The following is a 144,179-nucleotide window of genomic DNA, read 5'->3' as shown; positions in this document are numbered from 1 at the left end:
AAACTTAAGTCATCTCTGAACCTTCCAACCCTCGAGCACCGCCGCAAAACAGCAAGACTGTGCCTCTTTTACAAATTTTATCACTCGCTGCTCATCTAGACCGACAATCCACCTGCGCATCGCACTTCATCCCGTCATAGCCATTCAAAGGCTGTTTATCCCCCTCCAGATCGCACCTCCGCTCATCTTAACTCTTTCTTCGTTCAAACAGCGAAAGGCTGGAATCAGCTACCTGATGAAGCGGTCCACCACACCAGTCATTCATCATTCAAGGCATTCAGTGAAAAAATGATCTAAATATGCCTCATGTAAAACCCCATATGGGGTATTTGAGGTACCAATAAATAAAGAAATAAATTTATATATATATATATATATATATACATATATATATATATATATATATATATATATATATATATATATATATATATACCAGAAAAAAAAGCAGTTCTGGGTCCGGGTAAATATTCACAGCGAAGTAGACGCGCGTATGAAGTGGTTTATTGACGTTTCGGCCGGGGTCCGGCCTTCATCAGAAGCATCAGTTTCATCAGTTTCTGATGAAGGCCGGACCCCGGCCGAAACGTCAATAGACCGCTTCATACGTGCGTCTACATCGCTGTACATATATTATATATATATATATATATATATATATATATATATATATATATATATATGCGAGGAGAAAGGGGGTTAACCGAGGGGCCCGATTTTTATTAGTTATATCATGAGAAGCCAACAAACCCTGACACCAAAGACAACATAGGGGAATTACTTGTGCTTAATAAATGAAATAAAGAAACGATTAATTAATTAATTAATCGCAAACTTCGCGTTCGGTTACCACCTGCGGCAAGTTGTTTTTCCATCCACTTTGATTTCCATTAATTTTTTGCCTTTCGCCCGCATCGAAAGGCGGCCGTGATTTGATCCCGCGACTTCGTGCTTAGCAGCGCAACCCCATAGCCACTAAGCAACCACGGCGGGTAAGGAAAGGAGCCGAGCAGTGGTGAACGGTGGTGGAAGGGTCAGTTGGTGCTGCGCTAGCGTTTCGCTTCATATAGATTGCAACAAGTGCGTTGGACCTACATAACATTTCTCTCTAGAAGTTGCAAATATTTTATTTATAGATACTTCAATCTTACATTCGTCACGCCACCCGAACTATGGCCGGTCTTCCATGGGGGTTTGTGCTACAAAAAGACTGTCACCTAATTTTTTTTTATTGCGAAAGCAAGTATATGGACAATCCAAGAGAATTTTTGCCGTCGTCGTCAAGAATCAAGTTTATTACGTTCATAGCAAAGAACGTACAGCTAAATATACAGGTCCGAGAGCACATGGCTGTAGGGGCACCTCCTATCCAATGTCACTAACGAGTGGCTAAAGTAAAACAGCATTGTAACAGTAGTAAACGTAGTTGAATTAGAAGATGGAAATAAACGCAGATAAACATACAAAATACGAGCAAGAACTTTAAACAATGAACACTATTCTGAAGAAATGAACATAAACCCAATAATTCAGTAAGATAACAATTCTTTTTCAAAAGTAACAAATGACGAACATTGTTTGAGATAGGTTGGTAGAGCGTTCCAAATAGATAAAGCAGAAAAATATGCGCTATGTCGACCATAATTAGTCCGTATAACAGGCAGTAAAAAAAATCCATCTGACACAAATCTAGTAGAATTAGTGTTAAGAAGATCAACAGTAACTACACTTGATTGTCTAAGATGAGTCAGCAGTCGCCTTGAGGTTTCGTATATACATTTACGTATATGTATGCTATATGCCGGGCCACGCTGTATGACATGCATTATATGCGGATTAATTATATTGCCACACCATTCTATCTTAAGGTTGCTCATGCAGGTCTTACATTCTTGACGTAATTGTGCCTCTGAATTTTGAGAATGGCAGCCCACAAACAAATGTCACGAAACAAAACACCCACAGCGCATGTCTTCTATCTTCAATATTCGCAGACTTAAATATTAAGAGTGCGAAATATTAACAGAGCACAAACCTGAAAATTATGTGATTTTATTCACGCGACTGTTTACTATTTCCGGAATTGGCCCAGGAAAGAGGTCTGAAACATAACCCGTACAGAAAAGTGGCGGTAAAGTCGCTAAGAAAGACGTTGGCTTTAAATCATCATCATCATCATCATCATCATCATATTTTATGTCCACTGCAGGACGAAGGCCTCTCCTTGCGATCTCCAATTACCCCTGTCCTGCGCCAACCGATTCCAACTAGCACCTGCAAATTTAATAAACATAAATGAAATTGTCCGATGGCAGGATTCAAACAACAGCTAGCTCGTTTTTTACTCAGCTTAGGTTTATACTTCAAACCATACTGCCACTACAACTACAAGCCTTACACTTCGTGTAATATTCCAAACTGCAGCTATCACATTCATTGCTTCGCCCTATGGCGAAACTATGATATCTGTTGTCAGTATTGAGCATAGTAATATTATTACCAAGGATTTAGGAAGCGAAATTCGCAACACAGCAGTTCAGCGCATCGCCGCTCCTTCGCTATATTTATAATTTCATATTAATATTCCTTCAATGTTTTTTCTTCGCAGAATTGTTGTTCTTGTTGTTGTACTACACAGTCAGATTATCGGCCTACATCCACCGCTAAAACTGTGCCATTTCATTTGGGCGCGACCAGTCAGCTAACCAACCTCGGTTTGTTGACGCGAATCGCGACCACTGCTTCGGAAACACTGCCGCAATAGATGGTTGCGCACATCACCTTTTCTCCTCGGTTACACATCCTTTAATTTCACCTATCGTCGGTTTCCTCACTATCTCCATTCACCTTTTTACTTCCTATGCTGGTATCCCTTCCTAGCGTATCCCTCACAGCGGGTTTGCGCCATTTTTCTAGGAAATCGTCATTATCTCGGTGGAAGCTGGTGTGTTGCTACGGTACAGCGCGAATGAGCGTGCAAATTTTAATGCGATTAACACTAAAACTAGCACACGCTTCCCGGTATCTATGTTTGTTTCTGTGCTTTAACCGTTTTCCCCCCAACTAGGGTCACTTGTACGTGCCATTGGGAATGTTACAAACAAAAATTCCTTTAAAATGTTGTGTTGCGTTGAATCAAACCTGCGTCATATGTATTCCGACAAGCACAGAGTTTAAAAAGCAGACACGATTGAATACACGCACCACGCACGGACTTGGCGTTGACGCCGATACGTGGCGCAGCGTATCCACAGGAACGCGCGAGATTTTGTGGCGAATGGACGTGGCTTTTTAGGGCTCCGTGGCGGCGACGAAATCATAAGTTTTTTGTGCATCCTTTGAGCTTGTTTCTGGTTATAATTTGCTGATTTTTTTTTGCCATTAAATATTAATTGGATAGTTTTCTTTTTTTGTTTTCTCTCTCTTTTTTCGTGTGCCTGGTTGTGTTTCGTGTATATTTGGTTTTGCAGGATAATCAGAGCGTCCTTTCGCGCCACGTGCTTCAACACGTGCAACCGGGTGGTACGTTAAGTCTTTATAGCCTTTAACGAGTAGTAGTAGTGGTAAAGTAGTGGTAGTGTTAAAGACTAGTAGCCATTAGTGGTTTTACTGTGTGTGCTTTGGTATCTGGAATATTGCTTTGGTAGGAAAGTGAGAGCGTGGCCGCGTGGTTGAACACGTGCGAAAACGTGTAATACATTAAGTCTGCGCAGCATTGATTGATTTTAAAACATTGGTGAAAATTACTTTGCGACATTTTAATGATTTAGATCCTGTGCGTATCGGTTTTTGCAAGAAGGCAAGTGCTCTGCATTATTATATTATGATAGCATTTCCATTAGAAAAAGCCATGCAATACATGGCAAGAAAGCTGGGAAAGCGTGCAGTGTACGGGGGTCCCTCAAAGCAGATGAGGGGACGGATGAGAATGGAGAGGGAGTAGAGTCAATCGGTATACACTGTGATGTCGATACTAGGCTGAAGAAAATGGAGGCTTTCCAGGAGGAGCTTGTCAAACAGGTCGGAGAGCTAAAAAAATTAGCTAAACAGTAAGTGTGATGCACGGAAGGCATAGTGGAAGGAAGACTTCAAGCAGCCGAGGAAAAGCTGAACAGGGCCGTCATTGTGAACGAGAATGGTCGTGACTATGAAATGCAGTCCCCCGACGTGATAGGAGAGGGAGTGTCAGCAAAGCCCGTGGAATATGTGCAACGTGGGAAAGAAGTAGTTGGAAAGAGCGGCACCTACCTTAGGCTGCCACACACAAAAAGCAGGAGCGCAGGGGTCCGTGCCCCTTGTCGAGTCCGAATCACGCGGAAAAGGACAAAGGGAAGCAGGGAGAGGTAGGAAAGAGTGAAAGGGTGATTATCGCCGGCGACTCAAACCTGGTTAGGTGCTCAGAAACAATTGTGGAGAGGCTGAAAGGCGATAAAAGAATGGCGGTAGGGACATTTCCAGGGCGGACACTGGGGTCTGTCATGGAGTGAGCAAAAGAAAAGCTCGCGGAAAATGCGCACGTGCGCAACCTTGTCATAGTAGAAGGTGGGCTAAATGACGTCCTAAACAGGAAAGGGACTGGACTAGCCCAGCGCTTGGCGAAGGGGTGGACGATTTCTGCGAGCTCTCACCTCAGATACAGATCGTGGTGTGCACGGTGCCGGAGGTGCCTGTACGTGAGTCACGTACAAAGAGCCGTAGTGGCTGCTAATGAGGCGATATGCAAAATGAACCTAGAGAAAGGTTTCGAGGTTGTCGAAATAAACAGGGAAATGAGAAGGTGTGGTGGTTTGGACGAGAAGGGATCCAATCAATTACAGGTTGGCACGAGAAGTGGGCTGGCGATTTGCTGGTCGCGCTGTTGCTTTTTAGGGGGCCCACGAGCGCTCAGGAGGCCGGTGTAGGTAGCAATGAAGAACTTCCCCTAAAGGAACCTCGGAGTAGCATCGCCGTCAATAACAGAAAAAGGACGAAAGCAAGAAGGAGAGCTCGCCATGCAATAGGCTACATAAACATGCAGGGCGGCAGAAGAAAGGAAAAGTGGGCAGAGATTCAGGGGAAGTTAAACAGAGAACAAATAGGGGTGTATGCGGCTGCAGAAACACACTTAGAGACTCGGAAGAGCCGCCAGTGATTGAGAATTATGTTTGGGAAGGGTTCAATAGAACTAAGTCGGAAAGAAAGGGAGGGGAGTCGGGTTGCTCATCAATCAGGGAGCCAAATGGAAAAGAGTAAATTCAAAATGTCAGGAGCATCTTTGGTTATCAGGTACAATGAGTGGGAAAAAAAACTTGGCTGGGCGTTACCTATCTGTGGACCGGAAATCACGGAGAAGAATAAAGAGTTAGTGGAATGCATAAGTGCTGATATTAAGGGTTTCAGAAATGATGCCGAAATTATCCTATTAGGTGACATGACTGCCCACTTACAGGATTTAGATAGCTATACTGACAATAAAGGGAAGTCAATGCCAGACCTTTGCGAGCAACATAACCTCGTTAGCGTGAATACATGGCCTAAATGTGAAGGGCAGATCACGTGGGAAGTGGGAAACCGGCAATCGACCACTGCTTATTGTCTGATGACAGAAGGAATTAATGATTTCTCTCATAAGTTGAGAGAAATGGTCATTGATGCGGAAGGGTATAGCAGCATAGGGAGTGACCACAAACGCATCATTTTGAAAATGGGATATGTAGTTAGGAAAAAGAGCAAGGAATGCAAAATGGCCAGTCCAAATTTGAACGCTGAGCAAATAACAAATATAGCCACTAGATTCGAGGAAGAACTTGGCAAATGGCCAAGTAAAGAGTGGGAATATAGTGAGCTTCTAAGTGTAATAATGACAGAAATACGGAAAGAGAAACAACATGTTCGTTGGAAAGGAAAAAAGAAACCGAAAAGCTGGTGAAATAGGGAGATGCGAGAAGTGATCGCTAAATGACAGAAAGCATCTGAAGAGCACAGGCAGGCAAAGAAGGCGCAATTGCCTCAGGATGAAGTAGCCAGTAAATGGGAAATATACCGGGAGAAAAAGTATACGGTTCAAATACTGGCGCAAGCAAAGACAAAAGGTGAAAGTGAACGTTGGTTGTCAGAAATAAGTGAGAAAAAGAAGGCCGCACCTAGAATATTTTGGAACCACATAAAATTATTAGGCAGGAAGTCAACAACAATACAACAATATATCCTAGACGAAGATGGAAACAAACTGGAAGAGGAAGCGGCATTAAATTACATCCGAAAAATAACAGCTGAATATTTCCAAGGCAATGACGAGGTTGCATTTGAAGAAAGAAAGAGCATGAAAGAGAACCAGATTGAAAAGGAGCTGGTGCTGACAAATTTCAACTGGAAGAAAGCCAAAGAGAAAATTTCTAAGCGCACAGCCACAGGACTGGACGAGGTTCTCGTTAGGCGGATTAATGAACTGGGACCAAAAAGTAAGGAAGCTCCAGTGAAAGCAGTGGGAAAACTTTAAAAGATAGACGAATACCAGACAGGTGGTGACAAAGTAGAATGAATTTAATTTATAAAGGTAACGGGGAGAAAGAATTCACTCGTATAGACCGTTGACCATTATATATACAGGCTAGCAATGCAGGTAATCAAATTAAAGCTGCAAGCATGGGCAGAGAATAATGTGCCATTGGGAGAACTTCAGAATGGCTTCAGAGTAGGTAGGCGTTTGGATGCTAACTTATTTGTTCTTACTCAGTGTATTGAAATATCAAGAGTAAAAAGCAGACCATTATATGTGGCCTTTTTAGACATTACAGGAACGTATGACAACGTAAACCGCAAAATTTTGTGGGATATTCTGAAAGGGAAAGGCTTTGAAGACGATTGTCTATAGTTTTTTAGAGAGATTTACCTAGAAAATCCCGTTTGCGTTGAATGGGACGGGATGATAGCGAGGAGAAAGTCAATATCAACAAGGAACTGAGGCAGGGGTGCCCTTTATCCCCGCTGCTGTTTATGATGCACATGGTGAGGTTGGAGAGGGCGCTAAAAGGAAGTAATATCGGGTTTAATCTTCCATACAAACAGGCGGATAGAGTAGTAGAGCAGCAGCTTCCAGGTTTATTTTATGCGAGCGACTAACAAGCAAAGTGATTTGCAACATCTGGCTAATATCAGTGGACCGGAAGGCAACAATTTAGGTTTGAAATTTAGTGTTACAAAATCAGGCGTTATGGTATTCAATGAAAACAGTCAACAGACAGTGGCAATACAGAGCCAGGAAATACCTTGGGTGAGATAATATAAATACCTTGGTATATGGGTAAACGAATGCAATAGATATACGGAAACACGGGAAAAAAAATAACAGTGAAGGGGAAGAGAAATGCAGCTACAATGAAGCACAGAACGCTATGGGGATACAATAGGTATGAGGTACTCTGGGGTATATGGAAAGGTGTAATGGTTCCAGGACTTACTTTTGGAAATGCGGTTGTTTGCTTAAAATCAGGAATACAATCAGGGATCGATGGGAACCAAAGGTCAGTGGGACTCCTCGCATTGGGCGCTCACGGGAAGACTACAAATGAAGCTGTGCAGGGTGATATGGGCTGGACTAATTTTGAAGTGAGGGAAGCTGACAGTAAAATTGATTATGAAGAACGCCTGAAGAATATGGAAGAAATTAAATGGGCTGGGAGAGTGTTGAGCTATCTGTACAGGAAAAACATTGATTCACAGTGGAGGAAAAAAACTAGGAAGCTTACCAGCTTAGGAAGCTTACGGCCTGTGGGGTGAGCAACACAGCAACAAATAACGTCAAGCGGAAAGTAAGAGAGGCTGAAATAATCACATGGGTGGCGACAATGGAAAAGAAACCTGCCATGAGTAACTACTTAAGAGGAAAAAACGAAATCAGGAAAGAAACAATTTATGATAACACAAAGGGTAGCTCATTACTTTTCGAAGCGAGATCGGGATGCCTTAGAACATGCACCTACAAAGCGAGATATAAGAAGGAAGAAGAAGCATGTGCTTGCTGCGGTAAAGCTAGGGAAACGATGGAGCATGTTTTATTAAAATGTGAAGACATCTGCCCAGCGGTCGATTTAGGCACCACTGGCCTCCTTGAAGCCCTTGGGTTCAGCGAGAGCAGGGGAAAAGTAAACATGTCCGCAATAGAGATTAGTAAAAGGCGATTGGAAGGTTGGTGGAAGTAAGGAAACGACAAAAAATGGTGACGTACAAAAGCAAAGTTCACAATAGGGGGTCAGAAAATTTGGTTGCGGGAGTTCATCGTGTGTGTGTGTTTTTTTTTTTTAACCTAGGTAGGACTAAAGACCCTGCATCTACGCGGCACCGCCGCTTTCTTAAGTAGCGACAACCTTTGTTGTGCGCCGCCTTTTTCCCTCACACCAAATCCGGTTCCGGTATTTCCGGTTCCGGCATTTCCGGTTTTAAAATTTCCGGTTCCGGCGTTTCCGCTTCCTGGAGTTGCGCTGCGGGAATTTCCGCTTTGACTGCTGTTAGACGATCGTGAGACGCCCGCGCGTGCTTAGCAGAGCTGTGGCAGTCACCATAAGAAGAATGCAAAGGGGACAAGCTGCGTATTCCGCTGAAGTAGTAGTTCGCGGTCGCTGTTTTCCAAATGCACGAAAAACGGCAGTGGTCTCCAAGCGCCTAGGCACTACATTCCACTGTACGTTGTCGCTCGTGCCACAACCCGTCGCAGGTTGACGCGAAGCAGCGAACACGAGCAGATCGCTGGTTACAGTAGGCGGTGTTTCTTGGATGGAATCGCATTCACAGTTTCAACCGCAACTCGCGCAAGTAAAGCCTCTCCAGCGGCGCGAAACTAAACAACGCTAAAAAACAAAGTGTCACTTCCACTCGGAACAGGAAGCTGCAGCAACGTAAGTTCCGCTTGACGCCGGAAGCTAAGGGGGTGAGTGGGAGAGGAGCGTGGAGGAGGAGGGCAGGTTGGCGGTACTTAACCTGGTCGGCGGAAACGTGTATGGAGGGGCTTTAGGTAGGACATGAGGCAGTATAATAGCAAGAGCTTGGCGGCGAAACCCACCGCCCCGTTCCAAAGGGGACGCTTATAACATCCATCCATCCAATGCGGCGCGAGAGGGCCCCTCACACGACGCGCTTCGGCGGTGGGAGCAATACCATAGGCAGTACGGTGCGTTGCTACATTGCGTTAATCTCGTTAACGTCGACATTCGTAGAGCGATGGGTTCTGCCCCAATCCTCTCTTTCCTCTTATGAGGCCAATCCGAAAGGTATCATCACCGTCATGGCGTCATGCGGACAGGCACGCGCTGAACGAGCAACCAGCAGCCTGACGGTGAAGATCAGCCAAACATGGGTCAACCAGAGAAGGAGGAAAATACAAGAAATCGTGGGCAAGCAGCTCGCAGAACGGAGCACCGGAGCAAATCCAACACGACCTCTCCGTCCCCAAGGCAACGAGACATCAGCGGTGCTCGCAGTCCAGGAAACTCGGACGACTTTCGCAGTGCTGCAGGCAAGGTTGCAGACTGCGAAGCGGGGGCTCAGAGATGTGGCGGGGGGTGACTTAGAGGGCGATACGCGCCGGTGTAATTTGGCGTGCAGTATTATACGAAGCGTGCCTCCAGTACTACGATACACGATCCTTCTTTAGTTAATTTACTTTTAGTTTAATTAGAATTTAGTCGGCGAAACTTATCACATTTCAGGCATACGTTCACACTGACTTTAACCTCCGTCGTAACGCGCTCCACGTGCATTTCTGTCATCTCCAGGACAGCTTTTTGTGACAGAGACTGAAAGAATGAATTCGGCGAATGTGAGCATGCTCGGGTGGTTGAAAGCCGCGCAGGCGCACGCCGTACACCAGCGGTGCCAGGGCTTCAAATCAGAACAAATGGCTGTCAAAATAGAGTCGAGTCAGGACTCGGGAATAAAGTTTGGGACACTCCTAAAATCCTGGTCGACTTGCTTATTACTTGCAGGCAGCCCTCGCGGTCCACCAGGCCCTCGTAGTCCACCAGTCGACATTCGCAATCCAGTAAGCTCTCGCATTCTAGGTACTCGGAGTCCACAAGGCGCTTGGAGTCCACCAAGTACTCGGAGTCCAGGCGCTCGCAGTCCCAGCAGCGGGAATGCGCGGCGGGTTCTCGAAGCCGGAGTCGAAGACAGCCGGGACAACTTAGGTTACCACAGAGGGGCCATGTCCTCGCTGCGCCAGCGGCATCACGTCGTGCGCTGCGTAGACGTGCTCATCTACTACAGCATCGTGGTCAGCACGTTCCTGCTGTACTCGGTCGGCTTCATCGCCTACAAGCTGGACGAAGACCCGGAAGAAGTGAAGGAGTTCTACCGCACCATGACAACGTCGGCGTCGCACACAGTCTTCACGCTCGAGGGCACCAGACATCTGTACGATAGAGCCGACGAAGCGGCCACCGAAAGGAGCAACGATGTCGCCAGCGATGACACACGAAGCCAAGAACTTCTGACGTCCACCGACACGGTCAGCGCTATTCACGTTACTATTATTATGCCACATGTGTGAAATCTCGGCATAGACACACAATACGATTATCTTAAGGCTGCAAAATGACAGAAAGGGGGTCCGAAAGTTAGTGCGGTGTCATGGCTAGCCACAGTAATCCGCAAACACAGGAGCAACCGCACAGATAATCACAAAAGCTGTGCAAATGGCGTCGGAGCAAAGCACATGCATCAGCAAACAATGCATAGCGTTTTCAAGCAAACGAAACTTTTTTTTTTTTCGTAAGGCCACTAGCAGACGCAGAAAGCGATCTTGATGATTCATCATCTTTTCGTGTTTATTTTTCCACCCTTATCTGTTACTTTCATGTCAAAGTTGCCTTTTCGAAATCGGCGCGTCTACTAAAAAACCATCATGTTTGAAGACAGCGTGCGTCTTTGACCCGCCTACGCCTAGGTCTGGCAGGCAGCGTGACACCCGCTTGGTTCCGCTTATTCGCACTCTACTTTTGCTCCTTACCAAGGTCCCCGATGCGAACGAAGTTGAACAGCGGCAGCGTTACACAGCGGTACCACCTCGCACACCCACGGTGGGATCGGCATCGCGCACGCCCAGCCCTCATTCCCAAGCGTCCTCTGGCGACTCCTTGCCGTACACCTACGAGAGCCAAAACAAGCCGGACGACAGCTTCGTGCACCTGATGCAGGTTGTCGCCGCCAGTGAGAACAGGAAGCGCGCGTCTCGAGACGGGGCCACCCCAGCCAGGGGCGTCGGTGCTAACACCACGACGGTGCCGTTCCTTACCTTTCCGGGATTGTCACAATGGTAACGACGACCACTTGCAACTATACTTCAGAATCACTGCGAACCGGAAGATACGAAGTTCTTTTTTTTCAATGTGCGCTATTACTCCTAAATTAAGACAACCTTTCAAAAGATGCACATTTTCAAATTTAATTGAAAGAACGGCGCGCTTTGCCTTCATAAATAAAGTCAGTATCCGGAAAAAGTTCGGGCGTTTATTCTGAACATTTATTTTTCCGTCAGATGTAAGTGTGACATTGATGGAGTAGAACAAAGCAGCCGTAAGCGCGGAACCTTTTCTTCGTGTTTATACGAAAATAAAAACGAAAGCCTCTCCATGCACACGTAGATTTCAACACGACTTCAAAGGTGTCTCACAAAAAAAAAAAAATTGGCTGAAGGCTTAGCTTGGTTAAGCCTGGAAGATTGCGAAAGCAATACCCTTGGCTGCGCCTTGGTTCGGCTGATGGTGTGGACATGGTTGCCCTTTGTTAAACTTATCCCTGAACTTGTAGATGCACCCGCATCAAGCGATGTTGATCGGCGTGCTCGCCACGCTGCTGCATACGTACGTTGTTTAGCTCGCCGTTCTTCTTCTGTTTCTTCAGCACGGCGTCGTCGCTTGGCCGCAGCAGATCGTTCCAGCCTCGCCTTGTACACATCATCCGACATAGCGCAAGGCAGCGCGCCGACCACTGCGAGGAGCCGGAGCCGAGCTGTAGCTTCATTTATCCTCCTAGCGTGACGTCACACTAGCGAGCGCCCTCTCTCGGTAGCACCGCAGCAGCGGCGCGCAAGGCTTCGCCTCCACCATCGATGCCGCGAGCTCGGGTCCCGTCTCTTGGTCTGGCGTGACGTCACACCAGCGAGCGCCCTCTCTCGGTAGCGCCGCAGCAGCGGCGCGCAATGCTTCGCCTCCACCATCGATGCCGCGAGCTGGGGCCCCGTCTCTCGGTCTGGCGTGACGTCACACGGTCACGTGACACGCAGCTGTGTAAGGAGGCGCCACGACCACCGATTGGCCGAAAGTGCGAGCAGGGACGCGATCGGGGATATTTTGTTCGATACGCGTTCTGTTCAGTTGCTGCAACGTCACAACGTTGCAGTATGCAAAATTTGTGACAGCGGGGCGGAAAGAGCAGCCAATCAGGAAGTGGTGACCTCCCCGGAAGTTTACTTCCGTCGTTTGTGGTCTGCTTGCAAACAGTATACTACAAAACCAAATGTTTCTCGTCTTCCAAATGAATTAAATCTTTATTTAAAGAATGTATTTTTTTCTTCTCAAGCCCAAACACGTTTTCAAATAGTAGTACGTGTGACTACCGCAATTTATAACTATTAGGTTCTTTGCGTCGTCCCTAGGTGGTGTCGCGCACAGCGAGAAGAAAAAAAAAAAAAACGACGGGAAGAGTGGCGCACTTTTCAAGAGGCAGCGACAACATTCCAGTGGCTCACTGGCACCGATGATGATGTCGATTTCTCTGTACAACCAACGAATTATTTGTTTCGAGAAACAAAAACGACGCCAGAATTCACTTTCTGCCATTTCTTCAAACGCGTTTCGCTCCACCACTCGCTCTCTTCCTTCCTCTAGAAACGCCAGCGCAACAACCTAAGTTCCCAACGGAAGCGCCATTTTCTCGAATTAAACTATGGATTGGATTCAAACGTGCCATTCCGCAGCCGAAAAGGCCGCCTGTTGGATCCAATCCAATCCAGCAGACGCGCCATGCGAAGCCGTATGATCGCTCCAAACTTCCCAGCTCCCGTCGGGTCCGGCGCCTAGCAGACGGAATGCTCGGTGGGAGGATGATTGACAGGAGCGTGTCGTCATTTTGACGTCACCAAAAACGTGGCCGCGCCCCGCGGCTGGCGACGTCGGCGAGGAGTAGGCCAATCGCGCGCGCCGGTAACCGAACCGATCAACCATCTCCGATCGCACCCCAGTATTGCTTTCGCAATAAAAAGTCATGATCCATTCCACTCTGTGAAGCTGGATGACCAGCGAAGCCGGTTAGCGAACGACACAGAGGTGACACAGAATTTTGAACAAAGGTACGAATATATTGCTTTGATCTGTGGTCATTGACGATATAGGTTTACAAGCACACACATTCGAATATCACATCCGTCACGTAAGAGAATGAATGGCTCATACACCCTTAAGGAATGGCTCATACCACCATAAACGCGGCCTCCCCATTACGACGGCAGAAGAGAAGTGAAATTCTACGCTGGAATGTTGAGCGGCAACGGAGCCAGCTGTGGAAACGGGGGAGCAGCGACACGGGCGCGTTCGCGCCGTTGCGCCGAGGGGAGCCAGCTGTGGAAGATGACGACGCTCGAGCCATTGCTGATGATGATAGTTTGGATCCCAGTAGGAGGAGGAGTAGATTTCAATGAAGAGAAAGGCGGAGAGGTCGGCCTGGAGAGCGTGTCTCTAGCCTGCTACTCCTCACTGGGGAAAGGGGAAGCGGGAAATATAGGGAAAGGTAGGTGGCGGGTGATTATGTTATGGTACAATGAGATACTATATACACGTTGTCCAATATGCGGATGCGCACTGTAGACGCAATACACGTAAGAGTAATCTTGTCCACGCAAAAAGTAATCTTGTCACAAAAAGTTATTGCGCAAACGCATTTCGCACTGACTTCACGTCTCACAGCTTCTAGAGGCGATCGTCTGAACCAGTCTCACTTTAAAAGTTCAAAAGTGACCTTATGGCACGTCGGGCACCGTCAACACTTCTCCACGCGCCCAAAAGATTTTGTTCTGAAAAGGGACGACGGCAGAAGAGCACAGGACATCTTTCTTCTATTAAGAGATGAGGTGCTCGATCCTCCTCCGGGCAGTATGGACAGAATCCTGCTAGCACTCGAAGTCCATAAGGCATTTGATAACATCTCACACACTACAATACTAGATGGACTACGAGACGTCGGGTGTGGAGAAAGAGTATTTCATTACGTTCAAGACTTCCTGAGCAGCCGCTCCGCGAAAATAGGACTGGGTTCAGCACGTTCTGCCCTGTATCGCCTACCAGATAAGGGCACTCCTCAAGAATCCATATTGTCACCACTGTTAACAACGGCCAGCTGCAGTGCAAGTTTGCCACCCTAGCTTCAACTATGGCGGCAACATTCCGGCGCTGTTAAGAACGGCCAGCTGCAGTGCAAGTTTGCCACCCATTTTCAACTATGGCGGCAACATTCCGGGAGCGTCGCCGCCAACTTCTAGCCACAGCGTGACTAAATCGACTTTGTGTCGGGGAACAATATGGGCATCCCCCACTCTCCGTCGCTTCAGCTAGGATGCGTTCGATGAAGCAGGCTTTGTGCTGAAACCACCACCACCCTCTAGCCTCATCGCCGTTGTGACGGAATGAGTTCGGCGGGCCAACTATTGTTCCCAAACTCCCCAACGCCCTACCCGGAACGGCTCCGAGTTCTACAGGGCCCCTCTGACGTCGGCTCCGGACATTCGAACGTGTGTGCATTTGTGTGTGTAGACCGTCCTGCGGGGAGGCGGCTAGTTTGCGATGACGAAACGAACGTTCGCATCACCTTGTATCGGGAGAGGACCGCTCAGGACACTCTCTCTCAAGCAGTCATGTTAGACTGATGTACTTTCTCAAACAGTCATGTTAGACTGATTTAAATACTGTAAATAAACCCATATTCCTCGTTCTCGATGAGAAGCAGTCCTTTCCTTCACCAACGTCCTCAGCGTGGATAAGTTGAACGTCGGCATGGGCCAGCTACCTTCTAATTCATGCCCGACTCCAACCTTGACAACGGATCACGAGCGATGGGATTGAGCCCCCAATCCTGACACCACTTCTTTTTAACATCGGCTTACGTAGACTGGCCCTGGACTTACAGAAGAACCGGGACCTTGGCTGCGCCATATATGCAGACGACATTACACTCTGGGCCTGCAAAGGGTCCTACGGAAACCGACAGGACACGCTTCAACAGGCCATCAACACCATTGAAAGCTATATGAGGCGAGCAGGCATGAGGCGCGCTCCAGCGAAATCGGAGTATATTCATATTAGACCTAGACATACCCTAGCGACCAGGGCTACGGATCTGCAGCTCACCTTGGAGGGAGAGCCCATCAAGAGGGCATCCCACCTGCGCGTACTGGGAATGTGCATTCAAGAAACGGGCAGCGTTAGCATAGCGCTCTCCAATCTCAGACGCACTGTTCGGAGCGTAACCGGGATTATTAGCAGAGTTGCACGCAGCCGAGAAGGCATGACCGAAGCAGACACCATGCAACTAGTAAACGCCTTCGTCATTAGACGTCTAACGTACGCTCTGCCTTTCCAAACCACGCGGCGTAACATCGAACATGCGGATAAGCTCATAAGAATCGCCTGTGAAGCAGCGCTCGGCCTGCCTGAAAGCACAAGCACGATCCGACTGAACGAATTAGGAATGAACTCTTTCGAGGAATATGCAGCGGCCACCCTAATGGCGCAGCGTGAACGGCTAAACACGACACCTCAGGGACGCTCGGTTTTACAAAGACTTCACTATCCACTGACACCACAATATTGAGGCGACGAAACAATACTACTGCCATCTGAAATCCGAGAGCGGATCGACGTGGCGCCAATCCCCCGTCACATGCACCCAGTCCATCATGCGGCACGGAGACGCGCGGGCAGCCACCTTACTAGAAACAATAAATCAGCTTAGACTAATGAAGCATTGCTTGAGAACCCTGCAGGCAATCATTTCAAAAAATAGGTTGATTATTAGAAGAGAAAATGAGGGTCCAAGTAGCAGTATTTGAATTTCGCGCCGAAACGTCAGCGTGACGTCAGGGATTCGAAAGTATGTTTTCGCACTTGGACCGCGTTGGCTAAATAAAGGTTCCCGGAACTTGCGATGTTTAACATTTGGTTCCTTTAGAACACAATGTAGTCAATCTGTACCGCTATATATAATTAGTAGGCCCTAGAAGATGCCATCAAAATCAAAGACGTCATAGCCCCCAGGTGCGGGAACATAAGTAGGCGTCGCCACCCGTATTTCATTCTTGCGCTTTTTCTGGCTTACCAAAATTCTTATCGTTGTAAGAGCGGTGTTTTTGGCGTTTCAGAACGGTAATTTACTGGTGCAGAAGAAATCATTTTTCACTTTATTGTCCCTTTAAAACCCCTCAAACTTCGTAAAGTAGCGACACTCTCCTCCTCCGCCTTCACTCCTCCTCGTTTCTCCGCTCTTTCACACTCCTTCCTCGACTGTGGCGCCGCCTACACTGCTCGAGCGTAGCAACGGCGCCAACATGCGCTAGCCGCCACTCCGTAGCCGCCACTTTACGCACGGCAGTTTATCAAACGCGCTGCCAGCAGGGAAAGAGGGAACACGCACACTAGCAGAGGGGATAGCAATTATATGGACACACTCCATGCAAATTTCTGCCGTAGGCGTTGCCGTGATGTTACGTATAAAGTCGAAGTGGGATAACATCGCGGGGCGCGCAGTATGCTGTAGGTGCGAGGAAAAGGTTGCGAGAGTGAGCCGAGAAGGATGGGGGCTAGATGAGGTATTTAAGATGAGGCGGTGCCTCCTCGCGCACGCAAGGGAGGAAGGCGGGGGGGGAGCGGGCTCGCCGTCCTTTCAAGCGCCCAAGGGGGGCGCTGGGAGATGTGCGCTGATGCGCGCCCGCTAGGAAGGGGGGTGAGGGGACGTGGCAGGATAGTGCGCATTTCTTCTATTCCGGCTGCGGCACCTGTGCGCGGCCGCGCTCGCGTTATCTTGGTGATGGGTTCGAAGGCTAGGCGAACCGTGATGCTGGTGGCTTCGTGTGCGCTGTTCACGCGCGCCTATCGTTCGCATTGAAGCAAGCGGCAGCACGATGGCGAATTCGCTCGCCACTGCTGCCGCTCATCACGCCAGCGTTCTCACAGCGAGTGTCCGCCGTCGTCGAGGGAGATGCGTTCGTGTTCGTTCGTGTTCGCCTGTGCGCGTGACTACGTGCTTGTTAATTTAATTCGTAAGCTAATGTTTACAGCAGTTTATGCAGCTGATAAAACTGTTAACCTTATACTTCATATAGCTGTCTAATAATTGGCTATTGCAATCAATACTTCGCCGTTAGAGTGAAACCGATCTTCGTTTATTGCGATAGCAAGTATATGGACGCTCCAAGCGCATTACGGCCGTTGGCTTCGCCGTGATGTTCCTTATAAAGTTAAAGTGCGATAACATTGTGATCGCGCGCCGTATGCTGTGAGTGCGAGTGAAAGCTTGCGAGGGTGAGCCGAGGATGGTGGCGCGCACAAGGGAGGGAAGTGGGAAGGAAGCACTCAGCCTCCGATCGCGCGCAAAACACCGGGGAGAGGGGGAGGGGGGGCGTTTAACCTTACATTGAAAGCGATCTGCTATGGGAACAGAGCTTAGGTGCGCGGCCGAAGGTTGATAGCTTCGTGTGCGCTGTGTTCGTACAGCGTAGTTCGCGTTGAAGCGAGAGGCAGCACGAAGGTATATTATCTTGCTAGTGCTGTCACTCTTCCACACGCCAGCATTTTGTCAACGAGTGTCCGCGGTGATCGCGTGCGATGTGTTTGTTTGCCTGTGCCTGCGTGACGCCACGCTTGTTACTTCAGTTATTAAGCGAATGTTTACATCTACTTACGGCGAATAAAGCTACTATCCTTACTTCGTATAGCTAATAATTTGCTATCGTAATCGATGCTTCGCCTTTTAGACGAAACCGCGCCTTCTTTTTTTTCTTAAACCATAGTTTATTTTATATATAAAAAAAATCCCAGTTCCGCCCGAAAGACGAAGCACCGATTGCGATAGCAAATTAGTTTAAGGATGGTAGCTTTATCGGGCGTATAAACTTGTAAACATTCGCCTGCTAAGTAAATTAACAATGATGTCATGTGTAAGCGTGACTCAACGACGACGTAGAAACAGACCCACAGAGACAGCGCTGTCTTTGTGTGTGCTTAGTTCTACATCCTTGTTCAGTCGCTCTTAGGCATTCTATTATGGATTCAGAACTAGCCCGTCAACGCGTTTTAACTAAATTAACCAGCACGGTGTCACGCGCACACAGGTAAACATGAATACATCTCGCTCAATAAGCGCGGAAACTTGCTGTGAAAATTCTGGAGTTAGAATCGCGGCAGCAGCCGTGCATTTGTCGCTTCAACGCGAACGAAACGCCGAAAGCACAGCACAGAGAACCTATCAGCACTACGCGCACTCTGCAAACATCGCAGATCGCTTTGAAGATGAGGCCCGCGCAGGCGTGCACTTTGGCCACGTCGCAGATCGCTTTCAAGACACACGAGCGCCGACAGCGCATCCCTACGGCGTCCGCCAAAAGGCTGTTTCACATGGCGCGATTGGGGCGAAAAAAAATCGTTCTGCCGCGCACGTCGCAGCGATGCGCAAGGTTGCCCCTGCTCACGAAGTATCCATGCCTGCATCGTTAAATAAAAACAACATGGAACCTAGTCAAATATTCGGATTTTCCTATTATTATTCGTTAATAGAGAGAGAGAAAGAGAGAAAACCATTTCGAATCAGAACTATTCGCGTCCGGCGAGTTAGTGGGCTGGGGCACCCGCCGAGGTTACGGCCAAGAGTTCTTGCCCCTCGGCGGCTTCCTTGGCCCGCTGGACTGCCCAGAGTTGGTCTTCCAGGTTCGAGCTGAGCAGCGCGGCCTGCCAACGCGCGCGGAGGCTGTCGTTGGAGGCTTCGCTCGCATTGTCCTGTATTAGTTCCTGGCACTCCCATAGCATGTTCTAGCGTGGCTCTGGTGTCACACACTTTGCATCTGTCTGTTGTGTATATCTCTGGATAAATAGCGTGCATTAGTATCGGGCTCTTGTATGATTTGGCTTGTAGTTATCGCCGCTGGACAGCTTGCAATCTGGTGAGTTGTGGATGGGGTGGTGGATAAGTGCATCTTTGCATGCTGTAATGGTTGATGATGTCGTTAAACCTGGTCATTCGATCTTCCCATTCCCATACTTCGGAGGGCCCTGTAAGGGGTCTACGTTCGTCGCAGCTCGGAAAGTCAGTCCTCGAGGTATACGTTGTGTGCCGCCGCGTTGTCTTCTCACGTTGAGTCGGTAGTGTGGGCTGGTATCCATAGGATTTGGGCGCATCTGTCTTCCCTTGTTGGTTTGCCTTTTCTGAGTATGTTTAGATAATAGAACAAGTACACCATTTTTTAACGTTTAAAAGCGTTGAGATTTTACGACAGCTTGGAGATGCGGCAAGTGAGACGCTGCACAACACCGCAAGTATGAGCGTGCGGTTTGTGCGGCGTCGGTGGAGTGGTTCCGTTTAGTACACTCTAGTTCTGTTGCTACTATGGAAGCCACAACTTTTTTCCTGGATGAGTATTTGCTTTAGCAGAAGAACAAGCTACTATTGAGTGTGGATTGTCTCCACTCTGTACGGAGCGGCGGGCGAGGACACCGAGGCACCGTAGCAGCCGGCGGAGAACACCCTTCCCCCTCGTCTCATCGCCCCGTCTCCCGCGCCACAGAAGGCACGCATCCGGGCCGCGTTCCTCGCTCGCGCGCGCGAGATTGAACGATGTTTGCCGGCTTACCCTCACACGCTTTCACTCGTACGGAACTTCACGGCGACGGCGATAATGCGCCTGGAGTGTCCATATAATTGCCAAAGCAATAAAAAACTAAACTAAAATAAAATCTCCCGCGGTCGGTACCCTAGCAGCGTTACCTTCCGTATGCTTCAATGAACTTGTGCAGAGCATTCATCATCGAACCATGGCGTGTGCCTGACAGGCACCAAAAGACAAAATGTCTGGTGTTGTAAATGCTAAACCCAGATTACTAGTCATAAATATGAGGAACATTCTGCGTAGAAGCGGCGGTAGGAAATAATGGTCACTAGTTTCTAGTTTATTACAGAAGCAGAGGTCAGTTATGGATAAACCACATCTATGAAGGCAAAAATTTAGATGGGGAACTCTAAGCAGAAGCTTCATAACGTCACCTCGCATTGGCGTGAAAGGCATTGGCTCGTATTCCACCGAATTTGATGTCTAAAATCACCTAAGGATAGCATGGATGATTAATTACAATTGAGCAATAAAAGAGGTTTAAATCTAGCTCCTGTAATAAAAGAGAAATCAGAAAGAACGCTTCATCGCACTGTTTGTCAGAGGGCATTTTTGCCCGATACATAGTGAGGATTGAGCGTTGAAATTCCATTATGAATTTCTTATTAGGTGCAATTTCCAAGATAAAAAAGCAAACGGGGCTGCATTAGAATGTGTGTGCCTACAAATTTGCCATTCAGACAACTGCTCCCAAGGTACAAACCCAAAGTTAATTAGATTTTTTAGTTGTCATCTGATACATTATTAGCGGCGAAATATTTCCATTTCGCAGAAGAGTTGATGTACGAGAATGCCACATTCACTGCACTGTAACTAACTTTTTTTTTTAGGTCGCAGTTTCCGCCTAAAGGCAAAGCATGGATTGCGATAGCAAATTATTAGACAGCTATACGAAGTATTGTTAGTAGTTTTATCAGCTGCAGAGACTGCTGTAACATTCTCTTACTAAATTAACAAGCACGTTGTCACGTGTGCACAGGCGAACGCATCTCACTTGATAACCGCGGATGCTTGCTGTCAGAATGCTGGTGTGATGAGAGGCGAGCGAATTATCCTTCATGCTTCCACTCGCTTAAATGCAAACCAAGCATGCGAGAACACAGCCCCCATGAAGCCATCAGCTATCTCAGGTCGCCTAGCCTTCAAACCCACCACAAATTACCTGCCCGCGCAGCACTCAGCTGGAGTAGAAGAGGAGATGCGCACTATCCTGCACACTCCCCCCGCCCCCTTCTAGCGCGCACAAATAACACTGCCGCATCAAGGCACCATCCTTTTCGCCTCCTCCTCGCAAGCTTTCCTTCGTACCTACAGCACACGGCCGTGATGTTATCACACTTGAGACTTTATACAGAACATCACGGCAACACCGACAGTGGGAATTCGCTTGTAGTGTCCATACAATTGCTATCGCAATAAAATCAACCTTATGACGACTGGCAAACGGCCATCCAGATCATGTTCCAAGAATGTTGCGCCTGGATATATTTGAAACATACTACCTTATTTGCACGATTCTACCGCGCCCCTGATTGTAATGCACTGTTATATTACCGCCAACATATCCCAAAACTAACTTGGTGCCGATTCTACCGTGCACATCAAGTAATGAAACCCGAGTTGATGTTTACCATGTTGAAACACTTTTATGGAACGTACAAATGCGCACAAACAAGTACACAGCTGAACCTTAGGGGCTACTCTCTATCGAAGTCATATGACACCTCCTTTTCACTGTCTATTGACCACAGTCAGTCTTCAGTTTCATCTAATGCATCATAAATGCCACATGCGCAGCAAACTCGAAAATGGTGAGTGCAAACCAAGGCAGAAAAAAAAAAAATTCTGTTTGATGGGAGTATGGCTAGCTACCTTGCATAGAGTTTTTTTCTTCTTTTAATAAGAATCAGTTTTGTTTTTGATTTTGAGTATAGTTAGTTACGATTGTAAAGACATGAAAATTTGAACTCATTTTTTGTTCAAAAGAGGTGCACGTTAGAATCATGCAAATACAGTAAACATATCCCGTCTAGGGCAGGCATATCCGATTTATGCTACATAGGTCTTCCATAGGCGACGTGCTGCAACTGTCACAGGATGCGTGCAACTGCCCAGCGTATCGGGGCCTTTTGGAGTGTTTGCTATACCGAGTAGTTAAACCGTTCTATAACAAAGCCAGTATAATCATCACTTTACTTTGTTAAATTAGAATTCTATCTTTTATACAAATAAATACTTGCTGGCGAGTTTTTCTGCACAAAAGAGACTGTAAATATTTTGAGTTATCGGTCAATCAAAAACAAATTTCCACGAAAAAAGAAGCAATTTCGTTTAATTTGAGTCGGCAACCAAAGATACTGCTTCATGCTGCTTTAACGATATCTTCACATAGAGCCACATGGCAGGAAGCAAGAAAAACCGGAAAATTTTCATTACAAGGTATTCCCCCTAGTGTTTCTAAATTTACAAGTCTTTCTTTAAGATAAAAAAATGCACTCCAAAGAGGTTTCCACTCACTATAGCAGACTGGAAATTTCTTCAAGGAAAAGTATGTGGTATGGCACCACAGTGCATATGCACACAAGCCAGAGTTGATTGTATGTATTCAATGTTACGACGGTCTGGACATCATACAGGGTCAGGATTTCCTGTCTAATACAGACATTGTTTCCCTCAAGTGATAGATTTCTTGGTGCACCCTCAGCTGCAAGAAAAGCAACATGTCACGTTTTCCATTTCACCTAAGGTCGTACTGCAGACATCAAAATGTTTTAGCGCAGCACAACACATTGCTACAATTCACTCTAATGAGGCACCCACTCATGGTGTCAGTGCCTCAGAGGCACTTCATCACAAGTTGCTAACTTTGAGACTCCCTGAGGATTAACAATAATGAGTGAACTTCTACATACTAGTGGTCATTGAACACACTTGAATCTGTGTGCACACACAATCACAAAAGCAGAGAGAGAACATTTCTAATGTGAGAAATGCAGACAGGTTGGCCCAGAGGAATTGTTTCTGGTCTGCCACTTGAGAAAGGGAAGCGACAAGGAGAGAAAGAGAGAGGAAGTGCAGATGGTGATGAGGGGCACAGCCAAAAGAGGGGGGGGGGGTCACAACGGACATGTGCCCTTCCCCCCGAAATTTCTGTGTACCAGGTTTGTGGGATGACGAGGCACGACCAGTAGTGCAGCCACTATCGTGGAAGCACAACCACCAATAGCACGCGACCCAATGCAAACGGGTGCATAGGCGCTTCAGTAGAAGAGACCTTCGACTTGATGTAGCTGCCATATTGCGCGAGTGACAAAAGCATGGGATCTCTGGCATAAAATGATGTGCAACACTACTCCCCTTACCAAGTTTGAGCTGCCACGCTAAAATATTGCTGGCTATGCCACTATGATGGTGCACAGTGAACTATGCACACATTCGATGCTGCCACTGTGCCTCTACGTCTGGGCCAATTCCAGCCCTCATTTATCCTCCACACAATGAGCAGCCATTTCATGCATTTTCATAGGGCCAGTGTGTTTAGGATGTACATGAGGTACAACTTAGCAAGATTTTATGTAAGAACTCACAAGTAAACAAAGAATAAAGAGGCTATTAAGGCACAATTTATTTCCACATAGACATTACCACACTTTTCTTTCATCAAATAAACAGGTAATGCAAACAGCTATTCAGATTATTACAGTATATTTACAGTATCTCTATATATTATGTACAAAGTTGCACCCAAAATCTGCATCAATGTATCACCCCTGCAGTTTTGAATGCGAAGCAAAACAGTGGCACAAAAGATACGTCATGGGAAGGTGGCTTATCGGAAAGTGATAACCACACCAATCAAAATATGCCAATTAACTACGGAACCCTGAAAGTACCTACCAAGATTTAGTGATTTTGCTTTTGATCTTGAAAAAAAAAGAAAAGAATCCTTCCACATGTTGAACAAATTGAGAAAAGTGTAATAATTTATCTTGCGCACCATAATTTGCTCTGTGGGAGAAGCTCCGTTAAACCACAGGAAGAGAGATTCCACCACGTGAATACCCACATTTCTTGTATGTTTCTGTAATAAAAATATATGTAACACCTCTAGGTTGTATTGGTCTTTGGGCATGTCCTATTACTAGGACCAGACATCCGAATGCTGATCTCCTGTGCACATATGAGAGCAGACGAAGGCCATGCAATGCTATTTGAAGTAACCGACAATGTAGCATTTAACAAATCAGCTTTTTGCCCAATAGAAAGCTGTAGGGCATCACACTTGCAATGTATTTGCATTAATACACTGCGACACAATTTCTGAAGAAGTGTGCAAAAGCTGAAGGAAGGTCACTGCAGATGTACAGTGACATCAGTGGCCAGCCACAGCGGCAATCTCGCAGTCCCTCATGAAATGCATGGGCAGGCATTTCAGGAAGGATTTTTAGGAAGGCACTTTGAAGAAATGTACAAATAATGAAGTCTTCTCACTTCGCAGAAATGTTTCCATGACAAGCTAGAACCTTCCCACATTTCTGGCTAAAACAAGTTGACTAAGTGCTATCTTGCTAATTACAATATATATAAAATGCTCCTACACTGGAGAATGCGCAGTTTTATGGTTTCTTTCATCCTCATGTAACGCATCGTTTGTTTATGCTTAAGTCTAGCACAGTTAACTGAAACATGTTCTACAGAGCAACATAAGAATGCATTGCTCCTGTATGGTGTGGTAGCTGTTAAGCGAGGACTGATACTCACAGAAGGGCTTGGAAATGGTTTACTATGGGGGCAAGAATATGGCCGAGCTTTTTCTGAGCTTCGAAGTGCCTTTCATATTATATTAACAAAATGGCACAATGCTTAAAAAGCAGCTGTACAGGGTAAATGCTCTTTACATTGCACTTTTAAAACCAGCCCAGTATAACAAGTACGCATTCTTGCACAACACCAGCAACACTAGGCTGGTGAGAGCATGGGCAAAAAAATCTTATAAAAAAAACAGATGCCACCATACTGTCCAAGTGACAGGTGTATAAGACAAAAATTACATTTGTACCAAGCCATAAATGATGCCTCCTATTCTCATGCTTATGAGCACATTCTACTGATACATACGCTCGCTGCTTAGACCATTATCAGCAGTCCTTCGAAAAATATGTCAACACCATTCTGCTATGTAGTTTTTATAGAACACTGCCCACTAAACAGCTAGAAAAAAGTTAAAAATTCATTTAGCCCATGAAAAAAATAGAGAAGATAGTGCATTATTCACAAGGCCCATCATATAAAACAGTTTGGTACCATGTAAACCTGCCAACACACAAAAATATATATATATATATGAAAAGGCAGTTAAGAAAACATTATCTATGAAAACCCTTAGATTCTGGGTAAGCTTGCACGTGAACTGTGACATTAACCGGCGCCGAATGGGGCAGACCACGAAAAGAATGTTCCTGCGGGACACTCAATGAAATGTCCGATGCCCCAGCAGAACAATGTGCGAACAGAGCTGTAGGACACACTCCTTCTTCTGAAAATGTGAGGGATCTCCGTGCCCCTTTCTTCTGCACACTTGAAATGCACGACTTGTCGTTACTACAAGTAGGCTTCATAGTCGGATTCTTGCAATCACAGGGCACATAATTCCAGACCTTGCTCTTGCCAAGCAGTGGGAAATCGTATGAAGGAGTGGACTGGATGACATGGCCGCTACTTCTCTTCCCGCAACACTGATCTTGTTCCCATGGACTACGCGATATTGTCTTCTGTACCGGGCTCTTGTCTTCTATAGCAGTAGAAGCACTAAGTGTGTTCTGTTTCTTCATGTCAGCTGCTTCCACAGAGGTTCTGATGGGAGTGACAGCTTTTGAAGATTGATCTAATAATGATGTTGCCTGTTTGCAACCAAAACTGAACATGCGTTCTGATCTTTGGTCATCATCGTCAATACTATGAGATTTCAAAACAGCATCTGACACGTAAGATTCGTCTTTCAGGTAGTGAAAGCAATCTGCCAGCAGCTTGTGTGGTGTTTCAACATTTCCCATTTCATGCGTGCTACTTAAAGGCTGAGGCAGACGACACACTGCTTTGGACATGGAACTTCGATTCGCTGCTGAGCATTTCTCACGCAAGCAAGTAGATTCAAAGACATCATCAGAAACACAGGACATTTCCTCTAAGCGAAGTTCAAGGTGAGGTGGACCCACAGAACTTTCAACATTGTTCTGTATGCTAGACACACTTGCAAGAGTGCTGAGTGATTCCTTTGGAGTAGCAGCCACTTTCTTGTAGCATACTTTCCTGACAGTCTTAGACAAGGGAAGAGCTGCTGAGAAAGGCACAAACCCACTGCTGGTCGAGCGGACATGGCACGCATCGTCATCACTGGCTTTATATTCTCGGCTGCCAGGGGTGGACGCCACCGTCGAGGTGCTCTGCATCCGAGACTGCAGGCGCCTCAGCTGCTCAGCTCTTTCCTCTGCAAGCTTTGTGAGTTTCTGAAGCTCGTTGGTTGTGCTTCGAAGCAGTCGTTTTGCTTGGAGCACAGCAGCCTTTTTCTCACTGAGCTGTGATGTGAAGTCCTTCAACGTCTGGTCCAACTTCAACCCTTCTTGCGGCGACACTTGCAAAGCAACGCTGCACACGGACACCTCTTCGTGGCTTCTGCTGCTGGACGACAGGCCCTGCACGCCGCTGTCAGCCTTGCTGCCACTTTCAATGGGTGAAGTGCTGTGGGAGACAGTCTGTGGCAAGGGCTGGTGCCCTCCAGGAGCATCTGTCCCCAGTGTGGTGCCCTGAGACACCTTACTGGTCAAAACTTCAATTAGCATGTCTTTGTGCTTCTCTTCCGACTGTAACTTGTACACCTGGTGTTCCAGATGGGCAATTTTCTTCTCGTGCTGGCCCATGGCTACAGTAAGCTCTTGATTCAGGTTCCTCTCCTTCTCAAGAACAGACATGAGTTCCTTATTGAGAGCTTCCTGGCTCTTGAGTCGTCCTTCAAGCTCAACCTGCAGATGTACAAAAAAAAAAAAAATAATAGTAAGATTCCACAATATTTTTTTTACAAACTCATTTTCTTGCAGCTCATTCTTTGCAAACCACCATGCCAGCTATAGTGTGAGTAGTGATACCCTGGGTGCATTAGATTTATGTTCCATGCTTAAAATGTAAGTGTGCACGAGTATTCTAAACTTCGGAATAATGAAATGAATAGTGTCCTACTCGATTCGGTCTTTTGAATCAAATAGTAACTATTCATGAATGCAAATATTTTCCTGATGCTTTTGAATATTTCAAAACATAAACTGCAGCCAGTTAAATATAAAATTGGAACAAAAGTATGGTAAATTTCTACCCTCACGGGCATAGCATAGACATAAAACATAAACATAATAACTTGTGCAGTGGAGTTCGCTACCTCACTTAGGTAACCATACCTTTGAGGCTCTATATACAGTGATCATTCACACTCCCTGAAGATTCCTTTGCATGTGAAGAAACTAACTGTTGGCTCCTAATGCTCCATTTAAGCTTTTCATAAGCAAGGCTTCATAATGTACTACGTACTAACTTTAAGACTTGCTAACTTTAGGAATACTAGCATGTGATCATCATTGAACATCACTGATGAACATCCTTTTATATTAATTGTGATAATGGCTTGTTTATTATTCGGAAACTATTTGAAAACTATTTCATATTCGTTTCAATTCAATTTGCTTCTGGGACTATCTCATTTGTATTCAATTCGGTCTCAAAACTCACTATTTGCACAGCCTTATGAAAATGCTAGGTGCAAAATTAAAAGTATGAGTTGCATGGTACTGGCTGAACAGAAGGATCACAGACAAATTGGTGGTGCACATTTGGAAATACCACCTCCTTTCTCTTAAACATGCAGCCAGTTCCTGGTTGGCTGACGGAAACTGTCGCTCTAAGTTGCATAGTACGGAGCTGTCCGGATGACTGAATGTGGTGGTGTACACTCAACAAAATAGTCTATGATAAACTGGAACAATTTGTAATGGTCATACACTTTTGTTTACTTTTCTAACAACTTTACGTTCAAGTCAACTTGCATTTCCATATGTCTGTAATGGCTGCCAACCAGCTTGCAAGTGTTTATGTCTGATAACAGACACAGTTATGAAAGGAACAGTGGGCTATTCCTGCCTGCCAGAATGTAAAAATTTTGGGGTGTTAGTGCAGAGAGAGAGAGAGAGAGAATTTATTTTAAGGAAGATGGAGAGGTCGGCCTGAGCTAGCATGCTCTAGCCTGTTACACCACACAGGGGGTGGAGAACAGGGACGTAAAGATGTGATAAGAGATGATGATGATGACATAAAGAGGGATGCACAACAGTGAAGGCAAGCTCCCCCTTTCGTTGATTACCTAGAAAGTCCAATTATGTTATTCAGAAATTAATCCATTGTGTTCCAGATTTTGGCTGGGGTCACAAATTCAAATGAAACATCAGAAAATGGTGTAAAGAAGCAGCCAGTGTGCAGACTTCCCCTGCATGAGCAGCACAGGTGCTATAAGCGGCTCCAATACGGCGAGCACTTGCACGGCACTTTTAGCCATGCGAGTGCTTATTTATTTTCACCCATTGAGGTTCTCTGACCTGCACCTAACTCTAACTTCACAAGTGCTTTTTTATTTCACCCCTATTGAAAACCAGCTGCCGCAGCCAGGATGGAACCTGTGACGTCGGGCTCATTACTGCAATGCCATAGCCATTAAAGAGGTAGCACTGATAAAAAAATTCTAACCCGAGCAATAACTAGGAGATTACATGGCTGCGAGCTCATAGGTATGATCTGTGAAGTATCAATAGCCAAATGTTGCTTAGAAAACATTTAAGCAAAAATTCCTTATTTCAGAAGTACTTTGCCACAAAAAGTACTTCAATGCAATGCAGCAGATGTGGAGTTATTGGCAATCAAATATTGCCTTTGATCCCCTTTGTAGTGCTTCCACTCCTCCTTCAATGCCTTGCAACTGCTAACAACCTATGCTTTATTCCAACAAAGGTATGAAGACTGCAGCACATCTTGAACAAACCAGCACACCTTGTTTATATTAATGGCTACTTAGCATCCGAGGTCTCTGTCTTCATGGTTTCTCTGTTGCAAGGCACGCTGTATTGAATGTATTCCAATAATTCAGGCAGGCAAGTATTCCACGGCTTGATGTAAGGGTCAACAACTGACGCATGTATCAAGGGAAGGCATTTCATTGCCAAAGCCGTTCTCAAGCTGTTCTATCGTAAACCAAGGTGTATTTCGCATTAAGCGAAACAGTGGAATGGCACTTGGGTTCAGTGTGCTCTCTCTTTCCTGCCCAGCATGACACAGCCACAAATATTCCATGACTGCATGGGTCCACAACCCAGTAAAATCACTATCATTATCGCATTTACATATGTATCTCATCTCCCTCGACTACAGACACTGTAAGAGATCATGCACCACGACAAGCACTTAGTGCACTTTGACAACTCTTCTCAGTGATTTCTGCAATGAGGAGTTTGTTTTGTTAATTTGTTACTTTTGAGGAGTCATCCGAGATACGCCTCTTTACTACAATATCTTTTAGCAGATGCTGAAAGTACCTAGTCATGAATTTTTTTCACAGGAACCACCACACAGCAATTGATCAATTCAGGGAGCTTAATGCCTCAAAGCTACACTGGAGCTGTAACAGACACTATAGCAGAGGGCTCTGAATTAAATTTGTTGTAATAGCAATTATATAGACACTCTAGGTGCATTTCTGCTGTCAGCGTCGCCATCGCCATGAGGTTCCTTATAAAGTCCAAGGGTGATAAAATCGTCGCCGCGCAGTGTATGTTGTATGTGCGAGTGAAAGTGTGCAAGGGTGGACCAGCGATCATGGATCAATCTTGCCGAAGCAAGGGAGGAAAGCGGGAAGGAAGCACGCAGTCTTCCGTCACACGCAAGGCTCCGGGAGAGAAGGTAGCGAGACGGGGCGCATCCTACCCTGGGCAGCCCGGGCAGCCACGTGCGCCCGCCCGAGCCACTGCATCTTGAAAGCCATCTGCGATGGGTACAGAGTCCACCATGCGCTGTGTTTCCGTGGCTAAGGTCTCGTTGATGCAAGGCAGCATGAAGGTCAATTCAGTCGCTGCTGCTGCTGCGCTTCCTCACTCTAGCGTTTTGACGGAGAGTTTCTGCGGTCATTGAGTGAGATGTGTTCGTGTTTGCTTGCACATGCGTGACACCATGCGTGTTAATTTAGTTAGTGTGCCTATGTTTACAAGTTTAAACGGCTGATAAAACTACCATCCTTACTTCACATGGCTGTTCACTAATTTTCTATTGCGATCTATGCTTTGCCTTTCAGGCGAAACGACGACTTTTTGACTGCCTGGGGTTCCACCCCCATCACAATGTGGCCACTGTGGCTGGGCCTGTGACCTTATGCTCAGCTAATAGATCTCCAGTCACCACTTCTATCAAAATGTGGCACTAAATTCTTTCTGAAGGAGCAAAGAAAGAGCTTCAAGTTGATGCTTACCTGACCACAAATCTGAGTGAGAACCCCAGTCCGTGTTTGCAGGAAAAAAAGAGGCCTAGTCATCAGCCAGGTCTATAAATCTGAGGTGTTTGAGTACCCTCACCATGTATGAACAACTACGCCAGTCACTCTTCCAAAGCCGCAGGGCTATGTGTAGAAGACAAGTAACTTGCGCTCATTCAAGCTCCGACTTGCAAACTCTTGAAATCACCTTGGGTGAGCGGCGGGATCTTCAGCCCATGCAAGTCTGTTTACAAGTCAGAGCTTGGATGTGTGCAAGCCAGAGTTCTTAAGTTTAAAATATATTTTGCGAGCTAGTGTGAGTGAGTTTTGTTAAAGATGCTAAAGAGAAACACTACATCAATTTAAACTGATAAAGTATTCTTTCAAAATTATTTTTTTGCAGTTGTTAATTTCAGGCTAAGAGGTTGATTACTAACAAAGAAAATGAAGCCGAGTTTCATTTTTTAAATTTCGTGTCTATACCCCATCCCTTGGACATCATTGTGGCATCACAGATTTAAAAGTATGTTCTTGTATATGGACTGTAGCGGCTTCGTAAGAATCCTTGAAAATTGCCAAGCTCAGTCTTAGGTTCTCTTAGAATGGAATGTAGTCTATATTTAGCGATAAAGATTAACTAGGCCTGAGCAGATGCCATCAAAATTCATGACATCATAGCAAGCTGATGAGGGAGATTCAAGACAGTGCCACCATCTGTCCTATGTTTTATTTTTTTATTTTATTTTCTGGATTTCTCACGGCACGATGGTTCTGTGGGCATATGTGTTTGCATGGGCCTCACCTTTTTATGGTAACTGCCCACCTTCTGTACCCTTAAACGCACCCTTTTCAGTTACAAATAATGTATCACGTGCACCGTGGTAAAAGCAGCTTCTTTTGTATTTAGAAGGGTTAAAACACACCTCAACTTATCTTTCCCTTTTGTGTCCACTTGAGAGATATGAAAATGAAAGCAATGATACTCACATTTTTATGCCGGAGAGAACCCACTTCCGCTTCCTGCTTGGTCTTCTCTGCCAGGTTCTGCTGCTGCAGGTTTTTGTACGAAGCTTCTTCTTCCTGGTGTTCCAAACTCTTAGCATGCAACTGAAATAAAATAATTGAGGCAAGAAAACATGATTGCAAGACCTCGTATCTTGCTGAAGTGCACTCACCCAAGCAATCGCAGCACAAACATTTCACCGGACATAACTATTTTAGTGCCTCAGTGTTTCATGCCAAGTGCAACGAAGGCATTCTCATCCAACAAATCTGCGCTATTCTTCCAAAAAATATTTTTGCAATATGGGCAGTTTAAAAATGACTATTCTGGCAGCAAATAAACTGAGCATTCATTCGAGCATGAAAATTGTCATAGCATTTCATGAACATAAAACTGGACTTCATGTCAGCAATGTCTTAGCGTCACATGGACAAACTGGCATTACAACGGTGGATGTCGTTTTGTGAGTCTCTGGATCCCTGAATAGGCAGAGGTCTTCCATAATTAGGAAAGCATTTCTGAGGCTTGTTTTCATGTTTGTGATACAGTAGACTACCACTAATTCGTCTCCAGTTAATTCGACATATCAGTTAATTTGACCCCAACCGAAGGTGTCAGCTGAAGTCTATACATTTCTATAGGATTAAACGTTCATTGTCAAGGTGTTTATTGACAGAGTATGCGAGAAGGGAGACGTCAAACTCGGTCCGGATATTTTACCATGCAAGCAACCCCACGGTATGTAAACGCGGGTGATGCATCTGGCTCGCCCACGGTTCTTCTTCGTTGCATTTAAAAAGCTGCAGATGCACCTCGCTGACCGGCGGTTCTACTTAGTTACATCATTATTTCCACTCTGAAATTGGCCTTCACCGGATAATTAGAACTTGGCTGGTCATCATGCACACACCTGACCCCAATGGCGATGGCCGTGGTGGCTCCAACACTGGCAGCATCATCTTGGCAGCGCTTAGGCTACAGTGAATATGTCAAATGCAGAGCATCGTCTATTGAAAATGCCTATTTTCGGCAAATACTAATTCGAATTGGACTGTTAAGATAACATTCCAGAAGCCTTGCAGCGCTTGTTTAGTGCCAAGAAAAAGCTTAGTTTACAAGAAAATAGCATCTGAATGGTCCACCAAATCACCTGCCCTCAAGCGGGGAGTAGTGACATTGCATACGCCATCGCCACCCTTTACTGCTGTCGGTGAGTAAAACAGCGCCAGAGAGACAGCACTACGGTTTTCTGCACAAAATTCAAATGTGCGGCCTTGGAGAAATCGAGGCAAGACAGAGCATTGTGTTCAACACTGCAGCTGCTCTTGGTCAAGTGGCATGGACCGTTCGAGAATCCCGCAATATCACACGGACGTCATATTCTCTGCTACTTGCAGTTTTTACGAGTTTTACAAGCCAGCAAAGCCAGCGCAGCACTATGCAATAATGAAACTACTGAAACGTGAAAGAGGGGTGGGGCAAAGTGGACAAAACAAAACCATCCGACCGCCCATGTCAATGTCAAGGGTAACATCAATGTTTTTTTTTCTAAATATAGTAGCAAGTAGCATTTTCTTTCGTCTTATAATGAATACAATTATCTTGTGAGTTATGCTTTTGTGTGCTGCCATGGATGCACTTTTATCTGCTGTTTCATTCCCTGGTATCCCAACATGGCTTGGGACCCAGCAGAATCGTATGGTTCCTCCGTACTCCTTATTAAAAACCATTTTAAGATATCGCCAAGCAGGAGTTCAGACACAGAGTTTAAGTTTAGAGCCCTCAGGGCACTTAATGAATCGGCATAAATAATAGCATTCTTCTGCTTGTCGGTAGTAATTTTCTTGACGGCCATCCATATTGCATAAACTTCGGCGGTAAAGATTGAAGAAAAATTATTTATCCAAATGCTATCTTCCCAATTTTTCGTCATGATCCCGGCACCTGCGTATTCTTGTGTTTTAGAGCCGCCAGTGTAAAATTCCGTGTAGCTTTTATATTTTTCTTGAATAGCTCGGAACTCTTGTATTATGTGTTCTTGTGGAATGTCTTTTTTCTTTAGATGTGTTAGTGTCCAGTCACACAGCTGTGTAAAATTGCACCACGGGGGGAATCTTGGTGGCATTCCAGCAACCTGTAGGACTTCATGAGGAACATCATAAGTCTGACAGTATTCTTTGTGTCTGAATAAGTGGCGGAATCATGTTCGGTTTATTTGTATAGTGTACCCGTGATCTGCACTGTTTACTATGTTGTAGCGTATATGTTGTGGTGATGACCGAATTCTCAGTACATAGCAAAGTGTAAGTAGTGCTCTGCAGTGCTGTAAGGAAGGCTCGTTGTAGTCAACATATAAACTTTGGACAGGTGATGTTCTGTAGGCACCACTCGCCAGTCGTAGGCCAAGATTATGAACTGGATCAAGTCGCTTAATGTAGGACTGCCTAGCTGCACCATAAACTACACTACTGTAGTCGAGGATGCTACTACGTACAAGGGACCGGTGTATTCATAGTAGACATGTTCGGTCAGATCCCCAGTGCTTGTGCGATAAAACCTTGAGGATATTTAGTGCTTAATTTGCTTTAATTTTAGTTGTGTTAATGTGGGCCAGAAAGTTCAGTTTTGTGTCAAAAGTTACGCCTAAAAATTTGTAGTCTTTGACTGGCAGCGTTGTACCATCCAATGTGAGAACTGGAATGCAGTGCAACCCTCGCTTCTGGGAAAAGAGAACTGTTTTGTGTGTTGAAAACCGGAAATCATTTTTGTCAGCCCATTGTGTAAGATTATTTATCGTTATTTGTAGTTGTCTTTCGCAGGTGGGTAAGTTCGAGGTGCGGCAAGCCACTTGCAATTCATCGACATATATTGAGTGCATAATAGATGATGGGATGATCTTATTAAAAGAGTTCATTTTGACTATGAAGAGTGTCGTGCTCAGAATGCAACCTTGTGGAATGCCATTTTCTTGTGTGAATGTGTGTAAAAGTGCAGTAAAACCTCGTTAATTCGAAGTCATCGGCACCGAAAAAAAATCTTCGAATTGAGCTGGTTTTCGAATTAATCAAACACACAAAAAAATGCAACCCAGGTAAAAAATTTCGCTGCAGGAATGCGCTACTTTATTCAGCGATCTTCAGTAATCAGAGATACTGGTTTGCCGCGTCCTGTAGTTCGAGGCTCCAAGGGTCATGTTTCCTAGTTGGCCAACTACGTGCAGCATTTGAGAATTTCCACCATGGCATTCAACAAAACTGTGGATAACGTTCAGCAATCCGATAACTTCCCCGAGAGCGGGTGCTTGGGAGGGCTCATTAGCATCGTCATCGTCGCTGTCATCGCACATGGTTGCATCAGCGGTAGCTTCACTCTCCAAATCCGAGTAGCATGTTTGTTGATCATTGTCGAAGTTTAGATACTCGGCGAAGCCGACTGCACTGGATTCGCTATCCTCTGCGCAGAGTGCATTGATGTGGTCGCAACACTCGGCTCCTTCATCAAGTGCACATGAATAGCCAGGATCAGCATCGACGGTGCTTTCCTTCGAGAAGCCAGGATGTTCAAAACACTGCATGATCAAAGTGGGTTCCACTTGCTTCCATGCATACACAATAAGACATAGCCCTGAGGAGGTCGATGGAGTGCTCCTTGCCGTTGTCGTAGCAAAGGAGCATGCGCTTGAGCAGGTGGTAGTGGTAAATCTTCCTCGTGTGGTGAATGACGCCTTGGTCCATTGGCTGCGAGATCGACGTGGTGTTCGGAGGAACAAATACCATCCTGATAGCTTTCAGGTGTGGGATGTCACCATGCGCCGAGCAATTATCAACAACGAAGAGTACATTCCTGCCTGTGGCTGCGAACTTGCGGTCAAGCTGCCGAACGTAATCTTCAAACATTGCACCTGTGACCCAGCCTTTCTTGTTGTGCCGGTAGATGAGCTCATACCTTGGCGGCAGCCGTGCATTTTTAAAGCAGCAAGGCTTCCCACTCCTTCCAACTACGAGTAGCGGCAGCTTGTGTTTATTGCACATGTTCGCGCCGAACAGAACGGTAATTCTTTCCTTGCCCTGCTTTCGACCCTTGACCGCGGTGTCCTTCCCTATGAATGTTCTTGTGGGCAGCATCTTGTAAAAAGGGCTCCCTCGTCGAGGTTGTACACATCATCTGCACTGTACTCGCTAAGCAAAGGAGCCAACGTTTGTTTCCTCCAGTCGTCGACGACACTCTCGTTTGCGCTGCCACTCTCGCCACAGACAGCTACGCAGGTCAAATTATTGCGCTCTTTAAAACGGCTGAACCATCCATTGCTACACTTGAACCCTTCGTGCCCAAGTTGTAGAGCCAAGTCGTTAGCCTTCTCCCGCAGTATTGTTCCACTGACGGAAGGCGGGCTGCGTTTGTTTTGCAGTCAGCGAAGTAAAGCTGATTCCACATTTTGGTACGTGGGAGCCCATATTCGCGACCACTTCGAAGAATATGTCTTGCTTAGGCCTCCAGTACCTTCGACTTTTTCTTCAATATTGTGGACAACGTCGAGAGGGGCATGCTGTGCTTTTCAGCCAACTTGGTCTTGGAACACGTGTTCTTACCCGCTTTTTGGATCAAGCAGAACTTCTGCTGCAGCGTTAAAGTCTTCTACTTTGGCATCTTCACTCACTGGCACTTATGCACAGTTCAGAAAAAAAAAAAAAACAGAACACCATGCTAGCTGCAACACCCCTAACCACCGCACACAAAGAAACGGCGCAAACCGGCGTTGCTGCACACACGTCGCCGCAGGTGTGGAGAGATTGGGTGAATGGCAGCCAGTGGCAGCGGCACAGAACACGCACTGATGCTGCGACCGCTGCAACTGCGAGGAGGGTGCGGAGTGAGGGATGAGAGCATGTGACAAAAACCAGTATGGCCGCTGTGTTGCAGTGAAGCATGTCTTCTCTGCAGGCGCGCGTTTCGGCAGTGTGCAGGGCTTACCGTGGACTGATTTTTGTGCTAGCAGTACTACGGGTCGGGCGCTTCGTCTATAAATAATCACGATTGCTATGTGGCGTCACCTTGCGGCTCCAAATGGCCGCCATTTCATCGGGTTTGTGGTGAAATGGGGATCGGGAATTGTTGCATAGTGCCCCAAATCTTCGAATTAACTGGGTTGGCCTAGGCTGCCGGTTCGAATTATCCGGTCAAATTTACATTGGAAAATACGGGACCGCAGAAAACCTTCAAATTATCCAGGATTTCGAGTTCAAATTAACGAGGTTCTACTGTATTGTGCCAAGACATACTTGAAATGTTCTATTTGACATGAAATCACATCGGCAATTTAGCACTTTACCACGAATTCCCAGGTCAGCCAGGTCTCTCAAAATTCCATATTGTCTCGTGGTATCATACGCCTTTTCTTAATCCAAGAAAACCGCGAGACAGTGTTTGTGTAGAAACGCGTCATGTATTTCAAGTTCTAGTCGCACGAGATGGTCAGTGGTGGAGCAGCCCTTTTTGTATCCGCACTGGTGATTGTCTATTAGGCTTCTTGTTTCAAGGATGAATACGAGTCTTATGTTTATATGCTCTCATAGGATTTGGCTAGACAACTTGTTAGTGCAATGGGCCTATAGCTGCTAGGGGATGTTGCGGGTTTACCAGATTTTGGAAAAGACACTACTACTGTGTTTTTCCAATCTGTAGGCATTACCCCAGACTCCCATATCTTGCTACAAATTTAAGAAGTGTCTCTACCGATGTTTGAGATAGCTGTGCCAGCATTGTGTAGTGGACACGGTCAACACCTGTTGCCATTTTTTTACCGGCAGAAAGAACCCTGTTCAATTCCTGAATTGTGAGGTGGTTATTATAAAGTTCATTTGAAGCCCCAGTGATGGGCAGTCTCTTTCTTTGCTGACTATTTATATTTTAATAATGTATGTGAGTAGTTTGCTGAGCTGGAGATGTTGTAAAAGCGTTCACATAATAAGTTGGCCTGGTCTTGTAGTGTTGTTTGTGTGCCCTGACATGTAAGTAGTGGTATTGTGTATGATGAGTACTCTCGTTTAAATTTCCTCACCTGGTCCCACATTCGTTTTGATGCGAGTGATTGAATATATATATTTTTACCATGACGATTTTTCTGCCTTTCTTCGAATAAATCGTGCTTTGGCTATGGCCTGTTTGAAATTTAAAAGGCTGCTATAGGTGGGGTACCTCCGTAGAATTCCCCATGTCTTATTTTGTTCTTTTTTCGCTTAAGAACACTCGTTTGTCCAACAGGGATTTAGCTTCTTGTGCACAATACCGGACGACTGGGGCATTGCCTTTTTGGCCGCTGAGATTATAACTTCAGTGATTTTTTTGTTCAGTTCATCAATGCTTAGTTTTGGCGAAAAGACAATTTTGAGTTTCGCATTTTCCCTAAAAAGTTCCCAACTGCACATGCAAATGCATGAATATGCGTGCTTTCCAGTTGCTAATCAGTCCTATATCTTCGCACATAGGTGCTGCTTTCATCGTCGTTCCCTTTGATAGCGTTGCATATAGGGATTGTTTCGGTTGGAACTGACGACCCAGACCACCCTTGTACCAAGACAGGCATGCCTCATAATCAGATTGTGGTTTCACCACGTAAAAACTCCAGAATTATATTTTCTTCGGTCCCAAAATTAACTGAGCACCTTTAGAAGTTGCATGCAATGCATCGACCTCAGCCGAGTATTTCACCAAATATGCGAACAATAAAGTATAGACAATCAAGTTGCAAACTGATTTATTTGAATATTCACAAATCGATTCATTTGGTGGAGTACAGTCAACATCTGATTTTTTTGGACTCCGCAGGGGCTGCGATAACATAAAAAAAATGGGGCAGTCCGCAAAAACAAATGCACGCCTTTTACTGCTCCCAAAGGCTCAAATCACCATAGGCACCTCCAAAATGGCTCTCAAGGCCTGCCAGTACACTTATTAGTTGGTGCTCGTACTGTGGCAGGAGATGGGAGACGGTGGGTGCATGCATGGAATAGATCTACTGTGTCTCATAACAATTGCTCTTCCCAATTTTGGTATGCTTCATCGCGTAACATTGCTGTATTGAGGCGAAGCTAACTTTGAGCATCCGGCATATTGCAACGCGTCGTGCTTTCCGAGCTTCGAAGCCACTAGTGAGGATTACAAAGACAGATTCGGCACCATTGCTAGCAGCAACGAATTGTTTTAATAAAAAACACGATACCGAACAGCAAGAACCTTTGTATCGAATGCCGAAGTACCTAGGCCTAGCGTTGCGCAACAGCCCTTGTTCCAGGCTGCACGATAATCAAAATGGCGGCCGGTGGTGGTGGCTTCAATCAATGCCATTTCAGACCTGTGATCATGGCAAAAAGTCCGGAAAATTGGACGGCAAAGGGCTTTTGCATTGAAATTTCAGCGGTCCATATAGACGTCCACCATGGTACCCCATATATGGAGTACCGTGGCAGTGCCGCGAAGATGTCCGAAAAACCAAGCGTGCGGAAAATCGGTCGCTGACTGTAATTGCAAAACCCCACTTAAAACATTGCATTGCAGTGAAAATGTTAAAATACCGCACTTTTGTGCAGTTGGCGCAAATGGCACTTGCGTGGGCGCAGCCAGGAGCAGGCAAGTCGAATTGTAGCAAAATGGCGCAAATGGCGCAGTTGGATCACCATTGCATGTTAAGATAGCGGCAACAAGTCACGTCACATGTTTTTGATGTTCTGGAGAATTGTATGCGTCACAGAACCAACTACTAGTGAAGTGGTTAATCTAGGTGTGGGCCACCATTCCACTTACGATTGTTGAGGAGTCATTAGATAAATGAAGAATATCAAATGCACTATGTAATGTATGAAGCACACGTTGGGGTTCTTGATAGACAGCGATAAAGTGCTGTCTGAGGGATGATGATGGACTTTAAGTTGAGTAAATCTTCATTCTGTGATGGTAAAGTTTGTTGGTTTCATCTTTTTCTTATTGCCAGAATCTGAGCCATGCTACGCTTTTTTTTTTTTCGTTATATAGTCAGGTGAACGTTCGATTTCTAATTGTTTAGTAGCTCCAATGTCATGCAGTTTTCATGCAATGTCAGTTTTCTACTTTCAACCCGTAAAAAGTGGCTCCATTCTCGATTCGGGGATGTGTTTTTGAGTCGGGGCAAATACTGCCCCGACTCAAATCGTCGGCGTGTTTAGGTGTTATTTCTGCCTCTTGTTTGATTCGAAATGCCAGATAATTCAACCAATTTTGTCAGTCCCGTCAGGTTCGAATTAACGGAAGTTGACTGCACTACACTAAAAGCTGTAGAGGAGAATGGGCAAGGTGATAGCAATTACACCATCTTATGCAATACATTCCAGCACAAAAACTTTGCCACTGGCAGCACTGTTCGCAGTGGCCACTCATTGCTTAAAATTAAACTACGAAGTTTAATGTCCAGAAGCTTCACAATGGGTTATGAGATGCTATGGTCTGGAGGGCTTCAAATTAATTTTGACCACCTGTGATTTTTTTATTGTGCATCCTAAGCACGATACATGAGTGTTCTTCCATTCTTCCACATCGTCAATACAACCACCACAACAGGGAATCGAACCCAAGCCCTTGTGCTCAGCAGCAGAATGCCACAGCCACCAAGTCACTGCAGCGGGTGCTCGGAGCTTCCACTGACTTAGTTCAGAAGCTGATAAACTACCCCATCCAAAATGCAATCTGGCAGCAAATATCAGGTGAGTAAGCACAGAGAGATTTCTGTAATCAAGTCCACAGCCAAGCTGTGCTCCCTTACATAGGAGGTCATAAAATGTGAAAAAAAAAATATATAGTCATATTGCATGGAAAGGTCAAAGGCCAATAGAATGAGTGCTAGAAGGAAAATTCTGTACCTGTGCTTGCTTTTCTTCAGCCAGTGCTTGAAGTTCCCGTAAATGGTCACTCTTCAGTTTCTCTGTTCTTGTGTGTGCTTCAGCCTCCAGACGTTTAATTTGTGCCCTGCAAACAACAGGCATTTCAGTGAACACTTCTTGAATGTAGTTAATTCACTTTAGCATGTGTGTACACTAATGTCAAATACATTTGAGTCATGTATTACCTCTGTAAATGCAGCAGAGAGCCTTCAAGTAGAGTCAGAAGACCAAATGCCCTTTCCTTCAGCTTTTCGAAGTCCCACTATTTGTTGATCTTGTAACAGTCAAGCATGATTGATGGCCACTGGCCAGATTTCTTTAGACCGTGACAACAAATCTTGCCTCAGACAAGATTGAAAAGATTCACAGCAATGCCATTATATATTTCAATGCAACTTGGTTAAGTAAAAAAAATCAGAAAACTGCAATCTTAAAAACGACTACTGTCTGCTGGACTTCTGCTGTTTTTTCAAGAGAGCGCAACACTGTCATCCCAAAAGTTTTGATATTTGCTAACCCTGTATTTTTGTGCGCTCCAGCACCTATTGCACCTGTCAAATTATTGCAGCCACTGTGGAATCACCTTAATGTAGGTCAAGCTGTTAATGTTAGCAATGCTGGTAGTTTCTAATTAATAGGTAATAGGTAATTTGGGTGCACATCAACATAAGTACTGAGCACAGCCATCAAGAGAAGACAGCTGCGCGTGTTTGATTTCATCACCGTGCTCGATGTCCACAAGCGGCAACGGTCGCACATGCGGGCCAATGACATCATAGCCCATACAACTAGGAAGTGAGCAAGCACCTCTGGATTTACAATTCTTGCTTACTAAAGCCCCTTAATTTTCCAAAGAGTAGCGCCATTCTTAGATCTTTCCACCACCCTGCTCTCCCCGACCTTTCCTCCTCCGCTCCTCCATTGGTCAATCTGTGTCACGTGGAAGCAGGCGCCGCCCGCGCCTTTGTATATTTTTTCTTTCCAGCGTGCTCCGACCGCCATTGTTGGCCCTGCGCGACGAAAGTACGCGCAAACGGACTGTTCAAGTGTGTTAGCAGAACAAATCGAGTGGGTTAGGGAAGCGAACTTAATTGTGATGGCATGCTGCTGCGCCTTCGGTTGCTGCAACTGACACAGCAACGGCAAGAGGCTTCTTTCTTTACCATCAGGCGAGCGCAAAGCACAAAGAAGAAAAGTGTGGATACATAGGATTGGGCCGGCTGACTTCGAGGAAGTGGCAAAATACGCACGGCTTTGTGAAGTGCCACGGTTCCTCACAACCTCTTCTTTTGAGCCTAGTTCACGCCTGCCACTTCCAAAAAGTATATGTGTTCATACTGTGCGTGCTTTTAGCGCATTTAAGTTCACTTTTTCTCGAATGCACTCTCTTTCTGCAACTCACCTGTGTCATAAAAGTGACTTTATTCATGCTATTTTTTTAGCTCTGCCAGAAGTTAGCACATTCTTAACGCTTTTGCAAGGCTCACTACAACTTACGGATGCAGTCGTTTAGCTTCGAATGTACGCCCGCATGTGTTGATTTTGTTTGTGGTGATTAACGTTTTGAACGTCCCGAAGCGACTAAAGCTATGAGAGAGGTCGTAGTGGATGGCTCCGCATAACTTTATTTAGATCGCCTGGGAATGTTTAAAGTGCACTTTGATCGTAGTTGTACGTGGGCCGGTAAATTCCTCGTTGGCGTCTTGTAATTCTCGTGCGGGCATGGTAGCGCTGCACCATAAGATGGCACCTCGGCGTGATTGTATTTCTTTTTTAGATTTTATTTAGTAGCTGTAACAACATGTCATTATTTCGTATTATTGACAGTGCCTCCAGGGCACCAAAGCGGCAACGGGAACACTTGTCACGTGCTCTCCAGACGCCTCTGCTAGCCGTTACATATGCCCTCCTGGAGCAGTACTTGTAAAAAAAAAAAAAAAAAAAAGAACAAAAAACTATCGCTGTGATTATCAAAGCATCCCGCAACGAAAAAAGCACCCTGCGGCTGCTGCAACATACCGCGCCCGTGCGAGAAAAATTATGGAGCACTAACGAGGAATCTTTCCACAAGCCTCTTGCATTTCGCCTCTATCCCGGCTGCTGCCGGACGCGTCCTCAACTGGAGGCATGAGCAGCGACTACTTGCCTGTTTTGTGTGCAGTATTATAATAGCCGAGAAAGGTCGCAAAAGACTGCAGGCCCGCTGATAAGAATTAACATTTTTACTGCTTAACGTTAAAATTCTTGTGCGTCCGATTAAGTAAATGGGTATTGCATGCGGCATATGCACTGTATATGAACCTACGAAACCACGTACATATACTTTCACGCTGTCAAAACCTGAAACTCTGGTAATTACGCGCGTGTTTGAGCACACCGCATGCATGTGTTGTGTTTCGGCAACACGAACTCTCAACATGCGCATGTGTACGCCTTAAATAATGGTCCTTTTCTCTATTTTTTCCGCCATTCCAACACGACATTGTTAAGGCCAGTTACCGACTGACGAAGCAAGATCTTGATTGAAAAAAACTGCAGCGGTCGAACGAACTTTTCCGCAGATTTCCTCTGGTAGCGTGTTAGCTGTCGTTTGCTACGGCAGAGCCAGCATGGGCAGCACCACCATCGAGGATGCGCCGAGCGGAAGAGGAGGGAAGTGGTTGGCGCTACATTTAGAGACTGAGGGGCTTTATTGCTTACTTGTGACAGTCTCCACCTCCCTCACCCAGCCCTCACCTCACTCTTTCCTACCTGCTCAGACTTCTTGCCCTATGGCTAGAAGGAGCGAGATAAACCCTGCTAAGGAACGCACAATGGTGCTACTGGCCCATGCGATTTCGGAGCAGCTTTTGGAGCAGCCAAAAATGCATTTTGGAGCAGTGAAGTGGACTTTCAGAACAGGTTTATGAAAACAATTCCAAACTATATTATACGGGGCTTCTACAGTGGGCAAGCCATGTGAAGGCAGTAAGTGGTTACTGGTTCATGAACTCAATCCAAACACTAAAAATACCCTCCCCACCCCTTCATTGCAATCCTTACTATAGACTGCGAAGAAGCAGTGGTGTCCCAAGATGTGCTTAAAAAGCACTTCAGTAGCTTAGAAATGCATGGAAGCACTTGGACATGCTATGTTCAGACTTCGAAAGCGTCTTAAGAACTTTGATCGTGACCTCGATGCCACAACTGTATCCTTTAAAGGGGTCCTCAACCACCCCTTGAGCTTAGTGAAAAAACACAGTTCACAGGTAGCATGTGCTGCTGTGAAAACCTCACCACATTTTGCAGTCGTGCGTGGAGCTCTAAAATGGAATGCGAAGTCACTTTTTTCTCAAACACTCTCTTTTTAACAGAAGCATTCTGCTCACTTTTTTTGGGCTCCTATTTCATCATGTAACAGATTCCTATATGCAGCTCCTATTGGCCATAAGCTGACATCAATCAAGAAGGGTGTTTGGATCAGTGCACTTCTTCCTACTGTTACTGTGTATATTTATCGACGCAGTTTAATAAACAGGCTGAAGTAAACAAAAATCTGCCGTTGAATTCAATAGGTACTATGTACTTCCCGAAGTACTACTATTGTACTAAGTATCACCAACTGTCGTCAGCTGATGCTTTGCCGAGCCCACCCGCGTATGAATGGAACTTTGGCCACACTGCTTATCAATGTCGTAGCTGTCGGGTCTCGCTAACTTCTATTAGTTTCGAACACTTAACTAGCCTCAAAACATGCAAAACTTAAGGTCAGATTAGACGTATGCTTGCTAGTGCGCACTCACTCCTTGCTGCTGCTCCTGGCCAGACGCCTTCGCGTCATATTGAGCTGGTCTGCACCCCATAGCATGGCCAGACTGGAGCATATGAGTGCAAGTGCGTACACCAGCCGTCATGCACATAGATAGCCACTACAGCAGCATGTAGCTGTGTCTGCAGTGCAGATACCACAGTCGCCACGAGGTGCCGCAACAAGCATGCTTGCTGAGCTTGTTCGACCGCAGCATGCTCTGATTGGTATCTCTGGGTGACGTGACTCAAGGATGAGCACAGACATCTGACAAACAGGTTGTCTGCTTCCCGTGTTGCACATCCCCGTACAGCCTATAAATACAGCAATGCTCCAGAGAGGTATCGTTTGACAGCAGTGACAGCATCAACTGTACATCTGCTAAATGGTTCCTCTTCACGTTACAGATTTGCCGTCCACAAAAGTACGAAAACCACATTAGCATTGTTAGTGAACTGGCCTACAATAAAAGTGACGAGCGACTAAGCGGGGCAACTGCGCAAAGCCGGATCATTCCCGTTCAAACGACGCTGGACACTGGGACTTCGTGACCAATGTACAGCCTATAAGTACAGCAACACTCCGCAGAGACATTATCTGGCAGCACTGACAGCCTCGACTGTACATCTGCTAAATGGTTCATGCTTCCCATTGCAGGTTAGCATACCTTTATTTTGCCTCTTCAAACCTCTTTTGTAGTTTTGTTGTCACTGCTACCACGGTGTATCACAGTGTGTTCTGTAGTATCTACCCCGTTGTGTTAAAGTTTGCAAGTTTGCCTAGTTAACTGTAGAATTGGCTTCTGGCAAGACTGACGCTCCGGCGGATATTGCTAAGGCCTTGGTTGAAAAGGCGCCAGCTAGCATTAAAGAGGTATCAAAGGTGCTCGTTGAGACGAGCTCTAAATTTGTTGAAGCAATGGGTTAACTAAAAAAGGAGATGAACAAGACTGATGCAATGAATAACTCAATGAAAGCTGAGCTCACTTCCATCAGTCAATGGGTCGGGTACATGAACGAAAATTTTGAAGAATACCGCAATGAAATAAAAGGCCTTCGACTTGAGCTTACCAAAGTGAAAAACCAGGGCCTTGAGTGCAAGAAAGAGAACCTAAGACTAAACAAAGAGATGCAGGAAACGAAAAAGCAGCTTATTGAGTTAAAGCAGTACAGTCGGCACAATAACCTTGAATTAAGAGGTATACCAAAGATTGAAAATGACGTCCTCGGAACAGTCGCAAAAGTTGCATCTTCCTTGTGCGTCCAGCTTACTGATCATGACATTGACGTGGCTCACCATGTCCCATCGAAGGGCAGTGCGCCTCCAAATGTAGTTGTGAAGTTCACATCCAGATCAGTTCGTGACAAACTGTTGAAGGCAGCTAAGAAGCGACTGAATACAGCCATGCTGGGTTTTCAGAATAGCGATCCGGTGTACATAAACAAACACTTGTGCCCGGAAAACAAAATCTTGCTTGGAAAGACCATCCAACAAAAACCTGAGAATGGATGGAAATTTGTATGGGTTTCTGAGGGAAAAATAATGCAGAAATCTGAGAACTCCGGACTAGTGCATCTAACATGTGAAGAAGACTTAGCAGAAATAATTTAAGTACTTTTTATAACTCTTCACCATATTCCTTAACAATGGCTTATTCAACCAAAGAGATCGACAATCTTTGTAGAGCAAAATCTACATCAGTTTTTCACTGCAACACCCATAGTATTAATAAAAACGCAGACTTGTTTTCTGCTATCCTGTCGCTACATGCACATTTGTTCAGTGTCATTGCAACAACTGAGACGTGGCTGCGAAAAAGTGAAATAATCAGTCTTCCAGGTTACAGAACAGACTCGTATTCACGCAGGGGTGGCGCTGCATTGTTCGTAGAAGATAATATATTGAATCCCTTTTCATTCGGCTCTAGTATGACATCGTCACTGGTGCAGCTTATCGCCCCCCAAGCGGTAGCCTTTTAGGATTTCTCAATAAGCTGGAATCAATTTTCTGCACTGTGCCAAAGCAACAAAATAAACTAGTTATTATAGTAGGCAACAAGAACATAAACACATATAACATGAATAACCATGACTATAGTTATTTGTTGCAATCTTACAATTATAGTAATTTAATTACGTCCCTGATGTCTATAAATAAGGCACCTTCGTTCTTTAATTCATCACACATTAACAAATCTAGACACTGCCGTCCGGTGTTTACCTAGAGCCAATCTCTGATCATCTACCTATCTTTGCCGCTTTAGACTCTCAAACAATTACCAAGGAAAGATGAAGCAACATTGCTATGAAAATAGATTACAAGGTATTACGAGAAGAAATCCTTCGCATTAGTTAGAGTGAATTTTACAATGAGGATATTGACATTGAAATAACTAACTTAATTACTTATCTCAGTATAGCTGTAGAAAGGAGTAATCACAAGGTCTTGAAGGGCCGACATGATAAACCCATGTGTCCTCGGATGACAGAACAGATACTTCAAACACTTAGGGCCAAAGAATACTGGCATGACAAATGGCGCCATAATAAAGATAATATATACTACTTACAGCAATTCAAAGTACAGCGGAATAAATCTGTCCCTATGATTTGATTGCATAAAAGGGCGTATTATACTCACCTATTTACACAGACCTCTAGTAAGACGAAAAATCTGTGGTAAATTATAAACAAAATCATAGGAAAGCAACGTAAGCTAACTGTGCTTCCTGAAACCATTGATGAAAAAGTTGTAGAGAATTTCAACACATATTTCGCATGTATTGGTCCATCCCTGGCTGCAAAGTTTCGTGAATCAGAAAACATATTGTTACGCCCACAAAAGGCGTTACTTTGAAGCCGGGTAGCGTTAGATGCGATGGCCTTGATCAGCTGAGCGCCTGTCGAGATTCAGCTAGCCAGCCACCCGTCGTCTTCTTCGTTCACCACTCTTCGGTGCCCTCGCATACTGTTTGTTCAGGCGTGAACCCACTATGCACGTAAGAGCGTCACATTTACCTCCGCGCAGGCGAAGCCCGCCGGGCAAGTCAAACAGGCTGTCGAGAAATAAAGGGCTTTAAACAGGCGACATACAAAAGTTCAGTCTTTGCTGACGGTCGGCCATTTGATGTGAGACGTGCTATGTGGTAGGTTAATTCACTGATACGCTCAGTAATAACATAGGGTCCAACATAGTGGGCCAGCAGTTTTTCACATAATCCACGTTTCCTGGATGGTTTCCAGAGCAACACTAAATCACCAGGGTCATATATCACGTGTCGGCGTTGGCGGTCGCAGCGTGCCTTCGAGCAGTCTTGTGAAACAAGAGTGCGTAAAGATGCAAGTCGTTGGGCTTCTTCAGCAAGACAGACTGTCTCTGATATACAAAGATTATCGTGGCTGGAAAACGGAAAGATAGTGTCTAGTGTATAACGATGCGAATGAGCGTAAAGAAGAAAGAAGGGACTGTAGCCCGTAACTTCATGCTTTGAGGTGTTAAATGCGTATGTAATGAAAGGTAGCACGCTGTCCCAGTTCTTATGATCTGGCGCGACATACATGGACAGCATGTTAGTAAGAGTTCTGTTCGTGCGTTCCGTAAGGCCATTTGTTTGGGGATGATACGGGGTGGAATGTCGAAACCTTGAAGCACATAGACGAAGCATCTCTTCGACCACGTCTGCAGTGAACTGCTGCCCACGATCGCTGATGATCACTCTGGGAGGTCCATGTCGGAGAATGACAAAACGCAGCAGAAAAATACACACTTCGGTAGCAGTAGCCGATGGTATTGCAGCTGTCTCACAGTAGCGTGTCAAGTGATCGGCACGCACGATAATCCGGCGATTTCCATCGGATGAACACGGGAAAGGACTGAGGAGGTCGATGCCAACTTGCTCAAAGGGAGTGCTGGGGGGTGGCACTGGATGGAGTTCACCAGGAGGAGCACTCGTCGGATGCTTGTAACGTTGACACTCGCTGCAGCTGGGCACATACTGGGCAGTCTGGCACATTTTAGGCCAGTAGAATCTTTCTTGAAGGCGGTAGAGAGTTCGCGCAGAACCCAAATAACCAGATGTTGGATCGTCATGCATAGCGCGCAAGACGGAGACTCTCCGGGACCACCAGAAGATATTGTGGGCCTGTAGCAGAATAGTTCTTTTTGTAAAGAACCCCATCATGAAAGCAGAAACGAGTGGATGGTGCTGATTGCCTTGCAGTAATGAGCAGTGGTTCTAAAGTTCTGTCTTTTTGTTGCTCGACCTTGAAGGTATTTATATCAGGAAGTCCCGGCTCCAGTGATGCGATATAGCAGTCGAAGTTGTCCACGTCGCAGTCCGTCGTTGGAAGCGGCATGCGCGAGAGGCAGTCGTCGGCGTGTCAGCGGCCGCTTTTATAAGAAACGGTAAAGTTATATTCCTGTAAACGAAGTGTCCAACGCGCAAGCCGGCCCGACGGATCGCGTAGGTTAACCAGCCAGCAGAGAGAATGATGGTCTGTCACGACAGTGAAGGGGCACCCGTACAGGTACGACCGGAAGCGCTGTACTGCGAAAATAACTGCAAGACATTCTTGCTCTGCAACGGTGTAGTTACGCTCGGACTTACTTAAAGAGCGACTCGCATAGGCGACGACGTGGTCTTTGGTGTCGACGCATTGAATAAAGACAGCGCCGATGCCAATTCTGCTAGCGTCCGTATGAACTTCTGTAGGAGCCGCATGGTCGAAGTGTCGGAGAATGGGATGGGACGTCAGACGAGACTTCAGCTCACGAAAACTAGCTTTACATTCAGGAGTCCATTCAAAAGGAACGCCCTTCTGGAGGAGGCACGTCAGCGGATACGCGATGTCGGCAAATCTACGAATAAACCGACGGAAGTACGAGCAAAGCCCTAGGAAACTGCGTAGCTCTTTTACATGGCGAGGTTGCTTGAAGGCTTCCACCGTAGCAGTCTTCGCTGGATCAGGTCGTATACCGTGCTTATCCACTAGGTGTCCCAGAACGAGTGCTTGGAGCTCTCCAAAATGACACTTCTTCAAGTTGAGCACCAAACCCACTTTGTCCAAGCAGTCTAGCACAAGATCGAGATGTGTGTTGTGCTCACTGAACGTGCAACCGAAAATCACTACATCGTCTAGATAGCACATGCCTACTTCCCACTTCAAACCACGCAGGATGTTGTCCATGAAGCGCTCGAAAGTTGCAGGCGCATTACAGAGCCCGAACGGAATCACATTAAATTCAAAAAGTCCATCTGGTGCTACAAAAGCCGTTTTCTCCTTGTCTGCCTTGTGCATAGGAATCTGCCAGTACCCCGACCTCAATCAACAGACAAACAGTAAGACGCTGATGAGAGGCAGTCGATAGCATCATCAATACGCGGAAGAAAATATACGTCCTTTTTAGTGATGGTGTTGAGGCGGCGGTAGTCAACACAAAATCGCCATGTACCATCTTTCTTTCTAACCAGAATCACTGGCACTGTCCACGGACTACAAGATTCTTGGATTACATTCTTATTTAGCATTTCGTGGACTTGGTCATTGATCACCTTGCGTTCCGATGGTGAGACTCTGTGTAGTTTCTGTCAAGACGGTTGGGCAGATACCGTATTTATGCGATGGTGTATACGAGAAGGAGGAAACAATGGTGGCCCCTCTTGCTGGAAAAAGTCAAACAGTCGCGCATGTTTTAGCAGAATATTCGCCACTTCATGACGCTGCTTAGTGCTAAGTGACTTGTTTACCATAGTCAGAAATGAGGAGTGCGCCGCAGGGCAGGCATTAACGAAATGGCACTCATCCGCAGAATCAAGGGCCTGTGTAAGAATGACGAGCGATAACACTTTATCTTCATGGTAGGCAGCAAGTTTCAGACCCTGTGGTAGTATTGCAGGTTCACTCAAACAGTTTACGGCCCATAAGTTAGTGCATCCCTGAAAAACTGACAGCGTGCAATACGGTATCGGTACATTCCTCTTGATGCAACTCAGATGAACGGGCTCCACGGTAGCGTCAAACGTTCCGTCGGTAGTAGGGAAACAGGCAACTGAAACAAACGTTGCGGATAACGGAGGCACAACTGTATCCCGGGATACACAAAGCACACTTTCACGATACAGTGGTCCTTCCATAAACGCAGCAGAAAAACTCGTACCTACACTAATTTCCCCCGTTTTGCAGTCGACGGTGGCACGACACAGCTTCAAAAAATCAAGGCCCAGGATTACGTCATGCGTAGAATGAGGTAGAACAGCGAACTCCGCATTAAATATTTGACCACCTAAGGTAACGTCTACATTAAACACGCCCACAGGATACAACAACTCCCCACTCACTCCGCGAAACATATCAGCACCGTCCCAGTGAAACATCACTTTTCGTCCTAGGAGGCTTTTGAACGCAAGACTCATCACTGAAACGGTTACTCCCGTGTCCACTAAGGCCATGGATGAAACCCCATCAGTTAATACAGACACCTTATTCTTAAACATACAAATGGTTGGAGGTATCTCTGTCGACATCGAAGATTGTCCAGCGACCTCACCTCCAACGGCCGCGCTGGCTAGTTTTTCGTAGGTGGTGACGGGTATCGACGCCACAGAGAGGGCGATCGCCTTACACGAGGAGCGGGTGGTGGTGTCAAGCTGCGATCGGATGCTGGAGAACGGTTCCGCAGCGGCTCCGGGTGCTGGTGAGGCAAGCTTCCTAAATATGTGTGCGAGGGCGAATATGTTTCGCCCAGAGGAGCACGGTACCGCCTAGACATCGTCGATCGGTCGAACCTCGGTGGTCGGCGGCGATTGCAGTACCTGGCAATGTACCCAAGTCGCCACAACTATAACACACAGGTAAACGATGATCGATGAACTGCCCTTCGAAGCGCTCAGTCGTGGGGAGTCGTGTAGCAGAGCGAAGCAGCTGAGCCTGCTGCACAGGAGGAACGGTCGGTCTGCGTGTGAACCTGCTGGGGCGAGGGTGTTCTGCAGGTCGGCGCTCCGGTGTAAATGTGCCCTCACGTGGCCATGGAGCTCCTCTGTGGTTGACGTCTGTGACACATACCGCCGGTTGCCAGGAAGTGCACGGTGCGACAGGCGCCATGTGTTGCGGGTAATAAGCATCAGGTTGTCGTATGACGTCGCGCGCAAGTTCCTGGTGCCACAGCAGTTCTTCACGCACGATCTGCCGTATAGTAGACGAAAGAATGGCGGACGGGCTCTCATCGACGCTGGCAACGGTTGTCACATTCGCCAGGCGTCCAAATTTTGGCACAATGTGACGTGTTTCCAATGTCTCAAACGTACGGCAATGACACACATCTGAGACAGAATCAACGTGTTCCCCGCTTGAGGAGATGTCCGACTCGGTCTTCCTCAGACGTCTGCGAATTTACGATTTTGCACAGCTTGAGGATTTCCTCTATGTATATAGTGCATGTTTCTCCAGGAGCTTGAGCTCTTTGAGCAAGTGTTCTCTCGGTGCGTTTCTGTTTGGCGTAGGAGTCGCCAAAACACTTCTTAATTTCCTCAATGAGGCGCTCCCACGTTTTTAGGGAGTCTTCGTGGTTTTCATACCACATCAGCGCTGTCTCACTCAGAAAGAGTACAACATATTGTAACAACGTGGGATCGACGAGTATGCGTAGCAGCACCGCCAAGAAACGCACTTTATCAGTCGTCCAAGGGAAAAACAACGTCTTCTTCGTTTTCCCCACTTCACCTAAAAACCCGCGCTACTTCAGCGTCGTCCCCACTGGCGCATACCTGCTGCATTATGGTTCTGCCAAATATAGTTGTGTCATTTGCTCCTCCTTTAGAACAGATCATCGTCCCGATGATAGAGGCTTGGAAAGCAGCGGTAAAAAACTGCGCAGTCTTGTCACTACTCATAGTACGGCTTCATACGAAGCATGTGAACGACCTCGGGTAAATGCCTACGGCGCTTTTGAACACTGCGAGCTGTCTGGAACGACTTCGTAGTTGACGTCACTGATGCGTCGGAGAACTATGTAGGGCCCGAAGTATTTGCGTAGGAGCTTTTCAGAGAGCCCACGCTGTCGAATAGGTGTCCAGACCCACACTTTGTCGCCGATGTTGTATGTTACGGCTTTGTGCCGAAGATTGTAGCGTCTGGCGTCACAGTCCTGTTGTTCGTGGATTCGTAGACGCGCAAGCTGCCTAGCTGCCTCTGCTCGGTGTGTTATCTCTTCAGCACCCATCTCGTTGTCGTCAAATTCATGAGGGAGCATTGCGTCTAATGTTGTTGTAACCTCACGGCCGTATACGAGACTGAAGGGCGTCTTGCGAGTGGTCTCTTGACGAGCCGTATTGTACGCGAAGGTGACATAAGGTAAAACCTCGACCCAGTTCCTATGCTCTACATCTACGTACATGCTTATCACATCAGCCAATGTCCTATTGAGTCGTTCTGTCAGTCCATTTGTTTGAGGGTGATACGCTGTTGTCTTCCGGTGGGCGGTACCACTTAGACGTAGAACGATATCTAAAAACTGGGCCATGAACGCAGTACCTCTGTCCGTGACGACTACTGTGGGAGCGCCATGCCTTAAAATGATGGATTCCAAAAAAAATTGTGCCGCTTCATCTGCTGTTGCCCGTTGCAGAGCACTTGTCTCGCCATATCTAGTGAGATAATTCGTGGCGACGATTATCCACCTATTACCAGTAGTAGACGTTGGGAAGAGGCCCAGAAAGTCTATGCCTACTTGTGCAAATGGTGTGGCCGGTACGTCAACAGGGTGCAATAAGCCGGCTGGTTTGACGGATGGCGGTTTACGACGTTAGCAATCCAGACATGTCTGAACGTAATGTTTAACGACCGCAGTAAGTCTCGGCCAGTAGTAATTCTGCCGAATCCGTGCCAATGTGCGAGTGTAGCCCAAGTGTCCAGCAGTCGGCTCATTGTGGCAGGCATGTAAGATTTCACGTCGAAGCGGTGATGGAACAACAAGTAAGTAGTTGCTGCCGCTAGGCGAGAAGTTCTTCTTGTAGAGGATGTTGCGACGCAAGCAGTACGATGCCACCCCTCTTGCAAAGAGCCTCGGCACGCTGTTGGTTCGTCCTTCGAGGTAATCAATAGGCGGCAGCAATTCAATGTCATCCCGTTGCTGGCGTGAAAGATCAGCAGTATCCACGAGTCCCAGAAGAACTGTGTCGTCATCGTCTTGTGCTGCCAGCTCAACAGGAGACCGAGAAAGGCAGTCGGCGTCTGCGTGCCGTTTTCCCGACTTGTATGTAACAACAAAGTCGAACTCTTGGAGTCGAAGACTCCAGCGTGCGAGCCAGCCAGAAGGATCTTTCAAATTAATGAGCCAGCAGAGGGAATGGTGATCACTAATGACGGTGAAAGACCGACCATACAAATATGGACGAAATTTTAGAACTGCCCATACCATTGCGAGGCATTCTTTTTCAGTGGTGGAGTAGTTAGCTTCGGCTCGGGATAGTGTCCTACTGGCATAAGCAATCACTTTTTCGCTGTTGCCCTGCCATTGTACTAGCACCGCCCCTAGACCGACATACTAGCGTCTGTATGCAATATCGTCGGGGCTTCCTCATCGAAGTGTGCTAATACGGGAGGCGATTGCATGTGTTGCCGGAGCTCGTGGAATGCCCGCTGCTGGTCTTCGCACCAAGTAAAAGGCATATCTTCTCGGGTGAGCTGTGTTAACGGCCATGCGATACGCGAGAAATTTGCAATAAATCGCCGGTAATATGCACAGAGTCCCAGAAAACATCGCACGGCTTTTTTGTCTGATGGAATCGGAAAATTAGCGACGGCGGCAATTTTATCCGGATCAGGTCGGACTCCTTGGCTACTGACGATGTGACCGAGGAACTGGAGCTCATGAAAACCAAAATGGCACTTCTCAGGCTTCAAAGTGAGACCGGCAGAGCGTATCGCTTCAAAAACAGTTTTCAGCCTTCGTAAGTGTTCGTCGAACGTTGTGGAAAAGACAATCACGTCATCCAAGTACACCAGGCATGTTTGCCATTTGAGTCCGGAGAGCACAGTGTCTATTAGACGCTGAAATGTTGCTGGCGCTGAACACAAACCGAAAGGAAGTACCTGAAATTCATAAAGTCCGTCAGGCGTCACAAAGGCTGTTTTCTCATGGTCTCTCTCATCCACTTCGATCTGCCAATAACCGCTTTTCAAGTCCATTGAGGAAAAGTAGCACGCGTTTCGGAACCTATCCAAGGAATCATCAATACGTGGCAGTGGATAAACATCCTTCTTTGTGACCTGATTGAGCTTCCGATAGTCGACGCAGAAGCGCAGGCTACCGTCCTTCTTCTTCACTAAAACTACAGGTGATGCCCAAGGACCATTAGATGGTCGAATAACGCCATCTTCCAGCATCGTCTTCACTTGTTTTTGTATTGCTTCGCGTTCCTTTGGGGCCACACGATAAGGGTTTTGTCGGATGGGTCTGGCGTCGACATCAGTAATGATGCGGTGTTTGGTAAGTGGCGTTTGACCAACTCTTGATGCAGAGGAGAAACAGCCCCGGTACTGATTGATGAGCTCAAGAAGACGGTTCCGATCAACGGCCGTTAACGTCGGATTAACGTCTACAATAGGCGCAGCTGTGTGGATTGTAGAGGTCAACTCCTGCACTAAGTGTGGCAGTCTTGTGTTTCTGTCACTTCGTCGAAATAGGCGACAGCAGTGCCTCTAACGATGTGTCGGCGCTCCTTACTAAAATTCGTCAGCAAGAGTTCGGCGCTTCCGTCGATTACATTGATAAGTGCTCTGGCAATGGAGACACCGCAATTCAGTGCTAGCGCACTGATGTGTTCAGCTACTCCAGTCCCATTTTGCAGGCTGTCACAGCGCACCTGTACGAGAGAGCAACTCCGCGGCAAAAGTATGACGTCGTCCGCGGCAATACGTAAGTGAGGTTGTTGTGGCTTCTCATGAGTGCCATTATCCGAACTCGTGGCAAATGTGACGCTTCTGTCACGGATGTTAATCACGGCGCCGTGCTCCTGTAGGAAATTCATGCCCAATATAAGTTCTTTACAACACTCAGTAAGGATGATGAGGGTGACGACGAAGGTTGAACCAGCGATTAAGAGTCGGGCCGTGCATTTCCCGACAGGTGTCATCAACTGACCTCCGGCGGTTCTTATGCTGGGCCCGTGCCATGGTGTCTTCACCTTCCTTAGTTTGTCAGCGACCTGTAAGCTTAGGATTGAAAAATGGGAGCCAGTGTCAACCAGAGCGGCTATTTCGTGGCCGTCAATGCATACGATGAGCTCGGCACTGATGATGTCAGTTACGTCTTTCGTACTTCTATCCGTCGTTGTGCTGGGCGTCTTTTTCGTCAATGTAGTCTTCACGTCGTAGTTCGGCGATAACGGGGGATGTGGAGCAGTTCGAGTATTGGCAACCTTACCCCCGGAGGTCACTGCGGCTAGTTTCCCCGTCGAGGGCTAGGCGATCTGCCCCTAGTGACGTCGGCAAAACTGCGACGAGTCGGCGAATTGTAGCGCGCCGGAGATGGAGAAGGAGAACGTGGTTGAGGCATCGTCGTATTTTGTGGCTGACTGTTCACAGGAGCGTCGTTGTAAGCGCGTCGACCGTTGTACGGAGAATAAGCATAGTTGGCAGGAAAGCCTGGGTGTTGAGCGGCGCGATAGTTGTTCCATTTGTGGCAAACACTATAGACATGTCCAGCTTCACTACAATGGTAGCACACTGGTCGACGGTGCGCCACAAATTGGTTTTCCGACGCTGATAGTTCGGCGGTAACTCTCCATGGAGCCAAGGAGTGGCGTGCGCATGTTGAAAATACGGCGTTGTTTGTGCTGGCATCATCGGCGGAGTCGGTAGAGTCGACGAAGGTGACGATGTCGGCTCTGTTTGTGGCGTAGGCGGTAATGTAGTTATGGGTGTCAACGGCGTTGAAGTTGCGTTGAGCGGACGGCGAACAGCCTCCGCATAAGTGAGGCGCCGTGGAACGTTCCCACAGTCTGGTGCTAAAAAAGCTTGCCGGACTTCCTCCCGGACTACATCAGCAACAAAAGATAACGTTGGCGTCGGTTCCATCGACGCAACTACAAAGCCGAGCTGCCGAAGCTCTTCTCGCACCACCTCTCGCACAACTTCATGCAGAGATATGTCGTTACTCGCAGCCAGTACGGACGTGTTCGCCGCCGAGTTGCTCATGTCATGCTGGCGGTATCGTTGCTGCAGGGCCCGTTCAATGGCTGTAGCCTCTTTTGTGAACTGTGCCACTGTTGTCGGTGGATTTCTCACAAGGCCGGCAAGCAGTTGCTACTTCACTCCTCGCAAGAGATATCGCAGCTTTCTTTCCTCTGGCATGTCTGGGTCTGCCCTACGGAAAAGACGGGTCATGTCTTCCGAGAACATAGTAACACTCTCATTGGGCTTTTGAACGCAGATTTCAAGGAGACGCTGCGCGTTTTCCCTCCTGTCGGTGCTTGAAAAGGTATCCAGCAGCTGTGCGCGGAAGTCGACCCACGTGGCAAAGCTCCTCTCCCAGTTTACGTACCACGTACGAGCATTGTCTCCTTCAAATAGAAATAGACACTCGAGAGTTCGTCCGCCGAGCTGGTCTTATGGTTATACTGGGCGACGCGCTCAAACTGGTCTAGCCAATCTTGGACGTCTTCAAAGGCATCACCATGAAAGCTCTCCGGAACCATAGGATTCTGTAGTGTTACTTGCGATGGAGCTGCAGTGGCCATGTTATTTGTAGGAGGCAAACAATTTCTCGATGTTTCTTGCAGGGGACTGGACTCGGGCGCTAAGCCTAACAGGCGACGACTGAACCGGTGGACCGGTGTTTCGATGCGCGATGGTGATTCCGGGCTCGATCGTCGGCTCCGCGAAGGGGTGCCAAGCATGAAGAATACCCAGCACCTCCACCAGTGTAACGACGTGGGATCGACGAGTATGCGTAGCAGCAAAGCCAAGAAACGCATTTTATCAGCCGTCCAAGGGAAAAACAACAACGTCTTCTTTGTTTTCCCCGCTTCACCTAAAAACCCGCGCTACTTCAGCGTCGTCCCCACTGGCGCATACCCGCTGCATTATGGTTCTGCAAAATATAGTTGTGTCAATATTCAAGCTGAATGACAGAATCCCAACAGTTGTAGCAGCTCACTCTTGCGTAGTGCGTCAGCCACTCGTCGACGTCTTCGCCCACTTTTCCCGCGAACGAGCACGGTTCCATGTAGTGCTGCAAAGGTCCAACTGGCGCTGACCTTTGAGCAGCTGAAACTAGGGCTGGTATTTGTCCACCTCCGTCCTGAGCCATAGGGAAAGTTGTTGGCAAGAGACCGGCAAGACAACGGCTCCGGCGAAGTTCTAGATGTTGCGACTCCGTGGTACGTTGTGTCGTACCCCGTACCTCCACCACTCTGTTACTCCCACAAAAGGCGTTACTTTGAAGCCGGGTAGCGTTAGATGCGATGGCCTTGATCAACTGGGCGCCTGTCGAGATTCAGCTAGCCAGCCACCCGTCGTCTTCTTCGTTCACCACTCTTCGGTGCCCCCACATACTGTTTGTTGAGGCGTGAACCCACTATGCACCTAAGAGCGTCACAATATCTATCTTGCACAGTCCTGTACCAAACACTTTCGTTACGCATACCATTGAACTTGTAGTCGTGATGGCAACAGTCAGTAAGATGTCAACCTCTAAAGCCTCCGGACTAGATAGTATTTTGATTCAAATGATAATATAGATATATCAGTACCAGTATTATGCCACTTGTTTAATCACTCCGTGAACTGCTCTAGATATCTGTCTCGGCTGAAGATTGCTAAGGTGGTCCCTATCTTCAAAGATGGAGACCGAAATGACCCTTGCAATTACAGGCCAATATCTGTGCTGAGTACCATTAATATCATATTTGAAAGAATCCTAACCCATCGGTTCCACAAATTTATTGGTAAGTACAAGGTTATGTGCCCACAGCAATATGGCTTTCGTTCGAATCATTCAACTTCGTCAGCAGTGTTAACACGTTAGCTCAAATGATTAATGCAGCTTTGCAAAATAATATACTTGTGTGTGTCATATTCCTGGATCTAAAAAAAGCTTTCGATACAGTTGATCACAACATATTTCTACATAAACTACAGCAATATGGTTTTCGAGGTAGCTCCTTGGATCTTATTACTGGCTACCTTCATGAACGAGTGCAAGTAGTCAGAATGAACAATGTTACATCATCACCTAAGGATATGCTGAAGTCCCTCAAAGATCTGTCTTTGGGACACTTTTATTTTCATTATATATTGACTTCCCACTTATAATTGGTACAAGTGAAGTTCTTATGTACGCAGACGACACTTGCATTGTAATAACAGCCGATAACGTTTGTGATCTGGAAACTAAAGCAAAAGAAGAGTTGGAAAAAGCAAGTGAATGCTTTTTAATGAACAAACTTATGATTATTGTTAAGACTAAATATGTGGTATTTTGTACGCATAATAATATATTGCCGGCTAAATCACTAGATTTACAAATAAACGATTTTACATTAGACAAAATCAGCTAATTTCTTTATCTTTGCATGATTTTCGATAGCAATCTGGACTGGCAAGAACAAATAAGCGAAGTTTACAAAAAGCTCCCATCAGGATGCTACGCACTCACAAGTATGTCATCATCTCGATCCATTGCCATACCACATACTGTAACGAATATTGGGGTACAACATACAATACTTATCTTCAACCTGTACGCAAACTTCAGAAATGCGCCCTGAGAATAATTACCCATTCATGTTACAATGAACCAAGTCTGCCTTTGTTTAATAGAATGAATGTTTTGCCGTATGATAAGATACACGAATTAAAAATTGCCCCGTGTGTCTCCAATATTGTTAAACACAACCTGCCTTCTCATGTTTCTATATTTTACACATCCTTTCGTGCAACTAGAGATCAAACGTATGAAAATTTTTATCTTCCTCCAACTAAGAATATCTATGGACGTTTGCTACAGTTTTCAGGGTCTAAAATTTGGAATAAACTACCAGCAGAAATAAAATAAGCAATTAATTTTTCATCCGTGCTTAAAAAATACTTGCTTAGCCTGAATAATGCTTTTTAATGTGAACAATCATAATGTCCTTTTATTAGTAACGCGCTGAATCCTGCTAAAAATGTGATTTAAATAGCATTTCGATTTTGTCACGATTATTCATGTATATTTTGAACCTTCATAATATTTCATGAACTTGCCTGCAATCCTTTTAACTAGCGTTTTACATGTTTACTTCGAAATGTTTAATAACATGCTTTTCCCTATTTCGCATTTCCTTTTGTACTCCTGTACAATATAATGGTGTACAATAAATATGTGTATGCACTTTATGTAGCTAACTTGCTTTGTACTTGTAATTGTTATTTATTTTTCATTGGACCCACAACTAGCCTGTGGCTATGGGTCCCACCAGTTTTGGTATTTCTGTATGTTCTATGCCTGCAAATAAAGAATTGAACTGAATTGAATCCCCAAGGTGCGTAGCCATCATGATCAAAGCTCATTACGTTAAGAATACTTTCAACGAGAGTTTGGAATGCAGCATCCATTGCTTAGCCAATGTGCGTGCTGCCAACGTACTTGCACGAGTGAATGTGAAAATGAAGTTTGTTCGACCCTCAGAAATTGTGTGATTGCTGGAGAGAAGTGCAAAAAGAAATGCGCTACTCATGTCTCTTGGTGCGAGCTACCTAGTACACTGTAGCAAAGCAAAGGTATGAGACACTGTGAACTAGCTCAACTGTAAGCTGAGGGATAGCCTCCGAGTTTGGTACGTCGTAGGTGCCAAAATTGGAAGTAGCGGTGTCTATGTAAGCATCCAAAATCAAATTTGAACTGTGCGCCATGGTGATGTTCGGCAGGCGGAGCGTTATGGGCACCACCCCACCCTGCCTTAGGATTTCGCAATGGAAGGCATTGAAGAAGGAGTGGGAGCACTGCAAAAGAGATCACAGGCGATCTTTCATTGTCGATAACTCCGCTTCTGATGAACACACTGAAGTACTTTTTGATGCAAGGTACTTCTAAAATAGCCTGTTTTAACGTCAAATGCATTTCTTGACTTTGGTAAATAGTGGTTCAGGACCCCCTTTCTGAGAAAAGAAGAAAGGTGTGTTGATTATACAACAGAGCCTAGTGTAACAGGCACATTATCCTTCGATACCTCCGTAAATGAAATTGATGATGTTTTATTTTTATATTTTTTGCATTGTTGTTGCAACACTTATCTCCAGATTATACAAGTCCTCCCAAGTTAGAGTTTCAGAAATTTGGCATATCTAGTGCTATCTACGCAAATAGTTGCTCACACAGATGGTTTATCTGCTTTGGAAGACACAGCTTTTACGAACAAGTAGAGCTGGCAAATCAAAATACTTTTTCTTTTTTCATTTTGCAATTTGGTATAGATGTTTACATTAAAAACTTGAGTGATGAATTCGAAGACAGCTTCATTTTCTTTGCTTCATCAGGAACACTTCAGTTTGGAGATATTCAGTATCGAAATTGACATTTTCATGTTCATATATAGGCAGGAGTCTAGAGACGGACTTCCGACCGTCCCCCTCCCCCAACCGCCCTATTGATGCGCCTTATTGCAGCAAAATGTCAGTCGAGAGAGGGCAGTAGCACAGCTGCTAACAGCTCTGCCAGGCTTCTAGGCTGGCTTGCAACATAATCACCTACATCACACGGTGAGTTCGTCTCTCTATCGGGACTTTCGCCTCTGGATGTGAAATTAACATACAGAGTGTCAAACTTGATGATGAAAATAGTCGGCAACCGATTTTTCGAATTTATTGCAACAATGTCTGAATAATCACGGCGTGGGCAGTCCAAAAATGTGAACTTTAGCAGTAAAATTAATGTCACTGCTTTTCACAATGCCAGCAGTATGACAAATTTATTTAATTTTGCCCTGTGCTGTGCTTCACTGATATACCACCTCTTTGAAATACCGCGATGGTGAACACTGCAAAGGTGTTTCGCATTCACTCATCACGTAGCATGATGTGCATTGCACCGCCACAAAGTACAAATATGCACCCGCGACCTTTGACTGTGCAACGCTATCAGATTAGGCTGTGATGCACGAATTCAGTTTCTTTCTGCCTACAAATGCGCTTTCGCCATTCCGTCAAGTAAGCACAACAACAAACTTCCTGAAAGTGTTCACAGTAGTTGCCGCCGTGTTGCACACGAACCTAATCTCGGCTTCTGGCCACCAAGCTCCTCTTGCGTTTCTTTCTGGATATGCTGCGCCATCTAGTGGCACTGCCAAGAAGTCTGCGCATGGCCACCGAGGCTAGAAGCACGGTGCGCCAGTGCCTACGAACACTGAGAATTGTTCCCTCGCTTGCTGCACACCCGATGATGCGCCTACAGTGACCCAAGTTGGCAAGAGGTTCGTTGATGGGCAGGCACATACCCAGTTCATTCATGGCACAGTTCACTAAAGCATGAAAGAGGTTCATTGAAAAGTGCCATACACCTAGTGCATTTGTGGCGCAGCCTGCTAAAGCTTTGGGTTGCTGTCCTTCAACACCCATGTGATGTGGGTTCGATTCCACCCAGCATCAGAGAAATTTAAAGGATCTTTCTTTATCATTGTAGAGCAGTACACACCTTATGACACATACCCAGTGACCTAAGTTGGCATCAAAGAGGTTTATTGAAAACCAGAACACACTGGCTGGCATGCACCCAGTCCTCCAAGTCGGCGTGAAAGAGTTTCATTGAAGAGCAGCACATACTCAATCCCACCTCTGCAGTGAACTATGTGTCATCATGAATGAGGTTTGTTGAAGAACTGAACATATGTACACATCGCCCAGTACTCAGTGACTCAAGCTGGTGCGACGGTTGGTTTCAGACCCTGTTCCCTCAGCATAACAGCCCGATGCTCTAAGTGTCTGACCATGGTCTAGAGTGACCAAGGTTGGTGGGAAAATGGCCTAAAGGATTTTTTTTCATATTGTAGAGGAGCACACACCTACACCATACACACACACATCATACAAACATACATGGACAGTTAGCCCCCAGGAAGTGCGTGAAGTACCCTAAGAATGCTACCGCATTAAAAAGAATACAACAAACTTCCCTCTGTGAGGAGTTCCTCTGAACTCTGTGGTGGCTCCCAAAATTTACGGCTTGTTGCGCTTGCCAGGGAGGACATCTTCGTGAAGAAGGCCCAGGGAACCAAGCAGTGCAACCGGCAGAACAACTCAGACGAGCTGGCAAGCGAGCATAGTATAATGGCTGCTCTAATGCAATGTAAGATGCCACCAGAAGTATTCTTCCTGTACAGTAAACTTCCATTATTTCGACTCCGATTAATCTAGCTTTTCGGTTTATTCGATCCCGACTGAAGGTCCTGGCCAGCACCCTTGCATTTCTGTGGGCTGAAACTTGCATTATTTCAATTCTAAAATTGGCCCTCGCCGGACCCCTGGGGTGACCCCAATAGCGATGCCTTTAGTGGCAGCGTCTGTCTTGCTGGAGCTTAGGGAACAGTGCATGTGTTGAACACACATCATCTGCTGTTGAAAATGCCCATTTTGGCCTGCTCTAGGATAATTTTCAAGCAATTTCAGGCTGGAAATTGTCTGCGTAGTGAAATCGGACACAATAAAAAAACAATATGTATGATGATAACGTGAAAGAAAGAAGCTGTCGAATGTAATTACTGCATTAAAGGCACTAGGCTTCAAAAAGTGAATGAACAAAAATATTTAGGTGTCACGATTGCTTCAAACCTCATATGGGATGCACACATTTCTAATATTACTTAAGTTGCTCTGCGCAAGCTGTTTTATCTTCGCAGATGCCTCCGGCTGGCCCCTTAATCCCCCAAGCTTTTAGCATTTACTACATATGTTAGGCTGGTATTAGAATACGCTAACACAGTATGGTTTCCTTATACAGTCACTAACATTAAAAACAAGAAAATGTACAGAGGAAGGCTGCAAGCTTCATCTGCAGCAAATATAAGCGTACTGATTCTCCCACAAATGTTAAACTCTGGCCTCCAAACACTGGCAATTAGAGCAAAACAAGCGCGCCTGAAATTTCTTTTTCAGCTACTTCACAACTATTATAAAATTGACACATCGTTGTACATCCGTCCATCAGAATCCCCTGTAACCCGGCACAAATATTCACACACACTGAAGGAGTACTCTTATCACAATGACACTTTCAAGCACTCTTTTTTTCCACTTGCTGTCAGGAAATGGGATTGTTTAGATCCCTTGGTTACTAAAGCGAATTCATTATTGGACTTTGCCTCAAAAATAGAAAATATCATTTGTTAATGCTCTCAGCCCTAGAGACATTTCACCATCATTGGAAGCATGTGTTGTGAGTGCTCAGAACAGAGTATTTTCAGGTTTGCTGTTATCTGCCTATGTATGTATTTCATGTATAATTTCTGTTATCTTTTGCTGTTCGTTACTTTGTGTTATCTGAGGTTATGATATTTCTATTATAAGTGTGTATACATTATAAGTGTTACAAGTGTGTTCACAGAATTTCAGCTCGGCATTCATTCCTAATTATCATTAAGGAAACCTAGTGTGTATACCTTTAGCTCTTATACCTTTGTGATGACTGTCACTGCGTTGGATTCAAGTTTCTGTTTCGCCGTGTGGTGCTGATGTATTATTATACCTGCATGTACAATCTGCACGCCCACCTGCTATGGTCTCAGAAAGAGACTGGCAGTATTGAAAATGAATAAATAAAATACCAAAACTGCCTTTGCTATGGTCATATGCTTTACTGCAAAACACCAGTGTATTGCGGCGAAGCTGACTTTAGAAAGGCTGCCAGTGTGCAACAGATTAGGCCCTTGCTCATTTTTCTTGTTAAAAACCAGACCTGTGTTAAATTGGTACTTTGTTTAGGAGCTTTGATGTCGTTTATATGTTATTCTTTTACTTCAGATACATAGACAGTGCGCACGAATTTATTTCGGGCATGTTAGAATAAGGGAAATGTACAGCCAAATGAATTAGCGGTATGTTTTAACGTGACAGTATTAAGGAGCTCGTGTCGTAGAAAAGCCGTGTCGTCGGCGTCCGCGGCATTGGCCGTGAGTGAAAAATGGCGGTAAGCAATTTATAAATAAAACAACTTGCAAGATGGGCTGGGTGGGAATCGAACCAGAGTCTCTGGAGTGTGAGACGGAGACGCTACCACACAGCCATGAGTTCGATGGTTCAAAGTGGGACAAAAGCACTTCTAGTGAATGCGGTGTTTCTTTAGAAACGTGCCATAGAAAGTTATACTGCGGTGTATATAGGTAATTATGAGCATGTAAATTACAGAAGTCGCAGTTAAACGCATAGCAAAGTACGTTTCCGCTACATTTCTTCTGCGCTTGGCGCACACGCAGAGCCATCCTGCGGCAAACACAGAAGACCCCCTCCTCGCAATGTACGGCACTGCCCCGACAGGTGGTGCACCACTCGTCCGCTTCTCCCCTTCATCTCGTTTGAGCGCACTGGGGCCGTGTGGGGACCGGTGCAAGGATGCCCCAATACCCTTGCATTTAATAAGTTTTCTCACTCTCTCTCCTTCCAACTTCCAGCGTGCTTCCCTCGAACCCTCGTGTTTGGGCGACGCGGTTCCTCTTTGCGCTCACAGCGCGATTCTTAGGTGCAGCATCCGATGCGGGACGCCTCTGACGTGATCGCTGCGTCGTAGCGCGTCTGGTGGGAAAGCGTCTCCTCCGATGTGTGCAGTGCTGCTGGCGAGGAGTCATGCGTCTGCCTGGTGCTTCCAAGCGAGATAGAGGACGATCCATCGACGCGCCAGCCCCATGATCGCGTCCGCCTTCATGGCACATCGCGACCCGGCTGTCCGTGCCGATCACATTTGGCTCGCGTAGATCGTTTCTCCCTCCGAGACACAGAGTTCTTTAGTTCGTTCCGCTTGCTCAGGGGCATGTTTCGTCTTTGTGTGACTCAAGAGCATGCCAAGCGAATGAGTGGGCGGTGTGAACAAGGTACGATAATGCTATCGCGTTCCACTCTTGAAGGTGAAGCTTAAGCGTCTTCCAAGTTTTTTGACATTTGTTCTACATCTTAATTCAACCAGCAGGAATGAATTTCTTCCATACTGCCAGGGTCGAATTAACATAAATCGACTGTACTAACCAGTGAATTAACCAACCGTATATATTTATAAACCGCAAACTTTCAGATTTGTAAATGTCCCACAAACACAAAAGAGACAGCATGCATTTTTTTTTTTTGAGCTTGAATTTCTGCAATGTTTGCCCTGGGCACATGCCTTTTATGGGATACATACGCACTGTATTAAACTTCCGTTAATTCGATTCTGGACGAAGGTCCTGGCTGGCCCATGCATTTCTGTGGGCTCAAACTTTCGTTATTTTTATTCTAAAATTCGCTTTTGCAGGATAATTCAAACTTATCCAGTCTGCATGAACTCACACACCTGGCCCCTAATTCTAACCCCATTGCTACCCCTTTAGTGGCATCGTCTGTTGGCGAAAATTAGGATACAATGAATGCGTTGAACACACGCCATCTCTGGTCAAATATGTCCATTTTCGGTCTCCCCTAGAAAAATTTTCTGTGGCTCACATTGTATGATTACGATAGTTACCCAATTCTGACATGCGCTTCTTTTTGAGGAAAGTTGAGCTGAAGATGGCCTGCACGGTACAAATGGACACAATACCTAAACTACCTTCACGGCATTCGCATAACACATGTATATTGCGGCGAAGCTAAATTTAGGAACCAGGCTGCCATTGTGCCACATATTTCGACCATTTTTCTTGCTAGGACACCGGGTGCGTGTTAGATTTCTACTTGGCCTTTAATTTAACTTCTACATTAGTTTTATACTTTTGACATATAGAAGAGGGCGAACGTTTAATTCAAGGGCCTGTTAGAATTCGTAAAACATCACCAAACGAATAAGTGGTGTTTTCTTGAGCTTTTACTGCATCTTGATTAATACGATCCGCTGGATGATTTGATCAATTTCATCAATCCCGTCAAGGTCAAATAAGCGGAAGTTCACTAATTTCTTCTTAGCCATGGCACACAAGCAGCAGCAAACTTGTAACTGCAGACTGACAAGCAACACATCGTTTTTAGAGCACAGCGGCTTTGCTATTCCCAATATGGCCTGCTGCAGAAATTTGTTTTAATAATCTCGTTCAAAGCAAGTATGCCTGTGGCATTATGACGCCCTGCTCTGCCACAAGAGGACGACACACACACACCCTCATGATTTCTTGTTCTCCATATGTACGGATATTGTGCAATCTTGCGCTGCCCCGACTTTCAACTCCTTTAATACTTTTTCAGGAACAAAATTTATCTTCGTAATACTTTACCCAAAATTTGTTAAATCACAGAAAGAGCCCAAACTCACAAACGTAACAATAAACTTGGAGGAATTGAAAGGCACGCATTTACTGAATGACTGTGCCTTCCTACAGGAGATGATCATTGACACAACTACAGCAACAATAGACATTGAAACGTAACTCAACTGTGCATCTGCGAGCTGCAGCAGTAAGCTTTCAGCTTGCTGTCTTGCGTTGCTTGCCCGCTCTAAGGCCAGCGCATGTTGCCTCTCGTAGTCTTCTATCACAGCATCCAACCTAGGGGAAATAATGGAGTGGCGAGTTGCAGAAATGCACTGACAAGAGTTCAGAAGCACAGACAAGAACGCTGAACTGCACCATATGCATGCTCAAAGGAACCAATAGGCAGGGCTGAAAATCCACAGCATTGCCTGCTGTGTCAGGGTGTTGAAGCGCTGCTTTTTTTTCTTATAAGATTGAATAGCGAATACTTTTCACTTTCTAAAACAAAGCAAAAGAAATCATTGCAAGGAAAACAAAGGAAAAAAATTTGGCCTATGTATGTTCAGGCTCTGCTATTTGCAAGTCTGTCCAACAGTGCAGCTTGTAAATGAGCAAAATGTGTCCATAATTTAAGTAGGAACTATAATTTTAAATTGGCAAAGAAAATTTCAAAAGCCAGTAAGTGGTGCAGCTTGGCAGTAAAATATTGTTACTTCTGATGTAGTATATATGACACTACTGTATGTAAGTCGACTATAATTAGGCATAGCATACTTATTGCTTAAAATTACAGTTGGTGTATTATTAGGTGCTAGTACTTTATTCTATGCATATTACGAAATAAAGAAACTCCCCGCTAATGAGCGGCACATGTGTCTCACAATGCATGGTGGTGCACATACTGCTGTATGTGTGTGTTTGTGACTAAGTATCCAAAGTTGCGTGGTCTGCCAGTGAGAATGCCATTTACTAGTTGTGCCGTAAATAGGTGCCAGCCCTACAACATTAGCACACGCATGGCTATGGGAGCACACTGAACTGCATGTCACGTGTAGAACTGTCCCTTCGCTTTCGAGAACTTACGTTGGCTTGGCTAAAACACCCTATAGACTTATTAATGACCAAAGCAGTTCAACAGGAAACCACAATAACACATAGCTATTACTGTAGAAATAACACCAGAAAACATGAATCACAGGAACATTGTCTTGATAAGCAAAATAATACCTCACAGCTACGGTCGCACTTGTCTACCTCACACAAATGCCGGCATATGATTGCTATCGCGCTCACCTATCATTGTTTTCAGCCGGCTTCCACTGAATGACTACATCCTCAGTGCAGATAAAAAATTCTGGCAAAAATGTTCCATAGCATTTTCCACGTTACTGCTTCATGATTAGACACTGACAGTAAGCTTTCCATGGCACTAGAAAAAAAATGGGCACCATGAAAATTGGTTGTCAGTCCCTTTAAGTTTCGTGTAGGATATGTCATGGAGGCTGAACGGTTGAACCAACAAGGGCAGGCACTCAGTGCATCCTGTGGTGCCACAAAGACACTAAGCAACTTAGTATTCTTTGATTGCCCCTCCTACAGTGCACAGCAGTCTACGACATTCTTTTTACAACTGGTTGTGTGTCTAGACATGGTCAAGCTCACAGAGCCCTAGCATCATTTTTGAAAGCAACACACCTATGCTCGCAATTCTAGCCCAAAGATTCTGACCATTGATGCAGTCCAATTTTGCGCAAATTTATGGACCAACTGCCAGATGCTGAGCACTGCAGTGGTATGTGATGTAGATGCATGTCTCAACCACGTATGCTCCCGAACTTTGCATCATGTGCTGAATGCTATTGAAGAACCTTGTGCTTAGCCTACATTTCATTGTGAACAAGGGATCTGTATGGACCCCGAAACATCATTTTATGTTTATTTTGACCATGGTTAGTGACCTGCTTCATTTTCTAACAACAAAATTCCTGCTATATTTTATTTTGGTTATTCCAGCAAAACACTGCTCCTTTCTGTGATGCTTCGGCCATGAGAGAAAAACATAACTAACAAATATAGCATACACATCTACACACCTTTGCCTGTGCTCTTCCAAGTGGTGTTCTCGCCAGTGGAGTGACTCTCGCTGGTTCTCCTCTAGGCGCTGCTGAAGCTACAAGAAAGGCAAGCAAAAGAGATGTTAAAGGCTTTTAATAGGGTATGACACGAGTTTTGTGTCTCCAATAACTTGCACACTTGGCAAAGTTAAACATGTAATCATCACTTCCATACACAGGCTGTATGCGGTCAGTCAGCTCCCATACATATACCGTAATAGTATCCTGAAAAATGCCCTCCACCCCCCTGCCCCTTCCCAAAAAAGAGAAACGCCTGTTTATGGCTTGATTTGCTGCTTTTTTTCTAAAACACAAAAGATAGCCCACTATCCATGAAGGATAGCAAAAATTGGGTCAGTTAGCTACTGCCAGAGATAAGGAACAATGTTGACAGGGAGTCATTGCTGGCTTGAGTCAATGCAGACTCCATCCTGCGGACACGAGTTGGACGAGGCCGTTAAAAGACAGCCTTTGCAAGACTTAGGCCAGCTTCATCAGCACAGGGGCAGCAGTGCCCAAGGGCAATCTGAGGAAACCCTCGCAGCAAGATGTTGTGAGCTTCATGTCCAAGGCTTGGGCATCCGTGTCCAAGAAAGTTGTGGCCCGATTGTTCAAGTACTGTGGAATATCAACCAACCCCAATGGGTCTGGAGACAGCGAGCTCCATGAGCAAGTGGCATCAGCAATTCCTCCCACTTCCCTGTCAACCACATCTGACCATGTGCATGACGAGGTCTTCGGCATTGTATTTGACAGTGATAGTGACTGTTCTTTTGAAGGTTTTGAGGAAGACTGAACAAGGGCATATAAACAACGCTTCACAACCTTTGGCTACAATGTTGTTTTTTTTCCAACTTGTCATGACTGCACACCAAAAGTTAGCCCACTCCTCCTTTTAACCTGATTTGCTCTAGATTTTAGGTGGGCTATCTCTCGGGATATTACGGTCCTATTACCTGAATGATAGTTAAAGGGACCCTCACCAGGCGTCATTGTAATATTAGTTATACAGTTGACGTTTTACCAAAAGAATTTTTCACACCGGTTTATATCGGAGGAGATAAAAGAAATTGAATGTCCAATTACCATACTGCCAGGAGACGAGTGCGACTGCCAACAAAGACGCTCTATCCGTCTGCCTTTAACAGCATCCGCAAACAACATCTCTTCCCCTCCTTTTCTCATACCAGAGCCAAGACTGCGTCGGGCTCACATGACGAGCCCCGCCTCATTTTCCTTTTTTTATTTCTTGTTGCTGCGCAGAGCACATCTGGTGGCGACGTTGCGCATTCCACATTGGACAATTTAAGGAAGTAATGTATCATGTTGAGTGATGTTGCTAGGACTGTGACTTGCATCCCAGCGTTTGTGCATATTACCTCGGCTCTCTAGCTGGGAGCGGCACTTCAGTGAGATGGAGGATGTGTGGCATTTGGTTTAAAATTTCAGCTGTTTTCACAATCCACAGCACTGTAATAATTTGCACACACGATCGTCAGTGCGTGACGCACACGCTGCACTTGTCTGTTTAAAATGGCCAGACCCGGTAAGGGGCCCTTGAACAAAACTTCCTGCTTAATTTGGGTTCTCCAAAAGAACAGCAGAACAGAACTGCTAAGTTAAGCTAAGCTAGTAAGTTACTGTTCATCGCATATTTTGTAGCAGCACTAAAGCAACACTGAAAAAATGAAGAAAAACATAAAAACATAATGCTAACTCACAACTCCTATCTGTGAGTCAGCGCCATGCTGTCGTGTTTTTCTTTCTTTTGTCCATGTTGCTTACGCACTGTTACAAAACGTGCGATAAATTCTAACCAACTTGCCCACTTTGCTATCTTGCTCCTGGTAAGTTACTGTCCTAGAATTGCAAATATTGCAGTTTTACTGTTAACAAATGCACCACAAAGCAAGCAAATACAGAAGGCAGGTTGTAGAATCTTAAAATTATATTGGCAGCTGCCTGATGCTCCCATGATGTTCCAGTGGAGAAGGTGACAAGGCCATTTTTAAAGAACTTTAACTTGGCTGATGCTGACACTTTCAACTTCGCAGATCACTGGACATGCTGATACTACGTATAATAGTTCAAAAACCTTGCAGCGCATAAAATGCAGACACAGACAGAGACATGGGGAACACCAACCATTTTCCAATTGTGTTGTACTCGCATGTCGCAAGAACAAGACAATGCATGAAATTACTGAAGTGAAATTTATCAGGAGTGTGGAATCAGATGCATCAGTGTGGTGTTGGTTGAACTATCGCTTAAAAAACTGCATTCTCACGAAGGGATTTCAGGGAGAGGGGAAAGGGGGTTCAGGCACTTGTCCACTTCAGCTGCTGTGTAGATGATTGTGCATGCAAAGATACTGAATCAAAAGCAAAAGCACTGATGAAAATATTGATATTTAAAGCACAGCTCATACACTTTAATACATTTTTGAGTGAACCTGCACGGCAAACTGGAATGATATTAATACCGTATACTCATGTGCCCGTGTAAGGGCCGCACACCCTACTTGGTAGCCCATAATTTGGAGAAAGAAATTTCACTGGAGATGCAAGCGCGTTCAGTACCCAGATGCCGCACCATGCATCAGTGTATTTTCGCTCGCTGTGTACATTCGCAAGCCGCTAATAGATGACGAGAGCTGCGCATTGACCTTTGATGCAATGGTACATGCAGGGATCTGGGGTGTACACAAGGGGTGTGCACAAGTCAAAGCTGCACAGGCATCATTTTGGAGAAATGGTTCAGTCCCCTGTAAGGGTGGCACCACACCAAAATTGTGAAAAAAGAAAAGTGTGGCCTTTACATGAGTCTATACAATATACAGTGGTTTAGTAAGACGAGCTGAAACGTAGACAGCTGGTTGTTTGCTCTAGGTCAGGGGTTCTCAAGTGTGCTTGTCCCAAGGAACCCTGCTAAGCTCCACAAAGCGCCAAGGGACCCTTTCCCCCCTTTATAAAGAGGCTAAGCACAGCGTGCAACACATTTGGGGCCAATGGTAGTGTTGAGCAGGCTAATTGATGGCGACGTGCAACCCACAAGGTCCAAACTGGGTCCAACTGTTGTGAGCCAAGGCAAGACATTATCGCAACCAAGGTATGCTGATAAAGAATGAGTTTTCAGTGCTTATCACACGGGGAACACTTACTACATTTCATCAGAAGAGGTCTTAGAATTAGTGCCGACTCTATTTTGAAATTCGAATTTTACAGGACCGAAAAACAAGTCCGCATTAACCGAATGTCAAATTATTGAGGGTATCAAGAAAACAATAAACAATGCTTACTACATCAATACGCTTTTATTTACTGAATGAATCAGTAAATCCTGTTTCTATTTTGCAGAAGAGCAGTGTGGACGCTGCAATTACTGTCATCTCATGACCGACCAGCGCTCGCAGTGGCGAAGGACTCGAGACTTCCTTTGCAGTGCGGCCGCGGTGCGCGTCGTCTGAGACACGTTTATCAATAACCCATGCACATCTCGATTATTTTTATGCCAGTGAGCTTGTCACTAACAAATCGTCTGTCCATCACGATATAGCCGGTGCTCTTCATCTGCACCGAGTCAAAGTGAAACTACAGTTTGCTGCAACTGCTGCAGACGACGAAGCCGCAACCACCATTGATGCGATCATGGATGGCCACTGCGCAGTTATGAAGGCATGTGGCCAGTCACCAACAGTTTTATGCACCGCGATACACACAAGAATAAAGGCTAGTGCCTCCTTTATACTTCAGTGCCCGGCAGACGAGCGCTACAACAATGGGCCACTGCTGTCATCACGAGTACAGCATTCCACGGCCACCTAAACAGTGAGCTCTTCTACGGCTGGGCTCGAGTGGCAAGCCCAGCCATGTGAAGATGACAAAGCTGAGATGCAATTGGCTGGCCACTGTACCTCCACACAGTTCTGGCCAATACTGTAATTATTGCAAATATACTGTGTCCTTGCACTGTTTCCCACAACATCTTTGGTGAAGGTACTGGGTAACGATATCTCACTCACTTACAAATTCTCCAAATTACTGTTATTTCTTAAAACGGTCAGCTTTCCTTTTACCTTTCTCCAGTTTCCTTGTTTGAACAGGTATCTAGGCTTAACAATAACGTCAGACCTAAGGTGGGACGAGCATATTCACCACATTACCTCATCTGCTATGCAAAAGTTATTTTTCCTTCGCAGATCACTTCAACTCGCACCCTTGTCAACAAAACTCCTAGCATACAAAACATTCGTTAGGCCGATCCTCGAATACGGAAACACTGTATGGTTTCCTCATACCCAAACTAACATAAAGAAAATAGAAACAATACAAAGGAAGGCCATTCGATTTATCCATAACAAATTTAGACGTGAAGACTCTCCCTCTAACCTTCTAGCAATTTCTGGGCTCCTTACGCTCGAAGCACGAGCGAAACAGGCACGTTTGAAATTTCTTCATCAACTTCTCCATAATTATTTCAAAATTGACATTTCAAATTACATTTCTTATTCACAAACACGACCTACCCGGAACAAACACACAAACACCTTAGTAGAATATAAATGTAATAATAATGTGTTTAAATATTCCTTTTTTCCGGTTGCCATCCATGAATGGAATATGTTATCACCTCTCACCACTAACACAGAGTCACTGTCTCAGTTCGAATTAAAAATTGAAAAAATTGTTTAGCAGGTTAAAATTGCTAGTGCTATTATTGATCGTGCAAACCACCATGTACTTGTGCCCTGTGTATGTAGTCGGGTATGCAGCATAGAATACCTCAATTGCCATTTCTTATTTTTTGAAAGTTCGCATCTACTTGTGTTTGGTGTATACATTTTGTAGTGAAAATTGTTTATGTTTTAAGGTGCAGAACTGACGTTATACATGTATTGATACTTAACATTATCAGTGTTCTTTGTTTATGTACATATATATATATAGTGCCCTCCTGCTATGGTCTCAGTAGAGACTGGCAGTATTGTAAATAAATAAATAAATAAATATTGTCACCCAGTATTTTCACCAAAGATGTTTGAACACTTCATCGTCGGAGTACAAATGCCATCGTCATTTTAACATTGGCCACATGACAGAAACATACGTACGACAACGGTTGTGCACACTGTCGTTGATCGCGTCACAATTGCGCTCTCCTCTAGCTAACATCCGTTCAGCACCTGTATAGAACCGAATTGACCGCACGGCCACAGTAGAAAACAAGTCTTCAACATGGATTTCGTCGTGCTGTTAGGGCTCAAAAATGCATCACACAGACAAGTCGATTAACACAAATGCGTTGTTCCACCTTGTATCGCTTTGTTTGATCACAAACAACGCTAGGCGTGAAAAACGCGTCATACACACACAAGTCGATTTGCGGAAACACGTTATTCCACCTAAAGACATTGTTCCACCTTTTATCGCTTCGTTCATCGTTGTGTTGTTTGTGCTCACAAACGCATCACACACACACAACTCTATTTACACAAACAAGCTGTTCCTATGTGCATCGCTTTGTTTGATTCCGAAACACTGCTAGGCGTTGCCTGGGCCATGAAAGCGACGTCTGCAATGTTTCTCTGGGGATGGTGACTAGGGGGCTCAACGAGGCTGGGTACGCTTTGCACAACCTAGGCACCCCTAGGGCGAAAAGTACCTATATAAGCAGTTCCCCTTAGTGAAGCGTGGAGGCGCTGCAGTCGACTGGCTGTACGGTTGTGCAAATGTAAATGCACAGCTTGTGCGCAGTACCTCTCCTCTGCAGTGGCTGAATGCGTGTTTCTCCATGTTGGCTGCATTTCTTTAATTACTAATTTCACAGCTCAGAGGTATACACATATATGTGGTTTGTTCTTTATTGTACGATTTGCGAAGTGAAAATGGCAACTATTGTTGTTATGCAACGCTGCCCAGCAGTGTGTGTGCTTGCTTTCAGTTTAAAGGAAAAGCCAGAAGATGCGTTTCTGGGGTTGCCCACGCAGTGCATGCAAGAAATGACAGCAGCATTTATTATTTGCCGTTGTCTCAAAGCTTGAGAGACTTCCTTAAAAGGGGATTTTTGCGAAGTACCTATAGGCATCGTGCTTGTCAGTCACAGAGAATGCGTAGTTCAAAAGAAGAGGTCGCAGGAACCGTACAGAAATCAGTTCCACGAGTTTCAGCCAGTGAGGCTTGTCACTGCCCATGCATTTTAACGGTGTGGAGACCCACAGAGAGCAGGAACTACACATTCAACAAGGCTAGTGAGGGGTTTCTCAAGAGCACAATCTTCCTTCAGTACCTGTTCAGCAAACGTCCGCAGGGCGTCAAGGACAAATAGGAGCAGGTACGAAGGATAAAGCAATCCACCTTGATCTTGGCTGCGAGTGAATGTCAGGAGTGGCTGACTTGTTACTGGCTTTGCGCAAACAGCTATACAATTCTCGCACTTCATTTGCTCTGTTATAACATGAGCAATGTAGTCTCCCATACACACTGTCACATAAATCTGAAGGGAGGGCAAGTGCAGAGGCAGGAGCATAGTGTTCAGTCATTCTAGAACAGCCATTGCAGTTTTTGAAAATTTGTGACTGCGGCTGCACTTTTCTGCCAGTGTCTTTGGAAGCAGTGCAGTGAACATTCCTGTAGGCTCGCTATGAGCAATGTTCAAAAGCGCATTAGAAGCAGTAACTCCTGTTTTAAGCAGTTTCTCAAGTCCTGATAGGGCTGCACGAACATCCAAGGTGTCGTTGCAACCGGAGCACATCCACAATGTTCCAAAGAATTATTCTATGGGGTCACTGTAAAATTTGCACGTAAGCACGAACGAGAACTTCTCAACACTCAGCAGGTGTTTTATGCATGCCACAGTTGAATACGTAGTGATGAGAAATGCTTCACGTGTTTCCTTGGTCAAAAACACCTTTGGATGGCTACATCTCTTTTTCAACTCCAAGTACATTGGCATAGTAGCTTCAAGCCACTCGAACCAATCATCATCAACATCATCATAATGCCGGGCATCTGCGAAGTCCTGACAAAGGTGCTGCGTTGTGTTGCTTGTGTCATGAACAAACCAAGGATAAAAGTACTTTATGAATGTAATACTAGGGCCTGCGCTTGCAAATGATACGCTGCAAGTGTGACCCACTTGTTCTTTCAGGTGCTCCAAGGCAGCAGTTACAGCAGAAGATAACACCTGCATGGCCCTTCTGATGTTCCTCTTTTCAATATTGTTTGGGTAGACATGCTTGCAACTAAGATAACCCACTGGTCTTACTGTCAAGTCTTTCTGAAGCTCGTAGACAACTTTGAAATGCGAAGATGATATTTCTCCTTTTGCCCAATGTCATGGGCAAAGAACTGGGAACGCACATTTTTCAGAACATGGCACAGATTAAAGCTAAGAAAAAGGGGTCACTCAGGGTTACAGGGATGTTCGACCCAATGAGTCAGACAGCCATATCCCAGGAGCTTAAATGCATGCACATCTACTTTGTGATTGTCAGTAACCAGCCTTGCGATGCGAAACCCACAAGTTTCCACTTTCCTCACGATGAAGAGAACCAGCTCATGGAGTTGAGCACCAGTCAGCACTTTGGTGAAAAAGTAGCCTACTGGGATTCTGTAAGACGTTGACAATCCATTGATGATATGATATGAAACAGAAAGGGTTACAGAAAGGGTTATGCTGCCATATTCTACAATTCCCTGAATTTTCTTACTTCTGTGATTCGCTGCCTCATGAGCCTTGTGCGATCCTTATACTTGGGCACCAAAGAGCGCAGGGTCTCCCAGAGCTGCTGGTTCTGCTCATCCGTAGGTGGAGCTGGAGCGCAAAGCCGCTGCTCGAGTAAACAAAGGAGCACTTGAAGCTCACCATCATCACAGTGTTCTGTGCTAGTCGGCACCTAGGGAAACAAGAGCCCATAATTACACACCTGGCACATTCGCAGAACTTCATCATTCTCAAATGCAGTATTATGTGCTGTGCATACTGCACATTCGCAAAGCTTCATCATTTTGAGACTTAATACTGTGTACTGCACATAAAAAATAAACAGTGTTTGCTAAACAGAATTTTGCTACCTGTCAACCTGCACATCCACTCAAGTGCTCCCTGAGTCAGAACAAGGCAGAAAAATACTCCACAAAGTTTAACTGCCTTGAACTCATTAAGTCAAGCTCCTAAGGATAATAGACAGCTAACTGTGGACATATAAAGACGAATAATATTCAAGAGAAAAAGTCACAGTGCCCTGTGACTTTTTCTGGACCTACTAATTGTCAGTCGAAGATCCTACCTCTCAACTACTCTGCCTATGCTGTAGAAAAGGATACAGTGCTTGGACAATACTGTGCTATGGCCTCTTGAGTGCTCTTTAAAATGATCGACTGGCGTCATGTTTTCCAGCTTATCCATAAACCAGCGCCGCATATAACCAAAGCCTGCAGCAAGAAGTGAAAGGAAGGGTGGGAAAGAGGAGGAAGAAAGAGTCATTCCTCTCTGTTTCACCGCCAGACAGAACCACTTAGAGAAATGATGATTTAGACTAAAGCCACCAGTGACTAAAGTTTTCTTCGGAAAGGCGACTGGTTACATGCATCTGCAAATATTTATGCCAACCAATGCAACATGAGATAATGCAGGACCTACTGCACGTGATACTGCGCCAGCTATCCCCTTCCTGCTTCACATTATGGGCAAAACTGCAACTTAAGTATTTAAGTTTTATATCAAAAACAGCTATTTGAAATTTTTTCGTGATGCAGCTACTGCTATTTCAAACATAGAATTTTGGACGAAGGCTGCTCTGTATCTACACTATCAGAAGCTAAACTTTGTATGTGTTCCGAAATTCCTTCGCAATCGGCTGACACGCATGCAGGACAATGTACAGAAGTAAGTGAAAGGCTACTGCAAGGCTATAGGGGAGGGACCGGAGGAAGAGTTGCCACATAATGCATGTTCATGATATCAGAACAAACTTGCGTCTTGCAGATGCAAACTTGCATCCAGGTCAGAGGTGCCACCTCACAATGGCACCCATCATCATACTGGGCAGCCTTAACTTCAAGCATGGACACGTTTCGACTATTTGTGTGTCATCAATGTTCTTTAAACAGTGTTTCTCAGCACAGGACACTACAAAATGTTCAATTATCCAAATTGGCTACTTGGGTTTAATAAGGTTTCCAGGTGCATTCAAAAAACAGTTGCCCCATTAAAATACAGAAATTTACATAAATGAAACAAAATATAAGTTACAAAGATTTGAATTATCTCGTGTCACCTGTATTCGCCTATGGTGTTGTGTTACAGTGACAAAATGAACAAGGACAGTAACAGACAGCATCCAGGCAAATTTCATTTGTCTGAAAGCACCATTACCACTTTCTTGCTTGCCTCTGAGGATAAGTGATAGAAAAGCCAGGGACTGGCACACAAACTTCACTAGCGTCCTGCCTTTATTGTGTTCACATGCTTATTCTCGCACTTGTGACAATGATGTTTTACTCCCACATGCTGTTTGCTTTCTAATACACATATTTGAAGAAGTTAGACCCGAGATTAACCTGCTTGACCACCTTTGTGTTCAATGAACTTTTATTGCATGCTATCTGCTTCCCTGGAAAAAAACTGATCCGTGTTCAGTTTTTAATAAGTATTGCTGAATGGGCGGGTTTGTGCATCAGATTCTTGTCTTGCTTTCGCGTAACTCAGTTTGAGTGTGAAGGAAAAAGGACAGGTGACAGGATGAGCGCTCATCCTGTAACCTGTCGTTTTTCCTTCATACTAAAATTGAGTTACGCTAAAGCAACACAGCTTTTTAATAGATCCATCAAGATTATCACACATCAAGTGTTTACGAAAGGAATGAAAATTTAAAGCACTCCAGTTGCAACCAGAATGGGAGAATGTTTAACAAGTCTGTGTGCCGGGTTCTGAGCACAGAGCTCGTAGCAATAGATATAGGCACGTAGATGTGAACAAAATTAACTAACAATTTTATGAAGCATGACAAGGTGTTCACATGTGCATTTCTGAGCCGATGGCTGAAGAGATAATAGCTGAGCACTTTTCGGCGTCTCTCTGTCCGTCCGACTATATATGTCAGGACCACGGTGTAAGATATACACTCTTTAGGTGAGGACACTCATGAGGTGCGATCAACCAGATAAAGTACCAACAGCAGCGGACATCTATCAGCGGGACAATGCAACTTCAAGACAGAAAAAGTTTTATCTACCGTTGCTATAGCAACCAGCGTTTCACAGGAAATCTGAATTCAATGACAGATTGATGACTGCCAAGGAGTGCCAACAGATGACTCGTCTCTCAAAGGCATGTGGCAGGTGCGCTCTCTATGCTTCTCTATGGGAAACATGTTGGCATTAGAAGCTGGTACTCGCTTGTCCTGTCAACTTAATATTTCTTCACGTGTAACAGACACATTTTTGATCAATAGCTCTTTTTCAAAATTTTGTATGTTACGCCTCTATTTCTTAAGGGGTTTGGGTTCCATGCACTCACTGATGGTACTCAGTGCTCTCTCATCGGCGAGCTCGCTGCAGGGTGTCCAAGCGCACGACAACAGGGAGGGGGACACATGCGCTTTTGACTGGCAGCAAAGCAGAGCATGTGACTGCTCGTAAATAAGAAGCATTGCTCATTCGTTGTGAAGCAACCACTTACAGTACCGGGACCATTTGGTGTGTGTACATTACTTAGTCTCCATTTGGTGTTGCCCTGAATTCCATTTTTGCAGTTCAAATGGGTAATACATGGCAGAAAAGAAAAAAATTTAATTGCAGGGTCTTATGTGCCAAAACGATGATCTGTAAAGAGCAGGGCCTGCGATTTGGGTGGGACAGTCCTCCCCTCGTCTTCAAGTTTGTGAGGGCAACTTCCAGTGCAACGCATGAAGCCACAGAGAGTGATCTCCTGAAATTTAAGCATGAGAACATTTACTGAAGCTTCCGGATCAGGTAACCACAGACATAGTAAATCATACAGTTAACAGCTTGGGCTGCAGTCGAATTGGCAGGGAAAACACCTTCATGTTCCCATTACTCGGTGTCAATGAGTCAATCCAATTTTGCGAGAATTTACTCGAGCTGCTTTGCGGATGCATTTTTTTCACCTTTGAAGATTGATATGAACCAAGTGAAATCTAAAATAGGGGTATCTTCTCCACTTCGCAGTTTCCGAACTTGGGTGGCTTTAGCAGTGTATATATGCTAAGCATTCTATAAAGTTGCAAAAATGTAGGCATCTCAGGGTGATCATTCTCACCACCTGCCTGCCGAACTTTCTCAAAAAAGCATTCCAACGGGTCGTGATTGAATTTAGCAGTCAGAACATATAGAAAGCTGCACTTATTCAGTAAATGGTGGCAAATATCAGGTGTGGACTTCAATGTGACGCGAAGGCCTCCAGCCGTCATCCTTGCCAGAAACGTGTCTTCAGTAATCAACACAGCTGAAAGCTTGTTCACCCACTCGTTCTGCCATTTCAAGCCTTATTTCAAGACCGTGATGTTGCTGCTGCTTTGCTTTATTCCTTCCACCAGGTACCATCAGTTTAAGGCGTCAAACAAATTGTTCAGTCGCACTATAAACTCAATGGTTCCCTCACAGTTTCTCAGATTGCTTTCACCTCGTTCACGGCAATACTTCATACCAGCAGCCTGTTCCTGATGCACTTAAATAAGTGCAGAACGTCTGAAAAAATGTACACATTCAGTTCAGCATCAAGAGGATGTTCAAAGAAATGCTTGTCTTTCTTCATGTCTTCAGAGATGCCAAGGCACTTCCACATGGCACGATTTGTGCTTTTCCTGTCGCAGACGGCCCCATTAATGATTGGTCCAGCTTCACCGAGAAGCACAATCACTTGCAAAAGCAGTTGGCACAGCACTGCGCCTCACATGGTGCTTTTGGAAGCAAAAACTGCCACACACTATGCATAGCTGTCAGTAAATAGGCAGAACATTAGCACAAATGCCTGGTCAGCCAAATCTGATGACTGTATGTTCCGTTTGGCTTCATCCACAAGGCCATCATAGCTCAAAGTTCTAGAATTGAACCGTTTGCATTGATTCACTTGCATCTCGTCCATCAACAGCATTCCACGCTTGAAGAATGCCAACTTCGCTTGTGAAGTTCTTGTTTTTCAGCGCCAAGAAAAAGTCTTCGTCAAAACAGCACTTCATATCGACTGTAGACATGTAGCGTCGGATAGTTTTCACTGATGGCAGGGGGAAGACGACATTCTCTCTAAAAAAACCTATAGGCAATTGGTGACCGAATGTGTAGTTGTAGGTACAACGGAAGCCAGTTATTTTTGTACCTTCTGCCGTTTTTTTACTGGTGTCGGGCTGCTTCCACACGCTCTCTCACTAGCATTTGCTGTGCCTCTGAAAGGGTTGCTCTCCGAGTGTTTCGTTAAGCAAATTGTCACTTAGTATCTTCAGTTTGCCATGACAAGACAGTAGCTCCTGAAAGAATTTTCTTTTAGTCTTCAGCGCTTGCATCTTAGACCTGTAGCAGGCGATGCGCTGTTTTTGTAATGCACTTGCCTTACCTTTGACGACTGACTTCAGCGCGATTCTGATATATTTTTCCTCTCTGCGCTTCCCTTTCCTGCACTTGTGTATTCAGAGTGTGTTATACAGCCTATCGCAAAAAGAACAAGATGATTCTCAAGCTTGAAGAACGGGGCACCAATTGTGACACCAAATGCCAGCTGCAACCGCGTAGCCACACTCCAGGCCTACTTCTCCTCTGGTGGCCCTCCAGAGCAGATTCAATTCACTGAAACCTTTGAGGGCTTCACTCACAACACTCCAGTCCCAGGAAGAGCACAATTCACATGATTCTAGAATAAGCACTGAATCAACTCTTCAACCAAGTGTGAAAGCACTGAGAGTGAACGTCGCATCCTTGACTTGCTGAACACTGAGAATCTTGACTGACAGCAGATACCCAGATGACGACAAACCAGCTTGTATAAATGAAAGCAGTTTAAACCGGAGTCACATACTGTGTGATGGTTCCATTTATAGCTTGGCAAGTAGCAGTTTGAGGGGCCTAAGCACACTCCTTTTGTGGTCCTCATTGTCTTCCCCTGTCAACATTTTTGCTGCGAACTGCCCACTAGAAGCGGTGGCATTTCGTCTCAGGACCACATTTGTGGAAGTTTCATTGTCCATCAGTTCAGAGGATACTTTGCTGGGCCCCTCCTGCGTTAAACCCATTGCAGGATCTTCTTGCGGTTTGGCAGCTGCTGCAGCCTTTGTTTTTTGCCTTTGGTGATGGTGGTGAGTGCCTCGTAGTGAGGGACTTTCTTTTCCTTGATGCCGACAAAGGATGTGCAGGAGAACATGGAAAAACAGAAGGAAGTGCACCTTTCGAAAGAATGCTTCTTTTTGACCATGTCAAGCAGGATTTCTCCTCCTAGCTCTGTGAAGTACCTTTTCTTCAAAATCATATCTTTAACTGATCAATCAATCTTCAAACAAGCTGATATTAACCGGCAATTTCAATCTGGCAGGAATAGACTGGGATAACCTAACGTTTGGGGCTAGGGAAAAGGAAAGCTGTGACCAATTGCTGAAAATAATGTTTAGCTTCCCATTATCGCAGCTAGTTAACCATCCAACAAGGCAGCAGGGAGGCGCCGCATCAGTGCAAGACCTGGCATTTGTCTCGGAACACTTTCAAACCAGAAATTAGCATAGAAGATGGTATTTCTGGTCATAAAATGATTTTGTTGACCTTTTCTGGGCTAATGTCACAGACGGGTCACCAAGATCATCCTCACACTGATATTAAAGATTATACAAGAGCAGATGACGTCAGCATCATAGATTATTTAGAAACTGTGTTTGAGGATTTCACACTACTGCCTTCATATGATGTTAATGGATTGTGGGAGAAATTTAAGGGTGCCATAAAACATTGTGAAGAAAATTTTATCCCCACAACACGTAAACGAACAAATAGGAAAACACCCTGGATTACCCGCAGTATCATCCACTTGAAAAGAAAATTGCGAAGGATGCGCAGGAAAAAACATAATCCAGTGGAAATTGCGCATCTTTTGGCTGCGTTGAAGTTTGAATTAAAAAGGCGAGAGATAACTTTTTCTCTAATACTCTGACGAACTTCATACATAGTCAACCACACAAATTCTGGCGCTATCTGTCAAAACCTGAAAACCCAATGGTACAAATTGAAATCGCAGGTGTTCCTACCCACGATGCACACACTATTGCTAACGCTTTTTAATGCCGATTTCCAATCCGTGTTCACACGCTCTCCCCTCCCAAGTGATGTTTCGTTTGCATCTGATTCAGCGATGCCTGACGTAGTTATAACTGAGCCAGGCATACTGAACCTGCTCTTGAACATTGACACAAAAAAAATTCCCAGCCCCGATAATATTTCCAATATGTTTCTAAAAAGATTTGATGCCCAACTAGCTCCGTTCTTACACAGAATTTTTACGGCGTCGCTTCCAAGCAGCTGCATTATCTTCAGACTGGCTCGTCGCAAAAGTAATCCTGATTCACAAAGGTGGCAATAGGTTGCACATAGACACATACTGACCAATTTCTTTAACAAGCTGCTGTTGCAAATTAATGGAGCACATTATCAACAAATCCATTATTAGTTACTTAGAAAACAATAACCTGATATACCCTAAACAGCATGGCTTTAGGAAGGGCCTTTCTACAGTGACACAGCTATTGGAAATTTCGCATGACTTTGCAGAGATAATTAATTCTGGACTACAAGGAGACGCCATATTCGTCGATTTCTCCAAAGCCTTCGATCGCGTGCCTCACTGTGAACTGATCAAAAAACTTAAACTTATTGGCATTGCATCTAACACTGTTGCGTGGGTAGCATCATACCTCGCACTCAGATCACAATATGTATCAGTAAACAATAATGAGTCAGAGAGCCTTGAAGTCTTTTCTGGTGTGCCACAGGGGTCCGTGCTGGGGCCATTGCTCTTTCTTGTGTATGTCAACGACATCCCATCATGTGTTGAGCCTAACGTAACTGTATGTCTTTTTGCAGATGATTGTGTTGGCTACACAACTGTTCGGTCTGTGGATGATCAAACTAAACTAAGCACCTCACTAAACAGCATTGCCAATTGGTGTGATAGGTGGGGAATGAAGTTCAACATCATTAAAACAGCATGCATCACTTTTACACATAAAAAGGTACCTGACATGTTCACTTACAACATAAGAGGCACAGCTATAATAAGATCAGATAATGTAAAATATTTGGGTGTGACATTCTTGAGCTCGCTCAGATGGGACACTCACATTGATATCACATGTGCAAAGGCATTTAAGCAGCTCAATTTTTTACATCGGAAATTGGCAACAGCACCATCCGATGTCAAATTAACTGCGTACAAAACCCCATTGCAATGCATGCTCACTGACCTGGAGAGGCAAAGCAGAAGAGTGGGTCTAAAAATTAATCTGCAGAAAACTAAAGTAATGCTTAACAGTCTCGGAAGAGAACAGCAATTTACAATAGGCAGCGAGGCACTGGAAGTCGTAAGGGAATACATCTACTTAGGGCAGGTAGTGACGGCGGATCCGGATCATGAGACGGAAATAATCAGAAGAATAAGAATGGGCTGGGGTGCGTTTGGCAGGCATTCTCAGATCATGAACAGCAGGTTGCCATTATCCCTCAAGAGAAAAGTATATAATAGCTGTGTCTTACCAGTACTCACCTACGGGGCAGAAACCTGGAGGCTTACGAAAAGGGTTCTACTCAAATTGAGGACGACGCAACAAGCTATGGAAAGAAGAACGATATGTGTAACGTTAAGGGATAAGAAAAGAGCAGATTGGGTGAGGGAACAAGCGCGAGTTAATGACATCTTAGTTGAAATCAAGAAAAAGAAATGGGCATGGGCAGGACATGTAATGAGGAGGGAAGATAACCGATGGTCATTAAGGGTTACGGACTGGATCCCAAGGGAAGGGAAGCGTAGCAGGGGGCGGCAGAAAGCTAGGTGGGCGGATGAGATTAAGAAGTTTGTAGGCATGGCATGGCCACAATTAGTACATGACCGGGGTTGTTGGAGAAGTATGGGAGAGGCCTTTGCCCTGCAGTGGGCATAACCAGGCTGATGATGATGATGATGATGAAAACCCTCGTTTAGCCAACAATTGAGTATGCCAGCCTTGTATGGTCCCCGCAGCAGTCTTACCTCATTGATAAACTTGATAGAATACAGTGCATGGCACTCCATTTCATTTATTCCAGATACTCGCCGTACGACAGCGTCACTGCTTTACGTAAACAAGCAAATATCCCGACTCTAATATCAGGAAGGCGTATCGCTGCCATGAAGTTCATTTTCCTTCTTTATCACGGGCACATAAATATAGATAAAACAAAGTACGTTAGGCCACCCTTCCAACATTCGGAAAGAACAAATCACCGTAAGTGCATCAGACAGTTTTCTGCGCGTTGCAACACATTTAAATATTCATTTTTTCCATCTGCAATTGAAGCCTGGAACCGTCTGCCAGAACCAATTGCACATGTTGACTCCATCGAAGAATTTGCAACCAAGATACGTGCACTTTTTTTATGATTAGGTCTGTTTCCAATTATTTACTGCTTCGCTACAACGTTGTGTTGCGCAACTGTGTTTTGGCCGTTTACCAACAAATCTGAATTGTTCGTAGTTCTTACCCCTTCCCTGTATTATCTGCCTTGTACTAATTGCACTGGTCTGTCGTTTTGTTTGCGTGTTATATTTTTGAATTGTAATAATTAACGTGTTTCATTGCTTTCTTCTGTTTTGACCAACAATGTTTTGTTGTTTTGATTGTGACCCACTCCTGTATGAGCCTGTAAAAGGCTTACAGTATTGCTAAATAAAATAAAATAATATATAATCTGTGAAATGTTTGCTGCAAATAACATCCTTGGTGCTGAGAGTACGGTCCTTCCTAGAAATCGCTCGAGCCCAGGCTTTGAGGCATTCAGGATTAGAAGGAACACCAAACAAAACTGTCTTATTTTCTTTTTTGCTCGTAGGGCAACCAGACCTGCAACCTCTAAAGGAGCATTTTCTACCCATTGTCGCTTGCTGTTTAGTCTTGTTTTGTTAGATTTTGCACATGGCTACTCGCCACTTCAAGTTCATTTTGCAGATGGCAATGCTTAAAATACGTTCATTTCCTGGTCAGTGAACGCGGCTATAGGATAAAAGCAAAACTAACATAATGTGATCAAAGGCAAGTGAAGAACAGCTACCAAGATTTCAACAGCACAAAAACACTTCAGCTGTCTGCTCGGGATGTCATTCTGGACCCTCCGCGTGCCAGTGGCTGCCACAGCAACGGGAGATAAAACCTTTTCATTCTTTCTGCTAAGTCACCTCTCAGATGCACAGCCGTTGTTGTTGGGAGTGCCAGGCTTTCTCCGCCAGTGACCTACTTTCACCACGTCAGTCAATCATTTCGGATTTCCCAAGAAGCGCCGGTTGCTGTATTAATGGAAGATGAAACTTTTTCTATCTTAAAGTTGCGTTCGACCACGCATAGGTAGCCGCTGCCATCAGTCAACCAATGGGCGCACAACAATGTTACTTATCTGGTTGATCTCTCCTTACAAAAAAGCCAAGAGTGACCACCTAAAGAATATATATCTTACACCGTAGTCCGGACCTAACCGTTTTCCCACCAACTTGGATCACTGGGTAGTCCATGGTTAAATGGGTAGAGCATCAAGCTGCTGCGTTGAGGGAACCACGTTCAAAGCCACTCGTCGGTACGTAGCAATTTTGGTCACTGGCTATGAGACACTAGCTATTTTCTGCTCTTCAATAAACATTTTTCATGCCGACCTGGTTTATCGGGTATGGTCCATCGGCTATGTGCTGCTCTTCAATAAATAATTTTTAAAAAAAAGCTCTGCATTTCTCTGGAGCTGGGAGAACTTGGTAACACACACACATTATATATATATATATATATACACACACACATTCAACCCTCGTTACAACAGAACCTGATAATCCGACAAAATAACGTCCGTTTTATCTGAAGTCCATAATATCCTAAATGCCTCACTTCTGAAACTTTCGTCGCAATGTCTAACAACGTTGCGAAGAGTGAGTGGCGAACGCTTAAAGTAAAAAGAACAAATTAAAGATGTCACAGTTTCGCCCGAAAGGCAAAGCATTGATTGCGATAGCAAATGCCGTTTTTCCTTCTGCTCGCGGCCGCCACGCTCAAAGCCGCACAGTGACGTAGTCGTGCCCCTGCACCTGCGCAGTCGTGTCCACAGTATGACGTCGCTCGTGGTGACACGTGACTTCAAGAATTATTCAAGACAACATCTGTTATCTGTGCGATCTGTTGCTTGAATTCACGAATTGCAGTTTAGAGAAATAATAAAATACACAAACGGAATGTCCGTGTGTTTCTTGTTTTACTTCGCACTGAAGCAAGAGAGATGTACTACCGCTTCGTCTGCTTGTTCACACGGTCATGCAGTCCCATGCGCAGGTACCAGAACTATGCCATTTTCTACCGCGTTCCAGCGTGTGAACACGCTCTGCGATCCGCTTGTTCTGCCTCATTATTCATGTAGAACTGAATTATACGGCTAGTCATGTAGCCCTGTGCACATACAGTTGCACTAGGTTAAACTGACAATCACATGAGGTCGCGCGTAACGCTGTCAGCGAAAATGCACAGTGCAAAAAAAAACAGCATGGAGAAAAAAAAAAGAAGGCAGAGACCATGACGTATGCATCATGCGATCCTCGAAGTCAGGCATGGGAGAATGCAGGGAAGGAATTTCGCTTGCGGAGGCTACACGGAGTGAGTGGAGAGAGCGTCTCACTTGGCAGTGGAGCCGGCCTACTGAAGTCATGGGTTCACAGCATTAAAATATTTTTATCTCTGCTATTAGTGAGCCAGTTTAAAAAAATTTTGCAGCAGAGCCCAATAACCAACTACTATACCCAACTAGAGGACAGGTAACAACTTCCAGCGTATAACCAAAATTTGCTAAGGGACCTGGTGAGGGGCCCTTTAAGGGGGACACTGCGCTATAATAGCAGCATATTACCACGCGAACCCCAGATCACTACAATCCAAGCAATGCCGGACACTTCTAAATTTTTTCTTGTTCCTACCACAGCTAGCATTGTACTGCCTTCATGAAAAGCAAACATGTCTAAATCTTCACGACTCCACAAATTCATCTAATGAAAATTACCTGTTCTGTCTGCACAACCAATGGCACTCTATCCAGCTCTTTCGTTGCTTGAGGCCTATCATCCTTCCTTTCTCCAGCATTACTGCTACTAACTTGCATTGAACTTGGTATTGCTGCCGAGTCATCATACACCCCATTGTCATTGGGCGCATCACTGTGGGCAGCAGCAGCTGGCTGGAGATTGCCATCTTCAGATGTGGCTTGCTCTGAAGCAGCCATCCCTGCACTTGTGGAGGAAGTACAGGATGTTCAGAACACACATGTAGCATGTGGAAGAGCAAACAATGTACGTCATATGTCAGTAGCCACTGAGTTCTAGATGCTGGACTCAAAGCTATATAAATTGTGTGTTCATGTGGCTGCCTCTGCACATAAGCAATGCCTCCTAAACAAAGAAATCAAATCAGAACATCTCTTCCTTTGCTCTGGCATACCAATCAAACGCTTTAGAGAGTGTTTGAGCATCTGTACAAAGCTCATGTTCAAAGTATTACGCAAACTTGTCCTGTACCATTTGCTTCTGAAAGAAAGCTGCATTTACTGGCACTCTTGAGGCAATCAAACAATGAAAGCTGAACTAATAAAATACCGTAATGTATTTTCTCTTTGTGGCCTCTTGCAACCACCGTTTCTTATATGCATATATTTTACAATTCTCTATTAATCGGGTCATATTCCTAGAACTGGGAAGTTCATTTCTCGTTTATAACGATTTCCCTTACTCTGCATATATGTGGAACATTCCTGTGTGCATCACCCTCACGGCTTTGGCGTTAATCTACGACGTTGCTCGTGCATCACTGTAGCATGGCGGAGAGATACACGTGTGTTCCTCTGCACGACGTCCTTTACGACAAGTCTTTCACAATTCACACCATTGGCACTAAAGAGCCAACTCTAACAGTCATCATTCTGACTACTTGTGTGTGCTGCGAACTTTAATTGTAAAGGAATGCCAAGCATGACCTACCTTCCTAGGAGAGCAATACTAAAACGGAAATTTATGCTACACGCGGGTTTCGCTGGCGCTGAGCAGCGCAGCAAGCCGAAAACGGAACCTTCCAAGATGGACATTAGAAAGGAAGCATGCTTATCGTATCTAACTTCAGCTTTCTAAATTTAACGTTTACAGCACACATAATAGCTAGAAGACTTCATAAGTACACCAGCAACTGTCATTTTAGTGCCGCACGAGAAAAAAAATATCGGCGCACCTGTCGCTTTCCTAATGGCACACAACGCGTAACAAGACATAATTGCGAGGCAAGAATAACAGCAAGTGGTGATGCTAATAACTTACCTAGGCACCGCTTTTCAGTTGAACAGGGGCTTCGTCGTTCAAATACAACGAGAATTTGAATTCGTTGCAATGCCAGACTCGCTTCAATAACGCGCTAAAACCAGTGTAGCTGACCGATTTAGCCTGGTATTTCCAAACGGTTGTTGCGTCAGTATAGTATGTTTCAACTGCCGATTTGTGAACTTATAGTGAGAAGCGCCACATTTTAAACTTTCATTTTGGCTAATAGCATTATAGCAGTTTTTCTACCATTTAAGGTATTGTTACAACGTCGTTGAACCTTATTTGTGCGTTTCCTTTCCTACTAGCCTCCGAGATTGCGACCATTGTAACGGTCATAGAGTTTCTAAATAAATGGGTATGCCAATATGAAACTCTATGGCAACGGTACTCTCGTCACTTGCAAGCATAGAGTTGATATACTCTATGTATATTATATACAGTATAATAACTATATGCTTGCAAGCGGCCGCACAACGTAAATAACAAGATCTCAGAGGCTGGATAATCGGTGGAAACGCGATTACCGCGATTACGGTGTACTAAAAAGATAGGAGCGGACCTGCAGCAGAATGCAGTGAAATGCGAACATGGGACTAGAAAATTAAATATATTTTACCCCAAGTCCCAACATTTCAACTGCGACTTTTATCCAAATACTTATGAGGCATGCAGAGTACTTTCAGCAGCGGCGAAGCACCTCTTCAGCGAATATCGTTACGCCTGCTTTTGCTAATACGGTGCCCAGAGCTACATTTACCACAAATATCAATATGTACGCACTCTCGTTCGCTGAAACACATCAAGCCTCAATAGCTTGTAAGAATGCATATGAACAATTTCAACATAGCTTTTCTATTTCGAAAAAGTACCAAATAAGACTCGCATCACGTTACTGGTGCACACAATGATCATCGAACAGTTCAACAATTCGCGTCAAGCAAGAAGCCTTCATTCTCATTTAGACAACATTAGGTCATGCAAAAAAAAACTGTTCGACATGCAATTACCTTATGCCAGCATCCACCACGTTGCATACCTTGCATCAGAAAGTGATCAGTCAACATCTGTGACAATTCCATGCTTGAATACCCAACTTGGTGCGTTTTGCACAAGCAAAATAAACAAGAGGTAAAAAAAAAACGCGTCTTCACGAATATCCCATTTCCGGAAACGAAACATTATGCACATTTTTTGCGCATAGACGATGCCTGGAGTAGCAGAAGGCTCATTCAGCATAACAGTCACAGCACTGCGACGCTATTTTGCAGACATTGCTCAACTTGGTAAAAGCGGCATTTTGAGCCGATCATATCAGCATTAACAAAATATTGGTGATCACAGATGTAGCTGTACCACCAGCAATGGAGACAAGTGGTTCAGTACTCCGTTTTGACACAAGTCGTGGCCACGAATGAACTAACATGCACATTGGTCCAGTCAGGTCCAGTAGCTTGGCACTTGACTCTCGTAGTTGTGAGCAACGCACGACGACGCTAACTGAGCTGCAGCAAACCAGGTTCTCTTGAGATACGAATTCATATATATTACAAAAAAAGAACTAGCCAAGCTATTTATTTTCTATCTCACCGAGAAGTTCACAAAGTTAAGGTGAAGTTTAACTGAGGTTACATCTTCTGCACAGGTGTAATTAGTAAGACTAAAAGCAAGTGACGTGATTTTGAAGGGCTTCAAGCAAGTTGGCAAGCAAGGCAGAGTGAGGATTCCAAATACATGCAGCATCCTACTATTTCGATCTAAAAAACAGAGTAAGAATTTTAATATCCCCAAGTATGCCAAAATATTGAATATGTGGGGTCCAATGCATTGCATGGTTGCTACCCACATCATGCAATGCGAACTCGCAGTACATTGGATAAAAACTATATTTGAAATGAATGCAGTAGCGGCTGTGAGCTGTGGCTAAGTTTGTGGCAGTAAAGCTTGAAAGGCATTTGTATTTTGTCAAGTGGATTTTATCCTCATAACTCTATAGTGAAGTGCTGCAAATGCAAAGTTTTTAATGATATCCCACACTGCAGCACACTGCTGTCAGGGCTACCTACAGAATGTGTGACCTCAAAGACCCGAGTGACATTACATAGTGTACTGCAGTCATCACTGTTTGTTGTCAGAGAAACGGGACTCTCATTCACAACCTGAAATCAACTGCAAGAGCAGAGTTTGTTCCGCAACATTTTAATGTAATTAGCACTCCTCGCCTCCTTCAGCCATTTTGAGCCTATCTATCCACCTATTTATCTAACCTTTTACGCCAACCCAGTGACCCAAGTTGTCTACCAGCTTGGGTCACTAGGTATGTGCTTCTGGCCATGATGCCATCGGGGGCGTTCCAGCTTAGTCATTCCCCCTTCGTGATCCGACTTTCATCATGCCATCATTGTCAAGCCTTCTATGCCAACTCTGTGTCTCAAGTTGTCCAATAGCTTGAGCCACCAGGTTTGTGCCCGTGGTCGTTGCACTATCGCATTCCAGCTTTGTCCTACCGTCGTCATGGCGCTGTCGTAGTAGTTTCATCAATGTCACTCGAGTTTTGTTATTTGACTCATCATGCTGTCATCGTCAAGCTGTTGTTATCATAGAGTCATCCTGCATTCACTGTCACCTCACTGCCATAATGGCGTTGTCATAATTCAGTCGTCATCACTCTATATTTGTGATCTGTACTCTAGACTGTCACTCTAGGTTGTCTGCATACAGGTTTTATGACACAGTTGTCATCACGCTATTACCCTGATGCACTTGTCATCACCCCAGTGTCCCCAAGCCGTTGTCATGTCACTGTTGTTATTGTGTCGTCATAGTTGTAATGTATCGTCATACCATCATTGTGATGCTGTCGCGGTTGTTGTATCGCCGTCATTCTAACTTCATGATCGAACTCTCATCATGCCGTCGTCATACCATCGTCGTCAAGCCGTCATCATCACAGTGTCATTATACCATCGTCATCAATACAGTAACATCATTTCATTGTTGTCATACCACCGTGTCATTCTATCATAATTATGCTGTCACCTTGCAATCGTGATTATGCCACTGTTGTGATGTCACTGTCGTCATGCCATGGTTGTCATTCCAGCTTCGTCATACAATTGCCGTCATCACACTATCGTCATTATACCATAGTCATTATTTAAAAACAGTCATCTCATTGTCATCTTCGTTACACCTTCGATATTCCATCGACGTCATTCCATCATTGTCACTACGTCGATGTGATACAGGTGTCGTCATGCCATTATGCCCATGGGAGACCTTGGCAAACAAGTGCTATAGGAAAGTGGGAGGATACTGGAGTATGTCGTATATAGTCGAAGCAACAGAATTCTCAGAATGACACTACAGATGTTGAATAAATGGGACTTTCAACATATGGTGTCGCTACATTGCTTGAACGCAAATTGCTTTATCATCAACAGTCATGGTGGGATGTTTTCTGCGATAAATTTTTGGCATCAAGGTTGTGGTACGAATAACCGAACTCCAAAACATCCAATAGCATTTGCACTAGGTAACGAGATGTATGACCAAGCACTGCACAATGCCCATGAGATCATTTACTACTATACTAAACTCTCAAGTGACATATGGCTTTACCAGCAAGAAGTATTAAGTACTATTTCAATTCTCATATAGTATTAGATATAGCATACCTCTACCAAGTACTGTAACCGTTACTGGCTTGCCAACTTGCCAGGCTTTGTGCATGCTAGCTATAATACAGAGAGTGCATGCATCTTAGAGTGGCAGGTGATTAGAGCAGTACCAAATAATTGTGAGCACCAGTGCCGTGTTAAAGGTACACTAAAGTAAAATATTAAGTCAAGCTACGTTGAAAGATCAGGCTTCTATAATTATGAAATTGTCATTCAAAAAAAAAAAAAAAAAGAACAGCTCATTTGTAAGTGAAAAAATGAAAATAAAGAAAAATCAAGAGTGGTGCCATCCATTTTCGACTAGGGCACCTCTCATTACGTAAGCGCTGGCAGGTTCACAGAGCACCAAAGAAGGAGGTCAGATGGGGCTTGTCATTTTGTCCGTTTTGTCATGGGCAATTCAAGTTGAGGAGCAGCAGCAAGACCTTCAGTGACAATTTTCTATGCAACAGTTATACACTGGCAAACATAGAACAGTAATAGACTTTAAGATGAATAATATAGTGTTAACTTGGCTCTATTTTATTTTAGCGTCCCTTTATAATTGGCCATACACAGTATTCCTAGTTACATGGAAAACAAGGCAACACCACAGCATAAAGAAACTCTCTGACTGCTCAAAACAATGTTAACTCAGCCAAACCTACAAACCAAAAGTCAATTAAGACAGACATCTGTATACTGAAGACAAGTGATGACTAACGATACGTTCATTTATTGATGCCGGTTCAACAAAAGAATGAAGCTAATAGGCTGCAATAAAACCTAAATACAATGTCGCACAGGGAACAAACAAATAAGACTCTATACTTTGTTATTATTTTGGTCTTCTACCGGTTCTACCACAGCTTCATCCAGTGCAGTTCGAATTTGCCTCACTAAACCGCTTGGATCGTCCATTGCAGTTTTGCCTGTGAGAAAAAACAATGTGAAAATCAATTACACATTTCAATGACATACAATTTGGGCAGTACTCACAAGCAAGCTGCGCAGCATACCTTAATATAAAGCCTAAATGACGCAGAAGCTCATCCGAAAATAGCCTTTTTAATTTTCTCGAGAATACCCATGTCTCCTTCTTGTGCAGTCTCATCTCTGCCAGCATACGTTTTCTTCTCGCCTACAGAAAGAGGAGAAAATAAATTTTGCTTTCTGTATAAAACTGACAGAAAATATAAAAATAGTACTTAGCAGCGCATGCTGGCAGAAACACAAGAGACATAGTTGCATTAACACTAGCACTCTGTGAACTGAGTCTTTTTAAATCAACACACCACAAAGAAACTTTATGCACATGGTCTTTAAGTCTCAGGCATTTCGTGACACTGCCAGACACAGTTGTGATCTACTGACATTATGCACAAAATGCAGGAAGTTCAACGAGCATTTGGTAGAGTAACTAGCGGACTTAAAAGTTATTGACAATTGAACTGGGATTTACGGCAGCTGGGTCTCACAAGACAGAGACAAGGGTATAGCATTGTGTGATCAAATGTAAAGATAAAAATGCAAACCGTTCTAAGCTGTGGAAGTGAGCAGCTTGACTGCAACCTGTTCAGAAGAGTACTGATGGTCAAATGTTGGACAATCATAAACCTGTAATTTTACAGCCACACATACGAGTTTGTTTAGTGCAATAGTAAAGTGTTCAAATAGTGAGGTCATGTCAAAAGACTACAGATATACACAGTAGACTTCCGTTAATTCAACTCTGGTTAATTCAATCCCGACTGAAGGTCCCAGCTGACACCCATGTGCTTCTATGTGTCCAAACTTTCATTATTTCAATTCTAAAATAGGCCTTTGCTGGATAATTTGAGCTGGACCAGTCAGTATGCACTCGCCTGACCCCTACGGTGATCCCAACAGCGAGCTTTAGTGGCAGCATCGGTCTCGGCAGAGCTTGGGGACAGTGAATGCATTGAAAACACGTACCGACCTGTTGAAAACACTTATTTTCTGCGTGCCCCAGGAAGAATTTCGAGAAATAACCATAGCTCATAATGTCTATTTACCTAATTCTAACATGCACCCTATTTCTTTTCAGGAGAATTGGCTCGAAAATTGCTTGTGCAATGCAATCGGGCACGAAACCAAGACCGCCTTTGCGGCGTTTGTATGCTTTACCGCATAATGAATGTTTTACAGCAAAGCTAACTTTAGGAAATTGGCCGCTATGGTGCAACATGTTAAACCCCTGCCTATTTTTCTTGCTAAAAAATCGGGTGTTAATTAAATTTCTACTTTGCTTAGAAGATTTAATGTAATTTCTAAGTTAGTTTTCTGCTTTGGACACATAGAAAGTGGGCATGCATTTGATTTGGGAGCATCAGAATTGGGCAAATGCTGCCAAGGCAGTGTGTTTTGGTGTTTGTTTTGTGCATCTTGTTTTATTCTCATCCGCCTTGTCCAATCTTTTATCGTCTGTCACATTACTTACGTTGCGCCCTTTCTCAACTGGTACAAAGCTGAAAAGACTAAACTGGACATCATCATCAGAGGAGCCTTAGGACTTGGGACTTAGGCCTTAGGACTTAGGACTTAGCAGGCCTTAGGACTACCCAACCACACCAGCACGGAACTTCTACTACAATTAGGTATCCACAACACGCTAGACGAGTTAATCGAGGCCCAACGTCGATTTTAACTAGAGCGGCTTACCCTCACGGAAACGGGCCGCAGCATTCTAAACAAGCTTAATATCACCTACCACCGTCAACATGGAGAAAAACACCCAATACCACGCGACATTCAGCAATGGATACATGCCGACCTTATTTTGAAAAACATGCACCCAGACTACAACAAAGAACGCAGAAAGGCACGAGCTACCTCCCTCATCAAAGCTTATGCCAACACTATGGGTGTCACCTTCGTCGACGCAGCTGAGTACCAAGATGGACGGCGCTTTGCGGCGGTTACCAAAGCACGCGGCTTGCTCCGACATGCTGCCAGCATCATTACCAAAAATGCCGAGACGGCCGAAGAAGTGGCCATCACCCTGGCCACTCTTGAACCAGCCTGTCACACCATACTGAGCGATTCTCGCACAGCAATCAACAACTACATCAAAGGTCGTATTTCTCATCAATCACTCCGTATCTTACGACAAGCCCCGCATTCGTCTGAAAATCAAATCACCCTCGTCTGGATCCCAGCACACGCCGGCGTTGTCCACCCGCACCTCACCAACCTCAACGAGGTTACACACTCCGTAGCACGAGGACTAGTCAACCGTGCCGGAGACGGTGCAGGTGCACCCGCAGGACGCGACCGCCTTACAAGATACAACGACCTTGTGAAGTCATTTTACCTTGCAAGAAGAACCTTCCCCACTTCTCACCGCAAGTTAAACAGGGCACAGGCAACCACCCTTCGCCTGTTAGATATGAATACATACCCCTCCCTCACACGCTATCACACTATATACCCCAACATTTACCCGAGCCAGACGTGCAAGGTCTGTAAAACTGAATCGGCAACACTCCCCCACATGCTATGGGAGTGCAAACATCAATACCCAGACCTTAATCCCATGACCCTCTCGTCGAGATGGCACGCCGCCCTGCGCAGCTCCCATCTCGACGACCAACTCTGGGCGACCCAGCAGGCCTATGAAACGGCGAAGAGGTAAGACCTTGACGTCCCATTGTGGGAGGCCTAGGCCCAGCCGACTGAACTGCTGGTGCTCATTAAAGTTCACTCTCTCTCTCTTGTATTATTCGACCTGCCAGATAATTCAATCAATTTCGTCAGTCGCGTCAGGCTCGAATTAACGGAAGTCAACTGTATAGGCTTAGCATTACCCTAAGCAATAAAAGGCTACTCTGCAACTTACACATTAAAAGGTGCTGCACTGGTTTTTAAGACGCTCCACTCTGTGCAAACCACATCTGTCCAAACTTTATCAAACTGAATGTCTAACACAGTGAGTAGCTTCTCATGTGATTTCTTCAACTGAGTCTTGGCTTGTTCTTGACCCCTCAAGTCCTAAAATTCACGCACTAAAATCATGACAATCATGATTGACTGTCTTGAGCACCTTTTCAATCTACCATTTATTGTTAGGTTAAATTACATGCATACTGCACAATTGTATAGAGGTGCTGACAGGTATCTGCTTGCCATGAAGGCAAATTGTCACCTAAATTTCCTCCTTGCCCTGACAGGTCTTTCAAATACACCCTTTTCTATCAGTCCTTCCCCTCTGGTTCACGTCTCGTATTGCCACAACACCTAGCGAGTGATAGAATTCACACCAAAGTACACATGGGTCAAGAGCTTTCTGGCATGGGCAATGCGAGATGTGGCACATTAAAAATCTCGAAGGCAGCATCACGGCTAGCCACATCAATTTGTGCAATGCTTCATGATCTGCAGGATTAGCTTTATGGTAGAATACTCATCTACCGTGTGGTGGACTCAGCTTCCACCTAACGCCATGAGCATAGCATGTTCCCACATAGCCAGCTGCTATAAGAAAGTTTTCTGGAGCAACCACCTACATAACTTCTCAGTGAAATTAAGCATATTTTCAATTTGCCCAGGAGGCCTGCGCTTTTATCTGTTAGTACCTTTCGGTGCTAATAAGAAAATAATTCCGAAAAGTGCAATATTAAAATGCCTTTGAGAAAAGCACAATTTATTTCCCATTATCAAGAAAAAAAATATTGTGCCCAATTTCTAGCCCTTATTTTACCTCTCCAATATCTGAAGATGTAAAACCCGAAACCGGAGACCCCTACATATATTATGGAATCATATTGTAATGGATACGAAAGGCACGGACAAGAAGAGAGAGGAGAAGACGAAGAGAACGAAGAGTTTGAGAGGCCGGGCTGCGCTACGATCACGCTACGATCATCATCTATCACCTGTAAATAAAACCATTTCTTCGCAACTCTTCGTAACAGCTGTGGTGGAAGGTGCGGGGTAATCGACAACCGAAGACGGAGGCTGAAGCAGAAGTTCTTCGACGGAGCCGTCGCCTTGCTGGACTCCCACTGAATCTACCGGAGTTGAATATGTCCCACGACGCAGACGAACAACGGCCCATTCCAACAGCTGCGCCAACAAGTTCCGCTGTACAACTGAGAGATACGCGTCCCTTCGCCGAAGATTGGACAAAGACGTCGAGGAATGGCTCATCCATTAACACCGCGTGAGTGCCGCCAACAAGTGGAACAGCGCTTCTCAGCTTTCGAACGTCATGTTCTTTCTAACGGATACTGCATTGTTGTGGTTCAACAATCATGAGGAAACGTTTACAACATGGGGAAGATTTGTTTCCGAAATCAAAGAGCGATTCGGCGACTCCGCGATGAAAAAGAAAAGGGCAGAACAGACGCTACTACAATGTGCGCAAGTGCTAGGCGAAACCTGCACGACCTACATTGAGGCGGTAATAAAACTGTGTAGGATGGTGGACTCTGGAATGTCTGAGGAAGACAAAGTCGGGCATATCCTGAAAGGTATTGCCGAAGACGTTTATAATTTCCTCATCGCAAAGGACAACCTGGCTTCCGTCGCTGACATCATTCAGCACTGTCGTACTTTCGAGCAATTGAAGACGAGGCGCATCACACCGAAGTTTGGCAGGCTAGCCAACGTGACGACAGTTGCAAGCATGGACAGCAACCAGCCCCTCGATCTGGTATCAACGATACGACAAATAGTTCGGAAAGAGCTCAGCCTGCACGCGCAAGTGACACATCCAGGCACTCATAGCTTTCGCCTACCACCAGATTTCGAGCCAAACGTGGCATCCTTCTCCCCGTATCCTGCGGCGAGGGGCACTGAGGATTATGAACTCGCGCCCCGACAGCAGCCACATCTCTACGACAGAGGCCCTACTTACGACGCTCGGCCACAAAGAGAGCAGCCGCGTTTTTACCCCCGAGGCCCTGTGACTTCTGTCAGGCCATGACAAGAACAGCACCGACCCTACTACCACGACGTGACTTATGAACGACATAACGGATTTCAGCGAGCAGCAGAGACATGTTATCCACATGACAACGAACTTTCTCGCCGCCCGCAGCAGCCTAGCATTCGTTTCGAGGAAGATGCTGTGAACCGCGACCCTCCCGTGTGCTACAACTGCGGTTCCACAGGCCATATAGCTCGATATTGTCACCAAGGCCATCAATCACGAAGGACACCACCAATGTTCTCGCCACCCAAAACCCGTACTTCGTGTGACTTGCGGACGACCGATTTGCTTCCAAGGGACCACTTCTCACACGAGACCAGACGCAGCGATTCGCCAGCTTCTGAGCGGAGTTTGACGCCACCAAGTAACCGTCCCCGTCGCTCTCCGTCCCCTCGGCGCCGTTCTTCGTCACCGCCACGGGGAAACCAGCATCCGCGGCCAATGGAGGTGTGGTCGCCAGACGGTCTTCGCAAGAAATACCTCTGCCTGTTGTGATGTTCAAAAACAAAGTGAATGTCTCGATTGATGGAATACCGACCATGGCGTTAGTTGATACTGGGGCGACTGTGTCTGTGATGAGCCTCGCTTTCAAAAACCGTCTAGGCCACAAAGTTATGTTTTCTTGGAACGACGGTATTAGCTTTCGTGGAGTAGGCGGCGAGTGGCGTCAACCCCTTGGTGTTTGTGCTGTGAGTGTTTTGTTGGCTGGAAAAGTTAAAAGTTGTTTGTGTCGGAATTCCTTGTTCTTTCTCGTTGTTCGCACGATGTTATTCTTGGCATAGATTTTCTTGAACAGTGCGGCGCTTCCGTGGACTGTGGTTGTGGCGAAATATCATTGAACAAGTTATTTATATCAGCACAGTCCGAACAAAGCTCGGGTGGTGAAGACAGGAACACAGACACTCTCAGTGTTCTTGATGAAGTGATTGCACCATCGTGGTGCCTGACGCCCGTTCGTGTTTCTGCAACTACCATTGATGCTGATTGTGTTAACCTTGTTAGGCCTCTCCGCATAAACTGTGCTAAAAAAGATATACTTGTGCCCTGCTCTGTTGTGTGCATGACGAAAGGAGTCGCCACATTGTGGGCGCTGAACTGTTTTGCCACGCCGGTTGTCCTTCCTCGCGGTATAAAAATTGCTCTCTTCGATAAAGCCGCATGTAGCTCAATAGCAGCACTAACTACGGATGTTTCTACAGCTTGCTCTCCTTGCGATAATCGCCATTCTGAATAGCTAATGCTCGGCATAATCAGCAAGGCTCTCGGCACATAGGAACAGCAAGCACTGGTACAGGTCCTTGCCAGACATGAGGCAGAATTCGACTTCACGCATGGAGATGCACCCCTTCATTTACCGTCGTTCCACGCTCGTCACAGAATAGATACCGGCTCAGCCCACCCCATCCGCCGGATGCCCTACCGAGTGTCATCGTCCGAGCGCAAAGTTATTGCAGAGCAAGTCAAGGAGATGACGAACAAAGGTGTCGTTCAAGAGTCGTCTAGTCCATGGGCAGCCCCAGTAATCCTGGTGCGAAAAAAAGATGGCTCCTGGAGATTCTGCGTGGACTACAGACATCTAAACGCAGTGACGAAGAAGGATGTATATCCACTACCGCGAATTGATGACATCATTGATTGCTTACACGCTGCTGCTTACTTCTCAACACTTGATTTGCGATCGGGGTATTGGCAAATACCTATGGACCCTGCCGACAAGGAAAAGACCGCTTTCGTGACTCCAGATGGCCTATTTGAATTTAATGTTATGCCTTTTGGCCTTTGCAATGCTCCTGCCACCTTTGAAAGATTCATGGACACAGTACTACGTGGTCTAAAGTGGGAGATATGCATGTGTTACCTCGATGATGTTATAATCTTTGGCCGCATGTTTTAAGAACATAACGAACGCCTCAGCCTCGTTCTCGACTGCATTGAGAAAGGTGGACTGGTTCTAAACTCAAAAAGTGTTGGTTCGGCGAATGTCAAACAGTAGTACTGGGACACTTAGTCGACAAGGATGGCGTCAGACCCGATCCTCTTAAGATTGAAGCGGTGAGCTCCTTCAAGCCACCGCAGTCAGCACGAGAACTCCGCTCATTCATTGGCCTATGTTCGTATTTTCGTCGTTTTGTTCCCCGGTTTGCCAACATCGTTTAGCCGTTGACTAGTATTTTGCGACAAAATGCATCCTTCAATTGACACCAGAGTGTGACGCATCATTCTCTCAACTGAAGTTTATACTAGCGTCAGCACCCCTCTTGCGTCACTTCGATCCATCTTGCCCGACTGAAGTTCACACTGATGCTAGTGGAATCGGGATAGGAGCGGTGCTTGTACAGCGTCACAGTGGTGCAGAACATGTTGTCGCATATGCTAGCTGTTGCCTGACCAAATCTGAACACAATTATACGGTTGCGGAACAGGAATGCCTGGCAGCCGTTTTCGCCATACAAAAGTTTCGGTGTTATCTTTACGGTAGACCATTCAAGATTATCACCGACCACCATTCTTTATGCTGGCTGATCGGTTTGCGTGATCCCTCTGGTCGCCTCACACGTTGGGCGCTGCGCCTCCAGGAATACGACTTTGTGGTATCGTACAAGAGTGGCCGTCGTCACGCTGACGCAGACTGCCTCCCTCGGATTCCTCATGCGACTACCGACTGCGATGCTGAGAATTTTGACGACTGTCTCGCTGCTGTTACTTCTACGTTCCCTGACGCGGCCGACTTTCAGCGAGAACAACAGAATGATGTTACCCTCCATCCGCTTTTTGTTGCCGCCCGTACTTCTAAAGGCAGCGGTCGCTTTACTGTCCGTGATAAATTGCTCTACAAAACTAATTACTCCGGGCATGGAGCGGGTTTTATGCTTGTTGTCCCCGAGAGTCTCCGCTCCGCCGTTCTATGCTCCATGCATGACGATGTGACATCGGGCCATTTCGGCTTCGTGCGAACGCTGCACCGCACCCAGGAGCGCTTTTACTGGCCCAAGATGTACGAAACAACCAAGCGTTATGTCACTAGTTGCGAAACGTGTCAACGTCACAAGCGACCGAACACCGCAGCCCCAGGTCCCCTTCAGCCATTGACACCGCCCAGTACGCCGTTCGAGCAAGTAGGTATTGACCTTTTGGGTCCATTCCCGTTATCTAACAACAAGAACCGCTGGATAATTGTCTGCGTAGACCATCTTACACGGTATGCAGAAACTGCAGCCATACCGTCTTCTACCGTTGCTTGCGTGGCGGTCTTCCTGCTGCGTTCCGTGGTCCTTCGTCACGGCCCACCACGTGTCATCATCAGCAACCGTGGTCGCCAGTTCACTGTTGATGCCATTGAAGAGTTATTTCTTTTGTGCACTTCACAGTTCCGTCATTCCACACCGTATCATCCACAGACCAAGGGCCTCGTTGAAAGGACGAACAGAACGCTGACCAACATGCTTGCCATGTACGTCTCCTCCAATCATAAGAATTGGGACGACGTGCTTCCATTCATCACTTACGCATACAACACGGCGAAACACGAAACCACAAACTATAGCCCATTTCATCTCCTGTATGCAAGGTTACCGCGAAGCCCTCTGGACACTTTCTTACCCTTCGTACTGCACAGTGACGATTCTGTATCGAAGACTTTGTGTCTCGCCGAAGAAGCCCGTCGAATAGCTCGTCTTCGTACTCTGGCCTCGCAAAGTCGTTCAAAAGAGCGATACGACGACCGTCACGTACAAGTATCGTTGGAAAAAGGTGACTTGGTTCTTCTTTGGACACCGCAACGCAAGCGTGGATTGTGCCAAAAGTTCTTGTCACAATATTCAGGCCCATTTGTAGTCGTGGACTGCCTCAGCGAACTCACTTACGTCATAGCTCACCTCCTGTGCAATGGTCGGCGATCAAGCAGAACTCAGCTGACTCATATTGCTCGCCTGAAGCCTTTCTACCCTGCTTGTCCATCCTGACTTGCCCCACGGGCTTCGTCTGCTTGCGGGGAAATGTAACGGATACGAAAGGCACGGACAAGAAGAGAGAGGAGATGACGAAGAGAACGAAGAGTTTGAGAGGCCGGGCTGCACTACGATCACGCTACGATCCATCATCCATCGCCTGTAAATAAAACCATTTCTTCGCAGCTCTTCGTAACAATATGTTATGAATACGTGTGGAACCAGTGAGTGAAAGACTGGGGTAATCAGGGATCGCAGGCAGAGGCCTTCATCGTGCACTGGACATAAAGACAGGCTGATGATGATGATGGCACATGTTACGCCCTTCTAAGAGTGCTTTCAGCAAACACAGTTTTCTTTTTTTCTTTTTTCTTTCTTTTCTTTTAGATGAAAAAGCATTATTGCCCCATTGTGTGAAAATCCGCCGTAGTCGGCGTGACTGAATCATGGTACCAAAAATGGCTGACGGGGCAGAGAGTAAAAACGTGAAAAATGCTCGGATTGACGTCAAATTTCTCAGGGAGGTTCCTGTAAACAAAACAAAATAATTTACTAATGGCTTTGAAAAGAAAATTCGGTACATTTCACTCTGGGTGGGAATGAAATCCAGGCCTCTGGGATGTGAATGAGCACACTTCCCCCGACGCCACGGCGGCTTCACAGTTCTGGCCAACTAAAGGTATGCCCAGTGCATGCGTCATTGCACACGTCACATCACAGCCGTCTGGCTGACTAAACGAGTGGCCTAGTGCGTGCATCATCGGGCACATGACTTTGCTGCCAATGGGGAGGAGCTGGCACCACGTCATGAGTGCATAAAATAAGTGCATCCATGAAGTTCTGAGGTCTACAAATGGTATAATGCTTTTGCATTCCCATACACAAGCAGTTGCAAGTGTCTCTGATGCATATTTCTTACAGTCTCCGATCAATGTCAGATCTGTCGTAATGAGTAGTTAGTACCACATCATCAGCGTAGTTCCTCATTATTCAAGTATATCCCTACCTTGCCTTGTGTTGACTATGCCGTCAACAGTGCCAGGCGTGTCCGTTTCCAGTTCAGCATAGGCCTGAATCAGCGCTTTCTGCTTGTCATTTAGCCGCCTAAAAGTTGGCAAAGAGAGACAAAAAGGTCCACAGCAAGTTAATCTGTGCAATCATCAGGTATTAAAAGTTCTCCATAAATATCTGCAGTATGTTCAAGTGCTCTAAACTTAAGTGAGATGAAGTTTTTAAAGGAGGTTATTCCCATCATTAAAAGTAAGTGAATGCTTAAATTTGTGCAATAGAATTAGTGTTTTCTAAGTAAAGGTCATTATGGTCATGACTTGTACAGTATATACTGGTCTTCCGTTATCGTGACGCTTGTCAAATCGCTGTCAATGACAAATTTTTCGGACATGCCAGATATTTCTGATGCCTTCTCGGCACTGCCACACACCCCTTAGAGCCAATGTACAAGAACGTCTGAAATTTCACGTGCAGAAACCCTTTGCTATCCAATTTTCCCAACTTTATGCCGTGACCGCAGGTCCAAAGGGGCATTAATCGAAGCCATCACCACCATGATTTTGAATATCTCGCAGCCTTCAACCAGTGTTCTCACCCGCCAATTCGCTGGCAGCCATGGCCACCACCGCGGCACACTCAGCCTAGCTGCTTCGATGTTCGCTACCAAGCTTCCTGCTGTTCAGTGCTGCAATTTTTATTGATAGAATTTGCCGCCATCAGCAATGGTGCCGGCGCCGCCTTTGTCATCTCCGCCGATGGCTTCAAAGCGCGGAAAGCACGGCAAAAATCAAACGCTGCATGTCGGTTCCCAAAAGTTAGCTTCGCGCAATACCGTGGTGTTAAGCGGTGAAGCATACGCGACTTATTGCAGTGAAGCATACCAAGAGTGGAAGGGGGCCCCCCAACTGTATTCCGTAATTATACACACGTGCACCTGCCGTGTCCTGTCACAGTCTGAGCAGTGATATGCCCAATAAGTGCACTGGCAGGCCTTAAGAGCTATTACAGACGTGCCTGTGCCAATTTTAGCCCTAAGGGGCAGTGAGCGGCACGCATTTATTCTTTCAGACTGCCCGATCTTTCAGACATTTTCACAGCCCTTAGGGAGTCTGAAAAATCAGATGCTAACTGTACAACAGGGCCTTATTGACATATTTCTCACGAATCTAATTGAAAAAAAAAAAAACTAATGTAAGAACTAAGAAATACAGTCAAACTTCAATATAACAAAGCTGCACCTCACAGAAAAACATCTATGTTATATCCAAAATTCATTATAAACATACCTCCGATCTGCAAGAACAAAAGTGCTATCGGGTCAATACAAAAGAAATGCATGTAGAATGCCTCTAACAGGCCAGCAAATGTCTCCTGTTAATTTTGATAGCCTGTCAGCAGCTTGCCTTGCTGATACGTGGTGCAGGAACAGTAAACTACAAACTGCCTTTGCACTGTTGTTAATATACGCAACTGTGCCCTTTGGTGTGATCGCATAGGATCCAGGATGGGCACATCGGCAAAAATGTGCATGCATGTCCAGACTACGTCGTTTCAAGTTGCTCTTCTGCGCATTTGACATTTTTGCTACCAAAATACATCCATCTAGCTGCTGAGTGAGCAAATGTTCCCTTTGCTATAGCAGCAGAATATTCATTGAACTCCAGCATGGCCAACCAAATTCTTTATTTCAACTTCATTATATTAGACAATTAATCATATAAGTGTTCGTTAAGTCTACGTTTGACCATATGAAAGCCAAAAAAACCAGCAGTCTCTATGCCTGTTGTGTCAGGATCGTGAAAATGCAATAGCAGTCAAGAAAATGCAACTGAGAGCATAGCAATGTGGTTCAACTTCATTAAAATAATTTCTCCTAGGCCTACATACTGTACTTCTACATGAACAGGACACTTGTTTCACACAAAGCTGAAGCGTTCAATGTGCACAACTATTATATATGTCTCGAAAATTCAACTAACTGTGGTATCCGTATTTTCAGATGGACATAGTGATCTCCATATCCGGAGCTGTTCAACCGCTTGACTCCCTTGTTCGCCAACCGAATTTTGGTATGCGACGAGGTTCCCATAGGGATCTGCAAGCAAGCAGAGGACATCATAAACAGATTAATCAATGCCCTGGTAATTAATTGAAGACAATGATGATGGGAAAACAAAGCAACACCTGCATACTACCCAATCATGTTAAAATGCTATTGTAAACTTATGCCCAGCAAGCTTCCTATGCAGTAGACTTCTCTTAAAGGGATACTAAAGGCAAATATTAAGTCAACGAGGACTGTTAAAATACCATTCCAGAAACCTTGCAGCACATGTTTCATGCCAAAGAAAAAGACATAGCTTAAAGGAAAATCACGTCTGAAGGGTCCGCGTACGTCTAGATCCATTCAAATTGCTTGCCACCAAGCTGGCAGTTCTGACATTGCATATGCCATCACAGCCCTTTACTGTGGTTGGTGAGCAAAACTGGCACCCGAAAGACAGTACTACGGTTTATTGCACAAAATTCAAAAGCACTGCCAGAAACAGAGCCAAGACAGAGCTTGGATTCCCTGCTGAAGCTGCTCTTGATCAAGTGGCGTGGACCATTCAGGCATCATGCAACATAACATGGATATGGCATTCTTTGCTACTTGCAGTTTGAATGAGTTTCGCAAACCAGCAAAACCAGCGCAGCACTGCGCGATAATGAAACTAAAACTACTGAAGCATGAAAGTGTGGCTGGCACAGAGTCGCACAAAAAAAAAAACCTCTCGATCACATGCGTCGTCAAGTGCAAGATCAAAAAGTTTTTTTTTTAATTGAATAGATATAGACAAGTAGCACTTTCTTCTGTCTTATAATGCAATGCAATGATTGTTTTATTATGAGTAGCTGAATGCTAGTGAGAGAATTATAATGAGGAGTTTCTACGTCATCAGCCTGAATGTCGCAGTCTAGCCTTAAATCGTGTCCTGCAGTTACCTCAATTTCTCGATTACTAAACCTCTATTCGCAACAGCATTGACGCCTTAGACCTCCAAGCGCATCAATTTATCACTTTAGTTTGACTTAATATTTGCCTTGAGTAGTGTCCCTTAAATTCGACCAGGGTAAATTCGATTTTTCGGTTAATTAGACCTTGAGCTAAGGTCGTCCCCAAGCTGGTGCCCATAGATTTTATTGGGACCAATTTTGATCCTGAAATTGGCTTTCGACGGATAATTCAAATTTGGCTGATCATCGCGCATGCACCCACCCGACCGCAGTGCTGACTCCAAGTAGTTCGCTGTGAATTATTACAGTATTTGCTCAAATTATATGGCCTGCATTTGTTTTTCATGGGACATAAAGCCAAAAATTGCTTGGGCAGTGCACTCCGATACGAAATCAAAACCGTGTTCGCAACAGCTTACTGTCAGAGCAAGCCTAGCCAGTACTCTCACCATTGCCATCACAAGCTGGCAATAATGGATGGCAACAAAACGAGTTCTCGCATTACATGACGACAAAACAAAGACGCACTCCGGTTTCAGTTTGATTATGAAAGCACATTCAAACGATAAGTTATTTTACATGCAAGATTAGCGGCAACAAGTCCTGTCATGTATTTTTAGTGTTCCAGAGAATTGCGTGCGTTGCAGGATGAAATAGCAAAGTGGTTAGTTTAGGCTTGGGCCACCATCCTGTTAACAATTGTTGCGGAGTGATTTGATAAATGCACAATATAAAACGCACTATAGACTGTATGGAGGAGATGTGGTTCTTTATATAACGTGATAAAGTGTTGTTTAAGAGTGACGATGGTGGGTACTAATTAAATAAATTGCCGTTCTGCGAAAGTGTTGTTAGCCCATTTTATCTTTTTCTTATTGCCAGAATCTGAGGCATGCTATGTTTTTTTCGCTAAAAAATCGGGTGCCCATTTGTTTTCCATACTTTGTTTTGGAGCTCTAATGTAATTTTTATGTTAGTTTTTTACTTTGAGTAGAGCAGCAAGTAAGGCTAGTTGTGGAAGTTCATCTTGTAATAAGGGGGTTAAAGTGCAGCAACCCCCTTATTACAATATCTACTTCGAACCTATAAAAAGTGGGTTGCACATTCGATTCGAGGACGTGTTCTTGAGTTGCAGCAAATACTGCTAAATGAATCAGTGGTGTGTTTAGGCTTTTTGTTGCCCCTTGTTTAATTTGACCTGTGGGTAACTAGACAATTTTCACCCGTCCTGTCCCGGTTGAATTAATGGAAGTCAACTATATAGCATTCAACTTTTACATATCCGACTGACATGATTGTTACTTAATGACACTGTCATTACATTCTGTTTTCTTGGTAATGCTGCTGTATTAGTTCTTGTTTGTATTACTTGTAATGTAGCCCCACTACAATAATGCTTTCAAATTGCAAACAGTCATTTAATTGAATGAATGAATGACTGAAAACATTTCAGCTGCATGACTGCGTGTCACAGGGCGGTTCAAAGAAATTTTACTGCTGGAAATAAAGCTTTTGATAGGCCATGTTCAAGGCTGATCGATTGCTGAATTTATTTGCAGCAACTCACACTTCAAGTTCAAACTCGAGCTAATTCAAACAAGTCCCAAAATCTTGGTTGGCCCCTTTCACTTTATGAGATCTTACAGTTAACTCAGACTTCTTGGTTTTCCAGCAGCAGGACAACAGAACAAAAAATAGATAACTTAGCACATTCAAATGGTATGATTAGTGAACGCCTGATCAGGTTGGATATTGAGGCAGCTGTGTTTGTTGACAAGTGACATTACAAGACTGCATCCCTAACACAACTGCACATTTGCAGCTGATATACTAGATGTGGGTATGGGGATTCTGGCCCTCCCCTCTCCACAATAGTAGTGGCCAGTTATACCAAAATTGCATTGCCAGAATGAAATTTTATAATATGCCAGAAGGCATACAGAGGAAATACAAGAACAAAATGAGCAATGGCATAAATTCAATGCAAATACAAGGCACGTATGCATAGTAGAACAATACTGTTAAATTTCTTAGGAGGCCATGAAAAATGAGAGAATTATTTTGGAAAACATAACATCCATAACACTTGCGGCAAACACTACAGATGAAGCAAAAAGCTACTTTCACACAGAATTTTATTTAAAGTTGAATAGAAAGCCATCAAACTACTGAAACTTGCAAAATAACTCGCAATGACTGCCTGGCAGTTCGACTGAACGGTAAAAATTTTCTTTGGTGTACAGTAAAACCTCATTAAACTGCACCCGCTTAAACAGTACTTTAGTTTTAAAAGTAGTACAGTCGAACCCGGCTATATCGAACTCGCAAAAAAACGCCTATCAGTTCGATATAGAGCATAATTCGATATAAGCCTGCTAAATAATTGGATGTCATAAAAGCACATACCATTTATAAAATCACTTTATTGATTAAACTAGCTTAGTTTCGCGCGAAACAGTCCTGCATTTTCTTCTGCTTTGGCAATTTCACTGCCTGCGACGCACGCACTTTTCCACATTAAGGAGTCGGAGCAGCTGAGGCCGCAACTTTCCGCATTCGCGCAGAAGCACCGGACTAGTGCGAGCGCACCAATCACTTCGGAGGATGTGGGCCAAGGACCGTCGTTGCTTTCCTCATTGTGCCCACTTTCACTTGTGCTCGGTACGATGTTGGCAATGTAGTCTTCGTTTTCGGGCTCTCCCGTGGTCGCGACACATCATTTGTGCTCACAAACTCATCCACCGTTGATTCGTCAACAGCTTCCGAAAGCTCCAAACTTCGGCAACACTGGCGACGGCTTCGTCGCATTCATCAGAATTTACGGTCATCACCGAGCACGCGGAAGTCGGCAACCACTCGTACACGGCCGTGCGTACGGGTCGGGCGCCACGGGCACCGGGTCGCAAGTTTGGACGCTTTAGCCCTAATCTCCCCCTTATTCTTCAAGATCGTGCCGAGAGTGCTCCTCGGAATCTTGTGCTCTGCGGGGACATCCGACTTCTCACCGCGTTCGACACGATTTATGATTGCGAGTTTCACGACGAAAGGCAAATTCTTCCGATTCATCACGGCAACACTGCGAGGGAAGGCCTACAAGGCGCACACATCGACAGCGAGACAAGTCGCACTTTTGCCATCTTGCATGACGAGGGCACGAGAGCATTGGCTGTCTGAGCAAGCGCTGTGGGCGGGCCAGGATCATTTTTTGCAGGGGGGGTGCTGATGGCTCGTCCGAGGCATCGCGGTCGGGCGCGGTCACGGTAGGGAGAGCGGTTGGATGGAGCCGCGCAGCCGGATTTTCTCCGCCACCGCGAGGGAAAGCCAACTTCCGGGGGCACTTTCCGCTGCTTGACGTTCGATATATCGGGTGTCGCTGCTATTTTTGTTCAATGTAAGCGTAATTTTTGCGATATATACTCATTGTAACTATATCGTGTCCAGAAATTGTTCTATATATAGAATAATTCGATGTAAACGGGTTCGATATAGTCGGGTTCGACTGTAAAATAAAATCCCCAACTCAGCAGCCATTGAACATAATGCGTTTTGTATCCCTCTAAACCATACTAGCGTGCTGCATACGTATCGGTTAACATGTAGTGTTTCCACTTTTCATCGTGCAATCATATGGTAGGTCGGCGAGGCAGAACAGCAAGCCTCGGGGATCAGAACGGCCTCGAAGCGCAAATGCAGAGGGCACTTGGAAGGTTGAAGCCACATCAACATAATTTCGGACCCGTGCCAGAGAGCGTTGTAGCCTGTGTTTTGGCATCGTGCAAGCTAGGACTCGCGTCATGCCGAAGTTCGGACAAAAACCAGGTGCTCAGCACAGAAGTGGACATTGTTCATGCTATCGAACATGGCATGAAGTCGTCGCTGGCACTCGAGAGGGATCTACCGTTGACTACAGTGTGTGGCATTTGGAATGCGAAGGAGAAGTTGCTCGGCAGTGGTGAAGATGTCGGCTATGATGTTTGAGTTTTCGCCATTGTTGCCTCTGTTATTGCCGAAGTGTTGTTTAACGACAGTGATGAGGACAACACAGAAAGCGACAGCACAGGCAATTCAGGCCCGACAGTGGCAGAAGCTGAATGTTAAGTCAGCCTCATGCGGGTGTTTTCCAAGAAAAGGGAGCTGGCGGAAAAGGAGGCTCGCAGCTGAAGTGGCTTTGAGGCTGCTGTCGTCGCTGCTAGACTGCCGTGGCTTCAAATGAAAATAACAGACTTTTGTCATCCAAAGTGAATAAATACTGCATGTGTTTGCCCTTTCACTGAATTCTATCTGCGTTCTGTTTTTGACTGGTAAGTGGGTGATCTCATGCTGTTTCGGTTAAGCAGTACTACCATTTAGTACGTACTTTTTCCGAGCTCCGGTAAATTCGTCTAAATTCAGTAAAGTCACCTGCAACATGCGGCAACCCTTCCTGAAATGCTGCTTTCTGCAGCTGACGGCAGGCGGCGACACAAATTTATTCTTGCGCCATCGCGGCAGCAGCTTGCATCCCCACAAGCGCAGGCAAATTTGCCTTTTTTCTTTAACAACAGGCAATTAACTGTGCCAAGTGTTATATTAAATGAATTAAACGCCAAAATGCAATCGTTCTGCAAAATTTGAGCAAGAACAGTGCAGCGGTGAGTGCACAATCTTTTTTCGAACATGCTCATTGACATATTCAGGACCCCATACAAAGTACAAAATACTTCAAACAGTCAGACTACAGTCAATGTATTACTGTTAAACCTCAGTATAACAAAGTCAATAGAATCAGCAATTTCAATTTAATTTTTCATGGCTTTTAATTCAACCATTTGACAATCTGCATCTGCAGAAGTTTCCACTTATTGTCTTGATATTCCTTCACGGTGGCAGTGAAATTTCGTTATACTGAAATCGTTTAAACAAACTTCATTATACTGAGGTTCTAAATACATGGTGGTCTATGGACAAGAAGTTATAGAAATTAAATACTTCCGTTATACCGAGAATTTCGTTATACTGACGTTCCTTATATTGAGGTTTAACTGCATTAGGACTTTCCTAGTACAATAGGCATAAATGCAAGACTTTATTATTCTAGTCAGTATTTTCTTCCAAGTTATGTGCACTCTCGAAAACTGGTCGTGATTCGCAGTAACCCTAAGTCCCAAAACCCGCCACAAACCTTCAGCATTATGTCATCGTAGAGACCTTGCACACGCACAGTGCCACCAAGAACAGCTTGCGAGAGCGTCATGGCAGCATCCGTGTGGATGTCGGCCCCGTCACGGCGGAAGTAGTCACTTCGTGCAACCTGCCAAAAAGACAATGTACGAGTCAAGGAAAGGCACAAGAATTGGAAATTTTCAGATTTAAAAACCCAATATACAGCTGAAGCAGAGTTCATCTCGAATTCATCGACTTTACAAACAAATTTTGCATTCCGTAACCGCGTGTTACTCATTTTAATTTATTCAAAGCATGAGAAGCAGTAACAAAGTGTGAGAATCAGTAAAGAGGATGGTTTCTTGCGGACAGCCGTTTGAAAGAACACAAAAAACTGCAAGAAAGCCTAAAACCGCGAATAAAACACAATTCCCAAACACGGTTCAGCAACACTAACAGCTTGTGTGACCTGGCAACATGCAATCCAATCAACCGTAGTTATGCAAGTCCAGAAGTCACAGAGACTAGAGTGCAACAGAAAATTTCCACAATAATAACATAACAAAGATGCATAACAAAGTGCAGGATTCTTTTTAACATTTGTGCCATAAAAAGAATCCTGCACTGAAAACTAAGCTAGGTCTGCTGTTCCTCATCTTTTGATCATTACTATTGTGAAAAGGAGCAATCATCCATACTGTAAGAAAACTACCCTTTTCCTTCCATTTCAATGAAAATAATAAAGACACTTTGCATAGGGGCTTGTGTAACCCTGCTACTAAGGAATATAATTTACGGGAAAGGAAAAAGCACTTTTCAGAAAGGCTTATCACTTGCTGATGCACCCCAAACGGAAAAACGCTGTCCCAGATAGAATAAACAAGCTAACCTTGAACGTGACAAAGAGCTCTTTCTTGCCCACTTGCATGCGCACTGTCTGCCCATCTTCGACACCTGAAAGAAGAGAGACAATGGATGCAAGCTGTGGCATGATAAAACACCTCGCAGCAAAACCATGAAGAAACAAATGAAATGCCTTCAACGTAGAGTCAGTCACAAAAGTTTATGAGAGATAGGATTTGCGAAAAAACTTAATTCTCGCGAAGCCTAGCTACATAGCTTCAGATTTGAAGTTTCGAACTGTAGTGCATTTTGCGGCCAACATAGTGATCCATTAAATCGGAAGTGACATGCCTTAAAGAGCCGAAATTCACTTTTGTAGTGGAATTCGTATCACCTAACTTTCGTGGCTGACTGTAAATGCTCCTCTGAACATTCATCACAATGGTGTAAAATAACTGTGCATAACTGGAATTCATTCACATAATTCTGATCCTTAATTAAAACCAAGAGCCCACAGTCTCAAGGAAACTAATATCTCACTTCACACATCATCATACCAACCATTCCTGGTATTACAGTTAAATCTTGACATAACGAACTTAATATAACGAAATTCTCGATAAAACAAAGTATTTAACTTTTCATAACCTCTTCTCATAGAACACTAGGTATTTAGAACCTCAATATAATGAAGTGCGTTTGTATGCGATTTCAATATACCTAAATTTCGCTTCCGCCGTAAAGGAATGCCGATACAATAAATGGAAACTTCCATGGATGCAGATGGTCAAATGATTGAATTACAGGCGGCTGCTTGCAAACAAACGCGCCTCTTAAAGGAACACTAAAGGTTACTGTAAAGTCAAGTTAAAGTGATAAAGCAATGCTCTAGAACTTCTAAGGCGTCAATATAATCGCGAACAGAGCTTTAGTAATCGAGAAATTGAGGTAAACGCATGACACAATTTGAGACCCCCCAGCGACATTCCGGTACTAGCCCAAGACGAAAGCACTCCTCATCATAATTTATGTCACTAGTACTCAACTACTCATATTAAAAAGACCATTCCATTAGGTTATAAGGCGGAAGAAAATGCTACTTGTCTACTTCTGTTTGATTCTAAGAAAAAATAACATTTTGATGTTACCCTTTAGCATGGCTGGTCGAAAGGTTTCGTTTTCGCTCAACTCTGCGCCGCGCGTGCTTTAGAATTTCAGTTGTTTCGTTATCGCGTCGTGCTGCGCTGGTTCTGCTGGCTCGCGAAACTTGAATTTGGAACAAGCAGCAAGAATGTCGCGTCCATGTGATCTCGTGGGATGCGCGAACGGTGTGCAGATCTTGGCCAAGGGCAGTTGCAGCAGCGAATCCAACGTTACTTATCACTATGTGCCAACGAGTGAGCCACTCCGTTCGAAGTGGTTACGTGCCGTACCTCTGCCGCAGTGCGTTGCCAAAGAGCTGAAAAATTGCAGTGTGCTTGCTCTACTTTCGTCCAGAGGATTACGAGTTCAATGCCGACTTACTGAAGTCGTGTGGAGTGCCTTTCAAAGCAATGCTTTCCCGTAGCGCTGTTCCGTTGGTCTTGCCTGCATTCTCTGAAGCGCAAGAACAACTGCAGGTTGAAGACGAGGCGGTGAGTGTGGCATTTGCTTTTCACAAAGGAAAAGCTACAAATGTGCGGATATATACAGCCATGACATACAGTTGCCGTCATAGTAGTACGCAACGACGCCAGCAGTGCGAGCCCTCAGCAGCAGGTCACGTTCATCAGTGCTTAAATCGCTGAAGTCGAGCCCAGCATCGCGAGCCAATGTGTCGTTGTCAGGGTCATTCATTGCAACAAGCGTCAAAGTTAGCGTCATAAAGTAAAGAACCAGCTTATCGTCGCGCGCTTTCTCTTCCGCTAGCCACAATAGTTCCGCTTTCGCGCTGCTGTCGGCTCTGTCTTGGCTCTGTTTCTGGCCTGGTGTTGGCGTTTTGCGTAGAAAAGCCGTAGCGCCGTTTGCGGGCACTGTTTTACTCACCGACGGCGCAACGTCACTGTGAGACCACGACGTCATCACTCCTCGATCGGACAGCAGGCGATTTGAACTGCGCTAGAGGTACGCGGACGCTTCAGAACGCATTTTCTCTTAAAATAAGTCTCTTCTTCGCATGAAACAAGCGTTTCGAGGTTTCTGGGATGGTATTTCAACAGTCCACATTGACTTAATATTAACCTTTAGTGTCCCTTTAAATTGTGTGCCATGCAACAAGTGCGACCGCCAAAGTGGAGCCACATCATGTTCCCCATAAAGTCCAAGTGCGATTAGATCCTATCGCGCCCCGCACACTTAATGCTATAGGTGCGACTGAAAGTGTGCAAGGCTGAGACAAGAAATATGGCAGCTTCAGGAGTGCCGCCTTCCTGCGCGAACGAAGGGAAAGAGGGGGAGAGGAGCGAACTCGTGGTATATGATCAAGCGCACGCGAGGGGTGGGAAGGGAAAGGTGGGGGGGTAAGCTGGCGGGAGTCGCGATTTCTGGCACATGTCTTGGCCTTGGCTGCGCATGGCTGTAAGTGCGGCTGAGCGCATACACAGCCACACACCAACTTTAGAGATAATCTGCGGTTGAGCAAAGAGTGGGCACGCTGAGATGGTGTGGCATCATGTAGGTTGTCTTCCTACGCGTTTAGTATTGGAGGTTGCGTAATATCAAGTTTCGGTGACCTGTTGTAGCAAGAGGCAGACGAATCAGTCACTCCCTGCTGCCAGCACTTTTCATGATAGCGTCGTCCCAGTACGGGCAATGCCATCAGCCATGGGGTGGAGTGCACACGAAAGCATTGCTGGCTTCACTTAATTCGTACCACCCGTGTGAATATATCGTCGAAGTGGCATGAAACTATCATTCGTCGCCGATTCCCAAATTCATCAAAATTAATTGTTTTCTCATTCAAATTTGCTTTTTTCGATTGCCCGGTAATTCGAAAAATTCTGTGGCCCCTTTCCGTGTAAGAAAAGTTGATCGGCAACTGTACTTATCTGCATAAAAGGTCGAATTCCAACACAACATATTTTTTACATAACGACGCAAATTGCCGATTTTACCTACTTCGTTATATCGAGGTTTAACTGTACGTTGCATTAGGCTTGCGTAAATTGCAAGTTAGTGGCATGTGTTGTAAATATACAGTAGACTTTTGTTAATTTGACTCCAGTTAATTCGATTTTTCATTTAATTTGATACCAACCGAAGGTTCCTGGCGGCGCCCATGAGGCCAAACTTAAGTTATTTCGATCCTGAAATTGGACTTTGCTGGATAATTCAAACTTCACCAGTCTACATGCATGCACCTGACCCTTATGGTGCCCCCAATAATGACCCCTTTACTGGAAGTGTATTGAACGCACGTTATCTCCCATTGAAAATGCCTATTTTCACTTTGTCCTAGTTAGAAAAATTTTTAAAGCAATAACAGTAGCTCACAATGTCTGATTACAGTATTTACCCAATTATAAAGCGAGACTTTTTTCTTTTATTTTTTCCAGAGAAATTGGGCTAGAAACTGCGTTCACGGCATTCATATGCTTTAGCACGTAACACAGGTATATTGCAACGAAGCTGAATATAGGAAACTGGCTGCCACTATGCAACACATATTAGGCCCTTGCCCCTCTTTTCTTGCTAAGAAATTGTGTGTGCCTTAGATTTATAGTTTGTTTATGAGGTTTAATGTTCTCTTTACAATTGTTTTCTGCTTCGGACACATAGAAAGCGCACGCACGTTTAATTCGGGGGCGTGTTAAGATCAGGCAAATACTACCAAATGAATCAGTGGTGTGTTTCGACATTTTTACTGTGTATTGTTTAATTCAACCCACTGGATAACACAATTTTGTCGGTCCTGTCAGGGTCTATTTTATGGAAGTCGACAGTATAGACTACTTTACGAAAGCACTTGAGAGGTGCCATCGGGGTTTGTAGGCGTTGCTGTTTTCTATCTGTAACAACCAAATGAGCAGTACAACCAATTCGTATGCATGGATATGGTTGCATGAGTTCATTTGTTGCTTCATTAAACTTGTTCTTTTCATCTCACTTGCTCCCAAATTTAGAAATTGTTGGTGTAAGAGCCCAAGATGGCACCGCCGATGAATCAAAAATAATATCCACCAATAGTAAAACCAGGGCCAGACGTATTCCACCCAAGGGCATAGATTTGTGTGTCTGCTGCACATGGCATGACTTGAGTAGCGACTTCATGCACAAACAATAAGCAATGGATTTGCTCCCATAAGTCAAAACACCCGGCCACGCCCAGTATGAAAAGAGATTGCTCATCTGTTCAAGCCTTGGGCCTGCATGTGTCTACAGGCCCAGTGAGATAATATCACTAGATCTCTTTTCCAAAAGCTTTTAACTGCCACTGTGAGGATTGGGAGGTCAATCTCACCGTTTGTAACCAGTTGTCAAGATTGGATTTAGGCATGAATTAGATGGTAGCTGGCCCATGGCGTCGTCCAACTTATCCACGCTGAGGACGTTGTTGAAGGGAAAGACTGCTTCTCATCGAAAACGAGGAATATGGGTTTATTTACAGTATCTACATAAGGACGTTGCAGTTCATCAGTCTAGCATGACTGCAAGAGAAAGTACACTGAGCAGCCGCACAACAGCGGTTTATAAACACTCGCTCCTCCCTCGATCCCTAGGTGAGGGAAACGTTTGACCAGGCACCGTAGATGAGCCGCTTCTTTGCTCGAGGGCTTACACACACACACTTCCGCACAAGTTCATGGTCCCCAAACGAGGTCAGACGGTCTTCCAGAACACGGGGCTGACGTCAGGAACGGTGCGTGGGAAGGGGCCTCGAACTACGTTCCCTCGGGGACTCCCTTGTTCACAGTAGACCGGGTTGGCGGTGGCGTGTTCCGTCACAAAGCCTGGTTCATCGAACTCATCTCGGCAATCCCGCGACGCAGAGTGGCGGACGCGACGTATTGTCTTTGGTACACAGTAGACTTAGTGACGCCGTTTGGCTTTCCAGGAAAAGTCGACGCCGCTGTCGCACCTGGCTGGCAAAACTTGCACCTCAGCGGGCCGTTCTTAACACCACTGAAACTTCTGCTGTACCAAAGCCTTCTCAATTTTTATGAAATTGCAAACTTCTACTTTTCTAGTAAAAGTCAAATCTAGAAAACCACCGTTAACTCGAACTCTGACATCTCAAAATAACATTTAAGTCGAAATTTCTTCCTGGCTCTTTGTGAACTCCATGTAATATTCACCTCTTATCTTGAAATGCTTTTGTGCCGTATTCCGGATATCTCAATATCTCCACGGTGAATATGTCATGAAAAAGTCATTATCCAAAGGCTTCCATACTTTGTGCGCAGTTGCGATACTGCAAAAAAGTGATATGGAAGCAAATCTGCAGCAAATTCCACTTCATTCTATACCACTTTTATCATCCACTATTCACTGTCGATTGCAATCTCATTGATATTGTGGGTGGAGTGTCACTCTGACCCCTGACAAAGCATGATAAGCACGAGAAGGTACACATGACCTCCGCAACATGCATGCTCACATGAGCACGGAGTGTCGTCAACTTGCTTATTTCCCGCATGCTACGCAATGCCACATGCTCTGAAAGCTATTGCAGCTGTGCTGAATGTTTGGCATGTCTTTGGCATTTTCTTAAGTAACAAAGCCAGTTGAGAACAGTGGATGAAAGAGTGGCATACAATTGAGTGAAAGGCATGGCTACAAAAATGCAGCCCTGGGGCGGTATTCCTGGTCGATTACTTTTATTTTGGATACGAGCACTTTCATATTTGACAGTGCTAGGCTTTGGACATGTAGGGCCTATGTGCAACAGCATTTGCTTGGTTCCCTGCAAGTATCGCTGTTGCCCATAGACACCCGACGTGTCGGGTGCAGAGTCGCACAATATCTCACAAAAGTGAGCTAACATTAATACCACGCTTGGTATATTGAGCCTTTGTGAGAAATTTAGCGGCTATCGGCACCTATTTTGAAAGGCTCTATGACCAACATCCTTCTCCAAGGCATCCGGATACTCCGTGTAGTGAAGTGGAAGGTCCCTCATCAAGGCATCCGGGTGCTCCACATAGTGAAGCGGAAGGTCCATCACGAAAACAAGCCCACGAAAGACTGAATCATCTACAGGACCTCCCGCGGCGACAACGTTGAGGCAGCCTGTCCACCCACGTCAGTGCTGCCGTCATGGCCGTCACTGTCGCTATCTGATGCAAGCACGCTCGTGACAACTGCCTCATCAGTTAGCACTTCGTTTCCAAATCTATAGCAGTGCACTTTCTTTTCACCGGCAATGTTGTACACTGCTGATGATCAGCAGGTGGATCAGCCATCTTCCGTTTCGGCGCCAAGTCAAACAAGGCTCAGAAACAATGTGGCAAGGAACGACTTCGATGCAACTACCACAGACAAGCACAAGCGACTTACTCCATTAGCAGAATTGCGCAGAATGACGGCCAATAAGTAAAGAACCAACTGTGAGGGCTAAGTAAGCAATCTGTGAGCAGCACAGGCAGCATTGTCAGCGCAGTTAGCACGGTCCATTCATGTTTCAGAAGGTGGCACGGCGCAGAGCTATGGGTGCAGCCCATTCGTGTTCGGAGGAGTAGAAAGGTGACTGGAGACGTTCATGGAGAGAAGCACGTGGCGGCAGTTGGGGTGGCAGGCGATGGTGCCACGGCTCGCATATTACTTTTCTTTTTCAACGATTTTAGAATCAATTACCTTTCAGCACGGATACCCAGCAGCCAGACTTCATTGTTATAACTGATAATGCGGCATGGGGACACTGTAGTGAGCAGTTTATTTCCCGATAGAAAATGTACAGAAGTTGACAGTGTAGCAGCTTTTTAATGTTAAAACCGGTATCGTTATAAGAGGGTTTGACTGTAACAGGAATCAGAAAAAGCAGACTTGAATGAGAAAAAAATAATCATTCTGTTGAATTTGAGGGTCAGGAACAAAAGATACAATTTCATGCCATGTCGACAATATCTTTACATCGGCGGTACGAAGTGAGGCCAGCCACACTTTCGTGTCCACTGAGAGAGCACTGCCTGCAGTGGGACGATGCAGGAACTAATGTTTCGTCTGCCTCTTGCTTGAATGTGTCTTCAACTCGAGATTACCCAACCTCCAGCACTAAGACAGTGCACGATGCCATGCTATCTCAGCTTGGCCAGTCTTTGCACATGCTGCAGATCACCGCCAAAACAGGCTGTATGGATGGTGTATGGGCTCAGCCCTGTGAAGCCACGGCCACTAGAAATGGAGCCGCACCAACCTGCCTGCACCCCCCACTCTTGCACAAACGCTTTATCACGTTACCCCATGTTACCCCGTTACTGCACTGGCCCCTTTCCCCATGCTCACATGAAAACACGACACTCGTCAACCCACTATCCTTCTCGGCTTAGCCTCACATGCTTTCACTTGCATGTAAAGTATGCAGCGTGTGGGTCGCAATAGGACCTTATTGCACTTGGACTTTGTATGGAACATAGCACTGCTCCACTTTGGGCGGCAGCTCTTGATCAGGGGCAATTTGAGAGGTGCGTTCGCAAGCAGCTACATGTAATTCAACCATCTGGCCATCTGCGTTCCAGAAGTTTCTATTCATTGTCTCAGTACAGTCGACTCCCGTTAATACGAAGTTCACGGGGACCGCAAAAAACTTCGAATTAAACGAACTTCCAATTAAGCACAAAATACAAAAAACAGCACTTTATTATCGAGTATTTTCTCTAAGAAAAATAGTCGGTCATCTTGCTTTGCTTCTTCTTGCCGAATCGCGCTGCTGAAAGCAAGTTCTGCAGGCTGTAGATGTGGCGGAACACTTCTTCCGCGTTACCTTCAGCGGCAAAGAAGCGCTCCGCAAGAGCAAGGCCCACAGCTACATCGGCAGCCTTAGGTTGCGGCTCGCCTTCAACGTCATTGTCGCTTTCCTGGGTCGCTTCCTGGGGCCGAATAATCTCTACAATTTCGCTATCCGTCAGCGCACCGCACGTTTCGACCGCCTTGTCTACGGCGACGTAATCTTCAAAATTGACGTCCCCGAGAGCATCACCAAAATCAGTGCCGTCAAGCTCGCTTGTTCACGCTTCCTCCGCTGAGATTTCAGAGGCATCCTCCAAAGAAGCTGCCACAAAACCGCAAGCCCTGAAGCAGTTTGCGATTGTTTCTTGCTTCACACGATCCCATGCTCGCGCCAACATGTGGATGCCACTAAGCAGGCTCACCTCGTACTTTGTGGAGCTATCCATACACAAAACCATGCGCTCGAGGAGGTGCCGCCTGTACAGGACTTTAACATTCTTGATGATGCCTTGGTCCACTGGCTGCAAAACAGCCGTTGTGTTTGCAGGCAAAAATGCGAGGGGTATTGCAATCAAGGCTGGCACATTCACGTGAGCACTGCAGTGATCGACAAGGAACAACACCTTGCGGTTCGAAGCAGCAAACTTGCGGTCCAATTTGCTTATCCAGCTCTTGAAGATTTCGGCCATCATCCACGCTTTTTTGTTCGCCTCATAGTCCACAGGCAGCGTCTTCACGCCTTTAAAACATCTCGGCTTCGCGGCTTTCCCGATCACAAGTAACCGACATCGTTCCATGCCAGTCATGTTTGCCGCGATCAGCACCGACACTCTCTCCTTGCTGCGTTTGCCCCCAGCACAGTCGTCGTCCTTGAATGTCAGGGTCTTCTCTGGTAGAAGCCGATAGAAGAGTGCAGTCTCATCTGCATTGAAGATGTCTTCCGGTCTGTATTCGGCGAGATATTCACGCAGCTTTCCGTCCTTCTACGTGGCGCATGTTTCCTGGTTAACGGACGCTCTTGAAAACCAGGTCATGACGATCTTTAAAGCGCATCAGCCATCCATCTGACGAAATGAAGTCATCGATCCCCAACATTGCTGCAAGCGTTCGGGCTTTCATCGCAACGATGTCTCCGCTGAGAGGAAGTTTGTTGCTCCTGGCCTCCCTAATCCAAACCAGCAGAGCCTTCTCCAACTCTGGGTAAGCGCCGGTGCGCATTCGCTTCCGAGAAGTCTTGAACTTGTCGTTCTCAAATGCATCCATTATTGTGCGCTTGTTCTTGATGTAGTTAGAGAGCGTGTTCGGCTTGATCCCGTACTTCCGCGCTATGTCTTGTTTGGCGGCACCTCCCTTCTCAACTTCCTTCAAAACCTCGGCTTTCGTTGCCAGGTCGAGCGTGCGATAAGAGCCACGGTTTGCCATGGCTATAAACTGCGCGACTAGGTACAGTCAAATCCGAATCACTCGTGGAACAACCTAGCCTACGAGCTTCCCGCACAAAGGCGCTCGACCAACACACGCCTCGACATACGCTGCGCACGCTGCAAGACTAATCTCGCACAATCTCGCCACTGCCAGTATGCAGCGCTGCGTGCACCTATGGCACCCGCGTGGCCTCCGCGATCAGCTCCGGCCACGCGCGGCAGCCGCGCGTGGCCTCCGGCGGGAGCCGCTTCGCCTCCCGCCAGAGTTGATCGCGGAGGCCACGGCAGCCGTAGCAATGAATAATCGCGCCGCTCCAAGAAGGATGGCGTTGCGGGCGGCTGCGGTGGCGATGACACCAATGCGGAGCACGGAACTGTTGCAACACTTGAAAAATTGCACATTCTACCAAAGAATGACGGTCACCTCGAGGATCCCGGCTGAATATTAACTTCCAATTAAACAATATTACTGGATGAGGACTTCGAATTATCGAGCGATTTCTTCTATAGGATTACATGCAAAACTGACGGGACCAGCACTTCACTTCTAATTAACCAAAAATTCCAATTAAGCGGCTTCGAATTATCGGGAGTCGACTGTACTACCGTACTTACTCGAATCTAATGCGCACTTTTTTCCTGATAAAACGGGTCCAAAAATTTCGTTCGCGTTACAATAGAGTACGACCCTAAATCTGCGCTACCACATCGCCATCGGCATTTCAAAATGGCCACCTTGTACGCGCTTCGAGCCTAGCTGCCGTAGCTTTTGCCATGTGCTGTAATACGTGTGCTTAGGCAGTTCTTCCTTTGACTTAGGTTAGTGCATCGTCTGTCTTCCTGTTTTCTATGTTTGCTCTATCAGCATGAAAGTGCCGACTGCAAAGACATGGCGAGTTCATCAAGATGCCGCAATTAAAAGGAAAGCGATCATGTGTGTGGAGACGGACAAAAATCGGTCCACATCACAGGCGTTCGTGGGTTCCCGAAACTTGCGTGCGGGACTGGCGCAAACAGGAGAGGCGTTCTACACCAGCGGCTGCTCTTATGGCGCAGCCCCTATCTTGAAGGCGATCTGCGACGGAGACAAGAGTCTACGCATCTAGGCGCACCGTGCTGTGTTCTCATCACTTCAACGCGAACGAAGCAAGAGGTTGCACAAAGGTCAATTGCCTCGCTCCTGCTACCGCACTTCCTCACTCCAGCATTTAAGAACTTTTCGCGGTAATTGAGTGAGATGTGTTAATGTTTGCTAGTGCGTGCGTGACACCACACTTGTTAATTTAGTTAGTAAGCGAATGTTTAAAAGTTTATACGGCCAATAAAAGTACTATCTTTACTTTCGTATAGCTGTCTACTAATTTGCTATCATAATCGATGCTTCGCCTTTCGGGTAAAACTGCGACTTTTTTTATTTATCGCAACTTAAGCGCATTGGGAGTAAGACTTTTGTTTTTGTTTTTCCAAGTAAGAGAAAGTTGTATTTTTGTATGAAAAAATGAGGTGCACGGTACTGTAAAGCAGCTTTCGTTTTTTTTAGGTCACGGCAAACGGGTGTGCGTTACATTTGAGGGCGGTTTTTTTTGCTCCTTTTTTTTGGTCACGGAAAATGGGTGCGCGTTACAATTGAGGGCATGTTAGAATCGAGTAAATATGGTACTTCGCAGCGGCAGTAAACTTTCGTTACATTGAAATCGTGTATAAACACACTTTGTTATACTGAGGTTCAAAATACATTGTCTGCTATGGACAAGAAGTTATGAAAAATTAGATAGTTATATGGCATACTGAAGTTCTTTATATCGAGATTATACTGTAAAAAACTGTAAATTGCCCTTCAGTCCGTTACAGACTGCTGCTACCAGCTTGATATGGGGCAGCAATGGCACAGTGAAACATTTTGTAAAAGTGGTCTAATGGAAGAGCATTGCATTGCATACCCTTTTTTCTTTACTATTTTTACATTTGAATAAGGACACAGTAAATTTCCCCCGGGCTTACGTCGTCTCCATTGTTTATTAACATCATGCTGAATCTCACAAAAGCGATCAGTTGAGAATACTGCCCCAAGACTAATCGATCTTTAACTGCAAAGCATTCCTTCTAAGGAACCTGTATGGGTTTCCTTTGCAGCCTCGTGCCACTGCTGGGCGGATTAAAATTTTTAATCATTACAGTGGTGACGTTTTCTGCTGCTGCTATTCCACAGCAATAGTAACAGCAGTGTCACATGGACCACTGCTTACTTCAATTAGAAAAAAAGTGTTCACACAATATACGAGAGGTCTCACCTGCGGGCACGGGGACCGTGACCGTTTTACGCTGTACAGTGGTGCCCTTGGCATGGCATTCTTGGCAGGGTGACTGGACATGCATGCGAGTGCCGTGGCAGTGCCGACATGTGCTCCGCATCACGAAGGGACCTGTGCTGATCGTTTCCTGTGAGGGCAGACAGAACGGGAAAGTTTCATGAAAGCAGTAAAGGGGTGTCCACCTTCATCTCAATGAATTCTGTTGGGTAATCAATGCTCTCTACAGGGCAAAACAATGTCGAAGGGACAATAGGGACCAACATTAGAGGTACGTTTGACTGGTCCCTACTGCAGCCTGACTCAGATTGCAAACATGTGGAGTGTGCTAGATATTATTGCGATATCATTGAGCGATGCTGAAGGGACGAGCCGCTGCGAGAACGACGACGAAGTGGGTCTGTGCCTTTGGCGCGAGCGAGTGTGGGACTGGCGATCTGGCTCCAGTGTAAATAACCTGTCCTGTATATAGCCTCTTTGATCTGTGTCTTTCCACACGTAACATTCTGGTGGAGGTCGGCAATCCCCGTCCTCACCACGGAACTCCGGAGTGGTCGGTACATCGAGCTTGTCACCATGCCTCCCGGTGACGAGACCGCCTCTGCAACGGCTTCGGCTTGTCCGACTGCTCCAATTATCATGGTTGCCCAACATCGCGACCCTGGTGTGTTCTCTGGCATGGAGGGAGAGGACGTTGACGAATGGATCAAGCTCTACGAATACGCCAGTGCTAATAACAGGTGGGACCCAACGATCATGCTTGCCAATGTCATCTTTTATCTCGGCGGCACCCCACGCGTGTGGCACCAAACGCATGATGACGAGATAAACAGCTGGGACAGTTTCAAAGAAAAGCTCAGAGAACTGTTCGGCGACCCCATTGGGTGCAAGGCTGCCGCGAGAAAGGCTCTTGCGTCTCGTGTTCAGACATCTACAGAGCCGTACGTTTCATACATCCTCGACGTCTTGGCTCTCTGCCGCAAAGCTGACGATACTATGTCTGAAGCAGATAAAGTGTCGCATGTGCTAAAAGGCATCGCCGACGATGCTTTCAATTTGCTTGTTTTCGGCCACGTCTCGACTATCGACGCCATCATCAAAGAATGCCGTCGCCTTGAACAAGCTAAGAGCCGTCGTATCACACATCACATCACGCGGCTCCCCACACTGCCGCTATGTCGACATGTGAGGGTCGACCACGTCAAACCACCCCCTGTGACGATGTAACTCGTATTGTTCCCCGCGAGCTCGAGGCCGCCTGTTTGCCAGCTTTCTCCGCGACGCCTCCCGATCCACCAGCAACCACGATTGCGCCGATTCAGGCCGTCGTCAGAAAGGAATTCGAGTATATAGCCTCTTTAATCTGTGTCTTTCCACACGTAACAATATCAAAGCTACAGCGCTACATATCTTATTGAAACATACCTAAGCTAAACCCAGCTGCCAGAGCAATTGGGCACTGGAGGTGCTCACTGCTATGAGCACCTTCGGAGGCTGCAAGCCAGAGTGCAGTCCTCTGAATAAAGCAGGCAATTTTTTTTAAGGCTCGATTTCTACTAGCTAGCTAAGCAGCTCTCTGGAACAGTAATTGAGAGTGACCTCAATGCTGAGCTGTGCCTTAATGTTGAGCTGGATCGACATATTAGTAGGGGTGTGCAAATACTCGAATATCACCGTATAAAATCACATAGTGAATGTTTTAATAATTCAATTCGTGAATCAAATATCTACTGTTCGGTTTTTCGAATATTCGACATATTCGATTTGGAGTCCCTCATGCTCGGTACCACCCAAGCGAGCATTTCACTTCGTTTTCGGCACAAAAGGAGCACTGAGTGAGCTGCGGCAAGCGCTACCTGATGTCGGCCTGATACAGGATCGCATATACAGCGCCCAAACATCGTAATTCACAGAATGGTGCCGCGTCAGCTGGGACTACCTCTGTCGGTACAAGGCGATGGACGTCACACCGCTTCAACAGCCGTCAATTCAACCGGCACGCGTGATCTCGGGACTGATCACTGGTGAGCCACCCGTTCAAACATACTAGGCAAGCATTCTGCAACGGATTGCAGCCTGTTACCACATCGACCAGCAACGAACTTTCATCACGGCCACACTGCCTAGGCCATTAGGCCTAATCGGCACTGCTTCATTGGGTGTCTGCGACTAAAGTTACGGAATGGTGCCAAACCAACGCAGATCTATTCGCAGCAGCCATGTAACACACGGAACGCTGACAAACTGCCTGACCAACTGACAACGCTGACCAACTGACAGACGCGCGGGAGCAAACTAGTGCTAAAACAAACCATGCATTGAAAACAGAGAGGGATGCACACGAAAAAAATTCCCTGTATCCCCACATAGTGGCAGCACATGACAGAAAATAAAAAGTTAGGAAATTGGTGCGACTTTTAAACATACAGATGACGCCGTAAATATATGGCATTGACCATATTTGGACTTGTTCGCGGCGGCGTATATTTATGTCATTGACTCTCAAAGGGTTAAAAACAGAAACTCGAAACAGATATTGATAAAAAATATATATTCCAGACCTTCATATAATAAGACTGAGCTGTATTCAGTGCTGGCATACTAATTTGGTGTTCCCTTTAACGAGAGTAGTTTGTACTCTATATCTTGATTTCTCTATACCTAAGTTACTGAGCTTGCTACATTCTTGTTATGCAAAGCTAGGAGACCACCGAGAATGTGCGGCACCGTGTTTTCTTGCTCAAAATTCATAAGCATTAAATTTTGTTATGGATGGATGAATAACTTTCTTGAGGTCCGTCGGTGCATGCGATTAGTGCGCAGCGGGCCGCTCCCACGTTGGGACAGAGAGGCCATGCCCCTCTGCCGCGTCGCGGGCCCCATGGACAGCCCAGAGCTGTGCTTCAAGGTACGAGCTGCGTAGAGCTCAGTCCCATTCTTCCTTGATGGTCCTGGCCCCCGGCGCCAGGGGGCAACCCCAGAGCATGCGAGCAAGGGTAGCTATTCCTTACAGTAGCGACATGCATTAAATTTTGTGAGAAATTTCCTAATAATCGATTTTGTTTTGCTTGATTTGATTCGATATTCAATTCGAAATCTACTATTTGGTATTTGCACACTCCTACAGATTAGTGTTCACTTTTGTTCTGGGCTGAACTGACCAAAATCAGAGGGAAGAGAACATTTAGTATTTGCTGCAATGCTTTGCCTGCATCACCAAGGGAGTCATCACAAAGATTCTAGCAGTCTGGTGTGTTGCTTTCAGTTGCCAGTACTTCTGAAGTGGTGTAATCACTTCTATTATGTTTGGTTTCCCACATCCTCTATGTGCGAGCATAAGAGAAGTGATGCCATCAGTTTGGAAATACACGACCGGTGACTTCTGATGTGGCACATTTCGCTGCGAATGATTTCTTGCCATGCCTAATGCTGGGCTGTGAAAATCACCTGCGAAAATAACAGAAATAAGCTGAAAAGAGCAGGACTGGGAGCTACTAAATATGGCTGAAACAATATATACAGTTGTTTCTAAGTTGCAGAAAGGTCTGCAGAGCAGATCTCTCAATACCAGATCAATTCACAGCTTTGCATTTCATAGAGTGTTCAAATACGATGACTGAGGTATGGCCAAATTTGTAAGCAAGCCTGAACTGACTGCAGTACAATTCTTACACTTGTAATCCAGAATTCACAAAGACTTCTTGAATACGAACCTACGCTACAGAGCAGGGCTAGATAACATGTTAGACTACTTCAGAAGTGCTTGAAAAACTGACAACCCTCAAATAAAGCAGCCTTGCAGCGAAACATTATTAAATTATGAGGCTTAACATCTCAAAACTGCACATATACAAGATGTACATAGCTAATAACAACAGTGCACTGAAAACGAATAAATGCGCAGACGCAACACAAGTGTTGAATATCAACTGGCTAATTGAGTGAAAAAGTTACATACAATTCAACAGTGCACGTGCCTGCAAGGCATCAAAACACCATGACAAGGGATCGTGGAAAGATCAATTAAAACGAAATAAATATGCAAGAGAAAAAGGGAAAGAGTGGCAAAACAAGAAATGCTGTGAATCGCTCAACCATCACCGATTTGCGTGATATAAAAAAGAAATTTCTTTTTCGTGGAGAGCTATTAAGGGCCGACTAAAACACCTTGGTCTTGCTTAATGCTACAGGCGTCACAAATTTCAGGCGTCAATTGGTCTGGGTGGTGAAACAGAATTTCGGTTCATGCAATTTCTGAATTGCAGGTCGCAGTAGAGGGCTTCGGATTAATTTTGACCAGCTGGAGTTCATCAATGTGCACCCAGACCACAGTAGATGAATGTTGTTGCCTCATGCCTCTATCAAAATGCAGCCATGCCAACCAAGTGTCAAACACGCAATCTCATGCTCAGCACCGCAATGCCATAGCCATTGAGCAATCGCAGCGGGTAGCTGTACAGTTGTTCCAAATAAATGAACAACAGTAAATTCCATACCGACACCCCTGTAAGTGTAAGCCAACTCACCATGCCACTGCCATTGCAGAATGGGCACCGGATCAGCTTGGTACCAGGTTCACTGCGAGTGCCTTGGCAACGACGGCACGTGTCAACCACGTTGACTGTCACATCCTTGTTAACCCCTCGGGCAGCTTGTTGGAAGGTCAAGTTGAGGATTACCTGTTATTAGAAGCTCAGCAGTAAGTAGATGCGGATGTGCCAATTACTGCATTATTGTGCAGCTCTCGTGCCTGCTAATAATTGGGGTCACTGTGCATGCCAATCAGACTCTGTGATGGGTGGCATCTGTGCATGTATTTCAGAGGCCACCAAAGGCAATATAGCGGAAACTGGGACAGAACATCAGCAAACAGCATACTAACATGCAGTTTTCATACTGCAGTAATGGAGCTTACCTCCTTCAACTTCCTTTCATACACTCGAACCTCATTATAAGCAAAGTTGAATGGGGAGCCAAAATTACATGAATATATTTGTTCTTTCATTATATCCTATTGCCATTTTCAGCAATATATGCCCAACAGAGCGCACAATTGTAAACATGGAAATAAGAAGACGGCATTGTGGCCCATGGAACCGTTACACAGCCACGGATGCGATGAAATTTGAATAAAACAACAAATGAATATTCAGCATGTGCAGCATGTCACTTAGCACCTGACGCAACAGCCTTTACAGATGCCTTCTGTTCCATTTTGATGGCATTTCAGGTACGCTTTCCACTTGGCTCGTTGTGGTCGAGCAACAGGTGGCGCACAACACAGCGCTCTACTGTGTGATCAAGGAGGCAAGCGAACTTTGCCGTGCCGACTTGGCTCGGCTGGCTTATGGCCTTTGAAATTTCAGCGATGCTAATGCAATCTCGGAAGCCACACCCAGCTGCCAGCCCATGCGGCATGCTGCAGGGAGAGGGAGAAGTGAATGCATGACCTAGGCGTGACCCCAGAGATTGTGCCGGGGAAGTCTCCGAGGCCAGGCCCAGCTGTGGCTGCTTGCACGGCACGCCTTAGAGAAAGAGAGAAGTGAATGCACTCATCTTTCGCACTACCGCGCGTAGCCATGCAGCATGACGCGCCTAACATAGGCTTGCGCGTGACCCTCGAGATTGCACCGGGGAGATCTCAGAGGACATGCCAAGCTGCATGCGGCAGTGAGAAAGACTAGTGTTGCTCGACAACGTATTTGACGCAGTGATGTGGGAATTTTTAACTGCCACAGCAAACGAGTGCTGAACACCACGGAAAGCGATGCACTTGACGCGTAACGATCGGTATATTTTTGTTTAGGAGACGAATCTGGTTATCCACTGGCAGGACAATCTCACTTCGTTAAACGAAGGTTTTAAATGCCTGTATCTCGGGGTATTTCAAGTGGAATTTCATTTACTTCCGTTATATCTATTATTTCTTTATATCCCATTTTGTTATAACGAAGTAAGAGTATTACAGTAGACTTGTGTTAATTAGATTCCAATTAATTCAATTTGTCAGTTAATTCAGTTTCGACCGAAGGTCCCGGCCGGCGCCCGTGCATTTCTGTGGGCTCAAACTTTCGTTATTTCGATACTAAAATTGGCTTTCGCCAGATAATTAAAACTTGATCAGTCAGCATGCACTCCTATGTAACCCCAATAGCGATTCCTTTCAGTGACAGTGTCTCTCGGCATAGCTTAGAGGTTAGTAAATGCATTGAACACCCGTCATCTCTCATCAAAAACACTTTTTCGGCTTGCCCTAGAACGATTTTCAAGCAATAACCATGGCTCATAATGTCTGATTACGGTATTTACCAGATTCTAACGTGTAAATTTTCTTTGTATTTATTTGTACTGTGTCTAAATTGTATCTGCACAAATATTTATACTGTATTCTAGGTGACCTTCAGGTTCAGCAGGGAAAATACAGGGAAGGCTGGAGATGGAAATTTGAGATGATGAGCAAAACGAGAACAAGGTAAAAGCAGGAGCCAACGTTTCGAGGAACGAACTTATTTTTTTTAAGGCTTTCCTCGGCACTGTATATATAGGTACGGTTCTTCTAAAGGGAAGAGGGGGTAAGGTGGGTGGGCGAGGCAACAACTGAGAGTGTATTAACGGAGAGGGTGGAGGATTGAAAAGAAAGGTGTGCTATTCAATGTGAATGGAGGAATGTGAGGTAGCGCCGCTTGTCAGCCGGTTGACGTTTCACTGCAGGTTCCTTTTTTCATGGAAGGGGTTTGGACAATGGGTGAGGGAGGATCTGTTCTGCTCGAGGTCAGTGAACTATCGTCTCTCTGCAAGAGAGAATAAAAGAAGCAGCAGAAAGTGTTGCTTATGGAAAAATAAACAAATAAAATGGAATAAATATTTAAATAAAAGAACAAAAGAAAGGGAGAAGAAAAATAAAAGCACTAAGGAAACCAACGAAAATTAGGTGCTGTTGCCTATAGTTTGAAATTTGGCATAGCGAATAGATTCGAAAGCTCCCTTTGAAACATTTATACCTATTGGTTGCAATGTCTTGAACTTATAGATCAGGTATGATTCTCCGCTCTTTCTGTCTTGCGCAGAAAGGAAATTTAACTGTAGGATGTAGAGTTTAAGTTCATCAAGGTTATGACCTGGTTGGTTAAAATGCGAAGCGACGGCCTAGGGAAGGTTTTTAGCTTTGTTCGCGCAATGTCCGTTTAACCTGACATTCATTGATAGTCCTGTTTCACAGATATATTATTTCTTACAGAAAGTACATTCAAGCATATAAATTACATCGGAACTAGTGTAAGTAAAGGCGGTTTTCAGGTGTGTAGCTATTTTCGGTGCTTTTAATTTTAATGTCACTTTGAAGGTGCCTGCAGGTTTTGCACCTGAAGTGAGAACATGCTTTTATTAAGGGAGAATGATGTTGGCTGACTTTTGTGTGCACAAGTTTCTGTTGCGGCGATAGGTCACCCTTGGTACCACTGGGAACACTTTTCTCAGATGCTCATTACTTGATAATATTGGGTGGTATTTATGTAGGATGCTGTTTATGCTTGGAAAAGCTTTAGAATATTTGTCTCTCAGATTCTGTTGTGGGCTGTTTCTTAGCTAATTCCGACTGCCTCATAAAACTTGACGTGACATCATAAGCCCTGTCGAGAGGAACTTGAGGATAACTTCGTTCTGCTAGCGTTGCTTTAAGGTCATTTAGGTGGTTGATATAATCGTTGTCTTTGCTAAAGATTCTTCTAATTCATTTCGCATGTACAACAAAAATTCCTTGCTTGCAGTGTTGCGGGTTATGACTAGCGCAGACTAAATATTGCTGGCTATCTGTAGGCTTCCCGTAAAATGATTGGCCACATCCTGAAGGGCATAGCAGATAACGCAGTCAACCTGCTTATCTGCAAGAACTATGACTCGAACTGATTGTGAACTGATGAAGAGTGGCCGCATTACGCAGCAGTTCCAACAGGCTACCAAATACAGCTCAGACATCTTTGTGTGAGGAACAGCCACCCGGACTTCCTCTGCCTCAAAAAGAAAATTTGACACGGCTAATTAGTTGCGAGCTCGAAGCCATGTCTTCCGCCGTTCCTTGTCAGCATTGCCCAGACAATGCATGTTCTGTCTCACTTATACAGGCCATTGTCAGACAAGAAATGGCAAAATTAGGCCTCTTTTCTCTCTGGCCCATTCGTGAAGCTGCTGGCAGTCAGGACCAGCCCCGCCCAACCACTGCTTTCCCGTTTTCAGCGATTCCAACTCGCCGTCGTAACCCGGCCGACTGGAGAACACCAGACGATAGGCCGATTTGTTTCAATTGCTCGAGTGTTGGACATATCGCTCGTCATTGCCGCAGTCGTTGGTCATCGTCCCCTAGGTGGAATTTCCCATCCAACCACCCAGATCAAAGTCCTTCTTGTTTCTCTGTGCGTCCTTAATCTACGAATACCAACAACATACCTACGACCTTCTGTACCAGCCGGTCACCATCTCCTCTAAGTCGTCGGTCTTGTTCGCCACAGGCCCACCGCTCTTCTTCCCCAGCGTTCGTACCACAGGAAAACTAATCAGTGCAGCTCCCGGAGGTGACGCTGCATAAACAACCCGGCCTGCAAATCCTCTGATTACATTGTCTACCCTTGGAAGTATATTAGACGTTGAGGTGGATGGAGCCCCAGTCAAGTTTCTCCCCAACACCAGTGCTGCAATAAGTGCTGCCCATCGCACAAGGCTCAGAAAAGTCCTCACGCCTGCCATATCCTCCGTAGCACACATTGCCGACAGCAGTACACCACCGGTTGTCGGCCATCAAACCACCGTTTTATATGTTGTGTTAGAGCACTGTCCATATGACCTGATTTTAGGGCTGGATTTTCTTTCAACCCATTATGCTCTAATAAACTACACTACAGGCGTCATGCACTTGGACCTTCCTTCTGACAGCTACTTTGTTTCTGATGCACATCATCCGTCCCTGTGTTCTGCCGAATTTGCCTGGTTGCCGCCTCAAGCTGCTACTACTGTACCTTTTAACGCTCAACCACACATTCCTGATGGTGACTACATTGCCTCTTCGCTTGTCAACAGCAGCTGCCAACACAGCAGTCAACGCTTGTCAACAACAGCAGCAATACAGATGCCATGCTGTAGTCTACAACATGGCATCACGCTCCCATGTACCATTGTTGATAATTCTACTTACCTTTCCATTATCAACTTTACGTCTGTTGCACATGTTCTTCCCTGTAACATGACAGTGGCCCGTCTGACACCTGTGCATGAGTACCAGGTATCTTCGTTCTCACCCACTATTTCTACCTCTGTCAGCCCTATCATCGCAGAGCTCCCGTTCAGCTTCGTCACCCTACTACAATGTCGATAAAATGATCGTTACCGACCTCTCTCCAGCTCAAACTGAAGACCCCAAGCGCATATTGTTCAGTTACCGCAATATTGTTTATTTCGATGACTGCCTGCTAGGCCAGACAGCCATAATCAGTCATCAGATTCACACCAGCGGTGCAACTCCCGTCCATTGTCACCCCTACCGCGTGTCTGCTGCAGAGCGCAGCATCACTCAACACGAAGTCGCAAAGATGCTGAAGAAGAACATCATCGATCCTTCCGCTAGCCCGTGAGCCTCACAAGCTGTCCTGGTCAAGAAAACAGACAACACCTGGAGACTTCATGTTGATTATCGCCATCTGAACAAGATCACGAAAAAGGATGTGTATCCACTGCCTCGTATCGATGATGCAGTTGACTGTCTACATGGGGCGAAATATTTTTTTATTGATTGACCTCCGCTCGGGTTAGTGGCAGATCGCTGTTGATGAGAAGTATCGCGAGAAGACAGCCTTTATTACACCTGATGGACTTTTTCAATTCAGAGTCGTGCCCTTTGGGCTTTGTAGTGCCCCAGCGACATTTGAGAGAATGATCGACTCCCTTCTCCGAGGCTTGAAGTGGACCGTCCGTCTGTGTTATCTTGATGATGTAATCATTTTTGCTCCAACATTTGAAACCCATATTAAGCATCTCGCGACTGTCCTTGCTGGGTTTCGTGCTGCGACACTTCAGCTCAACTCGTTGAAGTGTCACTTTGGTCGTTGTGAAATAACCGTTCTCGGGCAGCTTGTAAACGCCAATGAAATTCAACCTGACCCGGCCAATGTTTGAGCCGTGCAAGACTTTCCTGTGCCGCGCTGAGTTAAGGATTTCACAGCTTCATAGGCTTATGCTCGTACTTTCATCCCTTTGTTAAAAATTTTGCTGACATTACTCACCCTCACCGAGCTTTTAAAGAATGACGTCCCTTTCGTGTGGGGACAACGGCAGGCCGAAGCCTTCAATGCACTCATCAGACTCTTGACAATCTCCTCAATTTTAGCCCATTTGGCCCTTCAGTACCCGCTGAAATCTGCAAAAGTGCTAGTGGTCACAGCATAGGTGCTGTTCTTGCCCGGATTCAGCGTGGTCAAAAGTGCGTTATCACTTACGCAAGCAGCCTTCTGTGCATGGCCGAGTGCAACTATTCTATCATGGAACAAGCGTGCCTAATGCTGGTTTGAGCTACAGCGAAGTTTCACCCATACCTATTTGGTCACCATTTCCGTGTAATTACCGACCACCACGAGCTCTGCTGGCTCTCCTCGTTGAAGGACCCTACAGGATGTCTTGGTCGTTGGGCATTGCGCTTGCAAGAGTACACTTTCTCTGTAGTGCACAAATCTGGCCGTTTACATCAGGACGCCGATTGCTTATCCCGCCACCCTGTTGACCCACTGGAAGCCACAGACCTCAAATCCGACACCAGCATTATGTCCATCTCAGGCTTCCTCAACATTGGCGATGAACAGCGCCGTGACCTTATTCTGCGAACCATCATAGATTGGTTAAGCTCGCCAACTCCCGATTATTCTCTTCGTCTCTCTGTATTTCCAATGGAGTCCTGTACAAACGCAACTTGTGCCCTCGTGGTGCTGACCTACTGCTGGCCATACCAGGCCACCTTCAATGCACCGTGCTTCATCAACTCCCCGACGTGCCCACTGCTGGGCATCTCGGTGTTACTGGCACCTTTGACCAAGTCCGGCACCGTTTCTTCTGGCCCGACCTCTACCGCTCTGTGTGCCGGTATGTGACTGCTTGCGACCTGTGCTAATGCCGGAAGCCCACTCACATGGCTGGGCTTTTACAGGCTGGTCTTTTACAACTTACTGATATTTCCACTGAGCCTTTCCTTCACGTGGGACTTGACCTACTTGGCCCTTTCCCTTTCACAACTAAGGGCAACAAATGGTCGTAGCTGCAACCGATTACACCATGCGCCTCGTCATTACAGCTCTGCCTACAAGTTGTGCCACTGACGTCGCAGATTTCCTCCTACACAACATCATCCTGCACCACGGTGCTCCATGTCAGCTCCTCCCGGATCGGGGACATTACTTCTTGTCAAAGGCCATTGATGATATCCTCCGTCTATGTTCTACTGAGCATCAAATAGCCACTGCTTATGATCCACAGACTAACGGTCTCACAGAGTGGCTGAACAGAACGTTCACCGACATGCTAGCTATGTACATTTCTCCCGGCCACCAGGACTGGGACGTCACTCTGCCATATGTCACTTTCGCGTAAAATTCGTCCCATCATGACACTGCAGGTTACTCACCGTTTTATCTACTGTTTGGCTGTGATACCATTTTGCCCCTGGACACTGTACTTCCACAAGTCACACAGTCACACACCGCTTATGCCCACAATGCATTTCTATGGCAGCACAGGCCCGTCAGATTGCCCATGCTCGCCTCACTGTGATTCCCAGGCTTCCCAGAAGTCCCATTATGATACGCACCATAGGGACATGCAGTATTTACCTGGCTCCCTCGTGCTCCTGTGGTCACCATCTTGTCGTGTGGGCCTATCGGGAAAACTTCTGTTGAGCTATTCAGGTCCCTACCGAATCCTGTGACAGCTTTCGGATGCAACGTATGAGATTGCTCCCTAACAGCCAGGCCTGTTGTCCGCACAGCCAAGAACCAATGTTGTTCATGTCTCCTGTTTAAAGCTTTGCCGAACCATAATCACTTGCGCCGGGTTGGCGCCCCAACCCCGGCAGCGTAGTGTCGCGATGCAGAACAGGACATGCAGAGAAGAGACAATGAAGAAGTGCTGTTGTTGCTGGGGCGCTTCCACTGCCATGTTCTATTGCCAGCTGGTGCCTTCAGCCTTCGCCTTGCATAACTATACACAGAAAGTAAAAACTAGCTTTACGCTTTACTTACACTAGTTCCAATGTAATTTATATGCTTGAATGTTCCTTCTGTAAGAAACAATATATCGGTGAAACGGGACAATCAATGAGCATCAGGTTAAACGGATATTGCGCGAACACAGCTAAAAAGCTTCCGAAACCCATCGCTGAGCATTTCAACCAACCAGGTCATAACTTTGACGAACTTAAACTCTACATCCCACAGTCGAATTTCTGTTCTGCGCGAGACATAATACAGAGAATCATACCACATCCATAAGTTCAAGACATTGCAACCAACAGGCATAAATGTTTTTTTAAAGGGAGCTTTAGAATCTGTTCGCTATGCCAAATTTCAAACTACAGGCAACAGCACTTAGTTATTTTTCATTGGGTTGCTTGGAGTTCTTTTTTTCTTTACTCCTTTTCTTTTGTTCTTTTATTTAAATATTTATTCTACTTCATTTACTTACTTTTCTGAACACCACTTTATGCCGCTTCTTTTATTCTCTCATGCAGAGAAATGATAGTTCACTGACCTCCAGCAGAGGAGATAATTCCCTCCCCCCCCTCACCTAAGCCTCTTACACAAAAAAAATGAACCTGCAGTGACACCTCAGCCAGCGGACACATGGTGCTACCTCAAATTCCTCTATCGACATTGAATAGCACACCTTTCTTTTCAATCCTACACGCTCTCCGCTAATACACCCTCAGTTGTTGCCTCGCCCACCCACCTTACCCCCTCTACCCTTTAGAAGAACCGTACCTCTTCGAAATGTTGGCTCCTGATTTTACTTTGTTCTCATTTTGCTCATCTTCGGGTTCAGTAGAATGATTACTTGCATTGTTTGCTTAACTGCTACACAAAACTAATTTCATTTCAGCCTAACCAAGTTTCAGTCAGTCAGCACCATAACAAGTGCACTGCTAGTGCCACCGCCACCGTCGCACGTTCGAGCAAGACTCCATCGTGTCACCGGCATGTCTTTTTCCCATGACAGCAACGGAACAAACAACAGGTCTGTGAGTGAGGCCTAACCTTGGCTGTAGCAAACACTTAGACTAGCCAACCTTACCTCTTGAGCCCCGCCGAAGCCATACTGAGACTCCGAGAAGTCAAAGTCGGAGAATCCTGTCCGGCCACCAAGATCACCAAATATCTTGCGGAATAGTTCCTCCGGGTCAATGGTGGAGTGGAATCCCTCAGGACCCCAGGTGCCCTGTGGCCCGCCTGCACTGCCTGCACCACTGGCAAAGCCAGAGTCTGTCCCCCAGCTGTCATAATGTTGTCTCTTGCCTTCGTCGCTCAACACCTGCAAGGCAGAACATCCTACTGTCTTGATTTTATCATGAAGTGTGGCATGCACAAAATCAAGCCTGCGATCTCAAGCATCTGGGGTGTTTTTGGAACCGAGCGTCAGCAGCATGAATCAACAGGACATGAAAGCACAGAAACAAGTAACACTGGTTTGTTGTTTGTGTGCCTTCCTGTCCGGTATATTTGTAGTGCAATTACTCGATCTGCTGTAGCTTGTTTTGCAGTCCTGGTCAGCACATTTTGATGGCAGAAGTAGCAAAATTACTTTCATATTATGATTTCTGTGTGCATTATGCCCCTCCCCTCTGTACGGCTGCAATTATTTTGGGATTCTGTTACTTCGAACCACAGTGCCAATGGTAGAGTATGGTGACATATTAACCAACAAAGTACCTCAGCACTCTTATGCGGATAGTTTAGGTTTGCTCATTATCTGACAAACTACTTTCCTAGTAAGCAGTCATATGCAGGGGAGCATACAATGCAATGTCATGTAAGGCCATAACTAGCAACAGCAGGAATAAAGTTCAAAATAATACAATAGCACACCCGGGCTTAGTTTTCTTTCAGGAGCGCGACTCGATCGCCTTAACTATCAAGGTTTTCATGAAATGTAGTAGACGCAAGGTATGTCCATCAGCCTTTCTGCGGCTATCAACATCAGCTGTTTCACGTCAACGTGGAATGGAAGTTTCTGTGACACTTCTTACTTCGTAGGCTTCGGATACTTCTTGGAATTTCTTCTGTGCCTCAGGGTCGCCCTTGTTGGTGTCTGGATGGTACTTTTTTGCGAGCTGCGCAAGAAAATGTCCAGCGAAAATCACAACATGCACTCGTCGCACTGTTGCACAGATATCAACGCGGGAGCACGGCAATATGTCGTTGCAGCATGAAACGAATAGGTCATGTACTTCAGCATACAACAAAAAAAACAATTTGTTTACAATGCAGTATTCATCATTACAATCATTTCATCTTGCTGCCCTTACAGAGGTTTACCATCCTTCGAAATTTTGTCTACTTTTACCGATCAGCTGTTCTGAGCTTGCAAACTGGTCCTACGCAACCACATCCGTATGTTTTAACACCTCATTTTACTCTATTAGACTTCACTTACCTGATAATATGCTTTCTTAATGTCCTTTTGACTCGCATTCCTTGGAACACCGAGGACATCGTAATAGTCCTTTCTCAGAAGGCTCGAGGAGACATGCAACTGTCTGGACTGCTGGCCGGCCACAAAACAGTTGGAGCTATTTCCTGGACAAACATAATGCTGTAAGTTCACGCTCTTTCGTACGAAACAACTGAATGAATGCGCGAAGCACCTACTAAAAATTGTTCACAAACCAATTTCTAATGAGGCGATCCGCGGTAATAGTCCGTTTGACTTTGAGCACAGCACACAACAGCGGGCTAGATGCGCAGTGACACGAAGTGATGCATACATTGTCATAATCTCATGCTGATAACTCTTAAACTTTAATTCCCCAGTCCCCTGCAAAACATGTGGCGAACCTACAACTTCTTCGACAGAGATCGCGTATGTTTGTTGCCAACACTATGACAACTTTTCGCCAAATAAAACAAAAAAATCAAAGTTTAGCAAATATAGCATAAGTACAATGTATTACCGCAACAAAAACTGTATGTTTAATAAATTTGTCAAAACGTAAGTTATGAGCATAAATATTTGTTTTGAAATTAGAAAGTCACTTGATTTGGTCAGTTGACAACACTGTGCAGAACGCGTCGACTGCTTGTGGTAGACGCCTACATGGCAGCTGTATTTGCATCCTCGATAACAACTCTGTGAAATATGTGACGCGTTTGTTGCATTGACATCACACGACAGCGCACGGAACCAATCTAAGACGTGTGAGTCTACTTTGTCAAGTGAGTCTCTTGCGGTTTTGCCCAACTCTGCATCATGGCTGCCAAGCTAACGCTGCGGCAAAACTGGCGCGAGTGCGCCGCTTGGAAAGCGGAAAACCTGCCGCTCACCACGACGAACGATCAAGCCTGCAAGTTGTTCGATGCGGCGCTTACACAGTACGTGGGCTGGTACGACGACCCGACCCTTGGCGGGCTGTCTGGGACGCTGGAAAGTCTAAAGAAAACGGACCCACACTTCACCATGGGTCAGGTACTGAACGTTGGCCTGACACTTATCGGCTCCGGAGACAATGTTGTCAAAAACGCGAACCTATCCGGTGACCTCGATGTCCTGGACTCGGTCGCGAGCAAAGGTCGACTGCCCCACCGCGAGCAACTTCACGTGGACGCCGTGCTTGCCTGGTCCCGGGGCCGGCTGTCGCGCGCGGCGTCGCTCTGGGAGGACATCCTCATCGACAACCCGACCGACATGCTGGCTCTGAAGTTCGCCCACGACACCTACTTCTACTTGGGCTACCAGCGCCAGATGCGCGACTCCGTAGCGCGTGTGCTACCGCACTGGAAGCCGTCCATGCCGCTGTACTCGTACCTGCACGGCATGCTCGCCTTCGGCCTGTGCGAGACCAACCTGTACGACCAGGCGCGAAAGGCGGGCGAAGAGGCGCTCCGGCTCAACCGCAACGACGCGTGGGCCACGCACGCGCTGGCGCACGTGCACGAGATGCAGGCGGACCCGGACGGCGGCATCGCCTTCTTGAGCCGCACGCTGGCCGACTGGGAGCCGTGCGGCATGCTGGCCTGCCACAACTTCTGGCATTGGGCCGTCTACCACGTCGAGAAGGGTGAGGTCGAGGCGGCGATTGACATCTTCGACGGGCAGGTCTCGAAGCGTCTGCGCGACTCTGGCGCCATGCTGGACTACGTGGACGCCGCCTCGCTCCTGTGCCGACTGCAGCTGCGCGAAGTGCCGAAGCAGAAGCTGGCATCACGCTGGCCGGGCGTATTCGATGTGGCGCAGGCGCACTACGACGACCGCGTGCTGGCCTTCAACCAGCTGCACTTCCTGATGGCCTTCCTGGCTGTCGGCGACGACGGCACGCAGCTTGTCGACCTGCAGCCGCAGCGAGACCTCGGGCGGCGCGAGGACGGTGGCTGGCCCGTCGACCAGCAGCGCATCCTGGCCGAAGTGGGCCTTCCCGTGATGCAAGCAATGGTGGCTCACAACCAGGGCCGTTTCGATGACGCGGCCGAGAAGCTGTCCGCCGTGCGGTACGATCTGTTGCGCATAGGCGGAAGCAACGCGCAGCGCGACGTCTTCGACCTGCTGCTCATCGACGCGGCCATCAGGTCCGAGCGCCACACCCGTCTGGCTGAGGCACTGCTCGCCGAACGCAGCCTGTTCCGGCCCAAATCGCCCATGCTCAAGAGCCTGAACGAGGCCCTGGCCAAGCGCTGCAGCCACAACGCTAAGAAGCCCGCGGGCGTTGTTGCGTTTGTCTGAACATATACCCTGCTAAGGACAGACTACGGTGGAACAGACTTTGAACGCTTCCGTATTCAACAAAGGAGAAACGGGACAGGAAGTTTGCTCGGGACCTTTAGTTGTGTTAGCAAATGCTTTCTTTCTTTCTTTCTTTCTTTCTTTCTTTAACACTGTATGCGAACCAGAACGTGCACTCGGTGATCTTTTTTTATGTCCATAGCGAAGCTTATTTTATTTGTACGAGCACATTTGCGAATGTGCTCCGTCCTTGCACCGTCGTTCATACGTAACATTCCGCTGCAGGAGTAAGACGGTCTTTAAGCGAAAAACATGATCGCCAGACGCTCTGAGATGTAAACCAGCAGGTACCTTGAGATCGGACTTTTTTTTTAATGCTTTAAATGAAACACATGATGTATCACGAAGACTGCGCTCGCTCACTCAACGACACGCATGCTATAGCATATGCGCTGACGCGTGTTCTCTTGGAGTGGAATATGCCCACACCCTGCTGCGGTAAGCACACCGCGCTGCAGCACACGGGCGTTCGTTCAGATGCTCAATGTTGGTACTCCGGCTAACCTCACGGGACGGCCACAAGTGTCTCGCGAACGAGCTGTGGCAGTAGGTGAAGCCAACGCACTCGGACCGCTCACTGCGCGCCTGAAAGATTGCGCAAGTTGGCAACAGCCGCTGTGTGGACGCAGTCATGAATCGGGGCACTGTTCGCGGCCTTTTTCGTACAAAAGTGTTGGAATACATTAAATATTCACACAGACTCCGGTGTCTTTTGTCCAGTGCGTATAAGTTCAGAAGCGTTCTTTGTAGGCTTTGAATCTTATTAGGTTTCTGCTGTGATTAAATACTACGTTAGGGCCCCTGAAACGGTTCGGACAAATTTTGTAGACTCGTAGGGTACAGCTTAAGTAGAACATTCGCACCACAATTTAAGTGAAGCGTTACGTATTGATGGAGCTACAAGCGATTACAAGTTACCCTCCTCCCTAGCCATGCTTTTCCTCCTCAACTCGTTCGCCGAGCGATCGTGGCTAAGCTCCGCCTTCACTGGTTTGCGTCACGATGCCACGTCACATCGTCCACTTCCGGTTGTTTTGGAGCCCCCCACGCGCGAAACCTCTCCGCTACCCGCTTGGCCGTCGACCCCAAGCGAGAGTTTTCGAAGCAGCGTGCGTTGCGAGCATTCTGTCGCAGCGCCGAACGTGTCTGGTATTCCGGTAACCACACACTAGCTGAACGTTTCTACGGAACGGTGGAAGCATAAACTCAAGCTGATGAAGGATCTTAAACGTAGACGTACGTGAGCTGCCTGACCGGTCTCCACGATCCAGCCACCCGTTGGCGCAGAGCTTAACCAACCAAAGAGCTAATATTGCTCTAATCAAGGGTAAAACATTTTAAACATTAACAAAAACAACGTGTTAACGATTAAACTCCTGCGAAAAATTTACACCAGCAGCAAAGAATACATTTTGTTACTGCTACTGTGTCTGGTTGAGCTCTATGCCACCAGGTGGCTGCACCGTGCAGACTATTCACAAAGTTTGCGCTTCTTTTCATCCCATGAAACGTCACGCAAGGGGACACGGCCAGGCCCTGTCCCCTTGCGATTGCGTTTACCGTAATACCGGACTCGCGAAACGTTATTGCGTTAGTAATCTTCCGGTGTAAAGTGACAGCCGCAATCGCGCAAATCCCAGCACCGATCGGATAGCGCCAGTCCGATGCGCTGCAGCCAGTTCTCTCGTCTACTGGCTTGCAGAGGGACACGATGTCGCAGCTTGACATATTGCCAGTCGTTAGGTTTGCAGTCCACACCACAACAAAGTCGAATCATAGCGCTCGCGAAAAGACAGACCGACACTGACGGCGGAGCTGTCGTCAAAGACAGAGCACGTTGTAACACAAGCAGACTACACTTGTTGTGTGCCGGAAATGCTTAAGTGTACTGGAAAATTGCTCTTGTGCATTTTCTTTATGTTACTTTCTTTTTATAAAAACAAATTAACTAGCATTCCAACTATTACGAACATCATTTGTTTACCATAAAATTGGAAAAATTATCGATCACGTGCCCTGGTCAGCCAATCGGATAGCTCGCCCCACTGGCGTCATATGGGTGATCTGCGTCATATGGATAGGGGCGGCTTAAAATTCCGCCGGGCAGTGTGCTGCGATCGGCAGCGATGTGCATTTTCCAACCGTATAATAATTTACACGCTTTACGAGAGCACTTAGATGCGTCAATTATCAGAAGGACCTACTCTAACGACTCAGTACGTTTGTAGAAAATCGTCAAAATCGTTTCACGGTCATTTTACTTCGTATCACACAATCTCGCGTTGCCATAGGCCGGTGTTACCGTAAGCGGAATAGTAAACCAGAAATAAGGCAAGGAAAATAGGTGGTGACACCGCGTTGAAATTTATGCTCCAGCTTTCCCTAACTATAGTATCCAAGATCGGGCGGCGCTACAGCGCGTGTTACCGCATCTCGGAGGCAATGCTCTAACGTCACATGTTTTGGCATCGTCTGCGTTGCAAAGTAAGCAGATATCTAACTTGGCAGCTTTTAAAGTCTTTCCAATCACAACGAACCGTGATGTGGTAGAAGAGGTAGAACTAGCTACAGTTCCGCTATAATCCAACCTGATTATGCCTCTTCTAGCACAAAAGAAAAACCAATAGTTTGAAAGTATAATCTATCAGTTGAACGTAGTGTTTCGTCTTAAAGTCATTTTATAATAATAAAAAATTGGAGGACGCTTAAGCTTCGCCTTCAAGAGTGGAACGCGACAGCGTTCCCGTCGACCCGCCAAGGGGTGTAAGACAATGGGCTACGGC

General features: G+C 45.6%; 3 protein-coding genes across 6 annotated transcripts; 1 reads left to right on the top strand and 2 right to left on the bottom strand.

Annotated features, from left to right (window-relative positions):
* Nucleotides 1-23,498: 23,498 nt before the first annotated feature.
* Nucleotides 23,499-89,617, bottom strand: LOC142578708 (uncharacterized). Of its 3 annotated transcripts, none has more exons than XM_075688205.1 (8): nucleotides 89,233-89,616; nucleotides 87,933-88,158; nucleotides 76,373-76,558; nucleotides 68,644-68,720; nucleotides 66,734-66,844; nucleotides 40,344-40,449; nucleotides 31,440-31,559; nucleotides 23,499-26,916 (listed from the first exon to the last, which is right to left on the bottom strand). In XM_075688205.1, exons 2-8 carry the CDS (start codon nucleotides 88,149-88,151, stop codon nucleotides 25,264-25,266), a joined length of 2,472 nt encoding a protein of 823 aa, XP_075544320.1. In that variant the 5' UTR covers nucleotides 88,152-88,158; nucleotides 89,233-89,616; the 3' UTR covers nucleotides 23,499-25,263. The 3 variants fall into 3 exon arrangements, with proteins under 3 accessions (XP_075544320.1, XP_075544321.1, XP_075544322.1); XM_075688206.1 differs by having other exon boundaries at nucleotides 87,933-88,153; XM_075688207.1 differs by lacking the exon at nucleotides 76,373-76,558 and having other exon boundaries at nucleotides 89,233-89,617.
* A 3,990-nt stretch (nucleotides 89,618-93,607) lies between these two features.
* Nucleotides 93,608-139,489, bottom strand: LOC142578706 (dnaJ homolog l(2)tid, mitochondrial). 2 transcript variants are annotated; one of them, XM_075688204.1, is made up of 12 exons: nucleotides 139,290-139,489; nucleotides 139,057-139,199; nucleotides 138,650-138,733; nucleotides 137,698-137,934; nucleotides 128,907-129,059; nucleotides 124,363-124,510; nucleotides 112,831-112,895; nucleotides 111,961-112,089; nucleotides 105,782-105,897; nucleotides 103,798-103,895; nucleotides 93,911-94,032; nucleotides 93,608-93,823 (listed from the first exon to the last, which is right to left on the bottom strand). In XM_075688204.1, exons 1-11 carry the CDS (start codon nucleotides 139,393-139,395, stop codon nucleotides 93,941-93,943), a joined length of 1,371 nt encoding a protein of 456 aa, XP_075544319.1. In that variant the 5' UTR covers nucleotides 139,396-139,489; the 3' UTR covers nucleotides 93,608-93,823; nucleotides 93,911-93,940. The 2 variants fall into 2 exon arrangements, with proteins under 2 accessions (XP_075544319.1, XP_075544318.1); XM_075688203.1 differs by lacking the exon at nucleotides 93,911-94,032.
* Nucleotides 139,490-139,679: 190 nt separating this feature from the next.
* Nucleotides 139,680-142,096, top strand: LOC142578705 (tetratricopeptide repeat protein 38-like). Its single transcript, XM_075688201.1, has one exon. It carries the CDS (start codon nucleotides 139,870-139,872, stop codon nucleotides 141,334-141,336), a length of 1,467 nt encoding a protein of 488 aa, XP_075544316.1. The 5' UTR covers nucleotides 139,680-139,869; the 3' UTR covers nucleotides 141,337-142,096.
* The last annotated feature ends 2,083 nt before the right edge of the window (nucleotides 142,097-144,179 follow it).

This window comes from Dermacentor variabilis, chromosome 4 (genome assembly GCF_050947875.1).
Source record: "Dermacentor variabilis isolate Ectoservices chromosome 4, ASM5094787v1, whole genome shotgun sequence".
In the NCBI taxonomy this organism is placed as follows: domain Eukaryota; kingdom Metazoa; phylum Arthropoda; class Arachnida; order Ixodida; family Ixodidae; genus Dermacentor; species Dermacentor variabilis.
Note: the sequence above shows the minus strand (reverse complement) of the source record. Positions and strands in the feature narration are given on the sequence as shown.

Coding starts and splice junctions, on each gene's coding strand:
- LOC142578708 (XM_075688205.1), bottom strand. CDS start 88,151: ATGGCTGCTTCAGAGCAAGCCACATCTGAAGATGGCAATCTCCAGCCA. Junction 66,845..68,643: donor TTGGAAGAGCACAGGCAAAG/GTGTGTAGATGT, acceptor TATTTCCCCTAG/GTTGGATGCTGTGATAGAAG. Junction 31,560..40,343: donor CTGAAGAAAAGCAAGCACAG/GTACAGAATTTT, acceptor ATTTTATTTCAG/TTGCATGCTAAGAGTTTGGA.
- LOC142578705 (XM_075688201.1), top strand. CDS start 139,870: ATGGCTGCCAAGCTAACGCTGCGGCAAAACTGGCGCGAGTGCGCCGCT.
- LOC142578706 (XM_075688203.1), bottom strand. CDS start 139,395: ATGACAATGTATGCATCACTTCGTGTCACTGCGCATCTAGCCCGCTGT. Junction 137,935..138,649: donor AAGTATCCGAAGCCTACGAA/GTAAGAAGTGTC, acceptor TCTGCCTTGCAG/GTGTTGAGCGACGAAGGCAA. Junction 112,090..112,830: donor AGCTCTTTGTCACGTTCAAG/GTTAGCTTGTTT, acceptor TCTTTTTGGCAG/GTTGCACGAAGTGACTACTT.